Here is a 124274-nt window from a genome sequence, read left to right on the forward strand (position 1 = left end):
TTTAAACTTTGGGCACCTAATGACAAGTGAGAACTTTTTAAAAATTATCTGGATGAATGAATTAAAAGGAAGAAATGGTTATGTCAGCTATCACTTTTTTCCTAAATCACCTGTCTGATTAGCTTACTTGTCCATTTAGTTTTTCTGATGGATAAAGGCAGTCACTCTTCCATTCCTGTATGATTGGAAGGTCCAAAGTATGAATTGTATTCAAGTACATAATACATATTTTTAAATTTACTTATTTCTTCATCAGTTCTGTATGTTTATGTGTTTTGTCTTCCCTTTTATGTTTTTGTCAAAAAAAGGCAAGGAAAGTAAAATTATTGCTTAGGGTGGACAAGGACTGGGCCATGTGCCTTTCATAGGTTTTTTTTTTTTTTTTCTCATGGTGTCCCTGTATCTTCTCCCTCCTCTTCCTACTTCTTTCTCTTCCTCTTCTTTCTCTCTGTCCTTTTTACTTTTACACACACACACACACACACACACACACACACACACACACGCGCACACATACATACACACAAATCTCAATTTGAGCTATGTATAGAGAGTTAAATGATTCTATTTTATGGTAATATATTGATATCTAGCTCACTCTATTGATCTATCTACCTACCTACCCACCTACCTACCTACCTCCATCCCCATAACTTTTCCACATCTAAATAAGGAGGCATGCTTCATTTTATTTATAATCCAATCCAAATCTAATCTGCTCCAGGGTTTTACTGCATTTTTAGCTGCTCAGAAAGTGCTCTCTCATTCCTCTCAACTTCTCCATGTCCTCAACCTCATTTGCTACGGTTCTGGAGCAGAAATATTACAGGACTTAGGCTTGTACCAATGACAAGGAAAACCTGGAAATAAGACTACAAGGGAAAAAAGGACATGTCTGTTTACCTAAAAATAGTGCTTAAGCTGTATTCACAAGAATGAATTATTTGGCTTAGAGTTGAATCATTTCTAACAACTGATGGGCCTCACTACCTGAGTCATAGTGAGATTGAGTGTGAAAGCAGCCAAAATATATGAAATATTTTGGCTCACTCACCTTGTGTATATTCAACTCAAGGTAAGAGTTAGGTTACATTTGAAAAACAAGCCTACAGTACAATCCAGTTCTTACCACTTCAGAACCTGTTCTTATATACCTGTTCCTAAGACCTGTTGTTTAATTCACAGACATCAAATAAAGCTGTAGAACCAGTTCCTCTATTAGGCTGCAACAAGAAGACAAGAGCCTACTTTTATAAATCTTTTTATTAGATTATGCAATTGTCCCTGGAGGTAGACCTGCATTCTTCTACTAGTACCTGGATTCCACCTTTTATGACTAAATGGCTCCCGTTTAAACAACCCACAAATTGCTGGTTGCAAGAGGCTTTATTGTAATTTATGAATTTAATGGCATCCTCTTCTGGGTTAACACCAACATCTTATTGTGTTTCTATCCTGAGAAGTGTTTACACACTGGGAAATGGGAAACTGCTTCATTGCGCTTGGTTGTATCTTGATCCAAAAGGCCATGCTTGAAATGATGCCCCTTTTAAATATGTTTCCTAGCTAGATGTATTAACCCATAAAATGTTGATCTATACACAGTTTTTTCAAAAACTTTGAAGGTGTCATGGTAAATTACCATATCACTCTGTATAGGTTATGTCCCTAGATATTTGGACAAAGAGAACAGGAAAAACAAATTCTCTGTCCCCACTCCAGTCACCCGAAAGCAAACATAAGAATGTCAGTAAGAGACTGAGCCATTAAACATGCATTATTATGGGAAAACCCATTTGTATTTCTTTACCATTGATTAGAAAGTTGACTATTTTTGAGAAACATCCAAAGTCACCAAATTTCTGAAATTTTCAATCAATTCTAGGAAAACCTTTAAATTACAAAATGAAGGATTTTTTTTGAGCAAAATACATCCAACATCCTAAAATCCTTTGCTCTGTCCTTCTGGCAGACACTTGGAAAACCCCTTACCTAGATCAAGCCAAATGTCTTCCTTCTCTGTGCATGCACCTAAACACTGGTGCAAAAGGGCACACCCACTGAGATTTGAGACATGATAAATTCACAGTGTTCGCCACTCCTGGGTCTTGAATGCTGCCGCAACAACAACTAACTTTTTTTAGTTTTCTCTCCCATTTTTGTTTTTTTCCCCAAATCTTCTCTACTTTTCTCAAAGATAATACTTCATCTCCTCTCCACACCACTCTACCCTCCTATAACAAAGAGAGAAAGAAGGAAAGAAAGAAAGAGAGAAAGAAAGAAAGAAAGAAAGAAAGAAAGAAAGAAAGAAAGAAAGAAAGAAAGAAAGAAAGAAAGAAAGAAAGAAAGAAAGAAAGAAAGAAAATAAAAAAGGAAGGAAGGAAGGAAGGAAGGAAGGAAGGAAGGAAGGAAGGAAGGAAGGAAGGAAGGAAAAGAAAGGAGACAACTTTCAACAAGAACTCTCTCACATATGCAGATTAATCATTTATTTGCTTTCACACACACTTTTTCTCTTTCTCTACTGAAGGGGGTCTCGATTCCTATCTAAATGTTGTTATTCCATCTCTGCTTCAAATCTCATTCTCTTGGGTCTTGTCAAGAATAGCACTACACTGTTGATTCTCCTGCTTTTTGCTACTCTATCTCCTCCCTACAAGCAGGCATCCACATTTCCTCCATCACCTTCCTCTTAGGGCTTTGGCTGCACTTTTTGGCCTCCCTGGCAAGATCTCCTTATCTGCCGATTGATATTTCTCATCATTCTGCCATCATTCTTCTTTGACTCTCCATGAGCCTTTCTACCCTCTCCCTTGGTGTTCAAATCTGGCAATACTTGTGATACATAAATCTACCACCAGCCCTAAATTCCCTGCTAAACTTCAGATTTATGTTTACTTCTAACAGCAAGACAAAGCCTCCTAGATATCTTACAGGTGTTAAAAACAAGACAACAGGTCCAAAATGGAGTTGCTTATGGTACGCCCCCATGTCAGCAAAGTGAGACTTTACTGAATTACAGTTTTGGCTCTCTCTGAAATGGGATCTTAACCCACTCAATGAGGAATCACCTGACCAGCTCTAATTGGGAAATTCGCCTGATCCATCCTGCTATTGCCTAAAGGAAAGTGACCTTGCCATAAACAATCCACTTTTTCACTTGGTATAATCCTTGTTCCCGCTCCCTTCTGCCTATAAAAGTCTTTTATTTTGTATACCTGAAACTAATAATATATTTTTTTAAGTCTTCCATTTTGTACAGCTCCCTGGAGCGCGTTTTTATCTGCTAGACTGGATGCTGCCCAATTTGAAATGATTTTTGCTCAAAATATTTAACATGCCTCAATTTATCTTTTAACACAGGTAACTCAATATTTTTAAAATAAAATCTATTATCTATTCCTCTCATCAATGCAATGCAATCCTTTCTTTGAATCTTGATTCCGTTAAATGCAAGACCATCTGATAGATCAAGAAACTGGCATTATATTTGATTTTTTACTCTCCCTTACATCCTCCATAAATTCTAACTCCCATGCCTCTCATTGTGACTCCCAAATATCACTGGAATCCATTCCCATCTCTCCATGCCTGTCGAATCTACCCGTTTGTTCTACCAATCCCTCCAGACTCCCTGCCTTCACTTCTGAGATCCACTCTCCATTCTGTGCTCATAGTAATCTTTCCATTCAAACTCCAGGCTCCGTTTAACTACTTTAACTTCTAAGTCATCAGACCGAACATCACCTCTTGCACAAGCTAATGAATTCCTCCACCTTTGCCTTTTAAACTCACATATTTTCCTTTGACTTTAGCTGAGATGTGTTTTTCTTTGTAAAACCTCCCTTCACACGCTGAGCCTGGGTAAACTGCCCTCTCAATGGGCTCCTTTAGCATTTTACCAAATGGAAGTGTTCTATTAGGTTGGTGCAAAAGTAATTGCGGTTTACAAGGTTAAAAATAATGGCAAAAACTACAATAACTTTTGCACCAACCTAATACTTAGTTGTCTCCATCCACGTCTGAATTTCAGAAACTCTGCCTGTCTTGTTTACTGTTATGGTTCTAGAACTTAGCACACAGTACCTGGCACATAGAAAGCACATTAAATAACTATTAAATAAATTCATAAAAGAGTGAATTGTTTTAGGACTCTGAAAGACTAATGGAAATAAGTTGGGTGGAGGGAGGGACATCAAGCTCTCAGCAAGGCAGTGAATGAGGGTAAAATATTCTACAAATTATTCATAATGTCTATTATCTATCATAAATTTTTTAAAAGTGCATTTATAAACTTATTACTTTTACATGTGTGTGATAGATTTCATTGATTCCCATTCTCCACTCCTCCTTTGTCTATGCCATTTGTCAAGTAATTTTGCAAAGGTCTCTAACTGTGGGCAGGGGTATTTCCCCACCTCTTAACTCTGCTTTCAGCCCAAGTCATACATTGGTCAATAGATTGATGAGAAAGTGACACTATGTCAATCTAACTCAAGAAATCTTGAATGTTTCTGGTCTTTTGGTGCCTCAGCCATTCTCATGAGAAGAGAATGGCTGTGCTAGCCCACTGATTCGAGAATAACAGACCCATAGAGACCCATGGAATCACCTCCTTTGCTGGATGGAGTGGGGGGGGGTGTACATTTGGAACCCTATAGTTTCCACAGAGACATTTGGACTCTACCTCCTACTCCAAAGACACAGGGTGGCGCAGTCCTTCACAGAGCCATCCTTAGGTGACTGGAAGTGTCAAAATGGGGGATGGATGCTGGGCAGCCGAAAATTGACGAATATCAACTACAACTTAATTCATAATTAATTAATTTCAAATTTATTCAAGATGGAGATTAATTTTCTTTTACCTATAAGACTAGCAAAGATTAAAAGGTGTATAGTATTGTTACTAAGGGTGCTGAAAGGGAGTCTCCTAGTCTGTGGGTGGCCGGTAAACTGATTTAATTGATTTAGGGGGCAATTTGGTAATTTCTATCAAACTTAAAACTGTACAATCGCTTTGAACCTTCAATTTACTTTTTATTGAAGGTTCACATACCTTCCTAGCACATACCTGCAAAACGAATTTGCAAGGGTAATCTCGGCAGCACTGCTTATAAAAGGGAAGACAGATGAGAAACAATTTTTTTTATTAGTTTCAGGTATACAAAACAATGTAATAGCTATACATTTATACCCCTCACAAAGTGATAACCCCCCTGCCCCATGTACTATCCTTCTGACATTGTATACAGCTGCTACAATACCATGGACTATGCTGTCTATTCCCTATGCTGTACTCCACATCCCATAAATATTACATATATATGTATTCTATATATATAAATTATAGTTGACATTCAATATTATTCAGCTTCAGCCTCAGGTGTACAGCGCAGTGGTCAGGCATTGACACAGTCCATGAAGTGAATTCCCTAATAAGATAAGTACCCATTTACATTAAGTGTTCATCAATAGAAGGTAAACTATTTAAATTGTGTTCATCAATAGAAATAGTGTCAAGTAACTTATGGTACCTCCAAACAATGAAAAGCTTTTAAAAACTTTGTAGATATGAAAAGATCTCCGAAGACTTTCTTGTGTTAAAAAAGCCAATTGCAAAAAAGCTTGCACAGTATGTACCCATTTGTTAAAGTAAAAGTGTTAAAAACAAAAGATTGGATAGAAGGGAGGCATATATAACATCTATGCCCATATATATATGAATAGACATTTTCTTAAATGAGTCACAGGAAACTGTCAATCAGTTTTGTTTCTGGATAAGCAACTGTAGATTTGGAGTAGATCCTATTTAGTGTTTTAAAACCATGACTGTATTACTTTTTCAAGTGAATAAAATAAAATAAAGGAATTTTACATTGCATCTCTTTGTAAGTTGAATATCCAACATCTTATCTTTTACTGAAGGAAATACCATAGTAGTCAGTAAGAATAGTCAAACAGTTTAAACAAACATAGATTATTGCAAAATCCATAATAACTCTAAGCGCTTAATATTAGTTATATAAATTAAATTTTATAACTTCCATGGTGCTTACTGACAGGAAACTCCACTTTAGGAACTTGAAAACTGAGAATCAGAGAAGTGAAGTCATTGAGACAGCAGAGCCGAGCCCGCCAAGGTGGGGTCATGGGCTTTGCAGACTCCTGATCAGACTGCTAATTCCCTTTTGTCCCAGGTACTACTGATCTGAGACATCAACTTTCTCATTTTCTAGCTAAGATTCAATGCAAGCTTAACTAGAATAAATTGTGTTGTTTCCCTCAGTTCTGTTGGACTGGTTTCCACATCGCTTTGTAAAGAAACTTGGCACTAATGGACTGAAGGAATTGGCTCCTCCGATTGACCAGTTTCTTAGCAGATTAATAAACATCAAGGAATTTTCAATTCAAAATTCTTGTTTGGTCAATTCTATAAAATTCTTGGATGTCAAATCGAAGATTAATTTTGAAATTTAACGTATTGAGAGTCTATTTTGTTATTACAGATGCAAAATTTTAGAAGTCAGATTTTTAACCCTACCTTTGAGAATACGTATTGACCTGAATGTGAGAAAAGAGAAAATGAAGTCCCCCATTTTGATTATGTATTTAAGTAGTTACACTGAGAAACCACAATGTTTAATTATTTTAGGCTATGATTAATAGAATAAGTTATTAAATAATTGAGTTATCTATAGTTAGTCTTCCTCATATCAACAACTAAACATGAGCAATTCACCTAGGAAAAAAAGGGCAAACAAATGGCTTTAGTGATAGCATTTTCTTCCTAAGCATCTAAATTTAGTTTAAAATGTGGTACTAAATAGTTCAATAGTGGTTAGACATATTTGCAAGCTTTATTTTAAAATATTGTTTATTAATTATGTAGCCAGATCTAAAGCATTTGAAGTAAAAACACTTACATTTTTTTTGTGCAATGCTATTTGTGTCATGTGCTTTTTTATTAACAATTATTGCTTTAAAATGCTATTGGTCTATCTTACTAGCTTCTCACATTCTGTTATATTAATTGGAAGCTCTATTTTAAGATACTAATCTATATCCCTGTGCAATCATGTTATATGGTACCAAAAACAGAAAAACAAGCAAAAACACTGTCATTCCACAAATTGTTTGTAGGTGAGCAGTAATGACCTGATGATACAGTGATTTACATGCATTTTAAATAAAACCTCCTTGAGTCCTCAACTACCACAAAAAGGGTGTTCCCATCAAATGTTTTAATTTTTGAGTTTGGGTGAATATTTTCCCCCTCGATACTCAAGATCACTGAACTGTAGTACTCATTTGCCCATAGCTGTTACCTGCCTGCTGTCATATATTTTGATTGGTATTATAAACATGCACCGATGTAGGGCTTTGCATTTCTATATGAGGCCGTCACCCAGGTTGCCAGATTTTGCAGGGTGCCCAGTTAAATTTGAATCACAGATAAACAATGAATAATTGTTTATTGGGAGTATATCTCCCTATGTTCCTCTGAAATTCAAATTAACCTGGGCACCCCATCCAGAGGAGTGATTTAAGGAAAAGTCCTATGAAACATTGTATTAAGATATTGTCGAGGACATTGTTTATTATATTACGTAGTTTCTTTATCACAGAGATGAAACATACGTTTTTATTTGTGTTTTTTTCCCTGGTCTCAATACCAGGAAGAGTTGGTTGTCTTCTGTGAAACGTATTTGTTTTTATGTTGGAGAGTTTGTACAGGAGGACTTAGCCAGGCTAGTCTTTTCACCTTGGCTGCTAGAAGGCTCAGAGCCACGTTTGTGGCTCACACACGTGTAAGAGAGCACATAAGTGTTGAGCTGATGCGTATTTTTAGCCTCTTTTCTGGTTCCATTTTCTGACCCCATCTTTAGTTTCCTTTCTTCTGTTGCTTCTGCTTTATTATTATCTCCTCAGGTTTTGTATCTTTTAGAACTCTTCAAAAGTTTTGGGCACAGGGTGTGTAAAGAACAATAAATAGACTAAACCTGCAGTATTACAAAAATAGTGTGATAACTTGATAGGGAACTCTTTGTTTTGAGTTCCATCTAAAATGGATTTGCAGCTAAAGGCTTATTTATTGCTATTAGGAGGTCTGCAAGCACAGGCCCACTTTGAAGGTGGCCCCATGGCTGCAGCCCCAAAACACAGCAACAGAGTGAGGATGAGTCTGTTTTCATTCTTCATTCAGGGAAGATAATATTTGAAGCTTCGCCTAGCTTTTTGTGTACTCTTTCCTTTGTCACCACCTCTAAAATCATCAGTTTGTTCAAATAACATTTGTGCTCATATAGCATTTCTATTCAAATATACAACCTGTCTCCTGATTTTTTTTTCTTTAACCTTTAAGTTTATCACTATGTAGATAATCAATTTTATACCTCCTTTTTAGATGGGGGAAATAGGACCACTGTCCATATGGGATGCTTTACGTGTAGACCCATCTGAAAGTCGAGTTAATTAGGCAGAAAGTTAACTGATTGAGTTGGTGCAAAGGTTGAAACTGGAACACTTAGTTCAGAACTAGACTCTCCAAGTTAACCCTTAGCTGGTTGGTCCCCGATAGTGTGTTTATGATTTGTTGACAGTGTTCCCATTTTTACTTCTTTCATAGCATTAAATTTTCTCACGTTCAATTTCTTAAATAGTTGTCACCATGTCATCCAAGGCAGTCTCTTCCATTTCCTTTTTCCTCTAAGTTTTACACCAAGAAGTAGGATCTGTGGGCTGAGGAGATGGAGAACAAGGGCTCCATGCGTTGGCATGCAAACAAGAACAGATCCAATTCACAGTAAGAACAGTTGTGAAAAACTCCTCTAAAGTCCTGTGACTTTTTCTTCTAAAATGTGGTGCGGAATTTTTAAACTGCCTTAATTAGAATGCCTGGGTGGCTTCTCATGAAAAATCAATGCACAGTATGAAATACATAATTCTTTGAATGATGAAATACGAGTAAAATCCTTTAAAAGAGTGATTTTTAAGCTTGCGCCTCTGATAGGTGACCATAGAAAGCGAGAATCAGACAAACTTCTAAGAAAAACGCTGGGCTGGGCTGCTTATGGAGACAGACCCACAACATGATCCTTCTTCCATAAACTCATTGGCCTTTGATGGCCGGCCATTTCCTCTTCTGTTCTAGCTGAGGCTGGGAATAGCTCACATTTCAACCTCAACTTGACTGTCATTACAAGAATTCCTTCCTGGGGTTTCTGTCATTGCACTTTCTGGTTTCATCAAGAGAGGTCACTGTGGTGCTACTACATTGACAGTCTATCCAGCCAGCAAAACAATAGAAAAATGCAGTCAGTCAGTCAGTCAACAACCATATATGGGATGGTATCAAACACTAGGGATAAAGATGTGTATGAAGGCAGTGGTCTCAACAGCACTGAAAATTGGGGAAGTAGAAAAGGAGAATACAGTTAAACGTGCTAAAACAATGAATATGGGCTAGATCACTGGCAAAATCCATCAATGTTCTATTCATATTTGGTAAGCATTGTGCTTAACAGCATTTATGTGAAGTCTCAAGCATGAAGAACTACTTTTTAAAAAGATTGGGTTAACTTGCATCATTTTAATCATTTCTATGTTTCAGAATACTCATGGACATTTTTTCAAATAAGCAAACAGACAAAAAATCCTCATGAATCACTTCCTTTGAGAAATAAACTAACAGGTTTTATTATCCATCTTTTAAGAATGGAAGTTCCCTACACCAAGCATCAGAACCTTGGGGATTGGGGCCTGGGGGTGGGAGGCAGCCATTATTATCTTTTAAAACTCCCAGGAGAGTCCACTGTGCTGTCAAGATTGAGAGCTACTGCCCTAGGATGTCTTCAGTTGTGGTCATCAAATTGGGTTCTTGTCCAACACTAAAACTGATTTTTTTTAAAGTTTATTTTCATGGAAACTGCTTGACAAATGGAGTCTCATTTGGGTCTAAAGAGAAATTGCAGACAGTGCTGCTGCTGCAGTTGGTTTTGAGGAAATGCTGGCCTTGTGAGCTGATTGCCTTTTGAGGGTTGCCAGCAATTATCTGTGGGTCACCAGAAATGAGTTTTCTGTCAATACTGTAGAAGCTGTTTTTTATTGTGTGGTTAAGTACTTTTGCCTGGTTAAATGAGCAAACAAAGGTGGAATATGGACAGGAGAGAGTTTGATTAGCTATGCGTTCCCCAGATAAGTGACCTTCCTTTCTCTTCATTTGGTCTAGAACAGAAACTGCCTCTCCCACCACCCACCCCTGATTTGTAATTGATAACAGGAGCTGACTGATAGAGAGCCCCTAATGGCCAGCATATCAGTTGGTTTTCATTACAATGAGAATAGATACATGGCTTGATTTTTATGCTTCCTTCATAAGTGAAATGACTCCTTTTTCATTGCAGTGAGCTTTAGGCTATGTGAACACTAACTGTCAGCATGATTAAAAAGATTGTTTTAGACATGTAGTTTATTGAAAAATGTTTTTAATGCATAAAAGTTGCTAAAATGTTTCTACTACATGATGGACAAAGTATGTGAAAAGTAAATAAAAATATGTAAGTAAATTGAAAATTGCTCAAATTTGTAATGAAAGATCTCAAATGAGAGCAATAATGAAGTGCATTTTCTCTATTAAGTTAATTTTTTTTAATTATAATGCATAGTACTGGTGAAGATATAAATGGAACCAGTATATCTGTCCATGGCGGGAGACCACACAAAGTGGCAGAAAATGTTGGAAAACTAATTTTACAATACTTTTAAGAGCTTTATAAAATTCATACCCTAAGTAATAGCAACCAGGTAATATTAATATAATGACTATAATACAATAATATAATCTTTTTGTAACATTCTGGTTAAACACTATGAAATAAAAAATAAATATTAAAATTATAGAACAATTTGTAAATACAGAGGAAATCCACAAAAAGTAATACACTCTCTTAAAATTAAAATTAGAAAATAGAGCAAGGGTATCCATTTATTTAAATATCCACAAATAAAAATATTTGGTAAATAATTGAATCTAAATGTCTAATAATACATTGTGTCAGCAATTACATCTATATGTAAGGCATTATTAAGATACCTTGAATACTTTAAAACCATTAGTTTTATAATTTAAAAATTATCTCTGAAGCAACATGGGAACGCTCATGCCATACATTTAACCAAGAATGAGTCAACTCAAAGCTCAAGGTACAAAGGTGAGTTACTTAAGATCTAGTTAAGGATGAGCAACAGTCAAACAGCATGCGATCTTTGCTATATAGAAGTAATCGTTGTTATGGGACTTAAGATGGAGACACAATGACACAATAATTCATATTGAGGGATTTAGTAAGTGTTTAAGATGAGGGGTTTAAGCCTCCTAAATGAAATTTAGAGGACAATATCAGCAGGCAGAAATTTATGTAGCTATAGAATGCAGACCAATCCAAGGAAGAAATACATGTATGCAGAAGGCATGTTGGGGAAGTGAAAATAAATCATTTTGTTGAGAAAAAATATTCATACCCTTTTACCCATTAATTTATTCATTCATTCAATCAGCTAATATCTGTTGAGCACTAATTTGACCAGACACTTCCAGGTGTATGCTATAGTGGTGAAAAAGACAGTCCCTGCATTCATGGGGCTCATATTCCAAACATAAGACAGAAAAGAAGTGTTAGATTGATATAAGTGCTATTCACTTATATTGGTGCACTCAGATTGGGTGCAACAGTATTGGGTGGCTCTCCTCAACTACAGAGAATTCTACTGGCTGTGCTCTGTTGGGTTATTTTCTGTTCATGGATATGCTTTATCTGCCAACTACACTAAACATTCCAGAGAGCTGCACGCCATGCTTCTTGTTATATCATGCATGCTACTTTACAGGTGTCCTGAGGCTTCATTTTACCTGTTGATTGAAGGAGAAATGTCCAGTTTTAGCAAACCAGTGATTAAGAAAAGGTACAGAAAGAAGAAATTCCTTTGGGAGAAATGATGCTGGTTTCTTTTAAATGTTAGAGATTAGTTGGAACATACTTAATTTTCCTTAGTTATTTCTTCATATATCCAATGCACATAAATGTCTCAAGAATGTTCTTAAAATCTTTTACATAATTTATTTGCTAATAATAAGTTGTCTACATGTAATCCAAAATTTGTGGGTAAAATATATATATTTTTTATCTTCCAAACCTGTCTCCTCCAAGCTGTGATAGGTGTTTTTCTTTAGGGGATAAGGCCAGGTTGTTTTGTTCTTATTTACACATTTTTCAGTGACTCTGAAGTGAGAGGCTAGCATTCCATGATCCCCATGGTACCAACTGGTTCTACTCTTCTGAGAATATGGTCTTACTGGGGAAGATGGTCTTACTGGGGAATTTTAGACTCTAATCTATTTATTCTGCCTCTTATGAAACCTTCTGTACCATTTTAATCTTATAGTTTCTTTTCCAGATCTGTTATGTTTTTCTTAAAGTGTGGTAACAAAATCCACATGACATACTTCTAGGTGGGTCATTTTCTCAAGGATATAAAGCTTATCCTGGGAGAAATGAAGCTGCAGCAAGTGAGAATTTGTTTTCCGTGTCACCCACACACACCCAGAGGACCTAAGTCACAACCACAGATTCGATGTGTGGAGCACCAGAGCTTAGCTCCCCAGGGGAAGACGCAGAGCAGGCAAAAGGAGCAAGAACTAGAGGAGGTGAGTACAGGCGAGGCCAAGAAAGAGGGTGAGCGTTCGAGTCAGAATTAGCTAAATAGTCCTGCAGGTTCAATGAAACCCTTCAGTTTACTAAGATCAGATTCTGTGTGTATGTCTCAAAATGCAGAATGCTGGGCCCCAGCGCAGACCTATTGGATCTTTTTGGTGGAGAAGGGAAGGAGAGTGTGCAGAAATCTGTGCCTTGAACAAATTCCCCAGGTGATTCTTAAGCACAAGAAAGTTTGAGACTCATTCAATTAAAATGTTGGTTAACAAGCAAGTGTTATTTTATAAGTGATTATCCTTACTCTTAAGAAAACATTTAGTGTCCAAATGTCCAGAAAAATAGCCTTTTAAACCTTTCTACTTGTCCAATTGCCTCTAATGTAAGACCTCAAACAAACAAACAAACAAAAAAAAAACAACACAAGCAATTTAAAATTGTGTGGCAAAACAAGATGGCATATTCTTACATCCTTTTCAATGAAGCTTAAAAATACTCTCATAAATACTTTCTAGTTTTTATTTCAATAGATTAGACTTAAAGTGATTGCTTCAAGTTCAGCTAAAACACTGGTTCAGACCAATTTTTGTTTGGGTTTGGATTTGTACACAGATATGCACATGCCACCTTTCTTTTTAGAAGGCTGTCCTTAGGTTGGGAAGGAAGTCCCTCTTTTCCTCAAAAATCCGTTTCAACTACTTTGATGCCTAACATTTATTTTTCTCAAATGAATCTCAAATGCTAAGGCTCTGAGAGGTTTAACACACCAAAGTCTAAGATGCTTATTCTGAACTTTCCTACGAATGTATTTCGATAAAGTAAGGGGGAGGGGAGCAGCACAAGGCCTGGAAGAGGGGAGGGGCATGTATAGCACCAAGTGGCTGGATCACTTCAGAAGACCTTGACCCTTCATTACTTCCCAGGAACCAGTCCTGCCGTTTTACCATGTCTTTCCCCACAGGAAAAGCAATAACCGTTTGAAGATAATTGCAGGTGTTACCAGAAGTGTAGCTAGTGGAGCTAATAGAACCACTGGCTCAAAATCTGGCCCCTTGTTTAAAAAGAACAGAGGAAAGATTGTTTCACTTTACCCAGATAATAGATCAAACCAGGGAGAACTGATTAGTTTATGAAAGCCTCTCAACCGCACTATATTTGCCATACAGAAAAAGAAAGGCGTTCTATTTTAGCGACTCTGTAACTCCTCCCTGGGCTGCCTTAATTAAGGGTCACTCCAGGATTTTCAGAGTTTTCTTTGGTGGCTTCCGAGGGGAAAGATAGGAGGTGGCTTTGAACAAACAGGAACCTCACCCATAAAGCCAATCTCAAATTTCACCCTCAGTTCTTTTGCCAGCTAAAGCATCCGCATCTAGAAGGGAGGGAGCCATTGTGCCAGGGAATTCACCCTTAGGGAAAGACAAAACCCCAACCAGCAAAGGCTAACAAAAAGTAATCTCAGAAGCAAGTCGTTACACTGGCTCTCAGAGTGAAACACTCTAGGTCTTAATTTCTTATCACTGAAGATAACACGAGGAAACATTGGAAACTGATTCCCCATGGCAGAAGGGTACAGCATGAACTAGGGTTAAAACTTGGTAATCTCTAAATTGTAGTTAAAGGTCTCAAGAGTCCCAAAGTGTCCTCCGGTTCTCTCCTAGTTTACCGCCTGACAGTATTTACCCACCTGGTAACTCTTCTTGGTCTTCAGGTATAACCTAGTAATTCTGTCCTCAACTCCCATCCCCAAGCCTGAAGGCATTTTCTAGGGGGATTTGAAGAAGAGCCAAATGGAAAGTCAAACAGGCAGAAAGCTTAGCAAGAGATTAGTTCACATTAAATAAGTGTGTTTTTGTGCCCTGAAGGGCAGTATTGTACATGGAAAAGCTATTCAGAGGTTTACTTTGGTTTCGAAAAGTTAATAATAAATTTATTAAAGTTACAGACTTCAAATTCAAGCACTCAGTTATTTCTCTAAACTTTTAAGGTCAGTCCACCTTTGATGAATCGAACTTGTAATTACAGAGAAGCTTAAAGTCTCTTAAATTCTCCATTGCTATTTGTAATCTTATTGTCTACTTAAAAACCACGGGACTATTTCAATTGCTTAGATATTCATTTTACATTGGAATTATAAGGCTAATCTGTTGTTTCTATCAATTTAAAATCTCAAATAATACAGATATGTAAAGTACCAATTATGCACAGATTCCTTAATTCAAAAACATTAATACTGTTAACAGAGAGTGAGTCCTTCTCAGCGTGATGTCCATATTCTTGACGTCTCGAGCAAAGAATTGGACAAGACACAGAAATAAAGTGGTGAAAGAGTAGTTTATTAGAAGAGATAGTGCTCTTCAAAGAAATAGAAGCAGACCCGAGCAGTAGAGAATGGCTCAAAGGCCCAAGGTGGCATTATTAGGAGAAAAGTACAATCCAAAGTGTTTGGAGCAGGCCACTGAGCAAAACCAAGGCTCAAGAGACTCAAAGGACTTAGACTGGTGAGGACTTGGAGTTTTTATTCTTTTTTCTCTAGAATGGGCTGTTCCTTTCCGGGTGTGAGACCATTTGATTGACACCTGTGATTGACAAGAGTCTATTACCTGATCTTTATAGACTGTGCATGTTCTTTCCCAGAATTCAGTCTGTTATAATGAACTTCCAGGCATATGTGTGATATTATAATAATGGTATAATGAGGCCCAGGTGAAATGAAGGGCCACAACGGCCGTTACTGTGCAGGTGTGAGTGGCTGGTTCAATCTAGTTGGGCATTTTGTACCCATTTGCTCCTCATACGGGTAGATAATTACAATGAAAAGGGGAAGTTTTGGGTGGAGAGGAGAGGTCTTTTAGGCAGTTGGATACTATGGGTTATGCAGGAATGCAGAGACCCGATGCCAATGTCTAGTTGCCTGCCTTCTTTTCCCCTTGAGAGATGTGATCCCCATAAAATCTCTATGGGAAGTTGAGGAATAGAAGGTCTGTTTTTCTGTATCTGTTTCCTGCTGGGCAGGGACATAGAGCTGTCCCTACCTATTGGGGGATTCACAGAACTCTCGCCATATCTGATCTTAGATGAGGGGAAGGGGTCTTGAGATCCGCCAGGAAGACCATGTTGGCTTCTTTGGTCACGACTGGCAGTCTTGCTGGGGTATCCTCTGTGTCCCCAAGGTCCCTAAATGAGGAAAAATAGATTTTAATTAATAAATCCATTAGCTCTATAGAGCCTATGGCCATTCAACCAGTCATTTAGGTGGTCTTAATTGTCTAGGAGCTGGGCCCAGAATGTGGTGGAAAGAACATTAGGCTTCAATGATTACAATCAACAAATATACTGGCCTGGGAGGTCTGGAATGGCTTGGGGGTTGTTGGGAAGTCACAGGCTTTTACGTAGTTATCTGAGAGACTTTCTGTGAATTAGGCCAGGAGCAATCTTTAGTCTAGGACTCAGAAACTGATTAGAAGAGTAATCAAAGTCAGGTGCTAAGGAGCTAAGAAACTAAGGAAAAGGAGACTTAAAATTTCTATAGTGAGGGAGACTTAAATCTTTTGTAGAGAGGGAGCTCTCCCATATTAATACCACAGATTAGATCTCACAAATATATTCTATGTTTAGTTTTAAGTCTTCCCACTATTGAAAGATATGTATCCACTAAGGAAACAGTTATAGCATTCCACACAATTTGGGAATTACTTTTCTATATAATTTTATGGGGTGCCTTCCCTACTTGGTGAGTTTTTTAATGTTCAGAGATTTCAGGCAAGATATGACTGATGCTTTTCTCTGACCCTACTGGGTTATAACTGACCCTATTTGTAGTGGCTGCATTAATAATTCCATTACTCAAAGGAGGTCAACAGGAAGTCCCCAAGACAGAGTTAATTATACAGGGACTAATTATTTGAGAAAGACCCCCTCCCACCCCAGAAGTTATACCATAATTCAGAGAGTTAGTCAAACTGTGTGTTTCTTTGGCTCTTAAGATATATAACATTTATTTATTTAACTCTGAAGACCTTTAGACCTGATGGAATCCTCCCTTCCTCTCTCTTACTGATATTACATGATACCTTTTGAATATTGACCTCAAGACTTTGAGTACTTGATCACAATTTTCACAGTCAATTTGCTAACATTGAGATCAAATTGAAAACAGTGTTGAGAGGCTACCTGGAGATCTAGTTAAGGCTGATTCCTTAGAACACAAGTAGACAATAAATTAGAGAGCTCCTTTTTTGTAAGAGCTGAACCAGTTTTTCATGCTACTTTAACTAGTCATTTCAGCCCTCATTTGTCCCCTTATAATCTTTGCTACTGCCAGAAATGAATATAAAGAACCATGTTAAAATGAAGCTTAAAAATCCAGAAGAGCTCATTGTTTGGTTTCACAGGAAGGATCTGCTAAATTCTGCAAATCAAGGGAGTTAATGGGAGGTGTCCATTGGGGCCAAAAATGTACTGCTCATATAATCAGAAAAGTAGAGTTTGGGAGATGTCCAAAGATGGGGTAGAACTCAATGGTGAGATGAGTTCCAGGTACTTGCAGTGTAAAATGAAGGGAAGAAATCAACCAACCAACGAACCACCCAAGCAAATTTGTAGCAAAAACTGAAAAATAAAGTAAAACACCAGTGAATTTAATCTCAAATTACTGAATTACTTAGGTTTCAATCCTTATTCTGCCACTTACTAACTGTGTGATCTTGGGCAGATGAAAATTGCTCAGATCTTTAGTTTATTTATTTGGTAAGTGGAAATAAAACCACCCCCCAGACAGAGATGTATAGACAATATGGAGGTTTGTCACATGTCACAATACGGAGGGCACCAGGAAAAGAAGAGTTTCAAAATAAAGTCTTGTTTTGTTAATGTGACATTTGATACTTCAAAAGAAAAATGATCACAGTTGTACTAAGGAAAGCAGTGAAAATTCTGCTATATATACTTACACATATTTTGTGATTAGTATTATTTTAATTTTAATCTTGTCTTCACCATATTTTTCTTTAGTCCATAAGGCTACCAGAGACCCTTATCTGGCTCATTTTCCAGGGTTACTATGTGAATTATGTATGTGTGAAAATGTAAACTAGATAAATATAACAGGTGGCTGATAATTTTTAGTGTAAGATGGACAAAAAGTTAAAATTAAACAAGAGTTTCATAGTTTCTTTGTTCAAACCTACCTGCTGGGGAAAATTTTGTCCTTGACTAATGGCATTCAGGCCTCCCTCACCTATACCAGTCTTATCCAATTGATTCCTGGAGCACAGTATGCAGATAATATAGGAGATAATAAACAATACTAAAGAAAAAAATTACAGTGAATCCAAAAGAATGCAGAACAGGAGGAACGAAGAAAGAATATATGGGACCGATAGAAAAAAAAACACACCTTAAACTCATCAGTGATTATATTACCAATACATTGACTAAACACTCCAATAAAATGTTAAAGATAAACACAGGACAAAAAGAAAAGTACCAACTGTACGCTATTCACAAAAAAATAAAAAATAAGGACACAGACAGTTTAAAATATAAGGATAAGTAAAAGATATACTCATAATGCAAGATTTTAACATCTCTGCTTCAGTAATTGATAGAACATGAAGACAAAAACATTATAAACATTATAATAATATGAAAAATGAACACTATCAAACTTGATCTAATTGACATTTATAAAGCAAGATAGCTAACAAACACAGGATATGTATTAATATTATTTTCAAGTGAATGTGGACATTTCACTGAGACTGATAATATGCTGTATCATAAAAAGAGCCTTAATACGTTTCAAAATATTGAAACAACTTACAGTATGTTCTATGACCTCAATGAAGTTCTGGTGAAATCAGTAATAACCAACTATCTAGAAAACTCCCAAATATTTGAAAATTAAGCAATACATTCCTAAATCCCATGTGGTTCAAAGGAGAATAACAAAGGAAATCAAACAATATTTTAATCTGAATGATACTGGAAATTTTTGGAGATTCGGCTAAAATAGTGCTTAGAGGAAAAATTATAACATTAAATGATGTATTAAAAGACTAAATGTTCTGAGCTTCCATCTCAAGACATTCAAAAAAGCAAACTAAACCTAAAGTAAGTAGAAAAAAGGAAATAATGGCAATATGAGAAGAAATGATATGAAATAGAAAACAGTCCCATGGTAAAGCAAATCAACAAAGCCAAAAGTTGGTTCTTTGAAAAGGTTAAGGGAAAAAAAAACCACTGAAGAATATTTTTGATTGATTGCCCCAAAAGAAGGAAAATAGAAATTACTAAAAGCTAGAGATTCTAAAATCTATAAAAGTACAATAGGGGCTAATATATGTAACCTCATGCTAATAAATTTGACAACTTAGATGAAATTGAAAAATTTATTGAAAACACAAATCATTCAAAGTGATTTAAGAAGAAATAGAATATTTAAATATCCCTATATCTGTTAAAGAAATTGAATTTATTTAAAATTTTTTACCATAAATAAATTATAGGTTCACATGATTTTACAGATGAATTCAATAAAAAAATTTCAGGAAGAAAAACACCAAACCTACACAAACACTTTTGGGAAATAGAATAGTACAAATATCTTGTTGCGGAAAAGCGGCGAGGACCAAGAGACTCAAGCGGCACGCAGAGATCAGGGAGAACACAGCTTTATTACGCTGGTAGGCTCAGCAGGATTGTTCCCAAAGACTGAGCACTTACCGGGTTGGGGCGCTTTGTTTTATAGGGTTAGGCCTCCGGGTTTGGGGGAATTTGTGCCATTGCTATTGCGACACTAGGGATTGGCTAAATCTGGCCGGGGTGCTGGGAAGGTCCATCCCTAACAGCTGTGATCGCTCAACACTGTTTTGATGGGAAAGCCTCTAACTGCTGTGTTTGCAGGAAATTGCTCTGATAAGGTATCGGAAGAGGAGGAGGGGGATGGAAAGCTCCTAGCGGCGGTACCCGCAGGAAAAACCATCCCGACATGTTCCCCCTGTTGAGGATTGGAAGGGGAACCCTGAAGATCATCATTTAAACTGAGAGGGCAGTAGCCCCGTAGGGCTAGGATGCGGGCTGTGTTCAGATGGGAGATGGTATTTTTGATGAAGTGGACAAGGGCATTGAAGCTGCACAGGCCAATGGTGGCAAGGAGAAAAATGGAGAGTAAGGGACCCGCCAAAGGGAGGAGCCAGGAAGTCCAGGACTGAGAGCCAAACCCCCAGGAGGTGATCGCCTCACGGCGGTTCTATATGTGATCCCGGAGCTCACAGACCTTGGTGGCGAGGATCCCAGACTGGTTTATGAAGTAGCAACATTCTTCTTGGAGGAAGAGACAGGTCCCACCCTTTTCAGCCGTGAGCAGGTCTAGGGCTCGCCGGTTCTGGAGGGCAACTGCCGCCAGGCTGGAGAGTTGGATCTGGAGTGATGTGAGTGACTCTGTGACCCGCTCCATGTCATCATTGATTTCTTGAGAAAGTTTGTAGTAAAAGTCGATGGGAGTCCCAAGGCCGGAGGCACCAGCGGCGACCCCTGTAAAGTTGCCAGCACCTATGAGGAAAGGGATGAAAGCTGCCCAATGGGTGCGAAGGGAAGGAAAGACCTGCGACTTGAATTCACCATCAGTAAAAATGGCGGCAGAAGGGGAAATGAAAATGAGGATGCAGCCACTTCCATTGTGATGTGCGTCCCGACACCTGTACGGGTAGCCTCCGTCACAGAAGAGAAATATGCCGGGAGGAGTGCAGAAGGGCAAAGGTGCAGAAAAGCTCTGGCAGCGGGGATCGGGAGCCTGAGTGAGGCCAGGGGGTAGGTAACAGGTGAGGTTTGTGCCCGGAGCCAGCGAAGCCAGCGGGATGGGATCCCCCATGGGTTCGGTGACTATTGAGGCGGAAGTGTTGGTGGAATTGCGGAGGGGCCAGTTGGGCGGAACGGGTATTCCAAAGAAAGCTGAACGGATAAGGGGCAGACAAATCCAACAGGGGGAACCGATACGGAGAGAAGTGGAGTTGAGCCTAAGCTGGTAAGATGTATTGAGGAGGTGTTGAGTGAAGTCCGGGGAGCTAAGGAGTGGTGGCCGGTGTAAAGAGGTTAGGTTAAGGCGCCCGTAGCAGGGCCAGGGCGGAGTGGCCCGAGCTATTGCAGCAATCCAGGTTGCTGCAACTTTGTGGAGGGCAGTGTCTTGGGCACCTCCACCATTGGAGGACCCGGCTTGGGCCAGGTAGGACCAGCAGACAGGCCCTCGGGGGAAGGAATTACAGAGGGACTGGAAGGTCTGAGTCAGCGTGGCGGTCCAATAGGTGCGGCTGGATTTCTTGCAGGTGGACGGCGTGGTTCCCTGGTAGCATTCCTGGGGCATGAGAGTAAAGAATTGGAAGTGGGCGCTTGTCCCGGACCCCCGGGTGCAGGGACATTTTGAGCCATCTGGTGTGCAGACAGGGTTGTTCCAGCAGAGGTACCCTTAACCATAAAACCTGCAGTTGTTCGAGGAGGGCTGTGTAGCAAGGGCAGTCCTGTAGGTCTTACTGTCCTTTATGCAGAGGAAAGGCAAGATGCCGTGGTAACAATCCGGGGTCATGGAGTCATAGGAGAAAAAGGAGGATCTTAAAGTCGGGTAGAAAGGGGACCCGCGGCAGGTACATGTCTGCTGGGTTGGGGTGCTCAGTGAAGGGTAGAATAGGCCTAAGAGGCAGAGGGCCATAAGCAAGTGAGCGTGAATAGGGGAAAGATCCATAGTAGAAACCCAAACAGGAGGAGGCTTCTTTGGGCTGGGGTCCAATGAGATGGGGTCAGAGAGATAAGAAGAAAAGAGGCTAAAAGAATCAGTAGACAGAGGGTTGAGATGGTTAGGGAGGAGCAGATGAGAACTGGCATTCAGGTGGTTTTTTTAAGCGTGGTCTTCAGTGGCTCATCGGGCACTGGATGAGAAGTCCAGGCAGGCTGGTCCGACTCTGCTCGCTTGAAGCGAGAGTGGTGACTCCACGGTGTGATTCCAGAGACCTTAACAGCAGTGGGGGTGACACGGATTACTGTGTGTGGGCCCATCCATTTTGGGCGGAGGGGCTCACGTCTCTAATCTTTTACCCAGACCCTGTAACCTGGAAGGTGGGGATGGACAGGGGTTCCTAATGAGATAGGAATTCTTTCTAGTAGATGTGAGTGCAGGCTCGTAAGGATCTTTCCTAGGGCAATAGGCTGATCTTGGAGGTGGGAGTCTACTACTCTGAGGCTGCCTGGGATGGATGATAGCAACGGGGGAGGCCGGCCATAGAGAATTTCAAATGGGGAGAAACCATCCTTTCAAGGAGTACACTGGGAGCAGAGGATGGCTAAGGGGAGTAGATCCGTCCATCCCAGGGAGGTTTCTTGGCATAACTTAGACAATGTTTCTTTGAGGATACAGTTCATGTGCTCTTCTTTCCCTGAACTCTGAGGCCGGTAGGCTGTGTGAAGCTTCCAGGAGACATTGAGGGCCGAGGCCAGAGTTTGTAGCACATCTAAGACAAGGCTGGTCCGTTGTCGCTGTGAATGGTGAGGGGAAGCCCATACTGTGGGATGATTTTGCGGAGGAGAACGTTGGTGACTTCTCTGGCTTTTTCAGTTCGGGTGGGAAAGGCCTCTACCCAGCCCGAGAAGGTGCAGACTAGGACAAGAAGGTATTTTGTCCCTCAGTGAGGGGTTATTTCTGTGAAGTCTACCTCGATATCCTCAAAAGGGGTAGATCCCATTTGTTGGACCCCAGGTGGTGGGGTCGGTCCTGTCTTGGGATTGTGCTCAGCACAGGTGGCACAGCGCTCCATAATAGAGCAGCATAGGGCTGTGAGTCTGGCTATATAGAAGTTTTTGGGTAGCAGCTTTTTAAGTCCAGTCTTCCCTAGGTGGGAAGTAGAGTGGTGTTCCGAAATGATGAGGGGAACGAGGGCAGCCAATATGAATAAGTGGCCATCACACAGTATCCACCAAACTTGAGGGTGCCAGGTGGCCCCCTCATTCTGTGCCCAGCTGTCTTCTGCTGTGGTGTAGGTAGGGCTTGGCGAGGCTGGGGTGGTGGAAGCAATGATGGCTGTGTCTGTGTCCTGGGCAGCCACCTTTGCAGCGTGATTGGTGAGGTGATTGCTAGTAGCCGGCTCATCGTTCCCTTTCTGGTGCTCTCGGCAGTGGATAATAGCTAGGCCCTGGGGTGCCCAGACAGCTTCTAGTAGCTGTAGGATCTCGCTTTTGTTTTTGATGGTTTTTCCTTCAGACATTAGGAGGCCACGTTCTTTGTAGATGGCCCCGTGTATGTGCATGGTCGCAAAAGCATACCTGGAGTCTGTGTAAATGTTAGCCCTTTTGTCTTTTGAGAGCTACAGTACCAGTATGAGAGCCCAGAGTTCGGCTCATTGTGCTGACCACCTGGCTGGAAGTCCCTTTGCCTCCAGAACCTCCGAGGCAGTAGTTACAGCATAGCCAGCTCTACGTAGCTCACCCTGTAGGAAACTGCTGCCCTCAGTATAGAGTATAACCTCTGCGTCCTGCAGAGGGGAGTCTTGTAGGTCTGGTCGTGTGGCATGGACCTCAGTAATGACTTCTAGGCAGTTGTGTTCAGGCTCGCCTTCGGCTGTGGGGAGGAAGGTTGCTGGGTTTAAGGCTTGAACAGTCTGGAGGCTTATGCGAGGATTTTCCAGAAGGAGCCCCTGGTATTGGGTGAGCCTGGCGTTGGAGAGCCATCGTGGACCCTGACAGTTCATGAGCGTAATTACAGAATGGGGAAACTTGACTGTGAATTGTGGTCCGAGGGTGAGCTTTTCAGCTTCCTGGACGAGGAGTACTGTAGTGGCTAAGGCCCGCAGGCATGGGGGCCACCCGGAAGCAACCGGGTGCAGTCTTTTGGACAGGTAAGCAATAGGCCTCATCCAGGGTCCAACTGTCTGGGTTAGGAGTCCTAATGCAGTTTTGTCTTTTTCATGGACAAATAAGCAAAAAGGTTTTTCCATGTCGGGTAGACCTAAAGATGGGGCTCTCCCGAGCAAGTCTCTGAGTTCTTTGAAGGCCTTTTCCTGTGTCTCTCCCCATTTTAGGGGTTGCTTGTCCTGTCCTGTGAGTGCCTCATAAAGTGGTCGGGCTATGGCCGAGAACCCAGGGATCCAGATCCGACAGAATCCAGCTGCCCCAAAAAATTCACATAGGGCTTGCCTAGTGGTGGGCTGTGGGGAGTTGGTGATAACTGCTTTTCGCTCTGTGCTGAGGGCCCATTTTCCTTGGGTGATTATGAAGCCAAAATATTTGACTTCCTGTCTGCAGAGCTGAGCCTTTTTCCAGAACACCCGGTACCCTTTGTTGGCCAGATGTTGTAAGAGGGCAATTGTGGCTCGGTGGCAGGCCTTTCTGGTCGGGCAGGCAATGAGGAGATCATCTACATATTGTAAGAGAGTGCAATTGACTTGTTTTTGTGGGAAACTCGCAAGGTCAGAAGCCAGGACCTCACTGAATAGCGTGGGGGAGTTCTTAAACCCTTGTGAAAGCCTCGTCCAGGTGAGCTGCATTTGACGCCCTGAATTAGGGTCAGTCCACTCAAAGGCAAAGATGGGTTGGTTTATTGGGGCTAGTTGAATGCAGAAGAAGGCACCCTTAAGATCCAGGCACGTGAACCAGGCGGCCTCCGGTGGGACCTGGCTGAGAAGGGTGTAGGGATTGGGAACTACTGGATGCAAAGACTGAGTTACTTGATTCAATGCACAGAGGTCCTGAACTGGGCGATATTCACCATTTGGCTTCTTGACGGGGAGTAGTGGTGTGTTCCAGGGGGACTGACACTCAACAAGGATGCCAGCATCTTTCATCCGTTCAAGATGTGTCTGAATGCCTATTTGAGCTTCCCTGGAAATCGGGTATTGTCAAAGCCGTTGTGGCTGGGCGCCAGCCTTTAGTTCAATTATGACAGGGGTCCGTTTGCTGGCAAGTCCGGGAGGATGGTTTTCTGCCCATACCCCTGGTACCTTAGTTCGGTAGTACTCAGGGTTTGTTCCAGCGGCCTCTGATTCAAATAATCTCCATTCTTTGTCCCTGGGTGGGGAGGTTGAGGGATAGGATGAGTTATGGCTCGGCAGGGCTCAAGGTCATGGTTGTTTGGCTGGATTGCTCGAAGGAAATCCATGCCCCTTAGTGAGTAAGTCTCTCCCAAGCAGTGGGATCGGGCACTCAGGTACATATAAGAACTCATGGGAGACGACGTGGCCTCCTATTTGCAGGTTCGAGACCAGCAGAAAGGCTGACTTACTGCCTGGTCTCCGGTGGCCCCCATGACGGTTATAGTCTGATTAGTAAGGGGAGCCACTGGGGAAGTAACCACTGAGTGTTCTGCTCCTGTGTCTACCATAAAGGTAATCTTCTGGCCCCCTATGTCTAAGTCAACCGTGGGCTCGCGGGGGCCTAGCAGTAGAGAGCCCGGTCCCCATCAATCAGAGTCTATGCCGGCCAGGCTGATGAACTCAGGTTCTTTCTCACTAGGAGGGGTAGGCCGCGGATGGCTTCTGGGTTGAGGCTGTCGCCGATTGGGGCATTCATTTTTCCAGTGCCCCATCTCCTTGCAATAGGCACATTGATCCTTTTTGAGTGTCCCACGAGGCTGCGTCGGATTTCTCCTCTGCCCCACAGTCTTTCTTTGGTTGGTGTTTTGTTGGAGTGCTGCTGCTAATAGAGTTACTTTCTGTCTCATCCTCTTATCAGCTTCTCACTTGGCTACGTTGTTGCAGTTGCGGAATACTTTGTTAGCCACCTCTACCAGTTGGGTGATATTCATCCTGGCAAAGCCTTCAAGTTTTTGGAGTTTTCAGCAGATGTCGGAGGCCGACTGTGCAACAAAAGCCGCATTTACCATTCGCTGATTTTCTGGTGCCTCTTGGTCAAAAGGGTTGTATATGCAGAAAGCTTCGCAAAGTCTTTCGTAGAAGTCTCCGGGCGTTTCTTCACTGTCTTGAGTTACGTCAGCTGCCTTTGACATGTTAGTTGGTTCTTTCGCCCCTTGTCAGAGGCCCAGCAGAATGGCCTCTTGATACCTCCTGATAGCACCTCTACCTTCTTCCGTGTTGAAGTCCCAGTCGGGCCGGGTGTCAGGAGCAGCCTCGTTAGCCCATCTCCCCGTGTCCATGACGCCTCCTGGAGCCATCTCTTCGAGCCAATTCCGAGGTTCTTGTAGGATTCTCCCCCTCTCCTTGGTGTTAAAGAGGGAGCGAAGGAGCTGTTGACAGTCTTCCCAGGTAGGCCAGTGTGTTTGGAAGATGGAGTCCATGAGGTCAATCATAGCTTGGGGCTTTTCTGCGTAGGCTGGGGTGTGATGTTTCCAGTTCAGGAGGTCAGTGGTGGTAAAGGTCTGGTAGTAGATTATAGGTCGGCCAGGAAGGGGAGTCCCGTCCGGGTGATAAGGTTGGGCCCTCGGGTTTCACGGAGCGGCATCTGGAGAGCTGGGATGTTTAGCAGCTGAAGGCGGCGGGTGAAATCTTGGGGTGTGGGCTCTGCAGGCTGACCCTCGGGTTGAGCGGCTGGCGGGGGTGTGGGCTCAGCGGGCTGACCCTCAGGTTGAGCGGCCAGCAGGGAAACAGAGGGCAGCGGGGTGTCTGGAATTGCATCCGGAGCGGTTGGCAGGACTGGTGGGAGGTATGGTGGCGGCAGGATTTGCAGCTCCTCCTCATGGTCCCCTTGGTATATAGTCTTTGTCAGAGGGGCGTTGGGAGTTCCTTTCAGAGCCTGGGTTACGAGAATCCTGCACTGTCCCTTTTTACTAGAGCAGACCCGTACCCAAGGTGGAAGGGTCCTGGCAATTTCCAACCAGGAATCAATGTATGGAAACTGATCCGGGTGACCAGGATTGTTGGTCACCACAATATAAACGTGCCGGACGACGGCCAGGTCTAGGGTTCCCTCTGCTGTCAACTGATGTTAAAAGTGGGCCATTCCAATTCACAGAGGGTTCTTAACTTTCCTGGGGTCATGCAGACTCCATAATCTCCTCCATAACCCTTCTTAAAATTCTTTAATATGCAGTCTAGGACTGCAGGCTTACTTTGCTTCCCTCTCATAGTGTACGATATCGCAGACGGTGGGGAGGGGGATTTACTCAGGTGCTGCCCTGCTCGCGACCCTCGCGGGAACTTAGGAGCATCTTTGGCTGCAGTGTACAGAACAATTTACAGACCAGGCCACTCTGTGGAGTGAATCACCGTTATGCCAAATGACGCTCTGCGAGAATCAGGGTGAAGCCTACTCAGGTTTCCATAGCAAAAGCAGTGGAATCAAACATTCAGGCACACAGTCAGTCACTCACACACCGGGCTGACACCCTCCCATGGGCGTCCCTGCCTGGGTAGGTTATAAGAACCTACAAGGAGGTGATCAGGCTCCCCTTCCGTCACATGGGAAAAGACTGACTCGGACAACGGCCCCGAGGCTTACCTGGTCTGACGGGAGGAGGATCCAGCTGGTTGTCCCTGGTCCCTCTCAGCGGGTCCAGCTGGGGAGGCACGGGCCACGGCTGCCCGGGAAGGTCCGGTTCCGGGTCCGCCAAAATCCACGGGGCGCGCCTACACCCTTCTCAGGCCTCCCGTGGCTCCGTGGCCCGCCTCTCACCCCACACCGGTGGCGCAAGGGGCCAGCGCGGTTGGGTTTCCCGGTCAGGGAACCAAAATGTTGCAGAAAAGCGGCGAGAACCAAGAGACTCCAGCGGCACGCAGAGCTCAGGGAGATCACAGCTTTATTATGCTGGCGGGATCAGTGGATTGTTCCCAAAGACTGAGCACTTACCAGGGTCGGGCACTTCGTTTTGTAGGGTTAGGCCTCCGGGTTTGGGGGGTTTTGCGCCATTGCTATTGCGACGCTAGGGATTGGTTAAATCTGGCTGGGGTGCTGGGGAGGTCCAACCCTAACAGCTGTGATGGCTCAACACTGTTTTGACGGGAAAGACTCTAACTGCTGTGTTTGCAGGAAATTTCTCCCATAAGATATCGGAGGAGGAGGGGGATGGAAAGCTCCTAGCGGCGGTGCCTGCAGGAAAAAACCGTCCAGACAATCTTACATCATTTTAGGAAGCCAGTAAAACCTTAATACTAAAACCTGTTAAGGTCATTATAGGAGAAGAAAATGACAGACAAATATAATCATGAATATATATATATATATATAAAACATAGATGCATAAATGCTCAAAAATATATTTGTAAGTAGGATCCAGCAGTATTTTAAAAAGATACTATATGAACAAGTTGGATTTTTCCAGGAATGCACGTATGGTTCAACATTTTAAAATTAATCAATACAGTTTATCAAATTAACAAAATAAAGAAAAATAATGACTATTTTATTAGATGTCAATGACAAATTTGATATAATTCAACATCCACGCATGATAAAAATTATTAAACTAGAAATAGAAGAGACCTTATTCCACTTGATCACAGAAGCCTATGAAAAAAACCTGCATACAACTTCATATTTAATGGTTAATTAATGACCAATTTCCCCTCTCTCCACATATTTTCAACACTGTCCTGTAGATGCTAGTCAGTGCCACGTGGCAAGAAAAAAATAATAAAAACTATAAATATTGGAAAGAAGCAAACTTATCTTTATTTGAAGATAATGTGATTATATAGGTAGAAAATCTTAATACATACACACACACAACAACAACAACAAAATCCTAAAATTAACATGTCAATTTAGCAAGGTCATAGAATACAAGGTCAATTTTGAATTCAATTATACCAGGGTTGTCAAAAAAATGTATACAAGTGGACACTTTGGTCAACGTTGCCCAAGCAGTAGTTCGCCGTAATCAGAAGTTTCTGCACATTGATGATAACCACTTTGAGCACCTCTTGTAACTGCAGATGTCAAACGTGACTTGTATTCATCTTTTGTTATTGGTATATATTGAGTATTACAATTTTCATACAGTTTTCCTTTCTTAAAATGTGTATACTTTTTTTTGGTGCCCTCTGTATTTGTATATGCTAGCAACAAATAATTGGAAAATAAAATTAAAATATAATAATTTAAAAGCATGTGGCATCTCATAATACTGACTAATAAAGTTAATGAAAGATGTGCGAACATCTACATTAAAGGATATGAAATCTTACTAATTAAATTAAAGAAGACCTACATAATAAAGAAATATGCTGTATTCATTAACTGGAAGACTCATTATTTTTCAGTTGAAATGTCTCATCAAAATGAGTTATAGATTTACCACAATACTAATCAAGATTCCAATGAGAATTTTTTTAATGGAAATTACAAGCTTATCCTAAAAGTTATATGGAAATGCCAAAGGCCAAGGATAGTCATAACTATCTTTTTTATTATTATTTTTTATTTTGTTAATTAAAGTTTATTGTGGTGACAATTGTTAGTAAAGTTACATAGATTTCAGGTGTACAATTCTGTATTACGTCATCTATAAATCACATTGTGTGTTCACCACCCAGACTCAGTTCTCTTTCCATCACCATATATTTGATTCCCTTTTCATAACTATCTTAAAAAAAACTTTTTGAGGCATTACATTTTCAGATTTCAAGATTTACTATAAAGATTTACCATACAGAAATCAAGACAGTGATATTGGCAATAGAGACGGACGACAATTCAGGGCCGCAGAAAAGAGGGTCCAGGTATAGTAGACTCACACATGTATAGTTAGTATTTTTTGATTTACCTATTCAAGATCAAGTGGGTCAATGTGAAATCTGCAAGGCTGGACTTACAAATTCAAAGCTATAGAGTCATGGAAGCCCCACCCAAACTGAAACACTGGACACTTGGAGGTGTGAAAATAAGTTTTAGTGACAAGAAACAATGTCTTTACATGGGATGGATGGAAAGTAAGGAGCTAAGAAAAACCTGGGTTTTCAGTTTGCTCAACAGAAGACTCCTTCCCTACCTAAGTGTACCACATCTTTCCATGAGAGTGGCTGTATAATTCTCCTGGACAAAGGAGACAATTGCATTCCAGTTTAGATTGGAAAATACTTCTTAAAATGACAGTATACTAGTTATTAGTATTACTGAAATTCCAAAGAAAGTTTGAAAGAGGTTCATATTTTGTTCGGAAATAATCACAGCATTTACCATGTGTTGAGCAGTGACTATTGCCAAGCAATATCTTAAACGCTTTCCAAGAACTATTATCTTTTATTTCCCCAACAACTCACATGCCCATTATCATCATCTTTGAGATGAAAAATAAAGATCACTTGTCCAAAATCATACATATAAAAGCTGATATAAAAACCTAGGTAGTCAGGCTCCAGAGCCCACATTCTTATCTACTGATCTAGATCTGCCTCCCCCAGAACAAACACTCTGACACCTCCTTTCTTAGTATTTTCCCCCCACGTTTGATCTTAGTAATTCTTGTTACATTTTCTACTTGGCACGCCACTTTAAAATAAGCCCCAGCAGCCAGAAGGTATACGTATCTGAGGAATTTTCATAAAATTCTGTCCAAATCTACTGTTCATTTATACATTACAAAGGGTGTGTGTAATCGTATTGTTTGCAAAACTCTGAGGCACATGTTCTGTAAACATCTCATTAACAGCAAAAATACCTTTGTTGTTTTTCTTTTTTTTCCCATTCTCCTTTAACAAACACTTCTCCACCCTGTAGTCAATCTATGTGCTTTCTTTGTTACCAGTCTGTGCAGGGATGGGCGGCTACATTTTCTGACTATGTTTCTTTGCCATTCTTTCTGCGTCATATTTATCATTATTGTTTCTTGGTTTCTTTATTCTCCTTTGTATGAGATATCTAAGTTTCAGAGAAACTCATGCTCATTTCCTTATCTTATACCAAACCAAACACTCTCTCAGAAAACCCACAAAATTCTTATATTTAACCAACATAGATGGGGTAAGAACGATATGTATGACTCCTTTATCCGAGCATGACTCAGGTAAAGCTGCAAATCATTTTGCTGCATGTGTTAGGTACTTGGTGTTGGCTACTGTACTAGGCTGGGAGTTAGGTACTGTATCTAACACAGGCTTTAGAAGAACAAAGATGAATAAGACTTAATAATTGCCCTCCAGCAGCTAATGATTCAGGGGCAGATTCGTTAATGGACCTTTGTGTATTCTGTACATTTAGAGAAATACCAGAGAAGAAAACTAAGCAGGAGAAGCAAGGATCCTACAACTTCAGGAACCACATCTCCATATTTGATGTTTGAATGAAATGGCCATTTGTAAAAACAATAAATAGCAGTTGAATGCCTACCACATGACAGACATGGTTTTAGGGTCTTTACGTTTAATTTTTACAAATCACCAGAATTTTATGAAGTAGATGTTATTATTATTACTATTACCCCCCATTTCATAGATAAAGAAACTGAGGCACCGAGAGGTGGAGTAACTTGTTCAGGGCCACCCAGCTTGTAGGAGATGAAACCATACTGGCAGTACAAAAACACTGACTGCAGAATTTGCATTTTTAACACCAAAATCACGTGTCTCCATTAACAATGGGAAAACAATGGTATTTGTTCTACTTCAGAGTAATAATTACAATTAATTGAGTAGCTACTATAATATATTTCAGGAACTGTATTAAAATCTAAAAAAAAAAAAAAAGAAATAGTAAACCTTGCACTCATTGGTGTGTAATATGGCAGGCCATATACCAAGAAGCCTAGCTAGATGGTATGTATTTATTATTTTTTAATCCATTCAATATTTTCTGAATATTTATTATGGTTTAGACTCTTTCCTAGCTGGACCTGAAGCTTACACTATCGATGGAAGAAACAAACAATAAGCACACAAATAAGCAAATAAGTTAAGCCTGTGCATTGTGGTATACTCTGATTTCTTAGAACTAACACCATATTATAAATGTTTTTCATGTTGTAAGATGTAGTGGAGTTCTTATTTTATGTTTTAATATTTGAAGACATATATCATCCTTTGGAAAGCCCTTCTATGTTGGAGTATATTCCCATGTTATTATGTCAACATTCCATGCCATGAACATAATTCAATCTGTACGCCTTGTAGCTGTAACACAGGTGGACTTGAGCTCCTGTGGTCAGGTGTACTAGTGTGGGGTTTGAGTTGGAAGGGAGCAGAGGGAGGAAGTTGGTTCTGTAGACACACCTATTTGCTGATAAGGATGGTGGTAGGCCTGTTTTTTAGGGATCGTGATGTCCAACCCATGATACAAAAATGGCATCAGAATAGTTGAGCTCCTGGCATTCAGGACCTGTCATCTGTGATGGCGGCACCAGCAGCAGGAGAGGCAGAAGCAGAAATTTTTCAGCAGGCACCCTCTGTGGGGACTTTAGGCATTCTATGTGGACATTTAGTCCCAAGCCAATTTCTCCTTCTCTCCCAAATGAGCTATTGCACATTAATTAATATATCCCCTGTAAACTAAATAGTGGATTGCGTTGCTTGCAACTGAGGTCCTTAACCTATAATTCCCAGGAGTGACTGCAGGGAACAGGCCTTTACTGACACGAGAAGCTGATATTGCTTCTCTGGCCCTGTTGAACTGAGACAGGTTCGTTAGTATGATTGCTAGGTAGACAGGGAGGTCCCTGGTAAAATAAAGAAAAGACAGCCATATCCTAAAACTTCATGTTTTGAAATCACTCCTTCGCTCCAGGACATAATGTAACAAGGCCTTGAGGGTAATCATAGAATTCATTTTGGCCTGATAAATGGAGCAGATCTGATAGATAGGAGTGGGTTACTTTGCTAAATCTTTTAGGGTGGGCAAGCAGAACAAACCTGGTAGACAAATTTCATTAGAAGGCGCCAGTTCCCTTCTTCAAACAAGTTCCCTTCTTCAAACAGTACCCCTTCCCCAAGCAGGCAAGGGAAGGTAGAAAAGTAAGAGCTTTTGCCTCAGTCAGGGGGCACCCCCCATTTGGGACCCCCTCCTGCTCGGGAGCTGCAACCTCTTCTCCTGCCTCTAATAAACTGTCCTCCTTTTAAAACTCTTTGCGTCTCCTGGTCCGTGTTTCCGTTCTTCGGCTTCACGAGACACGATCCCGGCCCGCACCCAGAAACTGCCGGCAGATCCAACATCACCTACATCACTTGGGGAAACACAGGAAAATATTGCTACATCAGAACCAGAAAAAAAACTGCTTTGGAAACAGAAATAGAAGATGGGATCCAGTGGTCTATTTCACGCAACGCTGGTAGAATGTCTTTACCATTAGTGCGCACTTTGAATAACATGCCCAGCGCAGACAAGGCCTGGAGGACAGGCTGACGCTGCCTTAGGGCCGTGGGGAAGGATAAGCAGACAGTGCTGCTGCTTATAACTGCGCTGGGGCGTGTAAAGAACACAAGGTTAGGTTCAACATTTTAAATTCTCTTAATACAGCACTGTCAGACAAGCAGAGAAGTTTCTGTGATTGTCCTAAGAAAATGGTTTGGACCCACAGACCTGCAGAACCAACAGAGGTGAAAATCATATGACCTTATTGATCATGTTAGCAAACGAAATTCAACTCAGGAATTTTAAAGGTCTTACTGGCTTTCAGCGCTTCATGAATCAAGCAGCATCCAGTCTGACAGATAAAAAGGAGCTCCGAGGAGCTGCACAAAATGATGTCTGTAGGCAGAAGGGAGCAGGAACCAGGAAGTTAGGCTAGGCAAAAAAACGCGGATTGGTTACTGCAAGGTCCCTTTCCTTTAGAGGATGGCAGAGGTCCATCAGGCAGATTAACTAACTAGTGCTGGGCAGGGGATTCCTAATTGACTGGCTTAAAATTCCATTTCTGGGAGAGTTGAAACTAAGGTGTAATTAAGCTAAGTCTCAGTTTGCGGACATGGGGCTTAACATAAGGGGCTTCATTTGGGGCCTGTTGTTTTAGTTTAAACAACCATATGCGTTGCTTTTTAAAAACACGATTTGAATTTAAACTCACAAATTCTCTTATGTGAAATAATAGGCACTGCTTGAAAAAGAGTGAGAGGCAGAAAACTTGAGTGGGTACGTTAAGGTACACTTGAATCGTTCAAAATGCCCCAAATTAAAAATCTCCATTGAATCTTTCTAGACAGAAGAAGCAATTCCTTGGATTCTGCATGATGAAGTCCTGCCTTGTTTGAAGACTGTAAAATGACCCCTTGGGGCAGCTACTTTACCACAGGTCCTTGTCATGTCCCAGCAAGGTTCAGGGGGCCAATCTTAGGAGAAGTTTCACTCTCCAAAACAATTGCAAGGTATTTTCTAGTTTATATTGATTAAACATAGAAAATATTTATGGCAATTGAGTTCATAGGCTTCCAAACCAGAGAGAGAGAAATAAAATTTACATCAAAATGACTTTAATATAGATACTGCAGATTCTAGAGTCCATGTACTTGGTTGAGTAACTAGAAACACTATTTGCTCATTCTGTTGACTGACATCTGAATGCAATGGTGGTCTATACTGAATGTAGGTCAAAGGCCAGGAATACACTGGTAATGTACAGGAAGAACTCCAAAGACATAAAGAATGCAGCAGATGTGTCTGTGTAATTTATTGCCTGATCCATAGCTCTATTCCTGAAACAAAACTCTGAAGCTCTTCTCTTCACCATGATGAGGGTAACACCAGCATCTCTGAAAAGAACTGTAAAGATAGGAGTGTCAGGCTGTGGGTCTGACACTGCAGAGAGCTACGTAGAAGGTCTTTAGAAGGGATCGATCTTGCTTTGGGGCATGATTGGTGGGCAGTCACAGAGGTATTGTTCAATATTTACAATCAAATATCAAGGATGAGTGATTCAGGTGTCTGATGGAACTGGCCTGTATTAGTTTCCTATTGCTGCGGTAACAAATTACCACAAATTTAGTTGATTAAATAAATACAGATTTATTCTTCTATAATTCTAGAAGTCTGAAACAGGTCTCACTGAGTCAAAATCAAGGTGTCAGCAGGGCTACTTGTGACATGCTACTGGGATCTCACTGCATCTGATCACAGGACATCAAATGACTATGCTGTCAACATGTGTATTGTGAAGCCAAGTTCTGTCAGACCCTCATTGAACCACAAGTTTAGGTGGGCCAAAAACAATCAAAATTATCAAACTGGTATATCTGGGATCAGGCATGACAGGGCCAAAGGGACAAGTAAACTACACAAGGAGATGGCATGGACCTTGCACCTCTAGGTTTCTTCAGTCTAGGGATGGAAAAGACTTCCCACACTTGCTGGCCCAACAGCTTTTCACCATCCCTTGTTGATGTTCCTAACTTTGTCTTCACCTTTCTAAATAGATCCCTCATTAAACAATCCTTAATTACCAATATTTGAGGGTTTGATGGTTTCTTAACCATGTATTTAGCAGAACCCTAATAAATACCAGGAAGAATAACCTGCCTCATACTATTAATGACTTCTAGAAACCTCATTGACTTGGACATTCTCTTATATATGAGTGTCCTAACAAGCCATCAATGTTCCTTGCAATTTCCAGATCATCAAGTCTTATCAGCATGCCATCACTGTAATGGACCAGCATGTCCCGTGGGATGATAAAATAGCCAAAGTCTTTGTGGTCAAATTTATGGAATAAAACCCAAATTGTTATAGTTTAAAACAAAATGGTGATATATAGTTCTATCCCTTCCAAGTAGAAGAAAACTGCTGTTGGTGTTCCCTGCTTATTGGAATAGAGGAGAAAAGCATTTTCTAATTAAATGACTGCATATGAAATACACGGGACTATGTCCATTTGTTTCAGTAAACTTACCAAATGTGGAACAGCAGCTGCAATTTAACACACAATATGATATGGCCTCTTATAATCTACTCTGACTTTCCCAAATCCATTTTTTTTGTGTGTGTGTGTGTGTGTTTTTAAGGTTAGGTTCCCAGGAAACAATCTCTAAGACAGAGACTTACGTGCAGAAAATTTATTGGAGAGTGCTGTCAGGAGCAACACTTGTGAAGCAATTTGGGGCAGAGAGAGAAGTTGAATTGCAATGTAGTTGCAACAAAGCCTCAGCCAGTTTCACCGGGTATTCAAAAACAGAATAATTCAGAAATGTTCAGAGTTAAACAGGAGGGATGGGCCTTTTTTGGCTCCATATGGATGAGTCACTGAGCCCATATGGATGAGTTAGCCTCCATGGAAGGGGAGAAAACTTGGCAAGGCAGATCTCTTCACCTGAGGGCAATTTCTAGGGAAGAATTCAGCCTTCAAACAGGCAACACTCTTGAAAGCTGGGAAAAGAGTATGGATATGCTGAAGGGGAATGTGGGAGGTTTACTAGGGGATCTGATGTACTTCACACGTTGCACCACTTGAATCTACTTGCCTTGTATAATAAGGTGACTCCATCTGAGAACAGCTACTCCAGGATTCTGGGGAAATCTTAATAAAGGAAGGTTAGTGAGATAAACTGTGGCCCCCACTCCTGTATCAGGTCTCGGGGTTGCAACTAATACCCCTCATCTCCTTCCTGTATTGTTAAGTCTACATTTCCCTCATTGTCATCAAGCACTTCTGCTCATCTAAGTGGCTTTTCCGGGTGGGGATAGCTCAGACCCGCAAGCCTGATGTCTTTGAGCCGTTGCTTCCTGTGTTCTTCTAAGGTTGTGGTTGCTGCATTTGTCCATTTGCCACAAACTTTAGTAAGATAAGTACCAAGAGGAGTCCCAGTGGATCACTGGGGACTAACATATTCTTACCTGCCCCCATTTAGTAAGAACAGCCCTACAGGATCTTGATAATCATTGTGGGGACAGAGCCCCAGAAAGCAGTTTCCAGGCTCCCGGCCTCACATGGAAAGGTGCTGGCTCAGGTAGTAAATGGCCATCAGCTGTGGCTAGTTGGCCGTCAGCTGTAACCAGTGAGCCATTGGCCACTAATATAACTGCCGTGGCTACACTAGCAGAAAAATGGGGGCTAGCAAGAAGATGGTGGCTGAGCTAAGAAGAGCGGATTGCAGAGAGGCGGATGCCGCCAGAGAGAATATAGTGATATGACTCCCCTACTTATGGCTCCATGGGTGTTCCTTTTTGGCCTCACCATATCCTGCATTCTTATGTGGGGAGCGGGACCAGTGACCCTGCATGACACCCTGCACGACACATGGCGCAGCGAGCAGGGTCTCCCTCACGACAAACGGTGCAGCGAGCAGCATACGGTGCCAGCCAAAACTCTGCAAAGGGCGGTGGAGCAGTTTGTGTGTATGAACACTCGGTCTTGGGAGGACCAGGAGGAGCAGCTGCTGGAGAGCTGGACCCCCGTGGAGGAGTGGAAAGACGTGGATGGTCCCCCAACCAGCATAGGCTAGAGAAAGCAAAGGTCCTTGCGGCCCTGAGGGCTGGGAAGTGCTTGCTGAGGCAGCCCGGATGCAGGACTTGTAGTCCCAGGAGGAAACACTTGCTGAGTCCTCCATGAGAGATGAGAGTGAGGTCAAGTTCGTCCCTCACCCCCAGGACAGACCTGGCGAATGACTATGGACTATGGGGAATTGCCTTCCATCCCTAATTTAATGGACCGTTTGACTGTTTGTTTGGAAACATACCACCATGTAATGGAACTGGCGGATGTTTGCTTTTGTGTTTTGACTGGCCACCATCAAGAATATGTAAGCACCTTGAATGTGAGCTGCTACCCTGAGAGGCCCAGAGAGAGTGGCAGTGCCCTGAGAACCCTGGCTGAGTCCAGGAAGTCTGGCTGTGCCCAGAGAGAGTGGCAGTGCCCTGAGAAATGCTGGCTGTGTCTGGGGAGACTAGTGGTACCCTAAGAAGCCCAGGAAGTCTGGCTGTGCCCAGAAGTTTTGGTGGTGCCCTGAGAAACCCTGGTTGTGCCCAGAGAGCCTGGCTGTGTCCAAGATATTGCATTCACCTCCAGACTCCTCATACAGGGCCCCTCGTGGGAGACGCTTGTCGCATAGATTGTGAGGCAAGAGCCTGTAGGGGTGGAGTGTGGGGACAGAGCCCCAGAAAGCAGTCTCCAGGCTCTCGGCCTCACATGGAAAGGTGCTGGCTCAGGTAGTAAATGGCCATCAACTGTGATTGGATGGCCATCAGCTGTGGCTAGTTGGCTGTGAGCTGTAACCAGTGAGCCATTGGCCACTAATATAACTGCCGTGGCTACACTAGCAGAAAAAGTGGGGGCTAGCAAGAAGATGGTGGCTGAGCTAAGAAGAGCGGATTGCAGAGAGGCGGATGCCGCCAGAGAGAATATAGTGATATGACTCCCCTACTTATGGCTCCATGGGTGTTCCTTTTTGGTCTAACCATATCTTGCGTTCTTATATGGGGAGTGGGACCAGTGACCCTGCATGACACCCTGCACAACACATGGCGCAGCGAGCAGGGTCTCCCTCATGACACTCATTCAGTTACCCCTACCAGAATGGTGACTCTTTCCTTTCCTGCTGCTTTCAACTTCTAAATATACTATCTCCCCTTCTCTACCTTTCTCATGCCCTGGATCAATGATGGTTATGAATTGCATCAATGGGATCCCTTGCCTTCTGGCTTCTGACTGTGTTCAGCCAGTTGGAGCCACTAATAGTAGATAAGAGGTAGAGCAGGGTGAGATTTGGGTATTTATTTCCCCAGCTACCCGGTGGCTGGGCTGGGTTTGGCAGCATAAAAGAATGCACATACTGAAGGCCACGTCTCCTTTTGAACACACTCCCCTATAGTGCCCACAGTCTTAGCTGAAGATGTTCTTAGCAATAATTTATCCAGATCTAGCTGCCTTCTGTCCTTCTTGATAATATGCCCTTAGAATTCACTCCTAACCGTGGTCTCCAGATTGCCAGCCAAACAGATGAGCAAAGCCCTGGCACTCTTTCAGTATCGCTTATTTTCTCTTGAACCAGGGCTTGCACTTTTCTCCCTGGGCTGTACTGGTACCTAACTCTAATTATGAAACTAGAGACACTGACGGGAGAAGAAGTAGGTCTGGCTGAGAATTATTATCCCCTTGAGAAGCAACTCTCACAGGTAAAGTTATTAAGTATTTTTTTTTCAGAGGAAAGCTAGTTTCTTCTAATAAGAAGACAGTGTGTCCTTCTACTGCTAAGGGATGCAGAGGATGTTTTGCAGCTCCAAATTTCTCAGACTCATTTTGTTTTTCCTATGCAGGTATTGCCATCGCAGGTCTCAGGTTTCTATACCTGTTTTGTTCTTAGCATAAGTGACCTGGTAGGGGTAAGCATCTAACAGGAGGTGCAAGTCTGCAACCATTACAATCAGGGCTTGAGCACAACAATTTCCTGGATGTGGGGTACTATATATGCTGCATTTGTAAGGGGTTCTCTGTTATATTTACCTGGTGATTCACGAAACTGCCAAAATTGAGTGAGGGACAGAGAAAGAGAAGACTCTCCAGATAATTAAGGCTGTAAAACAAGGAGCTCTTCTTCCTGACCATTATGCTGTCAGAGACTCAGTGATTCTTAAAAGAATAGAAGTGGTTTGTATAGAGTACTGGTTTCAATTGCTGAGTAACAAATTACCACACATATAGTGGCTTAAAACAACACAAATCTATTATCTCACAGTTTCTGAGGTTAGAAGCAATGATGATTAATTTTAGGTGTCATCTTGACTGGACCACAGGATGCCTCAATATCTAGTTATTTCTGGGTGTATCTATGAGGGAGTTTCTTGAAGACATTAGCACTTAAGTTGGTGGACTGAGTAAGGCAGGTTGCCCTCTCCAATGAGGGTGGGTATCATTCATCCATTGGTGGCTTGTTTAGAATTTAAAGGTGGAATTTCCTCCCTCTCTTTGTCTGACAGCTGGAGCCCAGTAATCAGTACTTCTCTGCCCTTGTACCAGGACTTACACCATCAGCAGTCCTCGTTCTCAGGCCTTTAGACTCAGACTGAAACTGTACCACTGGCTTTTCTGAGTCTCCAGTTTGCAGACAGCAAATTGTGGGACTTTTCAGCCTCCATAATCATGACCCAATTACTTATAATTAATATCTATCTATCTATCTATCTATCTATCTATCTATCTATCTATCTATCTATACACAGAGGGTACCAAAAAAAAGCGTACACTTTTTAAGAAAGGAAAAAACTGCATTAAAATTGTAATAATATATACCAATAACAAAAGATGAACACAAGTCATGTGTATACATTTTTTTGGCATCCGCAGTATGTGTGTGTGTGTGTGTGTGTGTGTGTGTGTGTGTATATATATATATATATATATATATATATATATATATATGGTTAGTGCAAACATAGTTGCAGATTTTGCAATTATTTTAACCTTTAAAACTGCAATTATATTTGCACTAACCATATATATATATATATATATATATATATATATATATATATGTATACACACACATATATATATACACACACATATATATATACACCCATATATATATATATATATATATATATATATATATATATATACACACACACACACACACATATATATATACACACACATATATATGCTATAGAAGTTCCCTTGGCAAATTGATTTTTCTTTATGAGTACAAATAGCTCTACCCTGCATGCTGGCATGAGTCGTGAATGGAAAATTTCAGCATTTCAACTGCAAGTGGAAATGGCCCTGTTTTTACAGTAGAGGATGGAAATTGTCCCAGTGGTCAGAACTTTGACCTATATATCTTGTACCTTGGTCTGCAAACATGGACAATGGCCCATACTGCTCACATGACCAGTGGGCTCTGGTTCCTGTTGAGACCACCGTTTGGATTTGCCACTTGTGGGGCTAACTGGGTGGTACTCCAATGTGGTCTGAAGCCAACCTCCAAGTATTCTGGTTCTGGACCTTTTAGGAGGAGCTGCAGCACAAGACCAGGACTCCCACTGTTTGTGACCAGCTTGGGACTACCTGGTAGGAGCTACAACGTGATCCACAGTTGTACACTGCCTGTGCTAACCTTTGAGGTATGTGGGAGTAGCCACGCTGAGAACTGAGGACATCTGCCACCAGTATGGGACCTGGGGTAGCTCTGCAAAATGCCAGGACACCCCAAGGCCTGCTGCCACCTGCCAGCAACCTTAAGGTTTAGCCACTGATAAAGCCTTGGGCAGTACACAAGTGGGTGAGGCAGGGTCTCGGAGTCACTAGAGTGGGAAGTGTTGCGGTCACTAGGTTTATATAGATTCAAGTGTGGTGCCAGTGTTGAGCCTCGAGCTACTCAGCAAAAGCCTCAGAGCACACTGAGGCCAGTCACTGTCCTCCTGGAGAACATGGACTATGACAGTTTTCCAAGAAAGAGTGCAGTGTGGACAGGGCTGGCTGTTCACAGAGAAAGTGCCTCTGATGTTGGGGAAGTTGGGTAGGACAGGGTCCCAGTGAATCAGCATGGTGGAGTGGTGAAGCTCACCAGGCCAATCAGATTCAGATTCAACACAAGAGAGATGACACCTGCCTCACAGCTGTATGGAAGAAGGACCCCTCACAGGGAAAATGCTGACTGTTCTCCAGCCCTCACCTGGAAGCCACACAACTCAGTCTGACCATCACATACGTGACACACCCTGAGTCACTGTCCCTTTGCTGGAGCCCAGGGTGAGTATCTGTGAGCGAGTGAGTCCTCCTTTAAGAGGACTGTTTTGTTTCCCTCCACCTTCCATCCCATCCCATCAGTTAGAATCCCTACTGTTTTTCACAGCTGGATGTTGTGGGGCCTCCTCTTCCTGGCACCAGTACTCTGGGCTGGGGAGCTTGGTGTGGCGCTAGGGTCCCTCACTCCTCCGTGGGGAAAATTCCACAGCTGAGATATCCCTCCTAATTCTCAACCACCACACAGAGGTTTGGTGTGGTGCCCATCTTTCCCATCTCCATGTGGCTTTTTCTTTATTTCCTTAGTTATAAAACTTCTGTTCAGCTAGACTTCAGATGATATCAAAGTTCATTGTTCTATAATTTAGTTGTAATTTTAATGTGTTCACAGAAGGAAGCACACATAGTGTTTATCTACTCTGCCATCCTGGATCTCTAAGGAATTCTTCTGTGTCACAGCTTTTTAAAGCCCTTATGGATATCTCATTTTCCAGATCTTCCTTTTAAAGTTTTGGCTAGTTCTTGTTGCCAAAACTGGTATCACACAGCCTCAGGCAGGTGTGATATTAAATAATTGCTGCTGATTGTTTTCGACAAACACGATGAGGATAGAGCTTTCCTCACTACCTCACTATGCAAGTTCCCTCTCCTCCTTCTTCCTTCTTCTGCTTCTTAAGCTTTGTCTATTTTTGAGTCTTTGCACTTTTATAAATTTAAACTATTATTTTAAATTTAAGAGTTTTCAATCTTGATAAATTCCATATTGAACATGTTCAGATTTCTATTTAAATTTTATTATATATATATAGACAGCTTCAGGGAGAATTGCATATTTATTTTGTTGAATCTTCCTATCTGTCTTCTCACTTTGAGTCCTCATTAATATCATCACAAAAAGTTTTATAATTTTCTCCAAAATGGTCTTGTGCACTACTTTTTAGAGGGAAAAAAGTCTAATAACACCAAGTAATGGTATAAATATGATATAACAAGAACACTAACACACTTCTAGTGGTGATGTAAATTGGTACACTATTTGGCAATATATTTTAAATTTTACTGTTCACATACTCTATGATTTAGCAATTGTATTTTAGCAACTTTCCCTAGAGAATATTGGGTAGTTTTTATACATAGTAAACAAACTGTAGTGTATTTTCACAATGGAATATTATGCAGAAGTAAAAATGAATAAACTATAGCTAAATGCAACATTGTAGAGGAATCTTAGAAACATAATATACATTGAAGAAATGTCAGTTTCAAAAGACTATATATGGCATAACACCATTTTTATAAAGTTTGAAAATTAACAAAAATTGAACAATGTATCATATAGGAATGCACACATTTGGGATAAAACCATAAACAAAGAAAAATAAATGTAAAATTCAGAACATTGTTCACCATGGGACCGAGTGGAGAAGCAGGAATCGGGATAAAGAAAGAGCACATGCCATGATATCAAAATTGTCCTATTTCTTTAAGTAGGTTGTAAGTTCATCTATGATTATTTTGCTGTCTTGCTTAACAATTTGCATTTGGTTACATATATTATTTTTATGCCTAAATATAATATAGTAAAAATATTATGTAGAAAAAAAAGACTTGTTTATTAATTTAATCTTTAAAATTTTCTTAACTCTGATCAAATCCTAGTCAACATTTATGTGAAGGGCTTACAGATTTTTGTTTTAACTTGGTTTTCAAAGTACCACTGTTACTATGTGTTAGTGATAAATATTGAAATATTTATAGATAAATTGATGTGATCTCTGAGTTTTTCATAAAATAATCTAGTGGCTGTGATTCCGAGGTGTGAGTGCAGCTGAAATAAAGTTGGCCATGAGTTAGTATTTGTTGAAGCTGGTGACGGGTACAAGAGGGTTACTTATACTCTTCTTAGTACTTTTGTATACATCACTATTTCTGATATTAGAATTGTTTTCTCTTAATCCCAGAACCCACAAACTAAATTTTAACCCACCGTAGAAAAATTATACATCAATGAAGCAAATGAGTCAGAGCTGGGAGCTTGTGTGACCATGAGAGAAAAAGTATACACAGACAGACAGCTCACCAGTCCAGTGGCAATGGTTCCAGTTAAGTGTCATCATGTGTTGCCTTATACCAAAGAGCTTATTTTTATTATTTTATTTTATTATTCTATTTTTTATATTGAAAGATAAAAAACTGAAAATTGCTGGTTCAGTTTTATCAGTGCTTTCAAAAATGAAGTAGCTTTCTCTCTTGAGGAAATATGAGAAAATTTGTCTATTTGTTACCTCTCCTATACCACACCCAATCCTTACAAGGCAAAAGGGCATGCACAGAAATCTCATTCAAGGAAGAGCTCAGAGGTCCCTGAACCAGTTACACAAAGGAAATATTGTTAGTACCTTAATTTCTCTGCTTCTTTCTCTTTCTCTTTGTCTCTCAAAGACACACACACACACACACACTTACACACACTTACACACTTCCTGGATAAATAAAGGCTAAAGGTAGCTATTTTTTTTTTTTTTTTCATTTGGGCCTGATAAAGTCTTGCCTGGGGTTTTACATGCATTATTTTATTTGTTTCTCACATCAGCAGTAATATCATGGCTCCCATTTTATATATCAATAAACAAGGTGCAGACAGTTATGGTAACTTGTCTAAGTTCCCATAGTTAGAATGTTATGCAGCTATAATTTGATAGCACTCAATCACACCTCTAAATCAGCCTAAACCCATACCATATCCAATACATCAAATGAAATGAACAGTCTGAATAATGGAATGGAAGAAAACTTTGTCATTTTAGAGCAGTGTTACAAAAGTTGGAAGCGGCTTAAAAGCAAGCACAGAGACAATTTGGGGGTGAGAAAGGGTTTTAAACAGATAGCTAAAATGAACCGTGTCTTAGAACATTTGCTGACCAAGTCAGTGATAGTCCAGCACAGGCCACTGCTGATCCCACACTCCTGAGAGTCAGCTGGATCAGGGACCTGCGTGGATTCTTTAAGTGTCAAACCTGTTGGAAACAGGTAAAGGAGTCAGATTTCATTAGACGCAAATTTAAACTGCAGGTACTAGATGAGGCTGTTCAATCCTGGTTGCCAGAGAAACAGGAACTTTCTGGGTTGTATTTCCCGTCAGGTTTTAGCAAATGGGAATTTAGGTTCACAACATTAGGGTGCAAACAATGTCACTTTCTCTCATTTCTAGATTTATTTTAATCTGCTCTAAGCACTTTGGTTTAGGCTTTCATTGTCTTTGAATTATTGTGTTGTCGTTCAGCTAATTACAACTCTATAAATTGCAAAATCTGATAGTGGTGCAAATGATTCTTGTCCATAGATGTGCAAGTGGATTCAGTCCGATGAAGAGACCACTGATTTCCTAATGTGTTAACAGCTTGTTTTGCATCTATCAGTAATTTCACATTAGCATTCCTGGCTGCCTATCAGTGTATGGTATTTTGAATTCTCCTTTGAAGCATTGTATTAATTAATGAGTTAAATATAATGTTTAACAAGCATTCATTTTATTTTTGAGAGTCACGATTTTACCTTTTTCTTAAAAAAAAAAAAAATCTATCCTTTCACAGGGTCTAGGCCATCTGACTCCAGAGCCCACATTCTTAACCACAAAACTATACTAACACTTCCACTGTGGTAGGAAGTAAAGTTTATTTGGCACTAACTATATCACAAATACTCTGCAAACAGCTTGGAGAGGTTAAACAAGTTGCCTAAGTAAAGTTCTACAAAGCCCCAGAAAAAAGATTTAAATTCAGATCAGCTTTCTTCCTGTCCTCTGGCTCTTAACCCTTGTGTTTCATTTCCACCTTAAGTTCTTTCATAGCCACACAATGTTCTAGTATTTGCTCAAGACTGATGCGGGGCTCTCTACTTCAAAGTTTGCTCAACTCTTGACCTTACTCCAGAATCACAGCCACTTCATGAGACAGGTGGAGTAGATGTCGTTACCCTCAGTTAAGTGGTATGGAACAATTTGAGAGGTCAAAGGGCTTGGTCAACATCACACAAGCACTAAGTGATGGAGCTAGTTCTCCAACCCAAACCTTCTGATTCTGAATTCTTCTCTGTTGCTCTGTTGGAGAACGAGGCTGTGAGGTTATCCCCAGACAGGTGCTGATGCCCAATGAAGGACTCTACTACCAGGTAACAACATTCATTGTAATCCTGGAGAGAGTTCACAAGCCTTGGAAGGGCTTACCCTGGCGTGCTCGACCAAGGTTTGACCACTGCTTTAAGATATTTAAACCTTAGGACTTATTAGGACTCATAAATGAAGCAACATTTCCCCAGGGCTTTCTTTGTGTCTAGCACTCCAAACAGTTTATGGTCTAGGATGGAATACTGCGTGGTACCACCCCAAGCCTTGCAAATGATTGATCAAATATAAAATTATCTTCCTGTGTATGTGGTTTTCCTGAGTCTACCCAAATGCCAGGAAAGGTCTAATGTGATATAATCACAATCATACCATTTCTTCTCCAACAGATTGATCCTACCTCCTCAAGTCATTAGAAAATCACTAACCTGCTTGTGAGGTACTCTCCAAATAGATGATTTTCTCTTATTCGGCCTGGAAGAATTCACCACAGATGTATTTTACTTTTCAAATATTCATTTTCATTCTTGCAATATTTGCCCAGATATTTTTAGCAGAGAGCTGCCTGGAGCTCCATGCCTTGTGGAGTAAAATTGCAGAAATTCCAGCTCTATTGTCTGAATTCAGAACTTGAAATTCAGCTCCAGGGGTGTGGGTGGAGTACAGCGACCATTGTTTGCGGAACCCCAGGCTCTTAAGATGATGGTTTGTACTTGCCCTGCTCTGTGTGACTTTCCCGTGGGCGTTTCCCTGGATGAAGACCTTTCCTTTTGTCATCTTGTTTTAAGAATATCCCCTTTTAGGAGGACAGAACACTTGTCCTCCGTTCCTCTTTCTGATTGGTTGTTGCTGTTTTTAACTTCTGTATTTATAACTTTGGGGACATCCCCTTCTTTATACACACAACCCCTTTTAAAGATGGCATAGTTAGATAATAGGGCTGCGTCCTGAAACAGGTCCAGGACAAGCACAAACTCAAAACAAGGCCAGCGTTCACTGGTGAAACAGTACACCAGCGAAACCCAGAGTCTGAGTTTCACTCGCTCTCAGTTACCCAGAAAAATTCCTGTAAGGAAACAAAATAAATGAAACACTGTGGGGCCTTCCTTCCTTTTAAACTGCTCCAGGACCATGGTGCTAGGTGACCCCTTATTTTTAAAGTTTCTAACTGACTTTATTTACAGCATTTCCATTAGTTCAAAGATAAAATCCAATAGCAATAAAATACTGAAATTTAAAAGATTCAGTTATAGTGAATATTCTAACCCAAGACACAGACTCCTGAGTCAATGATTTGCCACAGTCACTCTTAGCTTCCTTTAGCACTTCAACATCAAGTAAAACAGAAAGGAAATGTGTGGTAGCGACAATGGTACATAAACAAGACCAAAACTAGTGCTTGATTTAGTGCAGTGATCTTAAGAATTCATACGACAGTGGCATAAAGCATATTCATTTTGTTAGGTTACTCAGTGTATTCTTTAGAGCAGCTATGAGCGTGTTCCTCTATCTTAGTGGATAGAGTAAGTGGCTTTGGAGTCTGAAAGCTCTAAATGTAAATATACGGCCATTTGGGTGTCCTGATAACTACTCCATAAGATTGTTATGAGAATTCTATTTTTAAAGAGACGTATATAAAGTTCTTAATAACAAGCCGGACACAGAGTGTTTTCAAAAAAGGTGGCAGAGAGCTTACGAAAAATTTAAGTTTCTCTTTAAAATCATAGGAATGCTTCAATAGTCACAGTCATTCTCCCTACCCCATTCCAGCCTTCGGTGGGTTGTTGGTTGATATTTCCGTTGAAAGTAAATTGCATAGTGCAGTGTTTCAGAGCTGTCCAGGGCTGTGAAAATTGTCTTCCTCGGGCCTTCATTTGGGAACCAAGCACAGAGGTTTTTCTGAAACCTCATGTAATTGATATTCAAAAGAAACTCAGTTTAAAATAAGACACAAAGCATTTTCTTTGTGTCCAAAAAATAATGACACAAATGATCTATCCTGCTCATCATCTAATTTTTAGACCATCCATTAAGGTTGTAAAAACAGATCTTTAAAATCATATCATCTTACAGTGTATTTATTTGTCTATTCTAAAATTCTTTTTTGGTAGGATGGGGCTTCTTGGTTTCTCCCCATTGGCTCTTTCCCAAGTGAGAAAGAGAACTATGTGTGGATGTGAGTCACTTACTAAATTCCCAATTCTTCTCAGGGAGAAAGTTTAGGTCAGTGACTACGAACCAGACACACCCAGTTTCCAAGGTCTTCTGTAAGCACGGAGACCCTGGACCTATTACTTAATCTCTCTAAACCTGTCTCTTTTCGTTTAGGAGGGGGTGATACTGCCTTATGAATGTAAAGCATTTTGAACAGTGCCTGGCATACAGTAAGCACTCTATAAATGTTGGTTATTATTACTGTTTTAATCAAGACCGATTTCCTAGAACACAGGGTATATACCTTGATTTGAGAACCACCCATTTTGATTCGAGATCTGTATTGCTGTGCCTGGAAACACAGTAGTGATCATTTTGGTTCAGTTGACACCATGGCTCCAGTTACTTTGTTGAGCAAACCCTAATGAAGGCTGGGCAATGGAAATTTTTATTTCTAACCTGTCATACTTACTTGAGCACCCCTGGCTTGGAAGCTCATTAGAGTCTCAGAAAGAAAAACAATTTATTAATCAAATATTGTGCACAGATGAAACAACATATCACTTGCTAATTACAGGAGTGAGTAGCACTGATGCAGGCATCTCTTTTATTCCTCTTGGCTTATGGCTCAATTAACAATTAACAGTGACTGATGTCCTACTAGGAAGGTTTCTGTCTGCACTCCTGGATTTTCTCAGAAGGAGTTAGAAATAAGACACTTGACAGAGTTTAGTCAGGAGAAAAAAAATTTAAAAACTACAGTAAACCAGCTGTGTTATTTGTGGGTAAAATATACTTGCAAAAACCTTAGACAACACCAACACACATTCATTGACTTTGTTCATGAAAAAATTACTCTTCCTAATTTTAGAAAGTTATGAAACATACTAGAAACTATTTTTTTTCCATGCTGGAAATTCTTAAACACTTATCTCTTTAATCAATATTCGTAAGTTAAGAGAAATCACTTTTTTGGAGGGAAGGTCTTTTTGGAGGGAATCTAATAAACATTCCAAGCTGAGAAATCAAACCCCACTGAATGTTTCCTCAAGAAAGAGAAGTGTTCCCTTTCTTCACTGGGAACCTATCATGATAGGTTCTAAATCTATCAGAGATAGGGCTTCTAAATCCACTGTTTCTGTGAGAATAAACCGTGATTAGGAGTAACTGTCTTCAAAGTAGGAAAATGCAATAATTTTGAGGTAATGACACAAAAATAAACAAGCTATGATTGAAAAACATGGATTCATATCCAGACCTTATCTTTGGCTTTGCTATTGATTGATGGATGCCTGATAGAGACATGGCCAGGTACCGTTGTGATCACATTTTTCAGTGCTCTCTATTTCTGTCACAATATCTCCCCAGTGCCCTCTATTGTGTTAATCAAATGGCCTCTCAGAAAAGTCTCAGATCTCTGTTATCTATACTTCTTCATGTTATCCAATCAATGTATGTCTTCTCTCAGGAGTACGTATTTTTTTAGCCTAAATAATTACAGCTGGCAGTCATCAAGCTCTTACTACAAAACAAGCACTAAGCTAAGAATTTTACACATATGATCTCATTTAATCTTCATGATCACTTCATGAGGTAGATACAATTATTACCTTATAATATCCTTTGGTAAATTTCAGGGAAGATAAATAAGTTGCCTAAGGTCCCACATCTACAAGTGCTCTGACTTCAGAACCTGAGCTCTGAACTAATTATATTGATTTTAAAATCTAAATGATTGGAGTGGCAGGCATTCAAACAAGGGAGAACTTCTGAGGGCTTCTTTGCAGGCTGAAACCAACACTGTAAGCTGAAAACCTGAGTTGTGCTGCACCCATGCCATGGAAGTCAACTCTTACATAGCAATGGGAACTCTGCCACCGAATTCAGGTGATAATTTCAGCCCTACTTCCCATAGCCCAGTAACTTTTCCCAAAAAGAGAAACACAGAAGTATATGGCCTTCATGAGCAAGACAAAAGCATGAAGAAAGCAAAATCAAGTGTCCGGAATCTCATCTCCTCTTTGTCATAGCTGATCATCTTCTGCAGCTCAAGTCCAAGGTTCATCTTTTAGCAGGCTGATTAAAGATGGGAGACGTGCCCACTGCATCACATCAAGGTTGGGGAGGTGGAATAAGAACATTTACAACATCCCAAAGACCAGAGAACATGTGGAAAACCTTAAGGTGGTATAGGATAAATGCAAAGAAATGCTACTTTTTACCCAATTTCAGAATTCACTGAAACCCCAAAACATTCAGCCTAACAATATAAATAGGTTTGGAAAAAGAAAAAGGAAAAAGAAACAAAAATCTTACGAAGGAAAATTAGTTTTTTTGTGGGTTGTTTGTCCTATTTTTTGAGGTTGAAGATAAAAGGGCAAATTCAGCCACTGGCAGAGAAGGTGGACTGATCAGTAGACCAGAAGTCAGTCCCAAGAGAACACCCCTTCCGGGATTCCATGTTGAGGAGAGAAGAACCAGATCTTCCTCAACACCCAAGGGGAAACTTTCTCTGCTGATCTGTATGATGCCTGTTGGAAAAACTCATCATGCAAAGCTGATACCCAAGAGCATTCCTGGGACACCTATTATACCCTCAACCAATCCACAGAGGGGCTGTCACTAATGGAATGAAGATCAGATCATACTGCATTTTGAAACAATGCTGGATAATAAACAAAAAGGCCATTTCCATATGAGCTGTCCAAGTCTACCAGAGCTACCAGGACCACTTATACCCTCAACCTCTTCACCTTTCAGGCAGGAGCTCCAGGGCCACTTCCCAGACTCGGACAGCCCTGGCCAGCATCTAGATGAACAAAGTCTTTGGGGTAAACAACTCTATTCATGGTTCTACCAGGTGAAGTGGCAAGTTCTAATCTACTCATTAAATCCTACCACCTCTCTCCCAAATGGCACCAGCATCTCAGAGAAAAGCAAAAGGAAAGGTGGGCTCCTTTGATTGCCATTTCTATCACTGCAGCAGGAAACTGGGTGAATGCCACTCACAAATTATAAATCCATGGAAAGTCATTTATCCTTTGTCAATCAGTGGCCCCCATGGATTATACTAGAGGATAAGCTCACATCCTTCAAGGGAAAGCAGACCCTGGACTGGTACCTGGTAGCTTCTCAAGACCTCATTTTTGTCACCTGGAAAATAAGAAATGTCTGACAATGTCTCTAATGTCTTATCGAGCTCTAAAATATCATCGTCACTTCAACATTTATAGATAATTTACCACGTACAAGGCACAGTCACAACTTTGAAAAAAGCTAAAACAAATAGAAAAAAGATAAAGCCAAGAGACAAATTATCCTCCCCTTCCGTTAGGCCAAGGACCATCGGAGTGAACACATGTGCACACGTATAAGTGTGATTCCCAGATCATTTCCGTTACCTGTGCAAAGTGCTATGGTGGCACCAAGGAGGAAGGGGATCACTTGAGCACTTCTGATTAAGGGGATCAAGGCAGATCTAGGGAGCCAGGTGCATTGGATTGTGACCTTTGAAGATGCATAGGATTAAATCAATTGGGGGTAGTTAGACATGTCAAGAACAGCAATGATAAAGGACATTGTGGTTAATCGATTACTATAGATTAGCCATTTAGTACAATGAATAGCAATTAATAATTATTTGTTAATCTATAGATGGCTAAAAGAGAGAGAAGATGAAGAGAGGGGGAGGAGGGAGGAAGGATAAAGTCATCTAGCAAAGTTGGTGAGCTGCAATGTAAGGGTCAAGGTCAAGTCTAGGGACAATAAAGATGGAAAATTAAGTTGGAAAATAGTTTCAATCCCTAGGGCAAAATATTACACCCTGCAAATGCACATCTAATAAACACCTGTTGTTCATGTCATTGCTATTAAAGCATACATATGCCTATTTTGTGTCTAATAGTTGTTTTTAAAATAAATATTCCAAATGTAAAATGGACAAACCCATGCTTTGTTCATAGATTAAATATTTAGTCTGTATCACTAAAGTCTGTATCTTTAGTCTGTATCTGTGTCTGTGCTCAGCTGACCACCTGAACCCAATTGTTGAGTCCTCTTCCTCACTCTCTGCTCCAGATTCATACTCCTCATACAGCAATAATATGTCTGTTATTGCTACTGATTAAATACAGCAACGTTATGACAAATTTCACCTCTCTCCATAAATGTAATTATTGTATAGTGCATATCAAAGTCAAAAATTGAATACATTCTCTTGGGAAGGAGGTCAATCAGTTTGTGAAGCCAGCAACTCACCACACAACCATGGCAAGATGTCCCCATTCGGGCCAAGATATGTCTAAGGCTCCTCTCAGTTCTACCTTGATTATAAGTTGCACATGCATATTGCCAAGATGAATCACTCACCAATCACACTGTATCTCAATAAAGTCCATGGGCCACATACTCTTAGACATTCTTAGTGAATAATTTCTGAGGTGATGAATGTCTATCGCTCACAGGGAATTATCTACAAAGTACATCAGCTAAGAATGTGATGCAGCCTGCAAGCTTTCTCCCAGTCCTCCAAAAACTTTCCTTGCCTCTTACAGTTGCATGTTTAATACCTTTAAAAAAAAAAGTAAACCTAATAGCTTTGTTTAGAATTCTGAAAATCCTTCTTTCACAAAAGAGGAAGATGGATTCTTGTGAAGCACAGAAAAATCTCGTGGACAATAAAACTATTTTTTTTGGAGCAAAGGACTGTGAGACCTGTGGTCCCTTCTGCGTCTGTGCTCAGCTGACCACCTGGACCCAATTGTTGAGGCCTCTTCCTCACTCTCTGCTCCAGATTCATACTCCTCATCTACCGCATGAAATAGAGGTTTGGGCCTTAAAGCTGCCCATCTGCCTCTGCCAACACGTTCTTCTTGGCTTGTACTTCTTGGATAACCAAAGTTGGATGGCTTCCCTCCTCTGTTTAAATTCTTCATTGGGATTATTTCTTGTATCAGTTGTCTTTCTTGAAGCGACCTTGTTTGAGAGTTTGCACTGAACATGATGAATGAGAGGTCTGAATCACTGCTGCTGTTATCTAGGAAAATATGACAAGAAGAGGAAAGAACAAGACCTAAGATCAGAGAGAAGACTTAATATCCAAATGTCAAGAGCTCAGAATAAAACAGTACTTCTTGAGGCTCCAGCTCTAACACTCAACTTTCTTATCATCATGACTTTCTCTTTTGAAGTTTGCTACCCCAAGGGGGAGTGGAATACAATTGACCCTTGAACAACATGGAGGTTAGGGGTGCTGACTCCATGCTCATTTGAAAATCCATACATAGTTTATGACCCCCTCCAAACTTCACTGCTCATAGCCTTCTATTGACCAGAAGCCTTACAAATAATATAAAGTCGATTAACACGTCCTTTGTATGTTAGATGTATTACATACTCTTATAATAAAGTAAGCTAGAGAAAATAAAATGTCATTAATAAAATCTTAAGGGAGAGAAAATTTACACCACTGTACATATCTATTGAAAAATATCCACGTATAAGTGGACATATGCAGTTCAAACCTGTGTTGTCCAGAGTCAACTGCAGAAGCTAAATGAGCACTGTTATACATAAATAGAAATGCACAGAAACCTGTGTATCAAGCTCATCTCCCCTAGTAAATGTTTTTTACAACATCAAAACAACTGGCCATAAGGCACACGGATGCTTTTTGTTGTTGTCAAAGACCAAAGCTAAATGGAAGGTTACGTGGTTCTGTGATATGAAAATGGTGGGTTTATCTCTGTTTGTTTTTTAATCAGTAGTCATCAGAACGCATTAAATCTGAGTTCCATCCTTTTAACTTTGAACTACCCAGTCTTGGAGAAACAGGGATGGGGCATGGGCACAGCAGAGAGCCATGTGTGGCAAAACAACTGTGACTAGATGCTCTCATTTCAAAAGAGGTAAGATAAACAGGTTGAGGCTGGCGCACAATGGCAATGCTATGATGACAGTGTCTATTTATTGCGAACTTACTATGTGCTTGTCACTGTGCTAATGATTTTATATCTATTATGCCATTTAATCCTCATAATAAACCTTTGTGATGAGTGAAATTATGATGCTCATTTCATAGGTAAAGAAGCTGAGGTTTCAAGAGGTTAAGTGACTTTCAGTGTCACACAGTGAGGATGGAACTGGAGTTTGAGCAGAGCTTGTCCAGCTATCCATCCACTCTTTGTCAGCCTGTCACGGCCTCTTTCATATGTGTCATGTGCTGGTCCAGAGGGCTGCGTCATGAGAGGAGAAAGCCATTGGGTATCTATGTAATTAATGCCCCTCTTGGGTTACCTTCCTAACACCTAAGCTATGCCCAGGACATTGCATGTCCTTACTTCACTGTGCATACATCCTCAAAGGAATATTTTTCACAAATCTTTTTAATTCTCATTTCCTCACATTTTTAAGCTTACTTTTTATTTTCCCTGTAAATATTCTCCTGAGAATTTAGGTATTTTAAGACTTTTAAATCTGAAAGCAGGCTCTTTTTCCCATTCTCTCTTCCCTTTTAGAAGAGCAAAGCAAAACAAAACAAAACAAAAAGCAAAATCCCCAAACTAGAACTAATATTATACTTGACAAAATGTGTTAGGATGTGGGACATCAGAAAATCTTAAAATACCCTCTTCAAAACTGTTTTTCCAAAATGTGACCAAATTATTCTGAGAAGGTAGCTTGGAAGTTGAGGGGGAGCAGGACGCCAGAATCAATGCTCTGAATACAGAAAACATTAGTATGTTTGTCCATTTTTTTCATGACCTCCCTTTAATTTGCACTCTATAGTCTGGCTTGGGACCAGAGTTCTTCTCGGTCTTTTGGTGTGTGGAACACTAAGAAAACCACGGCCTGGATGCGTCTGCCCCCAAAGCTGACCCTTCCTCTCATGCCCCTCTTCCCCGTTTTGGTTTCCAACCACTCCTTCTCAACATACAAGTATGCTCCCATCATCAGACAGATTCTAGCTGCCGTCTGCTGACCACCTTCTGGTTGTCGAAAAGTGGGCTCCAAGCCCTAGAAAGAAGCTTAGGCAGGTGTCTTCCAAGGTTGAACTCAACTTAAATCATTCAATCTGTCCAAAAGGGGAAGAAGTAGTTGGCTGGAAAGTGGAAGGAGGAAAGAAAAAGGAGGAAGGGTGAGGACCGCCCTGTCCTATTTGCACAGTCCTCGCCCAGCTCAGTACCAAGGCAACACAGTTCTGGGGAGACATCCGTGGAGACCTCGGCAACAACATCTGAATATCTGTTCTTCTGTCTGACACCTGACTGAGAGTCTTAGCTTCTGGACATGGGCACCTGGGGGGCAAGATGAAGGAGAAACCGGAAGTGCTGCTGCTCAGGGCAGAGCAGACCCTGATGCTCAGGGATGACAGTGGGCTCACTGGTACAGACTTGGACCTCCAGTGCAACCCTCCCGCCGCACCCTCCTCTTGTGATTTTCTTTTGTTTTAGTTGTGGTAAAATACACACAACATACAATTTAGCATTTTCCTCATTTTCTCCATTTTAACTATTTTTTCCCGTATTTTAACCATTTTTAAGCATACAGTTCTGTGACGCTAAGCACATTCACATTATTGTGCCACCATCACCACCCTCCATCTACAGAACTTTTTCATCTCCCCCAATCCACATGGATTTCATGCAGTCTCAGGGCAGAGGAGTCCAGGCAGGCCCTCTCTACTTATGACACCAAGTGAACCCGAAGGGGAAGAGTGTGTGATGCCTCCCCCTGAAACCAGCAGGTTTCTCCCAGACATCTAGAGTAAGGGATGTTCTAACACTGGAGGTCAAGGGCAGAGTGAGGAAGGAAAGTGCTCTCCAAGGCCTAGCCCGGTCAGCCAGGGACTACTTGTTGGATGGACATCTTTCTCCGTGTTCTCTCCTAGAGCCCTGGCCATTCCCTGACCTTGTCCTTATGCAGAACAACTTCAAGTTTGCAGAGAAGATGGACTCAAACCATTGTGCCTAGATATGCACTGAGGATTATCTCAGTCTCACCCTGTTATTATAATTCTTTAAAGCTTATTAGGGATAAGTCCCACTTCATTATGTTTCCTTCTTAGATTTGTAGTTTTACCACTCTTTTTGCTCACCTAGCTGAGCACATTTGAAAGTAAAAAAAATTTGTTGGGATGAAGATTAATTCATGTAGAACTGACGTTTCTGACGTGTTGTCTTCCATTCCAAGAACATCTCTATCGACCCCTATCAGGTCTTCTTTGATACCCCTCAATAGTGATAATAATAATGGCTAATATTTATTGCACCTTTACTTGGTCCCAGGCCCTGTTCTAAGAGCTTTACTGTGTACTGATTGGTTTCACATCAGGGCAGCACTTTTGTATATGGGAGATAACAAAATTCTTTCCTTTATAGAGGAAAAATGACAGCATAGAGAAGTAGAGTGTTATGTTTTCTTCATGTAAGTCTGATATATATCTTCCTAGGATTTTATGATTTTTACTGAAAGTATGAGTGAGGTACCTTCTAGGGCATCTACGGAAAGGATAGGATCCTTTAACCTGTTAATCTGGTGACTAATGTAAACACATTTCCAAATATTAGACAACCCCACCTCTGAAATAAGCCCTACTCTGTAAGGTGTTTTATTGCTTTAATGTTCTGCTGTATGCTGTTTACGAGGTTAATGCTTTATTTAAGATGTGTGCATTAGTGCTTAGGTGAGGCTGCTCGGTGGTGCTTTCCTGCTCCCATAGCATGTGCTATTGAGGCTGTCTCAGGAGAGTGACCGTGAGCGTTTCATGTTCTCTATTCACCCCAACAACGTAAATAGCACCAGATCATTTGTACCAGGAAAATTTAAGAAAAATTAATCCATTATACACCCTATAATTGATGTTCTTTTGTTTGTTTGCCTTTGTTTGTGGAATAGCTCTTTTATGACATAATACTAGTTACAAGACCGTGACCTGGGAATAGATGAATAGATCAATGAGACAGAATTGAGAGACCAAAACTCTCTCAGGAGAAATGACTTTAGTACAACTAAGGTGGCATTTCATCTTAAAGGAAAAAATGATGTTGGGACAGGAGCATAACTACTTGAAAACAACCTCTCACTTAATTTACACAAAGATAAATCTCAGATGGTTTGAAATCTAAATGAGAAAATTAAACTATTAAAATTCTAAATGAAAAATATTGGGTAAATCATTTTCTAATATTTCTGTGGAAGATCAAGCAGATTTGATGAATCAGAATCTGAGTGGCAAGTACGTCTAAAAACTAAAAGATAAATTTGAAACTTGAGGAATAATCATTGGCAACAAATATGAGACAATGGATGATATCCTTACTATATAGTGTTCCTCAAATTCATTTTAAAAAAACAAACAACCAAACAGAAAAAAAATGGGCAAAGCAAAAAGAAAAACTTCTCCAAAACAAATACAGTGCCTCTAAAACTACAAAAAAATGTTCAATGGAACTAAAAATTAAAAAAGACTTGTATGAAAATTAAATATGGTATATAAATTTTATCCTATTATACCATAGATTACTCAAAAATTTGACAATAATGATAAAAGTGTTCAGAAATGTCCTTTCTCATACACTGTTGCTGTGAGGGTAAATTTAAATATATGTAATTTTTTTACCTAAAAATTTTACTTCCAGGAAAATATACTAAGGAAATAATTGGCTATTTGTGCAAAAATACATCACAAGTGATCCAAGGTACTTATTCATTAAAAATTAAAAATACATTAAATGTTTCTTAAGGATTTAGCTAAATAAACTATGAAGCTTTTATATAATTGATTATTATTAAGTCATTAAAAATGATCACTAGATTCATATCTATTGACATGGAAATATGTCCACAACAAACAGTTGAGTGAACTAGACAATTTATAAGTTAAAAAACAATGACTATACTATGATTTTTTTGGTATACTATAATGCTGATGTGTTATGTCTTTTGTTTGTTTGTTTCTTGTATCAGGTACGGGCAGGGTAGAGATCAGGATGGTGTAGAGAGAATTATAGAACAATGTTCGATAGTGATTATATCTGGGTGTTGGGTTTCAAATGTTTTTAACTTTCTTTTTATGCTTTTCTATACTGACATATTTTCATTTTATATCAAGCATATTTTAAAATCAGAAAATAATAAAATTTCACTTTAAAGAATAATTATATTCATTGTTCAAAGATTTAATTCTAAACTCCAATGCATTTAGTTTCTTTGAGTTTCCAATGTGATTTTAAGTCTTAAAAATTCTAAGAAAATTAAAATAGAAAACATGGTCTGTTACATATAGTATGTTACCTTTTGATAATAGAAATCATTCTATGTACATGTTTTAAGTATAACAACTTGGCTTTTATTAGAACAATAGGCAATTTCAATAATTCTAAGAATTCTACTTAAGAATTAGATTTTAAGTGGGAAATATTTAATCAGTAAATTTGACGGAATTATTTTAGCAAAATTTAACCAACTTTGGAGAATTCTGCTAATATTTAAAGTGTGGGTGAATTGTACAACTTCAAAAAAAAAAAGTGCCCATCTTCTCTTTCTTTAAGACAAGGCTCAGCAAATTATGACTATATCCAGCCCACTGCCTCTTTTTGTATGGCCCACGAGCTAAGAATGGTTGTTACATTTTTTAAATGGCTGATAAAGAAAAAAAAAAAGAATATTTCATGATGGGTAAAAATAATATGAAATTTGAATTTCAGTATCCATCAATAAATTTCTGAATTAGAGTCATAAAAGTGTTTTTTTCTTCTTCTTGTCATATAAGTACCTACATAATATTCTTGACTTTTGACCCACGAGCTCTCAAATTTTTACCATTCAACCCTTTACAGAAAAGAAATGCAGCCAGGCACACAGGTTACCTGCGAGTTCCTCAGCCCTCAGGTCTCTTCTTGTTGGCTGAGGATTGCTATAGGGAAAAGAGAGGTAGCGGATGTTTTTGGTATCAGCCTGTGGGAAATAAGTAGAAATAAAAGCAGAATTAGCTACTACAATTTGGAGTTTCAAGTGGCAAACAAAGTGAAGGGCACAGACAGACCTATCCTGTGGCCTCTTGTTTGGATTCGATTAATGACTTTCAGTTACTTTTGTTGAAAGAAAACAGAGTGCTTCAGCCTTCAATATGTATTTCCTTTCCCTCTCATGATAAAACAGAGCATTCAAATCTCTCAAAGTTACTCCCACAGCCCCACTGAGATTAGGGTAGGGAGGACAATTCAGATGCAGCTTCCACCCAGAAGTCCGAGGAAGATTGGTTTAATAGAACCTCAAATAGAATAGTTCAGATGCATAGTGGGTGATATGAACGTAAAGCATGAGTGTCTTGGCACAAACAGATTCTTCCCTGTATCTTCCTGGGACAGAAGTAAGTGTTCCAGAGCCAGGGTTTCCTGTGCACAGAGGTCCCCTTAAAAGTTCAGTATCGGGCCACCATAGCGTCTGGTCTAGACTCACAGCCTAGTGACTGTGTTCTAGTCACTGATACATTCTGGAGGGAAGTTTGCTGCCACCCACCCCCTGGACAGACTTTCTCAGGTAACTAAGGCCAGGGGCCCAAAGAGGGACACTCATGTGTGGTGTCCCGAGCCCTCTTACTTCTGTATTTCTCTGACAACAAGGCAGTTGTGTGTTTGTTTGCTTAAATACTGATGGTATCACCTGAGGAGGCCCTGGCCCAGCTCTCCGGTGAGTCCATACCCCCCACCTTACCGGCTTTCCCCACGGCAGGCTATGGCCTTTCCTCATGCTGTCCCGTAAGGTGTTATAGCGGCGGGTCAGGATCTCTTTAGCCTGCTTCTCACTTGTTTGGGGTTTGAGGTTATATTTGTTGTAGGACAGTGTCTACAGAAAGACAGAATGTCAAATACATAAGGATAATAAGGGTATCTCCGGTAGAACTTTCAATGTCAGGAAACCATGGAAATATCACAAATTAAGAATACTAGAGCAAGATTACACAGTGAAAGTCATCTGAGCATTTGCTTTAATTACAGAGGAGCAAGTGTGTCCTTCCCCAACCCCCAAGAAGAAAGGTGTGTGACCGAGGCCACCCCTAGAAGGACAGACCTGTGGTTGGAGCCTGCGCCCACTGGCTCACAGAGCAGTGCTCTCCATCTGTACTGATCCTTTGTTATCCTGTGGTGGTCCCTCTCCCTAAAATACCCACCGACTTTGGCTGCCCCATACACACATTTTCTTTCCCGGGTTGTATTTTTTGTGTTAGGCCAGTAGTTACTCAGCATTGGGATTTAATGGATCAGGAAAATGTCAAAATGACTTTGGGAATTTCTATGAGGTTGCTATTTTTTAATTTTGGCAATTAAAGATACATTTTAAAAAATCAACCAATCACTATGACCAGCTCCAGTTAAAAAAGGAAGAGGTCTTTTAACCAAAATAGGAGGGAGGACATCATCTCGGATAAAGAGCAGTCCTTCAAATTGAATCAGTTCAGCCTTATGAAAAATTGTCCTCACTCAGGCCAGTGGAAACCTGTCTTAAACCATAGACCAACATCAGTCTTTAGATGTTTGCAAAGTGCTTAACCGGACCTTCTCTCTCTTCTTCTCACCCAGGCTTCACCAGTGAATATCCTGTTTCAGCTTGGTCAGTAGGTCCCAATGGATAATCGATCAGGGCTGTAGCCACTATTGCTCTTGCTTAACAGATGCTTTAGTGAGGATATTCAACAGCAAAAGAGCACACGCTCTAGGTGCTTGGTGTCATAATAGACACGGGATTTAAAAAAATGAACAAGTTAGAGTTACAGTCTTCAAAAGGCTTATAGTCTACTGAGGGCGTTAAACAAATAAGCAGGTTATGTGCTCAGGTAAATGATAAGACCCTGGGGTCTGCAGGGAGGACAGGCAAAGGACACTTAATCCAGATGTGGGCAGGAAAGATGCATTGCACTGAGCTGAGTCTTAGAAGCTGAAGGGAAGTGGGAACACATGAGACAAGACATAGCTGTGAAACAACTGGGGAAGAGAGAGGTGGGGCCACTGGAGCAGAGCTGGGGATTTGTTATCACAGAAGAATGAAGACTTTATTCGAAGTAGGGTACTAGGGGTACAGGAAGGAGTTGGGGACAACCTGCCAAGAGAGGAGACTACATCCTCCAGGCCAAGGGTCTCTTAAGTGGGGTGCACACAGATGATCCCCAGTCTGAGAAAATAAAATACTAATACTTACATTTCCATAAAAAATACAAAAGAGATTAAGTTTTATTAGTACTTAATATACGGATTTATAATAGAGCCTCACTTGATCCATATATGAGATGGTCAAATTTCCTGTCAGAACAGAAGAGGATGTTTGTAACAAGGTGTTTAGTTTATTGTTTGTGTTTTAGTGTATACACATCCAGTTAAGTATCTTTGTGGCCGTTACTATCTATTAACTCAGTAACAGTTAACTAATCCTCACAAAATAGACAATTGTCTAAAAGTGTTCCATAATGGAGACAAAGGTTGGCGGTCAAGGGAACATGAGGAATCAGCAAAGCCAACTTTCTCCTTCTGCTGATAGTTCTTTACCAGCCACTCTTGACAAATTAACCAATCTGACAAGAACTTGGTCAAAAATATTGAATTTTGAAGCCAGGTTGAAATATGGATTTTTATATAGCATTGCCAATGATGGACCTCAACCTAAGTGCCTTTTATACATTGAAATATTAAAGAGTGACATGTGACACTGTCATAAAAAATATTTAAAAATTAAGCATCTAGAATATGGAGACAAACTTTTACAATTTTTCATCAATGTGAAATTCATGCAAAATAACCTCAGTGTGCATGTGTTTACACACACACATATACACGTGTGTGTGTGTGTGTGTGTGTGTGTATACACATATTGCTAGTAGGAATTCCCTATACCTTGATTTGAGGGGAGGCTGTACTTTGAGGAACATTTGGACACTTTTTCTTTGATTTTGCTTCATATCCCATCACTCGTGTGCTTGTTTAGTTTGCCTGTCTTCAGGAAGCATACTAGGTCCTATGCATATAATGTGTACCCAAGTTTCTTCCCTCTCCTTCCTCCCTGTTTGCCCTTAATTTTTTTTCAATTACAGTATACATACAACGTTATATTAGTTTCAGGTGTACATCCCTTTCTACCTTTTGATGAAGGAGTTGGTGACTGTTTAAAGCCTGTATTTCTCACTAACACTTGAGCTCTATGGGAGAAAGATGTGTATTCTACATGTGCATTCAATCTTTGCTGAAGTAAACTAAAGTTGAATAAATTGTTTTCCTTCTTTGAAAGTACATAGAAATTCTGACTGTGACCTGATCATTCACACCATCCCAGGGACGGCCCATCAGTCTCTAACTTATCCTTAGGGTCTGGGCTGAGGCCAGTTTGTTCCCTTGTAAGTTTAGAAAGAGTGTTTCCCAATCTCCATCCCCACTGGGTTCCAGAGAGCTTCTGCTGAGGTTCTCCTGCTGAGAATTTCCAAAGGTTAGTTCTTCAACTTCCTCGCCAATGAAAATCTTGTACTGGATGTGCTGAGGGATGTGGCTTCAAACAGGAGTGGCTGGAGGTTACCCCCCCCCCTTCTCCCAGTAGAACAGACCCAGCAAGATGAGTTCAGTTTCAGATCAACTATGTATTAGGATCTCCCAGAGTTAAACCCCGAACTCATCCCAGCCTTGCCCTAAAATAACTTGACTCCCAAGATGGCATCTTCCAAGCTGTGAACTGTGAAAAATGCCCCAACTACAGTGTGAGACCTACCAACCTATAACCCAAGCTATAGGACTACAGATGTTACCTTTTGTGACAGTCCTCAAAATGGTAGATAGCCCGCTAGAAACAAAGCAGATGGACTGTTGTCCTGGATTGCATGTTTAGAAAAGTTTTTCCTTCAAGAGAGCAAAAGGACCATAGTGGATGACAGGAGTCACATGACCCACATAAAAGATGGGGTGAGAAAGGAAAGACAGGAGGGGAAAGGACTGGTAAGTTTCACTCTCTCAAATAACAAAAGTGGAGGTAAAGCCATCGCAGAGGCTTGGAAACCCCTCATATGTTCTCATGTGACTTCTCAGGACCTATTTGCTTATTTGAGGGGAACAAGGCAAGGGGATACTGCATAGCTTAGAAGGGGGAAACCTGGAAGACAGACTGACTAGGCCTACTGATCAATGACGAAGGGTGTGGCTACCTGAGAATCTGCATAAAAGAATAAACAAGAGATATCATTTGACTAAATCAAAGTCTCAGAAGGACTCATCCAGCGCCCCCAGAAATGTTCCCACTATACACCTTGGACCAGTTCCCAAGTGCCAGCATAGACTCCATACCTTTTTCCAAAATTGAGACTACTATGCCTAAAACATCTCCTTTTGTTTAGGCTTTCAGCATTGTAGTTTCAATATTCTAATCTAAACCATCTCAATTTTCTGAGCTCTGTTACAGTCAATCAGATTGAAACAAGTATCATCGGTGTCCAGGTGGCATCTTTTTTCTGGGCAGTTAAACTCATTTTAGACTGGGTTGGAGTCACAGGATCTCTATTTCCATTTCTGGATCTTTCTCTAAATTCAACCTTCATCAACCCGGGGAGAGGCTGTGGCTCTCACCAAGCTAATCCACATTCTTCAAACCAGGAAGTTCTCAAGTATTTATCTAAGGCCGAATGTGATAGTCTCACTGAGACAGTTTCACTTGGAATGGTTTGGAAGCTGTTGGATTTACTCTCAGTGTGCTATGATTGATGCTGACCTATATTCTTTCAGCAGATACAGAGCCTTTCGATGACACAGGCCCCTTAATCACTGACTTTTCCAAAGCAGGAAGCCAGAAAACGTTCACTTTCTCTAGATCATGTAAGTCTGGAGTCCTGGAAAGAGCCCTGGGCAGGCAGTTGGAAGATGTAAGCTCTTAACTTAGATTTGTTTTGTGACCTTAAACAAGTCCGATAAACAACTCCCCTAACCTCAGCATCATTTGAAAACAAGGAGCTTCAACTAAATAGATGGGTTTTTTTGGTCCCATCAAGACTACGATCTATGATATAGTCCCAAAAACCAAGGCTCTCAATTGAATTCACTTATAATCGTACTCAAGAATTGGGATGTTCGATTGAATCCTCAAACTAAACAAACAAACAAACAAACAAACAAATGCTCCTAATTAAAGGACACAAGTTTACATATCATTTGACTAGATCAAAGTTTAGGAAGGACTCACTTTACCCACCGACCCCAGAAATATTCTTACAATGCACTTTGGACCAGTTCCCAAGGGCTAGTATAAACTTCATACCTTTTGTCAAAACTGAGAGATAGTATGCCTAATATGTCTCCTTTTATTTAGGCTTTCAGCATTGTAGTTTCAATATTCTAATCTAAACCATCTCAATTTTCTGAACTCTGTTACAATAAGTCGGGTTGAGAAAGTGACTATCATCAGAGTCCTAGTGCCATCTTTTTTCTGTGATGCGGTGGGTGAACTCTACCACTTGTCCATCTCTGGAGGGAGAGGGAGAACTGCTGGTTCTGGGAAACACCAGGTTGCAGGGCTAGGGGCAGCCTGACCTCTAGGGCCAGCAACTGGATTTGCATTTCTTTTTATACCACAGGTGCCAATTTTGCAGCAGAAACATAACAATTAATTTTCTGTTCTGCAAACTAAGCAGGGAGAAATTGTTTAGTAAGGAGGCTGCTTTAGAGAGGATATTGTGACCAAGAACTGATTCCTGAAGGACTGGTTGCTAGCACAGGCAATAGGGACAGGTCAGATGGCTTATACTCACCCTTTGTCGAACTTGGTACATGTTGCGTGTCAGAATGTCCCTCATGGACTCCACATCTTCAGGGGAAAGCCTTTTGGTTCCTTGTATCCTCTGGGCCCTGGAAACATCATTGAAGGGAGGTAAGCATTATTCTTCCATCCTGGCAAGAGTGCTACAAAAGTATCAATGTACCTGTGGGGGTTCTAAGTTCCAGAACCCCTGTTTTTACATAGTCTTTCCTACTGTTTTAGTAAGTTCATGTGAAATGTCAGTATATGCATCTTGATGTACATTTTGAAAATACAGTTTCTTTGCCTTTAGCTTTTATTTGAGAAACAGAATAGATAGCTCATTTTCAAAAGGGGTTGAAGGAGGTGACAAACCATTTATTTTTCCCCCTTGTATCTGTTATGAATGGACATGTTTGCAAAATACAATAAAAACAAAATTACAAAATAATACCATAAAATGCCAGCCATATGTTTTACTGTTAGATTAGACAGAAATAGGATTACTCAGTCAAGGCCTACTCTTGGTTACGTCTGTACGAATCGAGGATAGGTGACAAACAGCTCATGGACAACACCATCCACATACCACATTTTGAGCAGCATTGAGCTCAGAGAGTATTAAAACGTTATGAGTACGCTTAGGAGCACCTTTATCTTGGAATTGTCCCTTTAGGGATTCTATCTTTGGCTAAAGAATAATTGTAAGAAACTAATATCATATTTTACAAGGAGAATTAGACTATTTTCATCACTGAAAAGTCAGCCCAGTTCTGAGACACTGGGAACTCTGTGCGAATCTAGAAACAGTTGACTGCTCACTGCCCCCGCACTGACCAGTTCCCCAGGGCTTCCTTCACCATTAGCCCTCCCACCCCCCTCAAAAGGGTTCAAAAACCAAGTCATGCCCAGGTTAGCAGTCAATGCACAATTGTCCTCTGAGGATTTCAAAGTCATGACATTGCTATGTGCACAATTCACCTGTGACAAATATATTTGATTTCAATCATTTCAATTTAGTGGAGGTAGTTTCTAAAAACTTTTTATTCCATTCCATGAGTAATATATCTTCCCTGTAGAACATAAGAACTAAAGACAAAACTAAAGAAAATTAAACTTATCTTTTACTACTTCACTTCCCTTAACATCTTGGTATAAACCCTTACAGAGTTTTGCTTTGTTTCTTCTCTAGCTGCAGCTCTTCAGAATGCATAAAGGAGCTGCTGTGCTCATGTCTGCCTGCAAAGGCTTTCGGGTAATTGATCATGGAGATGAGTAGTTAGTTATTAGTTTTGATACAGGCCACTTTTTAAGTATTTTTTCCCAAATATTAGTAGCAATATAGCTATAAGTAACAAAGACGTTTTGTAAGTAGTGTACAATTGGTAAAAGATTTTTAAGGACTTGGATACTGGATATCACAGTATGCCAGGATTTATTTAGCAACGCTATCAGTATCCTGACTAATGCCCTTTTTACACTATCGTTGAAACCAGAGTTTCCATATCTCAGCTCCGCAAATGCCAACACTATTGATATTCAGTCACCACCCTTACTGATGCAAACATTATTAGACGGGCATTTCAACCTGTTTAAATATCCTTCAAATATAAGTTAAAAAGTCCTTCAAATACAATTTATTCTTATTTAGATACACCCACACATCCCACAATCTGAACATATGTCTTTATTATTGTGGAAGTAATCTATTGTTAAGCAGAAACAGCAACTAATCAAACAGTTCCATTCTCTATGTACATAATAAAACAACCAAATATGAAAACCCACTGGTAGAGGAAATGGTCAAGTTAAACTTGAGACAGCAGTAGATCTAACTTGGCAGTCTCCCTGGTTTATAATTGACCACGATGGGAAGGACAAGACTTAATTAAGGTCCCTTCAGGCTGCTGGCTGGATGTGTAATTCAGATATCATCCCTCATCCACACCGAGAAGCTGCAGCTATAAAATTATACAGACAAATTATTAACTTGGGCCAGGTGTACCTGGAGTTTTCCACGTGTCACTTCATTAGCAAAATCATCTCTGAAATAATCATAGTATGAGCACAGGCAAGATATGATTCTTAGAAAAACTGACTGCTAATAATTTGTAGGTCAAAAGAGTAAAATTAGAAACTGAAAGACTCTTGTCATTGAAACATTCATTCATGATCCATACAAGAGATCTCTGTCACCTTAAATAAAAGTCCTGTGGTAATTTCATCGCTATTCAGATCAAACTGGGAAAATCTGAATCTAAATGTATTTGAATCAAAGGTTCACATTTCTCTTAACTTTTTAAAAAATCAGATGCTACAAAAATGTAAAAAGAGGGTTCAATTCTAAACATAGCAATATAGATATGAACTCTTATCAATGTTATATTCATACCATAATATGAATTCCCAAAAAGTCAAATACTATACCCTGATTCATTTAGAAGAATCCATCCTCTTATAGCTTTACACATGAAATCCATGGGAAATGTATGCTAAGATGGCTGAAGGACATGCCCACTGAGTAAACACTGGTGCCCACAGCTCTTGTGTGAGTGTGGATGCTTTGTGTCTTTTTAGAAAGGTCACCAAGATGACCAACATTTAAAATGAGCAAAGAGTGGCAGAGAAGGCCTGGTTGCCCACAACACAATGTCCCATTAGGAAGTGAAAATGGCACCAGAATCTTCATTCCAGGGTCTTTGGCGTAAGAATGCATTAATATAAACTTATACCTGTCAATATGTGATCAACTTAAAAATTCTTAAACTACAATAAGTTACAGTATGCATTTCTATAAGTGGCATGTAAAATTATTTGGGAGTTTTTGAATATGATATTTTGAAGTTGTAGAGTTAAAGTGTGCTACGCCTATGAATTTATAAATATTTCAATATCGCTTTTATAGTAATGAAATATTTTTTAAAGCTTCCATACTTTTAATCATGTTGAGCCTGTATCTTCTGATATTTCTAAGAACTGACTACTCACTGGTAAAATGAGGTGTCTTTTACTTAGAGGAATCATTCAAGTACATAGTCTACCTATTGCATAGGGTTGTTTTAAGGTCAACTAAAATAATGCATATCAAGGTAATGGAATTCTGTAGAACCAACACCATGTGCAATATGCTATAGACAACTTTTGGTGGGAGTGTTCTCTGAAAGGTCATTTGGAAATCTAAACCTCTGTAGAACAATTGCTTAAACTTCTAAAGAAAAAAAAATATATGTGCATTTTGCTGTTATCATTTCATACAGAATAATAAAAAGTGAGCTGAGTACACACTTCTTTTTCCTATTATTGTATGAAGGTTTATTTACTAAGAAATTAATGGCTTTGATCTTAGGAGAGGAATTCCTTTTTGCTTGATGTCCTACAGATTTCTGATGAGATCAAATAAATGCAATTTAAATATGAAACCTGTATTAAATATTAGTTTAAAAATGCTCCTCTCCCACCCCAGTTAACTGGTTTAGACTATAGGTGGGGCGGAAAAATTCTCTTATCTATAAGGTTCTCTTATTAATCTTGAATCGGTGTCTGAAAAACTGTCTGAACAAATAATTGACTCAACAGAAGGGCCCCCTCCAAATGAAGCTGGCTTACAAATTGTCTTGAGGTCAGAAACTGGGGCAACTGTTTATAACCCAGGCCACATAATGCAGAGATTCAAATTCTGTTTTCATACAGGATAACTGATTCTCATTTGAGATAAGTGCCCCTACATTCCTAGACAAGTGCTCACATAACTAATAAGCAAACCACCTGAGGAAGTTCCTAATGATTGAAGCTGCCTGAACCTGTCTAGCCCTCCTGCAGTTAAATCCATTCATCCTTCAGTGAGCAGGTCAGACGCCTGGGGACCAGAGGAGTTTCACTTCTTGTACTCTTATAGCTTAGGATTATATGTTTGTGGCCTTTTTTTAAATATTAATATCACCTTTTGTATTAATGTCATGACCTTGCTAGGGCACAGACGGTGTCTGCTTCCACACAACAGGTGCCCAAGGAACGGGGTTGGACCTAAGGTGAGGTGAGTGAGGCGCTCGCGTCTGGTAAGAGGATGCCAAAAAAGTTCAGTAGTCAAGTTACATAGTATTTGAACACAGAATTTTAGACAACAAAGGTCAATGTAAAAAAAAAAAAAAAAATCCATGATGAATAAAATATCAAGAACATTTTAAACAAAGACCGGATCAATATTACTGATTTTTCCTTCTGCCTCTGGCCCCAATATGGCTCGGCATGGCACTGCCAATAAAAATTTGTTAGTACATTTTCAATTTAGTGTCACAAGCTTTCTTAAAGCCATGTAATGGGCAGCACCAAAACCAACCAAACAAACAACCAACCAACCAACCAACCAACCACAAAAACAGTCTCACTGAAAAATAAGGCAGAAAGCTTTCTGTTTATATCAACAGGGCCTCAGGGACACTGGTACTTTATATTGGTCCCAGCCCATGTAAGAAAGGCCATGGTGTTTCTGATTCATTAGCAAGTAAAGGATGAGAAATAACACTCAAGCATCAGTGACAATTTTATTTCTATCTATTCTTAGCCCTTCTCTAAACTTGCTTTTCAAATGTGAGGATGTAATTGAAGCTCATGATCAAGTGTCTTTACTGGCTAAAGATGACAGGATGAAGGGGCCTGTGTTCCTCGTCCTAAATATATGTTCTCACTAATTTTTCCCAATGGGGGTTGGGGGAGGGATAATTAATTCTTGTGATATAGAAGGGTTTTTTGCTAAATGTCAGAGAGTTAAAGCAACTTTAAAAATGTCTAGACAGGGGCCGACCCAGTGGCTCAGGTGGTTGGAGTTCCATGCTCCTAACTCCAAAGGCTGCCGGTTGGATTCCCACATGGGCCAGTGGGCTCTCAGCCATAAGGTTGCCGGTTCAATTCCTTGAGTCCTGCAAGGGATGGTGGGCTCCGCCCCCTGCAACTAAGATTGAACACGGCACCTTGAGCTGAGCTGCCGCTGAGCTCCTGGATGGCTCAGTTGGTTGGAGCGCATCCTCTCAACCCCAAGGTTGCTGGTTCGACTCCCGCAAGGGATGCTGGGCTGCGCCCCCTGCAACTAATAACAGCAACTGGACTTGGAGCTGAGCTGCACCCTCCACAACTAAGATTGTGAAAGGACAACAACTTGAAGCTGAATGGCACCCTCCACAACTAAGATTGAAAGGACAAACAACTTGACTTGGAAAAAAGTCCTGGAAGTACACACTGTTCCCCAATAAAGTCCTATTCCCCTTCCCCAATAAAATGACATTTAAAAAAAACATTTAAACACATTAAAAGACATTTAAAAAAAAATGTCTAGACAGCTTTTGGGATAATTGGTTTCCAGATGCTCCAATAGAAATGCTATGCTTCAAAAGAAACCGTCGTGTAATGACGGACATATATATGGGTCTTACCCCTCCCTACACCCTGCTTCTACACCAGCTCCCTAAGGCCTCTGTTCCACAGGAAGCCAGTCCCTTCCTTGCTCCTATTCCAAGCTGCTCTCACACAGACTTAAGGCAAATCTCACAATCTCACACAGATTTTTGCCTCAGACACAATTATAAACACAGCTTTCTCTTTAAATAGCCCACCGATCACCACAGGCCTTGCTACCACCACTCATCCCTGAATCTAAGTTAGCCTCCCAGAATGCTGACCTGGGCTTTGCTCATACAAAAGTGGAAGAGAAATGACTCATGGGAGGAATGCAACCGTAGGATAAGCAGAATCAAATGAACAGGGGTTAAAGCATGGAGAGTTCTAATCAGGAAGAGAAAGTCTTGCTGTAATTCTATAAATTCAGTTCCCCCTCCTCCCCAAAGAAAGGTGGCATACAACTACAGTAGGCAACTCTTGCTCGAAAGTAATTTTCAGAAGTTAGGTGAAACAGATTGAGCATGGCCAAGCTATAAAATGCCAAGACTTAGATCATCTCTCTTTTTTTTTTTCATGATGCATTCCTCATATTTGTGCCTCTTCACTCCCAGTATAAGTAGAACAGTGAGTTCGTGTCCCTTGAATCTGACATTGAAAGCCTAGATCAAAGAGCAGCTATGACTTACTGATGGGGTATGGAAAAGGATGTAGAACTTAGGATCCCAGTCTCTACCATCTCAATGGCTTGTTTCATTTCCAGCTTCTTGTACAAAGAAACAATGCTTGATTTTGGCAGGTTCTTTCGAATTAGGATTTTCCGTAAATATCTGTGATCAAACTTCTTAAACCTAAAAATGAAAACCAACATTTTGGAAATGTCTAATGCTGTATGTGTTATGTAAGTACGTACTTTTCTTAAAATAAATGACTACTTAACTCTAGTCTGAAAAACACCAGGATAGTGCCTGGAATGTAGAGCCTTTGAATACATTTTTTGAAAAAAATCATAGAATTTATACTTTTTTAAAAAAATAAAAATGAAAGAATGGCTTACTGGTTTGAATATATTGAAAACCAACTAAACAAAAGGAAGGGACAAGCTGCAAGCAGGGCAAAAAAGTGCATAAGTAGGGAGAGAGAGAGGCCCAGCTCAGTTCAGATCCAATTGTTAAGAGAAGAAATGAGGGGGTTGAGGCTTTTGAACAAGTGTTCCATTCTAATAGCTCAAAACAGTGGCAGCTGCACTTAAAGTAACACTGGTCTATCCAACCAGAACCCAATAAGTTTAAATGGCCCAGTGGTTAGAGTAGTTTTGCCCATTATGCTGCAGATCATTTTAAATCCTGCCAATTAAAGGGTGGCAGTAAGAACTCACATATATCTTGACAGTATGAATGACACAGAATCTAAATAGGCTGGATGCTCATGGCTGTTGATCACTGTAGTGAACCTCTCGCCAACCCATTAGACTGAGCTGCATGTCTGCATTGGTGCCTTCCCTGTTGGCCATTTGTTTGGAGTTGGAATTTTTAACTCTTCCAATCATTTTACATTCAGAGAGTAATTTGCCTACTTTACTTTCTGGAGGGGAACATAACTCCCTTGGGCTGCTGGCTTATTATCTGGTGATTGGTTTCTTGGTCTGTGAGGCGAATGGACTCTATGAGTCAGGTCTCCTCCGGGTTTAGTGAATCCTCGAGCTTTGTGACCTGTGTGTGGCACCTACCAGGCCCACTCTTGCTCCAACTGAGTCCACCCCTCAGACTTCTAGTTTTCTGACTTTCTTCATGAGAGTCTATTGTTCCTGTTTATTCCTCCATCACTGTCATCGGCTCTCCAACCATCGGGACTTCTCTGACACTCTTCACACTGAACTCATCTTGACCTTGTACCATTCAATGCCTGTGGTTGCCCTTGCCCTTGCCCTTGCCCTCCTTGTCACATGGCCTCTCCTGATGCGCTACTGAGGCATTTTCTCTGAGCCCTCCACATCCTGATTGACACCTGTTTCCCTTTCAGTCTCCCTGTAGGCCTCTTCTGAGTCTCCTTCCTCTTCCTCTTTCTTACATGGGAATGGGAATGGAGGCTTCTCGGAGCCTTGTCCTCAGTCAGCTTCCTTCTTCACACCCTGGTAGTGACCACACCCATGCCCGCGGCTTTGGTTAGCAAATACTCATTGGCGACTCACAACCATTATCTCCAGCCATGATCTTCCTCCTAAACTTGAGACTAAATACCAAAATGGGGCTGAATATATATTGGAGACATCTTAAACAGAATCCATTATTTAACTCTAATCTGTCTTCTATAGCATACAAATGTAACCATGGCATTGTTACCTCCCTAGACTCCCTACCTGGAAATCTGAGAGTCATTTTTATTTTCCACCTGCTTCTTGTATGGCATGGCTCCCAGGCCCTTTACCTTCCTGGTCCCCTTCCTCTATATTCTTTCTAATTTGATGCTCAGCTTCCAACATAGCCTTTTGCGGTTCCCCGTGCCACAAAGATCCTTCCTAGATAGGGAAACTCTCAGTCTCCTTACTTGTCTCTCACTTGGTAGTGGCTCCATTGCCCACACACATCTTCAATTCCAGCCTTTAAGTGATCCATCAGCTGCCAAACCAAACACAAGAAAATGATTGCTGGTGAAATGTTAACTCTAAAAGACACACAAGGAAAGCTGATACACTTTGGAAAACAAAGGAGGCTTTAATATCCTGAAGCATATCCTCTTTTCTATCATTCTGTTCATGTAACTGAAACTTATAATGCCTTGCATAGTAATTCAACTTAGTCTCATGATTCAAAGACTCTGTAGATAAGTTCCTTAGTAATGCACGTAACTTGCAATGAAAACAGGGTACCTGCCATTTCCTTTGAATAATGTTTCTAGAATGATCTAAGAAATTTCTCATTATGAAATCATATGGATATAAAGCCTAATAATTAACTTTTACTTATCATTTCATTGCAAAAAAGAAAGAAAGAAAGAAAGAAAGAAAGAAAAAAGGAAATGCCAATATCCAATTTATGCAGTTTCTAGAAATACAATTCTATTATAACAATAACACATAACAACAAAATTTATCTATATGCCTCATTTTCTTTCTGATGATTTTGTCTCACTATTTACATTTCACCATCCAAGCCAATTATACATTTGCCTTATTCAAATTGTTTATAGGAATTTAGGGTAAAAGCACAGTCTCTTCAAAATTGATGAATTTAACTTCAAATAATTTAAATTTGTAAACATTAAAGTTCATTCTGGCTTCCATTTTTTTTTTTTTTTTTTTTTGCAAAATAAGTTAAAATGCTAAATTAATTCTGAAATACTTAATTGATTCACTTTCTACCAATAAGTAAAACATTTTTGAGAAAAACAAATAAGAAGTGAAATACACAAGTTCCATTGTGTTAGGAATAGTATCTAATTTCTCAACAGAATGAACAAAGGGCATAAAGGCAGAGACAAAAATCTTCAATCAGTTTAAAGCATTGTTTATTTTAAAACACTCCCTCCCTATCCCCATCTATTGAATATTTTCAAATGGCCTTGAAACATTTTGGTTTGGGTTTCCTGAATTTAATTATTTTATTTCCTTAGGTGATTCTGGCCATGAATTTCAGGGCTGATTTTGAAAGACTTTGGCTGTTTCTCCAGCATTAGAATCATGAACTCTCAGGCATGAAAGAAATCTAAAATTATCTGGGCTAATCATCCCCACAAAGCTTCAACTGCCTGTACAATTCTGCTAAGTATTCCCAATCACTGCTTGCACACATCTGTTTCACCTATGGGTGTGCCATGCAATAAACAACTGTCACAATGCTCTTCATTGACGGAGTCTCTCTCCCTATATCTTCCATACTTGAATTCTCATTTCTATTCCCTGGAGCCATACAGAATGACATCCTTTCACTAATGTGTTGAACTTAAAAGAAACAAGTCAAAACTATGCTCAATTTCACTTTCATCTTTGTCAGAGTTGGATGTTTTCACTGAAAACTCCTACTAGGCCTCATCTGCAGAAGTAGCAGAAGTCTTTACTCCTTCCTAATTAAAAGTTTAGAAAGAGCAGAGGATCCCATATTCCATTAGAACAATGATTCTAGAACCAAATAGGACTACTCTGAACATTAGTCACTGTCATAGTTTCCTGAGATGTCAACTCGGCTAGGCTAGTCCCTAGTTATCATTAATGCCAATCTAGAAGTAGCTGAAAAGGCATTTTGTAGATATGATTGAAGTCCACAATCAGTTACTTTAAGTAAGGGAGACTATTCTAGATAATTTGGGTGGCCCTGGTTTAATCAGTTGAAAGGCCTGAAGGGTGGAGCAGAGGCATCCAGTTGCGCACAGCATCTGTAGCTCATGCCTGAGAGTGCCAGTCTACCCTTCTTAATGGCCTGTCCTACATACACATTTTGGACTTGCCTAGACAGCCCCACAGTAGGTAAGCCAATTCTTTGCAACTAAGCTCTTACTATACATTCTCTACTGGTTCTGCTTCCCTTCCTTGAAACACTGCCAGCTTGGACTGAAAGGAAGAGAGAGAAGACCAAACGAAAGGAGGCTATTGGACCCCCAAAGTTCTACAGACAAGAAACAGGCTGATCAAACTAATGAGCTACAAACATGCTGCCTTTCGTGAAAAAGGAAGTATGACTCAGAGGGTAGAGTTGAGAGAAGAAGATGGTGGAGCAAAGAATCGCAGAAGGTAGTTCACAGGCCTTGAAACCAAAGAGTTCTCCCAGGTGGACTGGGAAATTTGTTTGGGATAGATGAGTCCTTTTTCCCTTCCACCACCCTCCTCCCCCACCCCTTTTTGGAAAATGAATATCTACAGCTGCTATCCTCTGACCATCCTACCAGTGTATTTTGGGTGCAAGTAACTTATTTCTTGAGTTTTCAGAATTGGAGAGGAGCTGTGTCTCAGGATGCATTAATCCCAGGGCCTCATCCCTTCCTGATTTAGATGACTGAAATGACAAGATCTGGGACTTCTGAACTGATAAGATTTAGATGAGATTTTTCGTCTTCAAACTGACACGATGACAAATCGAAACCTTTGGGGATGTTGATGTATTTTGCATGTGGAACACACATGAATCTGAGGGGCACAGAGCAGACAGAGGTAGGCAGAGTACTGGTCCCCAAAGACGCCCAAGTTCTAACCCTCACAACATGTGAACGTGTTAGTTTATATGCAAAGAAGAATTAAGATAGTAGATGGACTTTGTATTGCTAATATGCTGACCTTAAGATAGAGAGAATATCCCAAATTGTCCACATGGGCCCAATATTATCACAAAGCTCTTTAATATGGGAAAGAAAGGCAGAAGAGTCCGTATTAGAGTGATGCAGCATGAGAAAGACCTGACTGGCCACTGCTAGCTAAGAAGATGGAAGGGAAGGCCAGCAGCCTCTAGAAATTGGAAGGGGTAAGAACACGGAACCTCCAGACAGAAATGCAGCCCTGTGACATCTTGATTTTAGCCCAGTGAGACACATTTTGAATTTGTGACTTCCAGAACTATAAGATAATAACTTTGTGGTTTTTTTAAAGCCACTAAGTTTCTAATAATTTCCTACAGCAGCAATAGGGAACCAGTATAGTCACTCTAAGTGGAGCTAGAGAAGAAAGAGGCTATGTCTAGTGACATGTACATGTCTCATCAAAGCTCTAGATGACACCCATAGGTGGCAAATTGGGGTACATCTTATTAACTTATTAATTATGACAAAGAGATAACTTACACGGATATGAAGCTCTTCATTGATTGATTCTTTTTTATTGGTCTTTTTAACACCCAGGTACCTGACCAGAGGGCCGATTGTGATTCCCTGGAACATAAATAATAAAATTTAAAAAGTTTTGTTGTAGTGAAGACTGCCATTATAGAAAGCAAATCTATTAGCAAAACTATTAGAACTTTCAATTTTTATGTTTTTGTTTTATATTAGCTTCTACTGGATAAATGTTCCAGTGTTTGCTTTAGTTCTTATTGAATTCTTTTAAATTCTGCTGTAAAGAAAGGCATTATGTCTGTATTTTAAAGCAGGTATTTAGTTTCATCCCTTAAAATAACCTCTCGTTAGTTTCCTGAGAGATAACTCCAGCTAAAATAAAAACTTGTGCTATCTAGTACGAACTGGAATCTTATTTTCAACAATACGCAGTAGAGTAGCTGTCATTCCTTGTTACCCAGGAATATTTTCATTAATATGTTTTATTGATTAAAAGACAACATATTTTAGAGGTTAAAGGTGACCACAGACATGATCTAGAAACAGTTGGGGATTTAGTTTGGGTACTGAGCATATTTCTAAAGATGAAATGAAATGTCCATTTTTTGGTATTATACTAATTTCATACATAATCCTAAAAGAATCTACTTATTTCAAACATGAAAGAAATCTACCAACCTGAATAAATACAGTAAAATATATAACTACTAGAGTAGCAGTGACAAACATTTTCTTCCTAGGAAAAAGAGACAGAGGGAGCAAAAATGCAAGTGAAAAACTTCCAGCTCCTCGAACACCACTGTAGAAAATTATGCACTGGTCCTTGATGGAGAAGGGGAAAGTCCGAAACTGGTTACTGACATAGAAGAGAGCAAATACGCCTAGAAAGGGGGAAACACATATTAGAGCAGAGGGTCATGAATGAGTAGAGATATAATGCTAGTGAACCCAAGTCGTGTGCATGTGCCCTCAAGACATGGCAGCTGAATTCCATCACACCCACCATTGTCCATCCCAAACAGAACATTCATAGACCGTGAGTGCGTGTATGCATGGTGTATGTGTGTGCTTAAAGTAACAAAATCTTGATAATTTTTGATATAGGAAATGGCATATATTTTCTAATCTATACTCATAATTTTTGCTCTGTCTCTCCAAACTAGGTAATTGCCTGGGGTATAAATTTTTTTTTTTTATCATCTCATCTTCTCGCCGAGTAACCAAAGGAGGTGTGTAATTTTCAACATGAGAGGAGCCCTCTCGGGGACTGTGGTCTCTGCAGGGTGAACAACTCTTTTGCAGTTGGTTTGGTTCTTCTTGAGGTTCAGTGCAGACAGGAAAGGATGTTGGCAAGAATTCAAAGGAAGGGATTCTTGCTGTCAGTAAGTGGAGGGTGGAGGGCAGGAGAGCTTGTTTAAAACATAGAGGTGTTTTTTTACCACACTGGTTTTCTACTCCCAAGTGGCTCACATGGCTTAGCTACCAGCAATGAAGTGGCTTGTGATGGGAAAGGTCCCTTCACTGAAGCCCTCACTAATAATGAAGAGGTTTCACTGCCACGTAATAAAGCTCTCAGCATCCTCATGTGACTTCCAATCACACAGACTCCACAGTAAGCAACCCTGACTGAAGGCACATTGGTAGCCCAAGAGGCAGTTACATTGAATTTTTTTCATTTTGTATTGTTTATCCTGGCTCCTCTCCATACTAGTCATGTGACCTCGAGCAAGGTTCTTAATTTTGTCATGTACTCAGTCTCCTCATCTGGTTAATGGAAGTGATGAACAGTGTTTACCTCAGAACGTGGATGTAAAGTTTAAATAAATTTAACATCTATAAATAACATAAAGCAGGACCTTATATGTTATAAGGCCTTCATGAGTGTGAACTATTATTAGCTACGCTGAGTCAGGGTGGAAAAAGGACAGGCTACGAGTGGGAGAACTGGATTCTTACATCTGGCATTGTCCCTTACTGTGACGTGGCCAAGTCAGCCATTCACTCGGTGACTGTTCCATCAGCTCCCTCAGCGAGAAGATGAAGGAGTTGGGCTGGATGGTGACCAAAGGTCAACAATGTTGAGAGAGCCACAATATTAGTCTTTTCCTAGATGGTTTCTAGTCTTGTTGGCTGTGCAGAAGCTCTGTAGTATTACTTCTCTTCACATTAGCTCTAGTCCCCTATGGAGCCCTACAGTATTACAACTGAAAGGGACCTTAGAAATTTGTCCACACCCACCATTTTGTGGTTGAGGAAGACAATTTGGGGTACTTCAATGTCTGTCCAAGGTCAAATAGTTAGTTAGTAATAGTGCCAGGATTGGATGTGAGATTATAAATTTCTAAGTTTCCTCAATTCTTTTTCTGCCCTGGGGACTCGATAGGCACATATATTCAGATTTAGCTTTATGAATATTTTAATATTTGTACATTATTCTTATTCTCTTCTAGATCAATTCATTTAGAATTGATATGCTCAAGGTAAGTTCTCAGTTTTTCTCCTAATTCCTTTGGTAATTGGCTTGACCTTATTGACCAAAGTCATTTAAAAAATGCTTCAAATATTAGTCCAAATCATTTAAACCTATAATTGCTTCTAATCAAAAGGCAACTTGTATATTGTAGTTCAGTACTTAGTGATTTTTTTTTCTAGCTCCAGAAGTATAAATATACAAGATAAATCACCAGCCCTTAGTCAAGACATCTCTCTCTTTTTTTAATTAGGCACATTTCATAAGGGTGATGCCAGTTACATTATACAGGTCCCTTTACTAATTAATACTAAGCACTTTTTAAAACTAAAGATTCACTTCCTAGTCCTCGGTTTTCTATATATCACACTCAATCCTCAAATGAAACCACCTATTTATTTAGGGAAATGTTTTTTAACAGTACTTGCCTTACATAGAACACAATTTGTGACATCTCACTTTTCCTGTAACAAAAGTGTAAATGACTGAAGTTTATAATCTATATCCGACTTAAGGTGCAATAGGGGACAAACTGGCAAAGAAGTGAAGAGCAAGAGATGAATTTACTGTTATACTTATATGTGTAGATGTGAAAATTCTCTATTCGATTAAAAAAAAATACTCCTTGCTTCAGGGCAGAACCTTATCAGTCAACTAATGACTTTGACATTTGAAAGAATAAACAGAACATTCCTGGTCACCACCATGTGCCTGTACTCCCCTAACCAGTAAGACCAGTTAGCCTCACCTCACTACTTACGCTTTTACACTGCAGAATGGAATAAGAGAAAATTTAAAAAGCAGCAGGCAAGAGACTCTTGGGGGCCCTGCTGTCTCTTACTGATGGCTCTCCAGATCTGGCAGAAGGCCAGGGTGAAGCAGACGAAGGCCCAGTTCCACTCGTGGTTCTTCCCAACGGTGGACACGCCCATGAAGATGAAGATCAGGGTCTCGCTGACACTGCTCAGCATCTTCATGAAATATTTGATGGTCGTGTAGGATGTCTGGGACACGTTTTCTTCCACATATTTTTTCATTGTCACTGCACAGGCTGTGATTCTGCAAAAGGAACAGTCTCAGAGAGAAGCACAAGATTTGGCCCCTCCTGGAAAAACCCTCCCTATTGGTAATGCCACAGATACACAAATTCTGTTTTTATACCCAGAGAACATCTTCTCTGTCCCTTCTTTGATGGCAGTTTTCCACAGATTTTCTTTCTTCTTCTTCTCCCTCCCCAAGGGGTTTGCACAAGTTGAGTATGATAGGGAAGGAGGTGGCTTTCCCACAACAAAATGGTGGGCAATTCTACACAAACCAGAAACTGAACTGATTCTATCTTGCTCTCCCTGATCGAGAGCTTTGTCAACGCCCCTCCTACCTTCTACTCCACTCTGCATTAAACCCCAATAAATTTGTTGCAATTACCTAGAAAGAATAATTCAGCAAAACCTCTCATTTTCTCCACCTGAGTAATATTTCTGACAACAATTTAATGAGAATTTTTTCATTTGAAATACTTCTCTTCTAGATCCACTTAACAAGTCTTGGGTGGGAGATGGTAGTTTTGATCACTTTCAAGGTGGGAAACTAATGAGTGTCTAGATTTTACACTACTATATTTAATTAAAATGGGTATATTTATACAATAAACTATTCCTGCCTGGATAGCTGGTCATAGAGAAAACATGACCAGATATAGTAAGCCAAGTTGAGAAGCCTCATTTCAAGATCTACGCAAGGTAAATATTTTAAAAAATATTTTCATTAGGAAAAAGAAACATGGATTTCTAGTCTTATCCCATCTACCTAGTTTCATTCTGCACTGATGAGTCCTGCAGCTGTGATGTGATTTAAAGGAAATAACAGAAGGCAAAGTCCAGCATTGATAGTTTCTCATGACATGCTTCCCTTTAAGATAATGAATTTTTCAAAGAAAAAAATTACTGAGATGAGACTTTAACCTTGAACTTCTTCCACCTTTTCTTTTTAGCAGCTTTTCTGAGCATTCTAACATGACTTTATAATTGCTATACTCTCTTTAGGCAAATCATGAGAAGAAAGCAAATGCAAATGCTGGAGAGAACATTTGTTTGGCAAAGGACCTAAATCAGAGTTTACAAACATTTAAAAAATCTGAATCCTGCAACACCTTTGAGAATTAGTGTCAGCAGTCAAGCCTTTTCCAGATGCTGATCCACAAAATGTGATTCTAAATTCTCTTATTTTGCTACTAGAGGTGGTCTTTGGTTTGTACTCACGCCAGGATGCCAGACAGATAGAGGGTCTCAGCAGCTAAGTAAGACAAATAGCTGAACATGAAGACGATCAGCGGTTCAATTGCAGAGATATTCTGAGTAAAACGTGTGATAAATGCAGAAATGAATCCAAAAACAATGCCGAAAAATACTCCCCCAAGCCCCACAATTATGAATCGGGCACATCCAGCCAAAATGTCAACAGGTTTTATGGCTTCAAATTTATGCATCTTTGTGAAGGCAATTAATATATTGTATAAAACCTGGATAAAAAGAAAGTGGGAAAAGAAAGAAAGAAACATGAATTAGAAATGAGAAAGATTTTACATACAGGTTCTTAACTTTATGTCTAGTTAAATAATACACAACAATAACTGAAATGGCAATAAATATTAACACGGCTGCCTGATTTTTAAATGCATTCCATCTAATTTAAATTCATTCAGTTTTGCTGAATAAGTGTCATACTCACTGTTTTTAATCACTGAGCACGTACTGTGTGCCAGTCTCTTTGCTAAGCTCTCTGTGTCCATTTCTTTTCTCTCAACTCCCAATGCACTCTTCAACATGAGCTCTATAATCAACAATGGATTCCTATTATTTCTCCCTTAACATGAGCACCATGTTAAGCTCTCTCAGTAGAGGGCGCTGAAGGGACATTGCAGGAGGGAGGGTCTTCCTGCAACTTCCTAGGCTGCCTAGCAGAAGTCAGCCATGTGTGTGGGGACTTCCTGTGGAGCCTGCCAGGGCCACAGGCCCTGAAAGTCATCCCTCTGCAACTTTATGTCTTCCGCTTGGTGATAAACTGTCCATAGGCCTCTTGATATAAAACAAACAAACAAAAAAAACCCAAAACATGGCCCATGTGCAGCATGCCTGTGGCAGGGGTATCCACCTGAGTAGCCCTCCCTCTCTAAGCCCATGCAGACTGTTCCTCTGAAAGCCCTCTACCCTGTCCTGAGCCCAGGCTCTCACTGCATGTCCCGCGACACTGATGCTGATGCCTGCTGCCTTTCTGCTCTCCAGAGGGTAGTTTATGGTTTGTCCAACAACTCCAGACCAGCTCCAGTCTGGTTAAGCCAGCCAGCTTCTCTGCTGTCCAGTGGCCCATCTATACTTTCTCTAGTGAGATCTGTACCGTACCCCTTCCAAGTTTGTCCTTCTTTGTGGGCTGTCCCTGAACCCTATGTTACCATAGAGTCTCCTCATATTTTGTAGCTATTCCTTTATTGTAATTAATAATTTTGATATTAAAATATCTCTGTTTTACCTGTGTGGTTTTTCTTTCCTTCCTGGACTCTGTCAGCCATGTTTTCCATATATATCATCTCACTGGAACCCCCAAACAACTCTAGCCCATGTGATACACTTCCAATATTCCTACTATTTCTCTACTACTTCAACATTTCTATGAAGTTGCAACAATCCTATATCACGATTTCATGTCACTTGGCAAGCCTAAAACTTAAACTGAACTTCTGCAAAATGGCAGCTGTCACACAGTTAATGAGACACATAAAATAGGTAAAGTAAGATTTCTGTAGAAAATGCAGTCCTTTGAGAATATCAAGCCCTAAAGGGTCCTGCAAAACCACAACACACACCTATTAGCCTGTGTTTCCTATACCAATACAAATTTTTAAAAAATCAAAGAAGGGGCAGAAGTTAACACTCAAGGAAATAGAATCAATGATCTGTACGTTTGTGTATCAACTATATTTTACAGAACTGATATAGTACTGGTCTATTTTATTTAAGCAAAATGAAGCCATGTTTCAAGAAAAATCTTGGCTGCATGAAAGAAAATTGTGACTTATGGCTTTAAAATGAATCCAAAAGAAACTTAGTGGTTGTATCCCAACTCAGTGAGTTTGTTTAGTCCAACTTCACCCTTTGCGTGACCTCGGAGCAAGCCACATACAGGTCTCAGAAGCTCTGGCTGTTGCACGTTTGGAGTTGTGCTCACATTGCAAGGAATTAAGTCAAGATAAGGAGACAGATGTTTCCACAAGACCCCAAAAGGACAGGTTTGAATGCATTCAAACTCCCAGGTGGGATCTGGGAGTTTATTTGACTCTCAAACCCAGAGAAAACTCAGGGAAAGTGATTGAGACTCAAAGATTTGCATGTTGTTGCCACAAACCAAAACACTTTTGCATAGCTCTCCAGATTATAAGTAGCTACCCATTCTGTTCCAAGGGCCTGGGAAAGCCAATCGGGCCAGCCCTGTCCCTGGATGCCAGTGTGCCCTACCCGGAAGATGCCATGGCAGTTTCAGAAGCTAAAGTAGTACATATAATTAAGAAGACTACACTTACAGACACAATTACTACATGAAAAACAATTCTTATCTTTCAAATTACCAGGCTCTGGATGTCATTATAGTTGTAAAAGATTTTCTTTGGACTCATTTTAAATCACAATAATATATGTGTACTTTTTAAATGATTTTTATTAAAAAAATATAGCTAACATATAACATTTTATCAGATTCAGGTGTATAGCATAGTTGTTTAACATTTATATCACTAAAGAAGTGATCACCATAAGTCCAGCAACCATCTGACACCATATCATGCTATCACAATATTGACTATATTCCCTATGTTGTACATTACATCCCCATGACTTATTTGTTTCAAACCTGGAAATTTGAGCATCTTATTCCCCTTCAACTTTTTCCCCACTTTTTATATTTTTTAATTACAGTTAACAGTCAATATTATTTTGTGTTAATTTTAGGTGTACAGCATAGTGCTTCGACATTTGTGCAATTTAAGAAACGACCTCCTGGATTACTCACCTGGCACTATACATAGCTGTTATCACATCATTGACTATATTCCCTGTGCTTTACTTTACATCCCCATGACTAATTTGTAACTACCAATTTGTACTTCTTACTTCCTTCACCTTTTTCACCCTGTTCCCCAACCCCTCCCATCTATCACCCCGAAAAATCTAGTACCCATCTGACATCATACATAGTTATTACAATATTTATTGACTATATTCCTTGTGCTATACACCACATCCCCATGACTACTGTGTAACAACCATTTATACTTCTTAATTCCTTCCCCCTTTTCACCCATGCCCCTCAACCTCCTTTCCATCTGGCAACCATCAAAATGTTCTTTGTACTTATGAGTGTGTTTCTGTTTTGTTTGTTTATTTTGTTCTTTAGATTCCACATATAAATGAAATCACTTTGCATCTTTCTCTGTCTGGCATACTCCACTCAGCACAATTCCCTCCAGGACCATCCATGCCGCCACAGATGGCAAGAACCCATTCTCTTCTATGGCTGAGCAATAGTCCATTGTTATATGTACCAATTCCTCTTCATCCATTCATTCATCGATGGACAGCCAGACTGCCTCCACATCTTAGCTATTGTAAATAATGCTGCAATGAACTTACAGATGCACATGTCCTCTCAAAGTAGCATTTTGGGTTTCTTCAGATAAATAACCAGAAGTGGGATTACTGGGTCCTTCTTTGTCTCTTGTTATAGCCTTTGTTTTAAAGTCTATTTTGTCTGGTGTAAGTATTGCTACCCCAGTAGTTTTTGTTGCTGCTGTTGTTGTTGTTTTTTTCATTTTCATGAAATAACTTCTTTCATCCCTTCACTTTCAGTCTGTGTGTCTTTCGATCTGAGGTGAGTCTCTTGTAGGCAGCGTATGTAAGGATTTTGTTTTCTTATCCATTCAGGCACCCTATGTTTTTTATCAGAGCATTTAATCCATTTACATTGAAAGTAATTGTTGATAGATATGTCATTATTGCCATTTTATTATTCATATATATATTTTTTAAGAAGTTCCTCTAACATTCCTTTTAATGTAATACTGGTTTGGTGGTGATGAATTGCTTTAGTTTTTTCTTTCCTGTGAAGCTCTTTAACTATCCTTTGATTTTAAATGATAGTTTTGCTGGGTAAAGTAGTCTTGGTTGTAGGTCCTTGCTTTCTGTCACTTTGAATATTTCCTGCCAATCCCTTCTGGCTTGCAAAATTTCCACTGAGAAATCAACTGACAATCTTATGGGGGCTCTCTTATAAGTTACTAGTTGTCTTTGTCTTGCTGCTTTTAGGATATTCTCTTTGTCTTTAACCTTTGCCATTTTAATTATAATGTGACTTGGTGTGGGCCTATTTGGGTCCATCTTGTTTGGGACTCTCTGCACTTCTTGGTCTTGTATGTCTAGTTCCTTTGTCAGGTTAAGAAAGTTTTCAGTCATTATTTCTTCAAACAGGTTCTCAATCACTTGCTCTCTCTATTCTCTTTCAGGATGTGAATGTTGTTACAGTTGATGTTGTCCCAGGTCTCTTAAGCTATCCTCATTTTTCTGAATTCTTTTTTCCTTTTGTTGTTTCAATTTTTTTCCCCTGCGATTTTGTCTTTCAAATCATTGATTTGATCCTCTGCTTCATCTAGTCTGCTGATGATTCCTTCTAGTACATTCTTCATTTCAGTTATTATATTTTTTTTACTTCTGAGTTGTTCTTTTTCTGTGGTTTCTAAGTCTCTTTTCATGCTTTCTATCTCTCTGTTGAAGTTTTGACTAAGTTCCTTGAGAATCTTTATAACCAGTGTTTTGAACTCTGTATCTGGTAGGTTGCTTACCTCCATTTCCTTTAGTTCTTTTTCTGGAGTATTCTCCTTTTCTTTCATTTGGGATGTATTTCTTTTTCTTTTTTTTTCTTTTGTTTCTTTCTTTTCTTTTCTTTCTTTCTTCTTCTTCTTTTTTTTTTTTTTCATTTTGGCTGCCTCTCTGTGTTTGAGTCTATGTATTAGGTAGGGCTGCTGCATCTCCCAGTCTTGGCCAAGTAGTAGTAGGTTCCTGTGGAGCCCAGTGGCACAGTCTCCCTTGTCACCTGTGCTGGGTGCTCCAGCAGTGTTCCTTGTGTGCTCTCCTGTTATATTTGAGTCTTGATTGCTATTGGCATGACAGTGGGTGGGTTTGACCCTCAGGTTGTGGGGTTTGGCCATATCCAAAGCTCATGGGCTGCTGTATAGGGAGTTTACCACATGGAGCAGGATTCCCCCAGTGATCTCTGGTGCCTGTTGAGACCACCCTTTGGTTGTGCCACTTGTGAGGCTAATTGGGTGGTGTCCTGCTGTGGTCTGAAGACAACCTCCAAGTGCGTTGGTTCTGGGGCTTCTTGTGAGGGGCTCTGGTGCAGGCCCAGGTAAGCCACTGCCTGTGACCAACCAGGGACTATCTGGTAGGCACTATAAAGTGATCCACAGTTGGTCGCTGACCTGGAGACATGTGGGAGAGGCCTCACAGTGAACTGAGGACGACTTCCTTTAGTACCGGATCTGGGATAGCTCCATAGAAAGCCAGGACACATTGAGGCCTGCTGCTCGTTGCTGGCTCCCATGAGGTTCAGCCACCAATAAAGTGGTATGGAGGTGGGTGTGGCAGGTTCTCAATAAGTCACCAGGGTGGAGCGAGTGGAGCTCACCAGACCAATCAGATTCAGATTTGGCCATAGGCAACCTACCAGATACAGAGTTCAAAATATAGGCATAGAGGAAGGCTCAACACAGAAAAGATAGTACCCACCTGTAGGCTGCATGAGAGGAGGACCCTGCACAGGGAAAATGATAACTATCTTCCAGCCCTCGCCTCAGTCTGCCCCCTGTATGTCTCCAATGCCCCCCGAGTCACTGTCCCTCTGCTGGAGCCCAGGGTGAGTGCCAGAGAGTGACTTAGCCTGTGTGGGGGCCCTTTAAGAGGATGGCTGGGTTTCCCACAGCCTTGTGTTCCACCCAGATGGTCAGAATCCCCAGTTTTTCACAGCCAAATATTGTGGGGATTCCTCTTTCCAGCACCAGTACTCAGGCTGGGTAGCCTCATGTGGGGATGAGGTCCCTCTCTCATCCAGGGGTAGCTCTGTGGCTGAGATATCCCTCCCAATTTTCATCCACCACACAGAGGTTTGGAGCCAGCCCATTTCGCATCTCCGCCCCTCCTACCAGTCTTGATGTGGCTTCGTCTTCATAGCCTTAGTTATAAAACTTCTGTTCAGCTAGACTTCAGATGGTTCTCTAGGTTGATTGTTCTATAATGTAGTTGTAATTTTGATATGTTCATGGGAAGAGGCAAGCACAGCATTTATCTGCTCTACCATCTTGGATCATTCTCTCCGTGTGTGTATTTTTCACATATTGGAGGGAAAATAGCCAAGATTAAATCTCAAACAATTTCACATCACTAATGGAAAACCAGGTTAGATTTATTGTCTTCGCTCAATGTGGAGATGTGATATTATGATAAAAAAAAATAAAAAATAAAAATATATATATATATAGTCTTTGTCTCCTGACACAGTTCCTATAAAACCTTGTAATTTCCTGAGTGATACGGTGAGAAGAGCATTTCTTTTTTATCCTTAATGAGCCCTTTTCAACCATGTCTGAGTTTATGCTAATGAGATGACAGGCTAGGCTCCAGATAGTTTAAGGGTCAGGGCTCTTTGCCAGAAGAACCAATTAAGTGATTAGAGGTTTGTAACTTTCAATCCCACACCTCTCGCCCTTGCGCCTGGCCCTGACCTCAGCAAAAGGAGATGAGCTAAGATTGAGTTCAATAGCCAAGGGCCAGTGATTTAATCAGTCATGCTTATGAGTTGGAACTTCTATAAAACCCCTAAGAGATGATTTTTAGAAAGCTTCCAGGTTGGTCTGAGAGGGTGGTATAACTGGAGAAGGCATAGAAGCTCTGCGCCCTTTCCCCCATACCTTGCACTATATCCTCAGGCTGTTCATGATTTGCATCCTTTATAAAAAACCAATAACAGAAAGTAAACTATTTTCCTGATTAGTGTTAGCTGTTGTAGCAGATTATTGAACTTGAGGAAGGGGTTGTGGAAACCCCCAATTTCACAGGCAGTCAGTCAGAAATATGGGTGGCTGAAACATGGAATTGGTGTCTAAAGGGGGGGCGGTCTTATGGGACTGAGTCCTTAACTTGTGGGGTTGGTGCTAATTCTGGGTGGTTACTATCAGAATTAAATTAAATTGGAGGACACCACGTTGGAGTCTGGAGAGTTGGAGAATTGGTTGATATGAGAAAAAACACCTACACTTTGGTGTCAGAAGTGGTGTGAAAAAAAAAAAAAACAACACGGTTTAGAGGAGGTCTCAGGAAATGTTCCTTTAGTGTTACCTTTAACAAGCTCTCCAAGTCTCACAAGTCTCACAAGATCGTATTAATGGCAACCCTTTAACAGATACCACTGTAAAAGTTTGCAAAACCTTTTCAACATAAAGAATAGTGACTAAAGACACCAGTCCACCAACCAATGCTTAGCAGAGGTGGAGAGTTGATTCAAATGTGATATTGATATTTTTTTCTGTATCAATTTTATTGAGGAATAATTTACATATGATAAGCTGCATCTAAAAATGTATGAATTCTGACCATTTTATATATAAAATCACTGCCACAGTCAGGATCTAGGACAATTCCACAAACTCAGAAAGGGTCTTTATTTCTCTTTTAAAGTGCATCCCTTTTTCTAACCCTGAAACCCAGGAAACCACTGATTTATTATTGTCACTATAGATTAATTTGTATTTTATATAATAGAATTATAAAATATGAACTCTTTCTTCTCTGGCTTCTTTAACTGAGCATGTTTTGGGGTCTTACCTGTGTTTTTTACAGGTATCAGTGGTTCCTTCTTGTTTTTACTGAGTAGTATATGGCTAGAGTATGTTTTATACATCCATTTACCTGTGGAAGGACATTTGTTCCCTGCTTCCCCGCACTGCCCAGTTTTTCCTGTTGGAATATCACTGCTATGCGCATTCATAAGCCTTTTGTCTAGACTTAGGTTTTCATTTCCTTGGATAAATATCTAGGAGTGAATGGCTAGGTAATGCAATAGATACAAGTTAAAATTTTAAGAAATAGCTTTCTTGTCCATTCAGACTTCTATATCAGAATATCATAGACTAGGTGGCTTTTAAACAACAGAAATTTATTACTCACAGTTCTGGAAGCTGGCAAGTCTAAGATCAAGGCACCAACAGATTCAGTGTCTGGTAAAAGCCCATTTCCTGGTTCTTAGACAGCTGTCTTCTCATTGAGTCCTCACATAGCAGAAGGCGCAAGGGAGCTTCCTGGGATCTCTTTTGCAAGAGCACTAATCCAATCCATGAGGCTCCACTCTTATGACCTACTCACCTCCCAAAGGCCCACCTCCAAATACTATCATACTGAGGATTAGTTTTCAACATATGAATTTTGGGGGACACAAACATTCAGTCTACAGCAATGCCAAATTGTTTTCCAAAGTCATTGAATCATTTTCTGTTCCCATCAGAAATGCTGGAGACTTTCAGTTGTTCCATATCCCTGTAAACTATTGATATTGTCAGTCTTTTTAATTCCAGCGACTCTAATGGGTGTATAGTGGTATTTCATTGGAATTTTATTTTGCATTTCCGTGATTACTAAAGACATTGAGCATAATTTTATGTGCTTATTGACCTCTTGTGTATATCGTCATTAATGATGTATCTAATCAAATTTTTTACCCATTTTTGAATTGTTTATATTCTTATTATTGAGTTATAAAATTCTTTATATATCCTGGGTGTAAGTCTTTTGTAAGATATATGCACAGTGAATACTTTCTCCCATTCTGTGCCTTGCTTTTTTGTTTACTTCAGAGTTTATTTTGAAGGGCAAATTTTTTTCTTTTGATAAAATCCAATGTTTTACCTTTTTCTTTTTGTTGTTCGTGCTTTTTCCCCCCTGTCCTTTGCCTACTGCAAAGTCATAAATGTTTTTGTTTTGTTTTTTTCCTATGCTTTCTTCCAGGAGAGTTATAATTTTAGCTTTTACATGTAGTCTATGATACATTTTGTGGTAATTTTAAAATTTGGTTTGTGGTAATTTTCATATTTTTCTACATGATATCCACTTACTTCAGCACCATTAAATTGCTTTGGTTTCTTTGCCAAAAATCAACTGTGTAAGTTTATTTCTGGATCTCTGTTCTCCTCCTCGATGTCATATATATATTGTTTAACCAATATTATGATGTTGCTTCATTGTAATTATTGTGGCACTATAGCAACTCTTCAAATAAGTCTTCCTTGTTCTTCTTTTTAGAAATTGCTTTGTGTGTTCTTAGCCATTTGTACTTCCAAACACATTTTGGCATCAGCTTGTCAATTTCTACCAAAAAAAAAATTCTCCTGTGATTTTGATTGTAATTTTATTGAATCTATAGATAAATTGGGAGAGAGCTGACCTATTAGTAATACTGAGTCTTCCATTAAAACACAAGGTATTTTTTAGGTCTTCTAATTCCTGTCAGCAATATTCTGTAATATTCAGTAAAACGGTCAAACAAAACATCTTTGTGGAACTTACTTCTAAGTGGTTTTTTTTTACTGTGCTCATAAATGGAATTTTAAAATTTCTTCTTGACACTAGTCCTTAAAGTTGTCACTACTATTTTAAAGTGCTATTAATTATTGTACATTCATCTCATGTTCTGTGACCTTGTTAAATTTACTTATTGGTTCTAGTAGTTGTTTTATTTCTGAAGATTTTCTACATACACCATAATATCATACACAAATAAACATATACACTATTTCTTTAGTCATCTTGTCTTTCGGCTTTTTTTCCTTGCCTAATAAATAGAAGTGTTGACAGTGGATACCCTTAAGCAATATGTTAGGATTTTTATAAATATACTTTATCAGGCTGAAAAGGTTACCTACTCTTCCTACCTTGCCAGGAGCTTTCATCATAAATGAGTATTGAATTTTTTCAACTGGTTTTCTGCATCTATTGATACAATCGGTTATTCTATTTTATTGTAATTATTCATATTGCGAATTACACTGATAGATTTTTCCCAGTGTTAAAGAAACATAGTTCTGTGATGTACCTTACAAAGTCATGATTTATTATCCTTGTTATATATTGCTGAATTTGATTTGCTAATATTTATTGAAGTATTTTTGGTCTATAGTCATGATGAATATTGATCTATGGTTTTCTTTCTTTGCATTATTTTTGCCTGGTTTGGGTATGAGGATAAACCTGGCCTCATAATGTGAGTTGGAAAATGATCACTCCTTGCAATATTGTGATTTATAAGAAATATATATTGGGTCATTCAGATGATCAAAACATATTTCTCATATACATTTGGTCTTTGCCCAGGGTTCCTGGGTCACAGCTCCAAAGACTCTTGGAATTTCCTGATATATCAGAGCAATAGGTGCATCTGTTGTTATAATAATTGGTCTCTTATTCTCAGTTCCTGAAATTAGTTCAAAGCCCTGAAAATGAAATGTTATTCATAACAAGTCCCTTTCTACCACAACTGGGTTTATGTTAATAATATAACTTTTGGAAAATACCTAAGAATGGGAACTGGTTTTCACAGGGACCAACTGGGCTAGAGGATTGGAACTTTCAGTCCCACCCTCTAATTTATGGTGAGGGAAGAAGGCCTAGAGATTGAATCAATCACCAATGGCCGTGATTTAATCAATCAAGCCGATGTAATGAAGCCTCCAGAAAACCTCAAACGATTAGGATCAAAAAGCTTCAGGTTGGTGAACACGTGAAGAAGAGACGGATGCTCAGCACCCTTTCCCTACACTTGCATCTCTTCCATCTGGCTCTTCCTGATTTATATCCTTTTATAATAAACTAGTGATCTGAGCTATGTGAGCCACTTGAGCAAATCAATCATACCCAAGGAGGGAGCTATTGGAATCTCCAATCTATAGCTGGTGGGTCAAAAGCACAAGTGACAGCCTGGACTTGCAATTGGTGTCTAACGTGGGTGAGTGAGGGGCAGTCTTGCAGGCCTGAGCCCTTAATTTGTGGCATCTGATGCTATTTCATTGTAGATAGTGTCAGAATTGAGTTGAACTGTAGGACACTGAGCTGGTGTCTGAGCATTGCATCCCCCACCACCTTCAACTGAATTTCTGCCCAGAGCCCTTACTCTTCTTCTATTTTTGAAAGGTTTCATGGAGAATAACTATTTCTTCCTTAAGATACAGATACAGTACCTTATCTTTTTTTAATTTAACACTTATTGTACTGTTATCATTTATTATTATGTTTACAATTGCCTTCCTATTAGTTAGGAATTACTTGGCTGTACTTTTTTCTAGTTTCTTCATGTAGGACCTTATCGTCATTGGTTTTAAATCTTTCAACTCTTTAATATAAGCATTTAAAGCTATAAATTTTTCCTTTAATTATATCTTTAACTGCATCCCACAAATTTTGATGTGTTGTATTTTCATTATTATTTGTTCAAAATATTTTCTAACTTTCTTTGTAATTTCTTGTTTGAATCATGGATTGTTTAGCAGTGTGCTGTTTAGTTTCCAAATATTTGGGTTTTCTTAGACGTCTTAATGTAATTTATTTTAATTTAATTTTGGTGTGAACAAAGAACATATTCTGGCCACTAGCCTTCTAAATTTATTGAAGTTTCTTTTATAATCAAATATATGGTCATTTTTGATGAACATACCATATGCACTTGGAAGGAATGTTTGGTTTACATTTGTTGGGCACAACATTCTATAAATATCCATTAGGATAGAGTGATATTTGATAGTGTTCAGATCCTCAATGTCTTGCTGACATTTTACCTACTTGTTCTATCATCTCTTAAGAGGAAATTAAAACTCCAGCTAGGATGGTGGAATTGTCGTTTCTTTCCTTTAAATTTGTCAGTTTTTTCTTCATGTATTTAGTGGTCCTATCACATGCATAATCGCTAGGTGTTTTTGATGAATTGACTTCTTTTGTCATTATGAAACATCCCTCTTTATCTCTGTGAAACTTCTATCTTTATATCTATTTTAACAGATATTAATATAGCCACACAAGCATTCTTATGCTTACTGTTTGTCTAGTGGATCTTTTTGTATCCATGTACTTTCAATTTTTCTGTGTCTTTATAACTGTTATTTCTTGTAAATAGAATATATTTGGGTCTTGTTTTATAATTAGTGCTGGGAATCTCTGGCTTTTAATTGGAGCATCTTAGTCTATTAACACTTGATGTAATCATTGTTATGATTGGATTTAGAGCTACCATTTTATTACTTGTTTCCTCTTTTTTTTCTTTTCCTGCATTCATTTTGATTATTTGAATACTTTATAGGTTTTGTTTTTAATTTTATTGTTAGCTACCTTTTTTCATTATGTTAACTAGTACTGTACAATATAACATTCTTAACTTTTTACAGGATATTTTGAATTAAAATTATACCACTTCACATAAAGTAAAAAACCTTATAACAGAGGGGGAGTAAGATTTGGAGGGATGTTTATTACCACATCATAACCTGGGACATCCTGACTGTCAGAAAAAAATCTATAAACTCTTGCTTCCAAAAGCCTTAAAACTGGCTTGGTTCTAGTTACAGTTGTTGGGAGAATGCCCTGTAAAGCACTTCCCCTTCCTGGGCTCCTGAAGGGGTTTCTGTGGGTGGAATTGTGTTCCTGTCTGTGGAAATGGTCTTCTGTGGGTGGAAATATTGAGCTCTTAACCTCTGGTACTGCAGAATATGACTGGATTTGAAAATAGGGTCTATAAAGAGGTAATTCAGTTAAAATGAGATCATAATGGTGGGGTGTCCAATAAGACTGATGTCCTTATAAGAAGAGGAAGCAATCCCAGGAGTGCACACAGCCAGAAGGCAGCCACCTGAAAGCCAGGAAAAGAGGTTGCACCAGAAACCAACCCCAGTCAGTGGCACCTTGATCTTGGACTGCCAGCTTCCAGAACTAGGAGAAGTACATTTCTGTTGTTTAAGCCACTCAGTCTGTGGTATTTTGTATGGCAGCCCTAGTGGATTAATATGGGACCCATGTCTTCCCGATTGCCTTGTGTATCTTTTTAATGAATCCTCATTGCTTGAGCTTGCCATATAAATTCAGTTCTTTGAAAACAAAAAGCCTAATTACTGACACTACACACGTCTAAAAAGCATTGAAAGTTCAGAGTTACAGCAGATACAGTAAAAATGATTTTTACTGTAGATTAGATACTTGAAAGATAGAGAGAATGCCACAAAGAACTGTATTCATCAACTTTACACAGAAAATTAAAAATGAATCCAGTTAATTTTTTACTTTATACAAAGGGGCACTGGTACATTAAACTCAGTCATAGAGTATTTCTGTGACAACACTTGCTCTGACTGTTCAAGGAAATCACTAAGAAACCAGCAATGACTTAGTAGTCACTGCATAGTGATCCAAAAGACAGAAGGGAGGAAAAAGAGCATCTGCCACCCTGGACTGGAGATGAAAATGGGATTTACCAACGCTCCTAGAGTACCCTTTCCTGAACATTGGTTGCTTATAACCTCAGAGAATGGAGGCCAGGAAGATAAACTGAACTGACATCAGAAACTTTAATAAAGAGACGCGTCAGTGGCAGAATTTTATTGATTTAGGGCAAAGCAAAGACATTCCTTTAAGGAACTCATTTTCAGTTGAAAAAGTTGGAAAATTCTTCTCAGCTTGAAGAATGGCAGGGTGATGGTTTGCCCTGTTTCATAGCTGTAATTACCAGCTACTTGCCAATGACTGCCAAATATCAATCTCCATTCTCTCTTTCCCCAGGATCTAGACACCTCTTTTTAAAACTACTGAAAAAAATGTTTAACGTCCTGTAGGTCTCTCAAACTCAGCTGTTCAAAACTAACCTAACAGTAATTGCCCACCTCCCACCAACACCAGCTCCTCACCCTGATGCCCTCCAAGGAACTGTCCCAGCCAAGCACTCCAGAGTCTATCAGCCTTGGCCCTTCCTCACCCCCACATCCACCTGGAGCAAATGCCCATGGGAGTATCTTTCGCCATTGATGTCAGTACACCAACATGACAGGAAAAGGAATTTAATGGTGATTTAACCTCAAAGCTTCTTAAACTATCAAAGCAAATGTCAGTCGTGACCACTAGACTTAAGTTCACTGAAGATTAGCTTGGCGGTTTGATTCTTCTGAGGTCACTCTGGCATAGTAGAAAAAGCAATTTGGACAGAAAGTAGTTGTTCTGTAATAATTTTTATAAATGAGTGAATGAAGAATGAATCAACAAATGATTCAGTCTCAGGAGGACTCAGGCTCAATCAAACAGGATTGAACTTGATCTTCAAAATAAGAGTTGGATTTCATGATCTCCCAGTTCCATCCAGTGCTTAGGACCTAAGCTGATCCTGGGTGATGAGAAGTGACACATAGATAACCACAGCCTGGAGCCAGAATAAACGGCTTGGTCTCTGACCCGTTGCCTGGATGTAATATTATAGAGTGGGCCTGCACAACAGGTTCTGCTGGATACCGTTCATTTTACATCACCATTGAGGAAGCTATGGGGAAACTTTGTCCACTGGCTCTTCCCAAACAGCCAGCTTATGGGCCTTTTCACATAATTTTAAGCATATTTTTTTCCATAGCATGGCCTGACACACCCACCACACCCTTGAGAATTCATGAACACATGTTGTTGGCAGTGTGTGTGGAGGGGTCTGTTGGAAACCGCTGAAGTATGAAATGCTTGGCTGTATTTGCAGTTGTGGCCTTTTCTCCCAAGTCAGTGATTTCTATTCATGTATTATGTAATCTCCTAGGAAGTCTCTATGGCTTGAAAGGGCTGTAAGAAAATACAGAAGAATAGGCAGGTCCATGGTTGTAAGGTAGGAAGAAGAATTTACAAATGAATAGAAGTAAGTCAAATGTTCCCAGGTGTGGCTCCTCAAAGGCAGGGACAATGCTTGTTTGCCTTTGTGTGCCTGGCACTTAGCACAGTTGGTGTGCAATGTGGGATGCTGACGGCTTTGAAAGAAAAAACACGGCTTTCACGTGCTTTTCTGTGTTTATTCTGATTATTTCCTAAAGATTGAAAAAGAGTTTGCTTTTCTCTCCATCACTACCTCCTACCCACCCCTACCTCCTGAAAAAGGGACAACTTGATAACCAGCAAGGCTTTGTCCTTTTTTTCTCACATCTGTGAACCGAAGTGAGTTCTTACCACCTGTAAGTGGCTCACAACGTAGGTTCGTTGAAAACTGAATTGTCCAATTCAAACTTTAATCATTCTGTTTCTTCAACAAAAAGAAAATGAACCAAAAAAGTACTTAGGCATCCAACTTGAGGAATTCCAATGAAATAGTGGTTGAAGTGTCTCTCTCCAATCTGCATTACTTCAGTATGCCTCAGAGTTATTAACATTCACCTAAGGAACAGGCCTGTTGGGCTGATGGTTAAAGGGACTCTGCGGGTGGTAGAACTGTTATATCACTAGCTAATTGGCTAACCAATTACAGCTGATGGCCAACTAATCACAGCTGATGGCCATCTACTACCCAAGCCAGCACCTTTCCACGTGCAGCCAAGAGCCTGGACACTGCTTTCTGGGACTCTGTCCCCACACTCCACCCCTCCAGGGTCTCACCTCACAATCTACGCGACAAGCGCCTTCCGCAAGGGGCCCCGTGCCAGGAACCTAGTTCACAAGAAAAAGTTTCACTCCAGTTCAAGTAATGTCCCGAGGGGCGTCCCTTGATGTCCACCTACTTTCTGGGCACAGTCAGGGTTTCTCAGAGTCCCGCCAGTCTCTCTGGGCACAGCCAGAGTTCTCAGGGTACTGCCAGCCTTTCTGGGCACAGCCAGACCTCCTGGGCATAACCAGGGTTCTCAGAGTACCGTACTAGAACAATAGTGGCTCACAGCCAAGATGCTTACATATTTTCCACGGCAGCCAGTCGAGACATAGGAAGCAAACATCCGCCAGTTCCACTACGTGGTGGCACATTCCCAAGCAAACAGTCAAGTGGTCCATCAAATCAGGGATGGAAGGCAATTCCCCATAGTCCACAGTCATTCACGAGGGCTGTGCATTGGTCTCATAATGTGTGCCCTCTCCACAGGGCGAGGACTCCAAGTCCTCCCCAACCTGGGGGTGAAGGACGATGTAATACAGGGTCTCCGATCCCTCTCCCCTCACTAGAATGCAGGATATGGTGAGGCCAAAAGGAAAAACAACGGAGCCATAGATAGGGGAGTCATACCACTATATTCTCGATGGCGGCTGGTCGAGACACAAAAGCAAACATCTGCCAGTACCCCAACGAGGGATCTTCCTTCACCCCAGTCTTGCTGGTGGCCAGGCAGGACACAGGAAGTAGGATCAACATGATCTGCAATCCACAATCCGCTTGCTAACCACACTTGCTAGCCGCAATGTGCCATCCGCTTCTCTACCAACCAACCAACCCCCTAGCGTAGCCATGGTAGTTATAATAGTGGCTAATGGCTAACCGGTTACAGCTGATGGCCACTAGTCACAGATGATGGCCATCTAATAACCGAGCCAGCACCTTTCCATGTGAGGCTGGGAGCCTGGAAACTGCTTTCTGGGACTCTGTCCCCACAGACCCCCATAGCCAGCACCATTCACTCTACCAATGACAGCTGTTCTAAGGAGAAGCTCATGAGACAAACCTGCAAAGGTTTTAGCTGAGAGAATATGTCTGAAGAAAAATGTCTAGGTCCTGGGCTGGGTGGGTGCCAGACACCTGCCCTCCCCCGTAGTGTGTCAGAAGCAGCTTGGGGATTGGGGGGAAATGCCTCACAATTCAGGGGCACTCGGAGGGCCCCTGCTGTGGGTGACATTCACTCCCAGCGCCTGAGGTCAACCAAGTGAGGCTGCATAGCCCTGTTTCTCTGGGGTTTAGGCCTTATCGCCATGTTTTTGCTGACAGACACCAACCAGATTGCCTTCTTGTGTGGAGCCTCCTCTCCCATGTGAGGCCAGGTGCCTGTGGGTCTCATCTCACACCTTCCTCAAAACCCCCCTTAGAGGTCAGATTAACCGTTCCCACTGTACACATGAGAAACAGAGGCACAAAAGGGACGAGTCCCTTGCTCAAGATCATACAGCTCGTGGCGCCAAATCCCCCTTATACCTGAGCTCCCTACAGTCTTGGCCAGAAGAAACTGTCGACTTATACGGGTTTTGGAGCTTCTGACTTCCTATCCTAGGAACCTGAGTAAAATGAAAGGAAATAAACAGATAAAAAGAGGACGGGAGAAAACTGCCTACCACCCCGCCCCCGGGAGTCTGTTCATGTTTGTACACAGCGCTTCTCTGGGAAAAACTGAGGCTGCAAAGTCCAGACAGACGGAAAAGAGGATGTGGTGTCACTTAGCATGTCAGCGGAGCTCGGTGACTCAGAAGCACTCGTGTAGGTAGACTTCAGTTAAGGTAGACTTTGATTAATAACACCAAACACTATATCGCGGCAAGTTTGCACGGTGACAGATGGTTACTAGAATTAGTGTGGTAATCACAGTGTAAGGTATAAAAAGGTACACCTGGAACGGATATAACCAATATAATATTGCATATCAACTCTGCTTAAGTAAAAAAATAATTAAAAAAATAACACCGAAGACTCTGTACTCAGTCTGTGCCAGGTGCTATTTCAAATGCTTTATATGTAAAAACCCACTTTAGCCTTCACACAACCAAATCTCCATTTTACAGAAAGGAAACTGAGGCCCAGGGAGGTTAAGTACCTCCCTTAAAGTCACATAGCTTGCAAGTAGTGGAGCCAAGACTTAAACTGAAGCATATAGCCCCTCTGTCCAGGCTGTTGGCCATAACTTTCTGCCTCTTGAATGGGAGGTTCCTGGAGCGAGGACCCCTTCAAGGCAGGAAAATATAAACCAGAGAGAATGCTAAAGAAAAATTCACCCCCAAATGAAGTTATTTTATCTTTCTCAGATCTAAGGCAGCTTCCTCTGGCAAATGCTCCCTATCGTTCTAGTTTGGCTTGAACTCACCATCTTATCCTCACGAGCAGGGTCCATGTCTCTCTGTCTACCACCGAGTTATAACCTATGTGCCAGACACGCACAGTTCACCTTCACACCCCCAGGGCAGGACAGCACCAGTGTGGACAGGTGCTCCATGAAGGTGTGGGAAGGAAAAGGACATTGCCCCCATCTGTCCCCCCCATGCCCACCCCTGCTTTCATCCCACCTCTAGCATTTAAGCTCAGGGAGCAATTCCGAAGTTCAGTGGTGGCGGTTTCTCAGAGGGAAAACATCCCAGTTTGCTCACAGCTTTGCGGACAAATCCAAATTCAAACAGAGTGTCACTCTTGAGGGTAGGGGAAGGAGAGCTGTGGTCATGGGAGATGGCCAACGTTGCAGGCCAGCTCCAGGGTAAGCACAGCCTCTGTGCAGCCTGTCTTAGTCCCCATGACCTCATCTCTCATTCATTTGTTCACTCCTCATGCAGCATTCATTCCTGCAGTACTGTCATTACTCAGCACCTTTGCAATGCTCAGTGCTACATGCTGGGTCCTATGAGGCCAGCGGGAGCCACTCAGAGAGAAACTAGGAGGCTCAACAAGCAGCTAGATAATGGGATGGAAAGATGAGAAAAGAAGAGGGCAAAGGAATTCTAGCAGAAGGGACCAGGAAATTTAGGATCTGATGCCAGCAACAAAAATGCATGATCGAGGGGCAAATTGAATGAAAGGTGAAGGATCTCTGCTAAGAAACTGGTACTATCGATTGCTGGCTGGGCAAGGCAGGGGGAGGACAAGTTTTCAGTATAACTTTTAGATATTGAGCCACATAGAATAAATTATATTCAATAAATAAATTACTTCTTTGACAGTCTGTGTTTTTATAATGAAAACATCAGTGAGGAAAGTTAAGCACATGGAGATCTTGTACTCACCTGAGAGGCCCCAAAACCAAGAAGGGCCAGTATACTTATGTGAACCCTGATATCTGGGTCCAGAGGGTCCCTAGGTCTGTGCTCCAAAATTTTAGTTTGCACACCTCTATGACTCTTTCATTTACTTCATTCCTAGAGGATGGACTACAGGCACTGCAAGATGCCAAATGATGCTATCACTAGAGAAAGGAGAGAAAACCAGAGGACAAGAGATGGGAGGTAGAGAAGGACAGGTGAAGAGACAGCATGGAATAGCACTTAGGATCAGAGATGCTCTGGAGCCAGGCTACCTGGGTTCAGATCTCAGCCCTGGCCCATCCTGGCCCTTGGACCTCTCATGAGTTGGAGGAGGAGGTAGGTGGGAGGGATGGGGGGTTATAGAAACCTTGCTGGCATTGCCTTGCTGTTTATTCGGCAAACTGATCCAGGAAAACCAAGAAGGAATATAAGAACAACTTGCCCACAATAAATGAGGTAGTTCCATATTTAAAACTAACTGCCTGTTAAGAGCAAGCCAATCACCATGCTGTTTCCATGAGCAGATATGATATAAAGATAATAGATATAATGCATCAAATACTCACTGTGTGCTAGCACTCACGGTCTCACTGTACAAAGAGCTTAATATGAATTTCCCAGTGAATCCCTGAGCTAAGTAATATCATCATCCCCAATCTTACAGAAATGAGGCACAGAGATTATCAGAATCTTTCCTGGAGCCACACGTTGGACTTGGCCAACCCAGCCAATTCTGATTTGGAGAAAAGACCCTGGATTCACTACTTACTGGACATGAGCCCAGTCTTCCCATCGGCAACATGTGGGTTCTCTGCAGCCCCTTCCACCTCTATGAGCTTAATATTCAAAAGGTGGGAATGGAAGGAAAGAGATTGGACTGGAACCGACCTGAGCACCCATGCTCAGTCTGTCACTGGCCAGACAGTATGTCTTCATTCAGTTCATTTTAACTTCCTTCGCCTTGTTTTTTTCACTTGTGAAATGTTAGTATAAATTCATTCCTCATAGTAAAAAAACTGGGGATACTAGTTATGATTTTAAAGCTACTTGGCTTTTGTCACTGCTCCCTTTGCCCACCATTAGGAGTATGTTCTGGTGATGAGCCATAACTTAAAATATTCAGCCAGAGGGAGAAATGAGTGGGACAAGAGACCTGGAGAATCAGGTTCAGTGATACGACAGCTCAGGAGCAGCTCTAGAGTTCTCTTTAGTGAGAAGGCAACTCTTTAGTGCATAAAGATCTGTAGAGTTGTCACATGCAACCCACAAATCACAGGTCACTTTCTAGGTGACTCAGACTTTCTGCTGAAAGCATGCTTGTGACAGTTGCCTTTGAGAAGGCTCCCTTCTCAATGAAAGGGTGGGTTCAAGGCTCTTGGCTCAAAATACAACTGGACTGCATTAAATACCAGTTGCTTGCAAACTGCTTTCTAAATCCAGCCCTGGGGCTTCTCTGGTTTCACGTAGGGACGCAGAAGTGCCCCAACACACACTTAATACTCACTGTGCTGCGGGTGACCACAGAGTGACCCGGGAGTGACGTGTGGGCAACCCTCCTGGAGCCAACGCAACAGCAGCTCTGCCCACTAGAGGTCAGGGCAGTGCCCTCAGAGGATAGTCTGGTCACTTGAAAATTATAATTTTATTTTGAAATTATCATGAAAAAAAAAATGTCCAAGTGGAAGCAATTAAACTTTGGGAAAGTCAAAGAAATGTTGCTAGCAAAGAAACCCCAACCAGAAGCCAAACTGTGACTGGTTCTAGATGTAAAATCTAGACAAAATCCAGGGTGAGGTCAGAATCTCAAGATCAGGAGCAGCACCAAAGAGGCAGCAGAGTCAAATGCTTTCATTGGTAATTAATAAAGACTGTGCTGCAAAAATGTTTGTAGATTGTATCGTGAAGTTCCCAATGAGGAAATAGTGTGTTCTGTGAAAACTACAGAGTTGGTATTTAGAGAGTTATTTCTGGACTTCTCTAATGATTTATGAAGAAAAGGTTGAATAATTACTTTGGAATAGGCTGCCAAGGTCACCACCTGATGTTATCACAGGTAAGCATTTTCAGTGGCATCGCCAGTAGTGGAGGTCACAGTAAACAAGTACCCCCAAAGATTCGGATATAAGTGAGATAAGATTATATCTGGGATATGAACTATGAAATGAATGCATCATGGCCACCTTAGGAGATGCAATAGGTTCCCAGACATAGACACTTACTCCATTGTAACACATGAAAATATGAGAATATCTAAAGGAAGAATGGTGGGGGAAAGGAGTCCTCAGAGACTAATCTAGCCCAGTCTGAGGACAGGTGTGCAGTCTTTGCTCTAGACATATCATCATTTTAGATCAAGAAACATTGGCTTCTCTCAATCTAATAAACCAGTAGTTCTCAAATACCAGCAGTCCTCTGAAGTGCTTGCTAGAAACGGATTTGCAAGCTCCCCTCCCAGAGTCTAGGTCAGTAGGTCTGGGACGTCTGAATACACGTCAGGCCCACCAGGCTGCTTCTGAGGCATGTGTCTTGAGGATCATACTCTCAGAAACCAAATATCTGACTCCTACAGCAGTCTGACAACTTTCTGACAACTTGGCTTTTTGTGACACTTGCCCAGATGGAAAGTATGGGCAAGCCTGATGTCCCTAATATCTTGTCCAACAGCTAGAGATTCTCATTAGGAATAAATATACTTCTGACTTCAGTTAGGGCTTCCGTCACTTGGTGAATCTACCCCAGATATTTTGGATTACTTTTTAAGAGCCCTTTTCCCTCTGTACTATCTATTTTTGCATCAAGTCATCATGACAAAATATGGTATGCCAGATCAATGAAATAATTGATTATAAAAGGGGAAAAAATAAAAACCAGAGCATTTGCATATCTGTGGCTAGGCACAATCTCCCCCATAGCAAAACTTTAAACCCAGGGGCAATAAAAGATTGCTTTGTTAGGTTTAACTTTATAAAAATTTTAACCTTGTAGAGGATAATAGATAACATAATCTAAAAAATGTAAGGGACAGAATGGGAGAAAGTATTTGATTTTTACGCACTGTTCAGAAGTTTCAAATTTGGATAACTTAGTGTGTTCCTACAAACCAATTAAAAATAAAAACAAGTGGTCCCCAAGAAAAATGGACATGATGCAATATTTGCCTACAATAATTGGGACATACTTATAAAAAAATTTTGTAGTTTATATGAAATTCAAATTTTACTGAGTACCCTGCATTGTTTTTAAGTCTGGCAACCCTAAAAAGATACGAATTCCCAGTTTACAGCATGAGAACAGCTAATGATCCATAATCATTGAAAAGGTGCTTAATATCATCATACAAATTAAAACAAACATGAATAACACATTTTTGCTCATTAGATTGGAAAACATTAAGAAAAACAATGACCCTTATTGTCATGATACAGGGAAATATGTACTCAGTACACTGTGGAAGTGTAGGCCCTTAGAGACGTTCTGGAAAATCTCGGCAGCTGTGGTGTAAGGACTAAAATTAAGGTCCAATACTATGTGCTACCTTGACATTTGGTAAACCGGGGGAGGGTCTTGAATGTGGTAACTGCCAAGTCTCCTTCCCAATCTGACCCCATGGATAAGGTCCCCTAGCCAATAACCCTTCATATCAAGGGGACCTGCTTACCCCTGAATAGTGCATGTCAGTCTCCTGCCAGCCCTTGGACTTATTCAAACAGGCCAATCACATCATCCCATGGAAAGCAGGAGGTACCCCATCCTCTTAATACTATACAGCCTGCCTCCCACACACCCGATTGTTCACTCTGCTCCTGAGGGTGCCCCCTGTGGCCCTGAATGGTGTGCGGTGTCTCCCCCCAACAACCCCGCTGTGGCTAATAAACTGTTATTGATCTCATCTGTCTATTTTCAAGGGTCACCCCCGAACCCTGGAGCAGGAATCCCTCCCTCATCAACTGATGAAGAGGAGGTGATTAAAACATCATTTTCCAATTTTTTTAATGTACATACTTTTTAACCAAGACATTTCATCTTAGAATATGTCCTATAAAAATACAAATGCAAAAAAGGGATGCCTGCAGAAACAAGAATATTCATTGTAATATTGTTTTTAAGTGAAAACAACTTAAATATGCATCAAGTTGGCAACAACTTGAATATGCATCCATCAGGAAATGGTTAAATAAATTATAGTAAATTTTATCTGTGAAGTACTGCGCAGTTGATAAGACCTAGAAAGAATTGCAAGACTTGTTACATCTAGGCAATACATATAATATAATCCCACCCAATTTATGTAATATAATATACGTCTACATTGATGGTCTGTATGTATGTGCATATAATAAAGACCAGGAGGGAGAATGCCAAACTCATCACAGGGGTGGTTGCTTGCATAGAGGGTGAGAAGAGGGTTTGTGTTTTTATGCCATATAATTTTGCACTGTTTGAGTCTTTTTGCACTAAAAATTAATTCTGGTATTATGTGATGTCATATAAATTTAAAAGTAAGAAAAGCTTATCAAAGTATATATAAAAATCTCATACACTAACAAGTGGTGAAGGTTTATAGTAATGTAGTGAAACTGAACAATGGGATGGCTAGTCCAGAATATTCCAGCACCACCAGCCAAGGATATCTTCTGGGCCTTCATGCTTGATTTAGCCTGTAAGCCCTTCTCGGCGTTTCTCCAGGACTCCTAAGCAAAAATCCTTCTTTCACATTTTCCGAATGAGTCATACAATTGAGATTGATATACAAGCTAACACATTTTTGAAAATCCTCTGTCATCACTATTTCTACTCCATGTTTTATTTAACTTCATCATCTAACACATCATGTTAAGAAAATGAAAAAACACACAAAGGGAATGAGGGTGAGGTCCTGTAAATGAGAGAAAATAAACACCTAAGCTACTGCTTGCCCCAATGTTCAAACCCAGAAGAGCCTTTAGTAACAGTTTCTGCTTGCAAAGTGGAAAACTGAATTAAACTACACAGTGATCTCTCTCTCTCTCTCTCTCTCTCTCTCTCTCTCTCTCTCTCACTCTTTAAACAAGTTAGTTGGCTATTGAATGACAAGCAGTGTATGTGAGCAACTATATACACGATGCAGATTCTAAGGGAAGTCACCAAAACTTGGGCCACACTGCATTGACCGAAACCAATCTCTATCCTGCTGTGGCCCAGTCCTGCTCAGCCATTAGCCCCCAGGACAGACTCCTGTCCCCAGCCCCACCCAGACCCCTCAGCTTCCTGGGGACCTGTCATTGACATCTCACCACACTAATGCCATCATTGAGAAGGGCCTCCCCGAAGATCATCATATACAGCGGCTCGTTCACACGCGCCTCCTCAAACACAGCCAGCACGGCCACCGGGTCCACAGACGAGATCAGGCTGCCAAACAGCAGGTTCTGAAGTAAGTTGACGTCACTAAGGCCAAAGGCCTTGATCTGACAGATGAGGTAGAGGGAGAGGCCAATGCCAAAGGCGTTGATCAGGGCCCCCAGGCCTGCCCACCACAGGATGGAGCCAATGTTTTCAAAGAATGGCCGGGTGGGCATGAAGTAACCGCCCTCCAGGATGATGGGTGGAAGGAGATACAGGAAGTAGATGTTCGAATCCATGACTGGAGGTGATTTGTGGTCCGTACCAAAAATGATGGCACCCACCAGAGCCCCAACAATGATGAGGAGGCAGCTTTCTGGCATGAGGCCTGGCAGTCGGTGGTAAAGGTGGAAGCCTGGGGAAGAGCAGAGAACTGCATTTAGATGATTGCTAGTAACTCGGTTCTGGCCACTGAGATCCGAGGAGACAGTGTACAGAGGTCTTTGAAAGCAGATGGAACCATGGGCAAGCTGGCTGTTCCCTCTGAGCCCAGCACCCCATCTGTAGCAGGAACTGGAGGTGTTGCAGGGGCTTTACACAAGTCCGAGCACTTAAACATGCCAGGCCCAGTGCAGGTTACAGAATCGATGGTTCTCAGCCAGCCATCCCCGCCCCCTTCCTCCTTCCGGCTTTCCCCATCTTACGGGGATCTGAGAGGGCATGTGAGGGAAGAGCAGAGAAGAGGCTGGACCTCGTCTGCACTCATACAAAGCCCACCTTTGAAGCTCATGCAGGGTCTATCACCCTCACCTAAACCTCATCTTGTTCCAGCACTCACTTCCTTCTCAACCAAATGAAGAAACCTCAATGAAAAGTCCTTAATTTTGTTTCCCGTACTTAATCAATGACATTACACCTAGTCATCCATTTAAGAGGTAAATCAAGTCACATTCTCATGAGCTCCCTCCATCACCTTTGCCCTTTCATGCAACCAGCTTCCCATTTCATCACTTAGTGTCTCATTAGCTGCCCCTGACGTCCATCCCGTCCTCTCCATTTCTACAGCCACTGCCTTCACTTAGGGGCCTCCTCATTTCTCATGCTGATTAGTGCATTGTCCTCCTGACGTTCTCTCCCATCCTTAATCCCCAGTCCCTTCCACATCCTGCTGCCAGATGACTGTTCCACACCATGTGTACCTGATTGTCTCCTTCCCCACCTATGACTCTGAAGGCACACAAAGCATCTCATGATTTTAAGCTGAGGATATTTATGAAGCATCCCTGGGTCAAGACCAATCCTCTAGAAAGGACTGGGAGGTAATGGACCAAACGTATTTTCTACAATTTCCAAGTGTTGATGAAATTTTAGAAACGAGACACTAATAAATAAGAAAACAAAAACAATGTAATGTATAAATATACAATGAAGGGCATATTGACTATACCAGCAAATAAGATAAGAGATCAGAACCCAGCAGGTCACCCTGGAGCTCTCTCCACGTCAGTATCCCTCACACCTGCTCTATCTTTATACGTCCTACATTCAGCCAACCACGTGCCTTTTCATGTGTTTCAGGCCACCTTTCTTGTCTTCATACACTATTGTTGCACCTGGATTGTCCTTTTCTTCAACCTATTTTGGTCTTGCTCAATCTTTGAGAGGTTAAGCTTTTCTCTATCTCTTCCTAAAGAAATAATATGTCTTTCCTGTGAATCATTATAACATTATATCTGTATGTGTCTAACAACGATGATCCCTTTCTACCATTTTTTGTGCACGATGTATCTCCCCTACTGAACTGTAAACTCCTCAAACTCAGGCAGAATGATAGACATCTTAACGTCTCCCCAAAATGCTTAGCAAGCTGTCTACTACATAGTAGCTGGTCTATTTTCTGAAAGAATCTGTAAGTGTATACTCAAACATGAATGAATGAACGGGTTAAATGTTCAACAGAGAAGATTTTACGTGGGAACTAGAAGTTAAACAGGTTGTTGGAGGTTGACTAGGACTTACATAGTTGGACAACAGAATGGGACACATTTTGGGTGGGGAACACTCCAAGAGAAAAAGAAGACAGACAGGTAGGGCCCAGCCACATATATTTGATGTTCACTGAGGGGATCCAGCCAACTGGAGCAAATTTTTAATTGGCCTCTACCCAAGTAATAAAGGGCCTTGAATTCAAGGTTAAGGAGTGTAGGTTTTCTCCTAAAAGCCATGGGGAGCCATTGAATGCTTTTTAAGGAAATTTTAGGTTCAGCCAATCAAAGAGCATGTGGGTTTCCCTGGATACAGCTTTGAACTTCTCCATTCACAATAGCAGGCAGGTTAATACAATGGAGTATTATTAGTATCAAGAGACAGCACCCTAAAAGACAGGCCTAGCCCACTGGCTTCAAGACCAGTTCAAGGTCTCCTTCTACAGTCTTGCTCTCACCATTTCCTAATGCCAGCTTCTTCTTCCTTCATCTTGTAGTGCTTATTTTAACCACATTGAACTTTTTAATATGTAAAAGAGGTGGAAGAGCCATAGTGTGATTTTCTCAGGCCCTGTGTCTTCCCAGTTTGGTCCTGCTTCTAGGAATTGAGTTTCCTGGAAGGGAACCAATGTGCACCCACCTTAAGCCAAGTTGCACCTACACAGCGGTAGCAGGAGGGGGCTTGATGCCTGTAAGTATGGCACTGTAAAGGAAAACACTATGTGCATTTCATATTTCACACTCTTCTCCCCTTTCATGATGGACAGTAGTCGATCACTTGGAGATTTGATAGTTCCAGTGCCTGAAACTTAAGTGGCCACAAATAACAAAGCCCTACCTAAGAGTTAGAGATGGCCCTTCCATTCCATTCTGTCCATTGATTCAAGGAATATCTTTCTATATTGTTCCAAGAAATGGAACTGAAATAAAAGATAAACAACAAAGTCTGACGTGACTTTGTATTACCTTTGTTCTATAATGTCATTCTTTTATAAAATGCATAGTTGGATGTTTTTAAAAGGACTGGGAAGAGTTGTGATGTTTTTCTGTCAGAGTGCCTACCAGGCAGTGCCAGATTCATCTGTCTTCCCTGTCAGACTAAGTCTCTTGAGGCCGGGAACCACGATCATTTCCACATATTGCATGTGTGCTCAATAAATGTGGCTCGGTAGAATGACTGACTAAAGAACGAATAATAATAATGATTACTAATTATATTTTGATTCAAGTTTTATAATATAGAATCTAAAAAATCTACATAGACTTCCTTGATAAGTTTTATGTCTTTCCCCTCCCCCGCCAGATGAATGAGCCACCATGTATAAAACTATAAGCCCAGTACTTGGCACATAGTATATAGACGATAAATATGGCCTTTTCATGTACAATATAAAAATAATCTGAATTCTTAAAGGCTAGAAAATATTAAATTGTACTGGAATAAGCGTGACCTGATAACCTACTTAAGTTATTTTCTTTTTCTATAGTCTGTTGAATTACATCAACATGACAATCGAGAACATTTAAACTAGCAGGCCTACAAACAATAGAGTTCTTACAAAACTCTAAACTGGACACACTGAGTCTGGTCACATACAGTACTTCTAAAGAACAAGCTGTTTTATGCTAATATAAAACCAAGATAAAATATATGCTTTCTGCATTGAGACATTTACTGATATAGAATGCAAAACTCTTTTTCATTAGAAAAATCTTATTTGCACTGAAAAGAGATTTTAGAAATAATTTCACAGATGAACAAACTGAGACTTAGAAAGACAAAGTAACTAACTAGTCAGTGGAAGATTTAATTCCTGTTTCTCAGACCAACTTCACCCCTTACTGTGAAGAAGAGAGGCCGATTTTGGGGGATAGGGAATCTCTCGCATTATTTACAAAGGAAAACTTAAGATTCACCTAATATCACCTTGAATGTTTTCAGTGTCCATGTGATCAGACTTTTAGCTTTGAACTCAGACTATTATCCCTTTTTCAAAGAAGCCATTTTTACTTGAGCACTTCTTAGAAGTAATATGAGATCTTGTATGTAATTTAATCATTTGACAAGTCACACAAGTGTTCTTCAAACTAATAATTTCCATTTAAGCTTCAGACTTTACTAGCTCCAAATGAATAGCAGTTATGAAGCAGCACCTAATGAATACACCAGTACCCCCTTCATAAATTGCTCTTCAAATCATGGAAGAACATGGAATAACATCCATGGAGAGTTAAATGACTAGAAAGAGCCCACCATCCTGATGCCAAGGAGGTAACTGCCAGATCTCATGGCTCAACTCATATTCCACACCCATCCTAGAGGGAAAGTACAAATGAGCATCAAAGTGTTTCATAGATTCTAATAAAGCAGTTTATTCAAATAACAAATTATGTCACTGAGGCAAAGGAGATGTTATACTTAATAACTGAGATAATTGTATCAATTTCCCCACTTTGGAATAAGCTGGTTTTAAGGAGACAAGGGGGTAGAGTTAGGGATTAAATAGTCACAGAGTATCAACCATCACATTGGCTTTTGACACAAAGAACCTCGATTAGAATTTAATCCATTAACTCGAATTCACTTTATTTCACCAAGGAAACCAGAGGTACCCCACTGGCTTCATCTGGCTGAGGTGTAAATCAATATTTTACTGACAGATATTATCCCAGGGACCCAATGATGGGCCCCTGTAGCCCATCACTGAGTGATGTAAGAGTCACTTGTGACTGTCATTTTCCTTGCTTTCTGTCAATTTGCAGGGAGCACACGCCACTTTTAAAGAATCAACAATGGGAGCCATTGATGAAGCCCCTGGTTACATGGCCAAGAATGAAGGAAGAATATTTTACAGAAGAATCATTATGTGGTTCCTGAAATTTCCATTGTTCTGAGGTCTACATGCTTTACTCTGTAGTATTTTTTAAAGCATAGAACTTGAGATTTTTGCATGTCAAATAATGTTACATGGTTGTCATTTGAAAATAAATCAAAACAACCCAGAACCCAAAGGCATGCTCTTGCATTTCAAAGTATAATTCTGAAGCATTACATGGCTTTACAAAAAGTAGTTATGACTTTCCCTTGATTCAAGGGTCCAGAATTTTTGATGTAATAGCAGTAACAGTTACAATCCACTTAGCTCCCCATCCATAAGGCATTTTCACATACAGTATCTCATATGGAAAACAACTCTCACAGCCAGTTGTTTGGGGACTTACCTATTTTTGCAAGTGATGCTAGAAGTATCCAGAGGGTGACTTCATACGGAATTTGCACATAGTCATAATCCAGTGCAAAAACAGATATCTTCTCATCTGGCTCTGAGCTGGCAGCTGCAAAGCGAACATTTGGTTCATGCTGGGCAGTGGCATTTGTGGATTCGTTCAAATCAGAAGTTGCTTCAGAACATTTGAGTGCTACTAGCAAGAGCAACACCTTCCAAGGACAAAAAGGCACAAACACCTGAAAACCCATGCTGTGGGCTTCTCCTACCCTGCATGCCACTGTGAGCCACACCTCTGAAGTGAGGAAGGTTTCTGGAGAGCTGCAGCATCCACCTGGTCACAGGTAATACACGTACCGTCCGTGGCTCATTCCAAGAAGAGTCCGAGTGTGTCACCGAGTTCTGAGTGCAGATGTTTTCAAATCGCCTTTCAAATATTTGTGTTCAGGCAAGTCAGCTTCTGGCTCAAACACAGCCATTCAGCAGACTTATTCAAGCCCAGGGAGCTACCTGGGGGACCTTTATCTGATTGTGATTTGCAAAGCAATTTATAAAAGGGGAAAATATCACTCCATTCAGAGCTGTTTGCTCACTTCACTGAACACTGGTTTTATCTTGTGAGTGAAAAGTAAAAAGGACGCCAAGGTGCTCATTCCAGGTATCACTGGAGTCCTCCTAACCAGGAAGGGACTCCTTCCCTCTCTATCAGAGCCCAGTTAGGAGCTACCTGTCGTGCACCTGCTCCTTCTCTCCTCCCCCTGCCTCTCCCTTATTTTGAATGGCCAAGGCTGCAGGTAGCTCTTGAAGTACACTTAATTATTTGCTCTGATTTGACTTTGGTAATGAAATGCCTTCCCCTGCGCGTTCTCAGGGGGTTACACTGCTGACACCTAGTGGGCAGCCACAATAGGACACTTTGGCGTGTTCAATGATAAACCACTGAGGTGACCATGTCATTGTCGTCTAAACCAGGCCACTTCTGAGAATAAAGAAAAGCTACCAATATGTGACAGACCGTAACCAGGAATGTCCTGGCACACTGTGCCATATAGTGTTTATAAATAAGGAAGGAGGAGAAGGAAGAGGAGGCATAGCACATGACTGGGCTCCATGAGCAGTGACTCAAAGAAAGAATGAAGTTCCAGTTTTCCATAAACCTTACACAGTGTTAAAAACAAAACAAAACAAAAACAATAAGCAGAACAAGCTCCATGTAATACATCTGAAATCCCAGTTTTGAAAAACTTCACAGTACTTCCAAATTTTTCATTTTAAAGAACTTATTCAGGTCTATTTGTTCAAAAGACAAAGAGTGTTTATGGAAGAATTTTGAAGTGGAGTCTATGGACCTCCTCCTAGTGCTACGTCTGGCCAGGTGAGCTCGGCCAGTTACTTCTCGTTCAAAGTGTCTTTATCTGAAAAGGAGGAGGATAATAGCTACCTCATGGGGTGGCTAGGAGTGTAAATGACACAAAGCAGGTATACTATCTGGCACTTAATAAATGTTAACTTTCATTATTTTGCACCACATTTCTTATTCTACATGAGAAGTAAGAACTCTATTGCAATGATGAATAGTGCTCAATTGAAAATGAGAATTATTATTCAAATTCACTGTCTCAACACCTCTTCCATATCAAACTGCAGGATGATTTGTACTTTTTTCTTTGTTACTTTAGTGAGCGTAGATGATTCCCCTTCAAGAAACTCAAAGATCATTGGAAAATTGAGGTAAGAAGGGTGAAGGAGGGGTAGCATCTAGATGAAACGTCTTAGTAAGACAATAGAATTAAGAGCTCACACCTGGATTAGACAAAGCCTTCTTTTATACACACCAAAACCACAACCAATAAAATAAAAATAGATAAATTGGACTTCATCAAAATAAAGTAAAAAAAAATATTTTTGCTACAAACTATATTAATAAGGAAGTGGAAAAAAAGACAACAACCCACAGAATGGGGAAAAAAAATGTAAATCACAGATCTGCTAAGGGGCTTATATCCTGAATATATAAATAACTCTTACAACTTAACAACTAAAAGATAACCCAATTAAAAAGTGGTCAAATAGTCTGAAAAGACATGTCTCAAAAAATATATACATGTGGTCAGTAAGCACATAAAAATGTACTCAACATCAGTAGTCATTAGGGAGATGCAAATCAAAACCATAGGAGCTATCACTTCTCACTCATTACAATGCTAAAATGGCAAGCAAAACAAACAAAAGGACAGGTAATAACCAATCCTGTCAATGATGGTAAGAATGTAGTGGAACTCTAAAATGCTAGTGGAAATTTTCAATGGTACAGTTTGGCTGTTTCTCAAAATATTAATCACAGAATTACCACATGACCCAACATACCAAAAGAAATGAAAACATATTCACTCGAAAACTTGTACACGAATGTTTTTAACAGTATCATTCATAACAGCCCCAAAATGGAAACAACCTAAATGCCCGTAGCTTGTTGAATGGATAAATAAAATGTGGACTATCCACTCAATGAAATGAAGTGTTAATATATGCCACAACATGGATGAACTTGAAAAATTATGCTAAAGTATGTTAAGTGAAACAAACCAGTCACCAAAGACCACCAATCATAAGATTCTACTTATATGACATGTCTGTAGAAGCAGAATAGCATATCTGTAGAAGCAGAAAGCAGAGTACTTGTTGTCTAGGCCTGGGGTGAGAGTGGAAATGGGGCGAGGGGGTTAGAGAGTGACTATTCATTCATGGTTATGAGGTTTTCTTTGGGTTGATGAAATATTCTAAACCATGGTTATGGTTGCATGACTCTGAGTGTACTAAAAACCATTGAATTGTACACTTTAAAGGGGTGAATCATATAGCATTAAATGGCTGAATCATACAGTATCATAGCTCAATAAAGCTATTTGAAAAATTAGAAGTGGGGCAGGACAGGGAGCTAATTTGTTCTGACTCAGCCAGAGCATCACAAGAAAATGCAATTGGTTGCTTGGTCCCATTGGATATCTTCCAGGAAGCCACATGAAGTCGCCATGCTTTACGAAGTCTATGAGAAATGGGGAGAAAGAGAAATGACTTATCTGGAGAGTCCTTCTCATCTCCTATGTGTTACTGGTCCACTGCCCCTCTGGGCACTAACTCCCTTATGTGTACAGATGCATTAACAGGGTGTCTGCTGGGAAGCTGGATCTTACACCTTGCACCTCAGGGCTTCATATTGGCCTGGAAGTAGGAGAAGCCACAGCCTCTCGGGTCCAGCCAAGCTGAAAAAAGTGGAGGGTTTGAGCCTGCAGGAGCCATTGATAATGCTGGAGAAGAATTCAGTGGAGAAGCTGCAATTTGTCATAGAATAACTTAGAAAAAAGAAAAGAAAGAAAAAAAGGAGGGAAAACTGGGAGCTGGGGAAACCGATGGTTTCAATTTGTAGGCCCCCGTTTCAAGCTGCAGCCCACAGGGCCAGCACTGGAGAATGAGCTGCAGGGACTTGCATGAAATCGCTTGCAGCTTCTCATCACTGGTTGTCAAAGCTGACCTCAAAGCACTTGGAGAAGATCTGAGCATTCTAGCTTCTGAAGTGTACTGTCTGTCTACTGGGTGAGAAGCTAGTGTTCCAACAGTAGCTACTCATGAGCTGTTCCAACAGTAGCTACATCTGCCCCAGAAGACCAATCTGATGTAAGATTAGTTCAGCAAGCAATTAGTTATGGCAGCCAGAGCAAGTGGAGCCAAGCAAATCCTGGGGGATGGCGGTGGTGGCCCATAAACTAGGTCTAGTAAAAAAACTGCCCCCCCCCCCCCCAATCATTCCATTCCTTAGCAGGAGGCAAGGGGCCTGCAGGTTCTAACTCCTGATTACTTCTTCAGCTCCACTTATCCAAAACCACATACAGTTCCTGGGAGAAATCTTACCCTCTCTCTTCGAACCTGCATAATTGCAGATACAGCTCCTTTTAACTGGAATAGCCCAGTTCTATCTCCCTTCACTGCCCTTTATCTGGATAATCCATTCTGGTTCTTTAGGACTCAAGGCAGAAGCTTCTCACTTCCTTGCACTCTGGAAGAGGGTTTGTCATAAGACTTATGTTAACCTGTCTCCTCCCACCAGATGGCGAGCTCATCAAAGCAGAGGCTGCCATGCTTATCTTTGAGTTTACAGTGCCTGGCACAAAAGAGCTGCACTTGATTGATAGATGTTGAAATGGGAAGTTTTTCCCACCAGCCTCACAATCTGATTTCCTCAATAAGGAAACATTAAACTCCTCCTTCAAAGTTTCACAACAAACTCATTTCCTTCAAAGGGTCAGGGTTAGGGAAGACAATGCTAAGAAGTCTTGTTGGGAAAGGTGTATCTTGGGAAAGCTTCTTAGTGAAGCAACGCCATGAAATGGTTCAGAATACAAGTTCTAGGGCCAGATGACCTGGGTTCAAATCCAGCTCTACTATGTACTGGCTGTGTGACCTTGGGAAGGTTACTTAACCTTTCTGTGCCTTAGTTTCCTTATCTGTAATGTAAGGAAAATAATAAACACAAGTGTTCCAAGTATTAAATGAGTTAATAATCACAAAGTGCTTAGAATGGTTCCTGGCACAAGAAGCTCTAAGTAAGAATTTGTTTGGGGGGAAAAAAGGGGGCGGGGAGAAGACAGAATGAGAATGAGAATAGCCTTTCTTCATTCATTCAACAAACATGAAGAATTTGCTGGGAATAACAGGAAGGAAAAGATGTTGTTCCAGGAAGAGAATATGATGGTTCAGGAACATATTTTGGGTTGTGCAGATTTCCTGACTAGAACCAAGAGGATGCCGGCATTTAGGGAGTGTCAGGCCAATTGATAAGAAGACGCTTTTAGTTAGATTCTCATAGTTTAATGGAAACAAATTCTTCCTGAGATGCCTATTTTGTAATAAGAGCCAAATATCAGTTATTAGTTAACTGAATCCCTCTGGAAAAATTGATTGACAAGACATCGGGGCACCATACGTGATGGACACTTACCTGCCTATAGTGGTACATAGACAAAGAGATTTGCAATGTAAAGGAAAAGAAAAACAAGACAAAAAAAAAAAAAAAAAAAAAACAGCTTCCACTTGCAAAGCAGGGACTTAAAGGAATTATTCTGGAATTTTAGGTCAGTAGCAAGCTACTGAATTATCCGAAGCTTTTGGTCTAATTATCCGGATGATGGTACTGGCAGTGGAAGCCTGGCCTGCTCTGACCCTCTTTGATGCCAGGTCCCAAGGACCCTGGTGATCCTTGTCATCTGCTCTTGGAAACTCATCTACTCATAGAGTCCAGTGGTAGGAAGGAAAGGCTGATGTCCTGTCCCCAGTGGGTCCCTTATAATTTCAGTGACCATATCCAGTCCGCCCTCATGAGACTAATTGAGGGTGGTGCACCCAACAGGGCAATCTATCACCCAGGGCTTCAGCTGTGCACAGCTGGAAGCAGAGTTTTGAGGGTTTGGTTTTCTGCCCTTTTTACCTTCAGTTTCCGAAAGGCAACTTTTGTCTTAGAAAACCTCCAAAAAGAGACAAGATCAAAACGGACTCTTCTGTGGCTGCACATGATGGAGAGTCATCTCTCTCCTAGAATAGTTTTCAACCGAACGATCAGCACATCTTTCCTCCCGTCCCACAGCATGTGGTGGTAATTGGCTTTATCAGAAAGTATTTGCACAGCACTTCAGGGACTCCAGTATCTGTTGCTTGCCCCTGAGCTCTTGTTTCTTTGTCTGGGCTCAAATTTCTATTCCTTTTTTAGGAAGAAGAAAAAGAAGAAAGCGGTGATAGAGAATTGGTCAGTGCTGTCCAGAAACATGATTTGCTTTCCAAGCCCATAGCTAGCAATTAAGCTGGACGGCCTTGGATTGAGTTCTGGCACATCATACCCCTAAATTGAAAGCCTGAGTCCTGAGCTGGAGTGAAGTCAAAAGCTTTGACCCTGCTTTCAGGACAAAAAAGTTGAACTCTGTTCCTGCTTCCCAAAGTCTTCTGCTGTTTGTAGAGAGACAGGGGCTTGCTGAAGGCTGTGATCGACTCCGGTAGATTTCCTAATACAGGGAGGAGAGGTTAGGCACCATGGTGGTGCCGGTGGGTGGGGTGGGCATGAATGTGAGCTTTGGAATGGGACAGATCTTCACACCAGACTATGGTTAATGTCATGGTCTTACAAGTCTAACGTGAGAACTTCCATAAGGAAATAGGGCTCTTGTAGCAGGGATAAACTGGAAGGCTTGTGATCTTGAGTGTGTGTTAAACATCTCCGAGCCTCTGCAGCTTTATCTATCAAGGTGAAGATTATGACGACGACAAAGACGATGATGATGGTATGATACCCATCTTAAAGATACTTTTAAGATTAAGCGGCATAACATGTAACAGAAAGGAAAATGCTTAGTACCTAGTGGATACTGGAGGAGTGTTAGATTCATTTTCTCTCAAAGAGATTATGAACGCCATATTGGTAGAATCCCGTTGTGCTCACATAACGCCCACGCAATTTCTTGTCCACAACACACCCTAAATCAACGAATTGGGTGGCTGAAGTAAGACAGCCTGGTGGTTAAAACGAAATATATAATCTTACTCTAACTACCCACATTATCACCAGTCACCATGCTTCAGAAAATGAGTCACAAGGCTAGTTGAGCCCAGACTAATGTGGCTGAGCTAGCAACTGTAACTTCCATATTCTTTCCTGTCCCTTCCAGGGACTGACAACCCCACCCTCTTCCACAGCTGTCACTTGTTCTAGGAATGTCTAGTAGGACAGTTGTTGTTCTCATCTCTCTGAAATTACTCTTCCTTTTCTTTCTTTCCTTAACAAAATTCCTATTCCCTTAGGGTGACTTTGACATTGGAATTCATGGAACATTGATTCTCACTACAGTGGGTGGATAATATGTGCTGCTATTGGGAAAAGGTCGCTTGGTTAGCCCAGAAGCTTGCTGGTAGACATTCAGGCAGTTTGATTAAATGGAAGTGACAGATATGAGCTAGTGAGATGTGGGGAGGTATCATGGGCCAGAGATTTCCAACCTTCCCCTCTAATTGGGCTTTGAGAACGTGGATGGATGTGGAGAAAGCAGGATTGTGACCTTTTTCCATAACTCATTCTCAGGGAGCCCACTTGCATGCCAGTGAATCAACTCCCATTTTCTGTGACTCAACCCAGGTAAATCGGTTCGCTTTCAAGGCTCCTGCCGGCTTTACATTGTCTCCAACACCAAATGCCTAGTTGAGTTGGAAAACTGTATTCATCAGCTTGGGCTGCCAGAACTAAATACCACACACCAGGTCACTTAAACAAGAGAAATTTATATTTCCACAGTTCTGGAGGCTGGGAAGTCCAAGACCAAGGGTCTGAGTGATTAAGTTTATGGTAAGAGCTCTCTTTCTGGCTTGTAGATGGCCGCCTCTTGCTGTGTCCTCATATGGCCTTTCTCCTGTGTACACACACATGAAAGAGAATGAGATCTCTAGTGTCTCTTCTGAGGATACTGATCCTATTAGATCAGGGACGCACCCTTTTGACTCCGCTTACACTTAATTACCTCCTAAAGACCAATCTCCAAAGACAGTCACATTGGAGGTTAGAGCTCCAACATATGACTGTTGAGGGGATACAATTCAGTTGATAGCAGAAAACTTCAGGAAGTGTTTTGCCACTGCCTGCCTAGCTCCTGACTTCCTGTGATGTAGTTAGTTGCTACCTCTAGAACTTGTTCTTTTTGCCATCTCTACCTGCAGAGCCTGAGTTTTCTTAGGTACTTGACTAACACAGAAGAATCTATTTGTCAATATCCCTCATCTGGAAGGCTTTTCTTTCAGGTAGCTCTTGATTTCTGAGATCCGTTGCTTTGTTACAAGACAAAGTTTTGTACCCCATAATGATATATCAGTCAAGATTCTCAGCCTTCAGCTAAAGGAGGATTTTTGATGAAATGCTGGACAGATTCTCCAAAGGACCTTCTATATTAAATCACTGAAACTGACCATTCATTCCTGAATCCTTTACCACAGAGCTGAAGAAACCGCCCAGTAGCTCACTAGCCTGGTGACAGTTGAAACAGAGGCCAGCAAGCATTCCTGTTGCTAACCGATCTGCAAGGGTGCCTCAAAGGAGAGAGTTAGTTTCCTAACCTCCACAGCTAGTTTTCCCCCAGTCTTTTAGGGAAGTTGGGGTCCAGATAAAATTTCTACCTCTTTAACATGGACCGGATGCTAGCCATGCTGACCCCCAGCTACCTGACAATCTACTGGCCTGGAATCCCACAACCAACAGGCAATGCTTTCCTTTGTTTCACAAGTTGACTTCTTCTCCTCCATGACAGACAGATGAGAGAGATTTCTGAAGGGAAAAACAATGTGGATAAGAGACAATTGGTGAACAATGGATGTGGAAGTCCAGGGTAGCACAATATGTGTGGATCCCAAAAATTTGTGAGGCTGGAAGTGGGAGGATAATGAGTTAGAAAACAGGTCCTGTTTCTGAGGTATTTACCAAATAACTCATCTCAAGTATAAGAGAAAGTCTCTTACAGTGATACAGCTTTTTGATCATTGAAACTGCTTGGATGGATTATATAAGTTTTGTCTTTTTTAAAATTTATTTTGGTTCTCTTGATATATAATTGATGAATAACATTACATCAGTTTCAGGTGTACAACATAATGATTCAATATCTTTATAGTTTGTGAAATGGTCACCACAATAAATCTAGTTAGTGTCTATCACCACACATAATTACATATTTTGTGTGTGTGATGAGAGCTTTCAAGAATTACTCTATTAGCAACTTTCAAATATACAATACCATGTTATTAACTATAGTTACTATGCTATATAAATCCCCAGGACTTACTTATTTTATAAGAAGTTTGTAACTTTTGACCACCTCTACCCATTTCACCCAGCTCTTATCCCTCACCTCTGGCAACCACCAATCTGTACTCTGTGTCTATCAGTCTGTGTTTTTGTTTGTTTGTTTTAGATTCCACATATAAGTGAGGTTATACAGTACCATGTTTCCCTGAAAATAAGACCTAGCTGGACCATCAGCTTTAATGCGTCTTTTGGAGCAAAAATTAATATAAGGCCCTGTCTTATTTTAATATAATATAGGAGCGAGTCTTATATTATATAATATAATATAATACCAGATCTTATATTAATTTTTGCTCCAAAAGATGCATTAAAGCTGATTGTCCAGCTAGGTCTTATTTTCGGGGAAACATGGTATTTATCTTTTCTGACTTATCTCACTTAGCATAATGCCCTCAAGGTCCATCCATGTTGTTGCAAATGGCAAGATTTCCTTCATTTAAAAAAAAAATATTTTTATTACAAATATAGCCAACATACAATATTATATCAGTTTGAGGTATACACCATAGTTATTCAACATCTATGTATCTAAAGAAGTGATCACCATGATAAGTCCAGCAACCATCTGACACCATACTATGCTAGCACAATATTATTGACTATATTCCCCTGTGTGTATATGTGTGTGTGTGTGTGTGTATATATATATATATATATATATATATATATATATATATATATATATATATATATATTATACAATTTGAGAAGTGATCCCCCTGACTAGTCTAGCACCCACCTGGCACTATGCATAATTATTACTATATTATTGACTATATTACCTATGCTTTATTTTACATCCCCATAACTATTTTGTAACTACCAATCTGTATTTCTCAATCCCTTCACCCTTTTCAATCTGTCCCCAACCCCTCCCATCTATCACCCCAATAAATCTAGAACCCATCTGACACCATGCATAGTTATTACAATATTACTTACTATATTCCTTGAGCTATACCCTACATCTCCATGACTACTTTACAACAACCAATTTGTACTTCTTAATCCTTTCTCCATTTTTAACCCACACCCCAACTTCCCACCCATCTGGCAATCATCAAAATGTCTTCTGTATCCCTGAGTTTGTTTCTGTTTTGTTTTGTTTATTTTGTTCTTTAGTTTCCATATATATGTGAAATTACATTGCATCTGTCTTTCTCTGTCTGACACCACTCAGCACAATACCTTCCAGGTCCATCCATGCCACTGCAGATGGCAAGAACCCATTCCTTTCCATGGGCAAACAATAGTGTATTGTATATATGTATCACCTCCTCTTTATCTATTCTTCCATTGAGGACGACAGCATTCACATTTTAGCCATTGTAAACAATGCTGCTATGAACATATGGATGCACAGGTCCCCTTGAAGTAGCATTTTGGGCTTCTTTGGATAAATACCCAGAAATAAGATTACTGGGTTCTTCTTAGTCTCTTGTTATAGCTTTGTTTTGAAGTCTATTTTGTCTGGAATAACTATTGCTACCCTATCTTGTTGAAATTTATTTTAGTGTTTATTTATATTAATTAATTAATTAATTAATTAACTTATTTTTTCCATTCCTTTACTTTCCATCTCTGTGTGTCTTTCAATTTGAATTGAGTCTTTTGAAGGGTTTTGGTTTCTTATCCATTCAGCCCTCCTATGTCTTTTGATTGGAGCATTTAATCCATTTACAATTGAAAGTAATTGTTGAAAGATATGTAGTTATTGCCATTTTATTATTCATATTTTTTATCCTTTTTTTTTCCATCTTAAAGAAGTCCTTCTAAGATTGCTTGTAATACTAGTTTAGTAGTGATGAAATCCTTTAGCTTTTTCTTATCTGGGAAGCTCCTTATCTGTCCTTCAATTTTAAATGATAGCTTTGCTATGTAGAGCATCCTTGGTTGTAGGTCCTTGCTTTTCATCATGTCGAATATTTTGTGCCAATCCCTTCTGACCTGCAAAGTTTCTGCTCAGAAATCAGCTGACTATTTTATGGGGGTTCCCTTATAAGTTACTAGTTGCTTTTCTCTTGCTGCTTTTAGGACTCTCTCTTTGTCTTTAACCATTGCCATTTTAATTATAATGTGTTTTGTGAGGGCCTGTTTGGGTTCATCTTTTTTGGGACTCTCTGCATTTCCTGGACTTTTATGTTTATTTCCTTCACCAGGTTAAGAAAATTTTCAGTCATTAATTCTTCAAATAATTTCTCAATCCCTTGCTCTCTCTCTCTTCTCCTTCTGATACCTCTCTGAGGCGAATGTTGTTAGGCTTGATGTTGTACCAGACGTCGCTTAAACTATCCTCATATTTTTGGAGTCTTTTTGCTGTTCCAATTGGGTGGTTTTTCTATCTTGTCTTCCAAATCACTGATTCATTTTACTTCATCTAGTCTGATGGTGATGCCTTCTAGTGCATTTTTCATTTCAGTTATTATATTCTTCACTTTTGACAAGTTCTTTTTTTATGATTTCTATGTGGGGTTTTTTATGCTTACTATCTCTCTGTTGAAGTTCTTACTATTTTTCTTGAGCATCCTTATAAGCATTGTTTTAACTCTGTCTTTGGCAGGTTGTTTGCTCCATTTCATTTAGTTCTTTTTCTGGAGTTTTCTCCTGTTCTTTCATTTGGGACATATTTCTTTGTTTCCTCATTTTGGCTGCCTCTCTGTGTTTATTTCTAAGTATTAGGTAGACCTGTTATGTCTCCCAGTCTAGTCTGGGTGGCTTTATGGAGTAGGTGCCCTATGGGGCCCTGGCAGTCTTCCTGGTCGCCTATGCTGAATGCTCCAGGAGTGTCCTTTGTGTGGGTTGTGTGTGCCTCCCTGTTATATTTGAGTTTTGATTGCTATTGGCATGTCAGTGTGTGGAATTGGCCCTCAGGCAAATTGGCTATGGGGTTTGGCCACCTCCAGAGCTTACAGGCTACTGTTTGGGGGACTTATCCCACTAAGTGGGATTCATCCCAGTAGGCTCTGGTGCCTGTCGAGACCACCCTTCGTGTGTGCTAATTGTGGGGCTAATTGGGCCGTGCTCTGCTGTGATCTGAAGCCAAACTCCAAGTATGTTGGTCCTGGGGTCTCTTGGGAGAGGCTCCAGTGTAGACCCAGTTCACCCACTGCTTGTGACCAGCTAGGGACTACATGGTAGGAGCTACAAAGTGATATGTGGTTTTTTGCTGCCTGTGCTAAAGTTGGAGGCACATAGGAGAGGCCACGCTGTGAACCAAGGATGGCTGCCACCAGTACCAGGCCTGGGTTAGCTCCACAAAAAGCCAGGGCACCCTGAGGTCTGCTGCCGCCTGTTGGCTCCCTTAAGGTTCAGACGCTGATAAAGCCTGGTGCAGTATTTGAGTTGGGTGGGTCTCAGGGAGTCATTAGAGTGATAAGATTTGTGGTCACCACATTAGTTACACTCTGTTTTGGTGCCAATGCTGAGCCTGGAGCTACTCAGCAATAGTCTCAGAGGACACTGAGGCCAGTCGCCACCCACATTGGGCCGGAGGACTTGGATAGTTTTCCATAAAGAGTGCAATGTGGGTGGGGCTGTCTGCTTGTGAGAAAGTGCTTCCGGCATTGGGAGGGGAGTTCACCAGACCAATCAGATTCAGATTTGGCCTGTGGGGGCAGGCTCAACATAGGAAAGATGGCACCTGCCTGCCTGCCAGATGCACAGGAGGAGGCCTCCTCATAGGGAAAAATGGCGACTGTCCACCAGCCCTTGCTCTGAAGCCATATATCTCAGTCAGCACCCCCGTATGCTTTTGACACCTCCCAAGTCACCACCCCTCTGCCAGACCCAGGGTGAGTACCTGTGAGTGAGTGGTTTGTGCACAGTCCCTTTAAGAGGACGTCTGGGTTTCCTGAAGCCTTCTGTCCCACCTAGATGGTCGGAATCCCCACTGTTTTTCACAGCCAGATGTTGTGGGGACTCCTCTTCCCGGCACCAGTACTCTGAGCTCGTGAGCCTGGTGTGGGGCTGGGGACACTCACTCCTCTGGTGGGGAACCTCCACAACTGAGATACCACTCCTGATTCTCAACCACCACACGGAGGTTTGGGACTGCCTGTTTCATGTCTCTGGCCCTGCTATCAGTCTCAACGTGGCTTCTTCTTTACACCCTAAGTTATAAAACTTCTGTTCAGTTAGGCTTCAGATGGTTCTCCAGGCTAAATTATAGGCTCTATAATTTAGTTGTAATTTTAATGTGTTCATGGAAGGAAGCAGGCACAGTGTTTATGTACTCCACCATCTTGAACCTCTTTCCTTCTTTTCAAATGACTGAATAATATGAATAATATTCCATTTTGTGTGTGTGTGTGTGTGTCCATGTAGGTTCATCTATTGATGAACACTTAGGTTGCTTCCATATCTTGGCTATTGTAAATAATGTTGCAATGTTCACGGGGATGCATATATCTTTCAAATTAGTGTTTTCCTTCCCTTTAGATAAATACCTAGAAGTGGAATTGCTGGATCAATTTTTGTTTTTAGGAAACTTCACACTATTTTTCATAGGGGCTACACCAATTTACAATCCTACCAACAGTGCCCAAATGTTCCCTTTTCTCCACATCATCACCAACACTTGTTATTTCTTTTCTATTCTTTTTTGTTGTTGATGATAATAGCCACATTCTATAATAACAGATATGAGGTAATATCTCTTTGTGGTTTTGATTTGCAGTTCCCTGATGATTAGTGATGTTGAGTACCTTTTCATGTACCTGTTGGCCATTTGTATGTCTTCTTTGGAAAAATGTCTATTCAAATCCTCTGCCCATATTTTTGTCAAATTGTTGTTTTTGCTACTGAGTTGTATGAGTTCTTTATATATTTCTTATATTAACCCTTTATCAGGTATACGATGTACAAATATTTTCTCTCACTCATTAGATTGTCTTTTTATTGTGTTGATGGTTTCCTTTGCTGTACAGAAACTTTCTAGTTTGATGTAGTCTCACTTGTTTATTTTTGCTTTTGTTGTCGTTTCTTTTGGTGTCAAATCCAAAAAAATTATCATCGAGACTGATGTCAAGCTTACTATCTATGTTTTTTTTCTAGGAGTTTTATGGTTTCAGGTCTTATGTTTAAGTCTTCAACCCATTTGGGATCATGTCTTATTGTAGGCAAATGAATACGTAGACATGATTCTTAGCCTAAAGTCATTATTACTACCACTCAGGTAAGATAGATTTTAGTCAAACTCAGAATGTTCTCTGTGAGGTTAAAAAAAAAAGGAATCCTGGGACACAAGAAAGTAGGGGCAAAGGTGAAATTCAGGGCCCAGACATTGTCTCTACCTTCTCCCCAATCAGGGGTATGACCAAACCAATGTTGAATTTGATCCAAGAACAAAGAGCACACTAGGTTTTTAAATCCCTTAAGCAGAAGTCACTGTTAGAGCAATTTTATATAGAATAGTAGAACAAGCTCTGAGGATCAAGACAAGTAGGGTACCAAAAATGGGGCTATTTTGTCAACTCTGGCAGGAAACACATTGAATGGAGTAAGTGACTGACTCTGGGATCAATAGGAAACTAAAAAGCCGGGGGAATCAGCCACAAGATACATTGCATGTGCTCCTTCTATGACAGCCAACTGCATTCCATTGCGTTTAGTGTCCATCTGCGTTCACACACTGTGTGTGTGTGTGTGTGTGTGTGTGTGTGTGTGTGTGTGTGTGTGGTGGGGGAAGGAGACTGAGAATGTAGGGTGGATGTATGTGATCTCACACCAATTAAGCCCACTTGCAATGAATTAGGTACCCATATCCGCGTACTCATACTGCATCCCTTTTTACTAAGAAATATGCTAAATTATGTGATCCTAGTGTCTTCTATCCCTTTTGAAAAACATCTGTATTGTATTTACCCAACAAAAGAGAAGAGGAATTTAGTTAGTTTTAAGAGAAGTAAGACATAAAGGCTTGG

At 40.5% G+C, this 124274-nt stretch overlaps 1 protein-coding gene and 1 pseudogene across 2 annotated transcripts; both read right to left on the reverse strand.

Annotated features, from left to right (window-relative positions):
- Positions 1-15016: 15016 nt before the first annotated feature.
- On the reverse strand, positions 15017-110223 carry SLC9A4 (solute carrier family 9 member A4). Of its 2 annotated transcripts, XR_016020429.1 has the most exons (13): positions 109462-110223; positions 104206-104669; positions 80138-80397; positions 78721-78938; positions 76088-76290; positions 75419-75505; positions 72200-72270; positions 70342-70503; positions 64278-64374; positions 59222-59353; positions 58375-58462; positions 45781-52541; positions 15017-15878 (listed from the first exon to the last, which is right to left on the reverse strand). XR_016020429.1 is itself a non-coding variant. In XM_019753793.3 (12 exons), the coding sequence occupies exons 1-12, from the start codon at positions 109715-109717 to the stop codon at positions 52189-52191; spliced, it is 2391 nt and encodes a 796-aa protein (XP_019609352.3). In that variant the 5' UTR covers positions 109718-110223; the 3' UTR covers positions 42002-52188. The 2 variants fall into 2 exon arrangements, 1 of the variants encoding a protein (XP_019609352.3); XM_019753793.3 differs by lacking the exon at positions 15017-15878 and having other exon boundaries at positions 42002-52541.
- On the reverse strand, positions 19080-21173 carry LOC148758896 (syncytin-1-like; annotated as a pseudogene).
- Positions 110224-124274: the final 14051 nt, after the last annotated feature.

Source organism: Rhinolophus sinicus, chromosome 2 (assembly GCF_057876585.1).
Source record: "Rhinolophus sinicus isolate RSI-liver-muscle chromosome 2, RSI-T2T, whole genome shotgun sequence".
Classification (NCBI taxonomy): Eukaryota; Metazoa; Chordata; class Mammalia; order Chiroptera; family Rhinolophidae; genus Rhinolophus; species Rhinolophus sinicus.

Bases quoted from the DNA above. Each gene is read 5' to 3' on its own strand.
- SLC9A4 (XM_019753793.3), bottom strand. From the start codon at position 109,717: ATGGGTTTTCAGGTGTTTGTGCCTTTTTGTCCTTGGAAGGTGTTGCTC. The intron at 80,398-104,205 runs GTGAGATGTCAA...CTTTTTATCCAG, and splicing joins TCAATGATGGCATTAGTGTG to GTTTTATACAATATATTAAT. The intron at 52,542-58,374 runs GTAACCTGTGTG...ATATTTTCCTAG, and splicing joins GAGGGCTGAGGAACTCGCAG to ATAACAGCAGCAGTGATTCA.